Raw genomic sequence first — 144,179 nt, 5'->3', positions numbered from 1 at the left:
TTTAATCTTGACTGCCCTTCATCTGGGGCCATCTCTAGTCCTCTCCTTTTGTTTTTGTTTGTTTGTTTTTAGGATTTTTCAAGGCAAATGGAGTTAAGTGGCTTGCCCAAGGCCATACAGCTAGGTAATTATTAAGTGTCTGAGGCCACATTTGAACTCAGGTCCTCCTGATTCCAGGGCCTGGTGCTCTATCCACTGCACCAACTAGCTGCCCCTCTTCTTTTGTTTCTAAATTCTTTTTTAAGCTCTTTGATGAGCTTTTGTATTTGAGTCCAGTTTATAGACTGTTTTGATACTTCTCCTGTGAGTGATTTCTCACTGCTTTCCTCTTCAGACATGGCATTGATGACATCTTTATCTGTGAAGTAGTTTTCTATAATGAGCACTCTTCAATTTTTTTGCTTTTTGTTGTTGTAGTTCTGCTCTTGGGGTATTTGGATTATAGAACCACTCTTATTTTGCTGGGGCTGGGGTCTGATCCCCGGCTTCTTGTTGGCCAAGATGCTGCCTATGCAGTCCAGGCTTTGCCTTTGCAGAGGTTTTTTCCCCCCCTCCCCTCCTTTATGTCCAGGTTCTGACTTAACAGAGGGTTGTTCCCAACCCAGTCTTGTCTTTTACCCTGGTGTTTTCAGGGTTCAGACTTTGTTTGGGGTTGGGATCCTCCCTGCTGGCTTGCTATCCAGCTGTCGGGACCCCTGTTTTTATTAAGCTGTTGGGACCTGGATTGCACTGTGGCTAAAAGCCTCCTTCTGGCTTTCCCCACTCTCTGGCCTCTTGAACTTTCCTTCTTTTCCCCCAGAGACAGACCCTCAATGAAGATTCTGCATGATGTCTGCAGTTGAAAACTTCCTTGAATCTTCTCTTTTTCTTGGTGGAATCTGTAGTGTGAGTGTCAGAGTAGAGGCTTCATTTACCTTTGGTAAGGAAAGGCTCTGGGATCTTATTAGCTTCGCACCACCATCTTGGCTCTGCCCCAGAAGACCTCCCATTCTGATATCTTGATCCTCTTTGAGAATGAAGAGCAAACATCATCAATACAGCAAGGATATACAATAAGGATATAATGAAAATTGGTTTCTCTAGATGTGACCTGTGACATCTCTATATGGAAATTTGTCTGGTCATCAGGGTAGAATATGGTGAAGGATATGGTGACTTGGTGTGGTGTTCAGAAATATATTAAGTTGGAAGGATCCAGACTTGGGTTTTTATGCCCTTATTGTCACTAGGAAGCTGTATTGGGGAAGCCTGGAGTAATCAGGACTCAGGATTAGAACTTTGTCTTCTTTTTTTTTTAAATTTATTTAAGGCAATGGGGTTAAGTGATTTGCCCAAGGCCACGCAGCTAGTTGATTATTAAGTCTCTGAGCCTGGATTTGAAATCAGATACTCCTGACTCCAGGGTCAGTGCTCTATTCACTGCACCACCTACTCGCTCCCCACTCTGTCTTCTTTTAGGAAAAACTAATCCTTGTTGAAGACAAGAGAGAAGAAAATTCTCCTTGTTGTAGCTAGGGGTGACTGGAGAAAGAATATGACAAATAAACCCTGCTGACGAGTAGTCTGATTACATACTATATTCCGGTGGCAAGGACCTTAAATTCTTCCAGAGGACCTTCAACATTTAAATGTTTTTGCATGTTTTCCTGGACAGGTATCCTAGCTTGTGGGATATTTAGGGGAAAAGAGGAAAAAATTGCAACCTCCCTTCCCCTGTAATCATTGCAGAGAGAAAAAAAAATGTGGTAGAGAACAAATGCCTTGGATCTAGACCTTTTCCTCCTATCTTTGAAAGAGCAAGTCTTAAGTCTCAGTAACTTGTTCACATGTTGAATAATGCCAACTCTTTGCAGTTCATTGTGGGTCCCCTAAGGTAAGGTGGGGAAAGATGAACAGGCGTAGCACCAGGAAAAGCAGAGCCACTGTACAGTTGGTACAGTCACAGATTCTTTCTGATGTGAGGTACTGATGATGAGCAGGAAAAGCTCCATGAATAGCAGGGCCATAGCAGGGCTTGTTTCTAACACAGGCAACAATTCTTTATCATACATCAGGGTCATTTGTAGCAAGGTAAGAAGCAGGTCATAAGCCTCTTGAGTGCCACCTACCCCCCAAATCTAAGTTGATCCCTCCTGAGAAAGCTCTATCAAGGGGATTATATAAAATCTTTGCCCCCTGAAAAGCCTTTGTGAAGGGGCTGGCACCATCTTCCACAGGGGCTAAACAAGGACTTTCCCTCACCCCCTATCTAGTGACTCAGAATTATCATTAAATCAGCTAAGGGAGCTATTTTCTTTCAGATAAATAAACACTATAAGTATATAGTGACAGTTTTATCTCCTTCATGTAAGAATATAAGGCACCTCCAGACAATACCAAGCCATGGTCCCCCAAGCCCTTTCTGAGAAGTTGTCTGAACACTACAGAGACAAGGAAGTCTGCCAATTAAGGGGAACCTGAGCTACTTCTCCAGGTGTTAAGCTAAGGACTTTGAGATCAAGGCAACTCTGTACTAGAAAATGTCAGCTAAAAATATACCCCCCTAAAAAAAAAAGTCCATTTTTTTAGCTGTCTTTTTTTTTTTTTAGGTTTTTTCAAGGCAAATGGGGTTAAGTGGCTTGCCCAAGGCCACACAGCTAGGTAATTATTAAGTATCTGAGACCGGATTTGAACCCAGGTACTCCTGACTCCAAGGCAGGTGCTTATCCATTCGTCACCTAGCCACCTAGCCACCCCTTAGCTAAGTCTTCTTGAAAACTAGATCCCAGAAACTTTTGGATCAGAGAACCCTTATATTTTCCAAGGTGGCATTTCATAGATGTGGCTTTTGGGAGGTAGGATACCTGACCCTAGGCTGTCAGATGCCCTGAGATGAGAGAATGCCATTTTGACAGTTGGGGGACAAATGGAAGGTTACTTGGTTTAGGTGGGTACACCAACTGGCAAAAGGAGACGAGTTGGGAAGAAATAGCTATGTGGTCTTTAGTGGATCATATGACCTAAATTTAACCCAGGATGGCATCTCCATTCCAATGTTCATCCCCATTCTCTGCTGTTTTGAAATGTCTCTAGGTTGGTCATTTAGAATATGGTGTTTCAAATGACCGTTAACCTGTTCCACAAACAACTATTTACCATCAGAACCATCAACAAAATTTTCTTATTGATTCTAACCTCCAAGGAAAGATCTTTTCATTGTCTTTTTCTATTTCCCCCATGCCCCAAACAATTTGACTAGACCCATGATCACTGCCAAGGAAATAATGTATATGAAAACCTTTTCTGCCTAGTCTCTCAAGGCTCCTTCATATGCCAACATTGCAAACCCATTCCGTAAAGGGTCCCCTGTTATCACATTAATGACAGATGAAGTCCCATTGTTTAAGTATCTCTCATAGCAGATGGAATCCTTGATAAATCAAATTGACTTTCCCAAGGAGCCAGCTCCTTATAGGTAGGGGTCTAATGGGTTAGTGGAGGGGGGCTGGGCTCCAGGGTCTACAGTGGAAGTCCCTGTCTGTGACATAGTCATCACCTATTTGTGCAGGAAACTAACATTGGAGGGATGCAAGCAAATATGATTTAGAATGTATCATTTCTATTTAGCTATAGAAGCTTTCTGTGCTCCGTTCATGTTGTTGTAGGAATCATCTTGCACCTCTTATCTCATAACAACTAGACAAAGGATGATTGTATGACCCTTGAACCAGCTATCTAGCTATTTAGTAGCGGTTAAGACCCAGGAACCAGAGACCAGCTGCTTTTTAAAGGTGATTTATTAAGTGAGTTACAGAAATCTAAGTTATTTAATATGGCCACTGCTTGATGCCTGTCAAAAGGGTCCACTCAGCCTGATCTTTATGGATAGAGACCTCCTGAAATATGGGCCTTATAGGCTCATAAGGGACTAAGGAAGGAAACTTGTTTTGTATTTTACGGGGTTGTGGCCTGTTCTGGGCCCCATTTGAAAGAAGCAGACTTGTAGGTGACTTGGAAATGAGGGTTATTGAGATTCCCAGGTGAGGAAGCTGGATTTTCTAAAACCTAACCAATTGCCTTGTTTGGGGTTTGATGGCTCAGAATGAGTGTATTTACTTATTTTCCAATTACATGCAAAGATAGTTGTCAGCATTCATCCTTTTGCAAGCTTTTGAGTTCCACACTTTTCCATCATCCTCACTTTCACCCTCCTCCCCATGGCAATAAGCAATATGATATGTTACTCTTGTTAAACTGCATTTCACATATTTCTATATTAGTCAAACTGTGAAGACAGAACTAGAAGTAAGGGGGAAAATATGAAACAATGAAAAAGTATAATTTTTTAAAAGTGTACTTTGTTCTACATTCAGAGTCCATTGTTTTTTCCTCTAGAAGTGGATGGCATTTTCCATCATATACCTTTTAGGATTGTCCTTGATCACTGAATGCTGAGAGGAGTCATGTTAATCGTAGTTGATAATCTCACACTGCTGCTATTAGCATGTATAATGTTCTCCTGGTTCTGGTCACTTCACTCAGCATCCGTTCAGAATGAATATAAATAGCAATAGTTTCTATTCTGACCAGAAACTCTTGAGATTCTTTCCTACCTAGATTGATTCTTTTGTGAAGGCATCAAGGCCATCTTTTGTCTCATTTTTTTACCTAGCCTTTAATTACTCAACAGGCTTTGCCTTGGACAAACTGAGACCTGGGAAAGACCTAATGTAAAAAGGCCAAGGTCTCCCACTGCATTCCAGGTTATTGCCAAGTCATGATGACTTTGCACAGCTCTCCTTTCACTTAAATCCAATTCACTTGAAATTCAAGACATTACCCTGCTGATATCTTTGGTCCTCTTCAAGAACAAAGGATAGACAAGAAAGAGTTAAATAGGTCTCCAGGCTTCCTTCTTGGGTAGTAGAAAAACAATTGTCAATATACCTTTATTAAACAACTATTATGTGTAAGACAGTCTGGGTTAAGAAAAGGCAAAAGGCACTATCTAACAAGGGAGACAACATGTAAACAACTATGTATTTATAAACCAGATACTGGATAAATGGGAAATAATCTATGAGAAGACGGTACCAGAATAACATGCAATAAGGAAAGGTTTCCTATAGAAGGTGGGATTTTAGTTAGGACATGAAAGAAGTCAGGAAGATCAAGTCAGAACACTCTAGACATAAGGATCAGCCAGTAAAAATGTCCATAGCCGGGAGATAAAGGGTTATATAGGAGGAGCAGCAAGGAGGCCATTGTCATTGCATCATAGAATACCTGAGGAGAAGGTTATGAGGGGGGAGTGTATGAAGGACTTTGAGAGCCAATAGAGGATTTTATATTTTATTAATAAGGTGAAAGGGAGCCACTGGAGTTTATTGAGTGGAGGAGATAACATAGTGCTTTAGAAAGACAGCTTGAGGAGGATGGACTGCAATGGGGAGAGATTTGTGGCAGGAAGACCGACCAGCAGGTTTTTGCAGCAGGCTAGTCTAGAAGTAATAATGGCCTGCAACAGGATGGTGGCAGCATTAAAGAAGAGAAGGGGATTTTTATTCAAGAAATATTACCAAAGTAAAATCAATAGACCGTTGAGAGTGAATTGGATATGGCAGAGGGAGGGGTGTATAAGAGAATAAGAAGCTGAAGATGATACCTATATTGTGGACCTGAATACTTGGAAGGATACCCTCAATACATTTTTTTTTATTAAAGATTTTATTTATTTTGAGTTTTACAATTTTTCCTCTAATCTTACTTCCCTCCCCCCGGCCCCCACAGAAAGCAATTTGCCAGTCTTTACATTGTTTCCATGTTGTACATTGATCCAAATTGAGTGTGATGAGAGAGACATCATATCCTTCAGGAAGAAACATAAAGTAAAAGAGAGAGCAAGATCAGACAATAAGATATCATGTTTTTTTCCCCTAAATTAAAGGAAATAGTCCTGGGACTTTGTTCAAACTCCACAGTTCTTTCTCTGGATACAGATGGTATTCTCCATTGCAAAGAGCCTCAAATTGTCCTGATTGGTGCACTGATGGAATGAGTGAGTCCATTAAGGTTGATCAATGCCCCCATGTTGCTGTTAGGGTGTGCAGTGTTTTTCTAGTTCTGCTCATCTCGCTCAGCATCAGTTCATGCAAATCCCTTCAGGCTTCCCTGAATTCCCATCCCTCCTGGTTTCTAATAGAACAATAGTGTTCCATAACATAACATATACCACAGTTTGTTAAGCCATTCCCCAATTGAAGGACATTTACTGGATTTCCAATTCTTTGCCACCACAAACAGGGTTGCTATAAATATTTTTGTACAAGTGATGTTTTTACCCTTTTTCATCATCTCTTCAGGGTATAGACCCAGTAGAGGTATTGCTGGATCAAAGGGTATGTTCATTTTTGTTGCCCTTTGGGCATAGTTCCAGATTTCTCTCCAGAAAGGTTGGATGAGTTCACAGCTCCACCAACAGTGTAATAGTGTCCCAGATTTCCCACAACCCTTCCAACAATGATCATTATCCTTTCTGGTCATTTTGGCCAATCTGAGAGGTGTGAGGTGGTACCTCAGAGAAGCTTTAATTTGCATTTCTCTAATAAGTTATGATTTAGAGCAATTTTTCATATGACTATGGATTCCTTTGATCTCATTTGTAAATTGCCTTTGTATATCCTTTGACCATTTGTCAATTGGGGATTGACTTTTTTTTAAAATATGACTTAGTTCTCTGTATATTTTAGAAATGAGTCCTTTGTCAGAAACATTAGTTGTAAAGATTATTTCTCAGTTTACTACATTTCTTTTGATCTTGGTTGCAGTGGTTTTATCTGTGCAAGAGCTTTTTAATTTAATGTAATCAAAATCGAGTTTATTTTTAGTGACATTCTCCATCTCTTCCTTAGTCACAAACTGCTCCCCTTTCCATAGATCTGACAGGTAAACTACTCCTTGATCTTCTAGTTTGCTTATAATATTGTTTTTTATGTCTAAATCCTATATACATTTGGATCTTATCTTGGTATAGGATGTGAGGTGCTGGTCTAATCTAAATTTCTTTCATACTAACTTCCAGTTTTCCCAGCAGTTTTTATCAAAGAGAGAGTTTTTATCCCAATAGCTGGACTCTGGGTTTATCAAACAGCAGATTACTATAATCATTTCCTGCTACTGCACCTAGTCTATTCCACTGGTCCAACACTCTATTTCTTAGCCAATACCAGACAGTTTTGATGACTGATGCTTTATAATATAATTTTAGATCAGGTAGGGCTAAGCCCCCTTCTTTTGCACCTTTTTTCACTAAATCCCTGGAATTTCTTGACTTTTTATTTCTCCACATGAATTTACTTACAACTTTTTCTAACTCATTAAATAATTTTTTGGAATTTTGATCGGTGGGTACCCTCAATACCAATGGGGAAGTTGGAAAGAAGAAAGGTAAAAGGTTAAAAAAAATCAGTATTGGACATGCTGAATTTAAGATGTCCATAAGACATTTAGTTTGAGATGTCCAATAGGTCCTTGGAAATGTGATTCTCAGGTCAGCTGTGGGTTAGTTTTCGATAAGTATATCTGAGAATCTTCAGCATATTCACTGGAACTAATGAAATCACCAGGTGAAATAGAAGAGGAGAAAAGAATAGGGTCCATTATAGAACCCTATGAGACACTTAGAAGTGTTTAAACCTTATTCTGGAAATCTCTGAATTTTCCCTATTTACTGTATTCCTCCTAATGTGACTGAATGGACTGGACTCTGAATTTTCTTAGGGTTGATTTCTCATCCCTTATCCTTCAAATGGGCATATGATCTAGGGCCTCTATCACTGTGGCTTCATCTGTCTTGATCAATATTATATCATTAATGTAGTGGTATACATAATGTCTTTAAGAAGAAAGCCTCTTTTAGATCTCTTTCTAGCAAAATGTGACAATATGAGAGAGTTCAGATAACCCTGGGGAAGGATGGTGAAGGGTTATTGGACTACTTCCTAGTGAAAATACACTGTTCCTAACTAGTCTCAGCCTCAAGAATAGAGAAAAAAGCATTAGTAAGGTCATTAAACCCATACTATTAATTTTGGGCCTGATCTACCTTGTCTGAAGAGGTCAGGAGCAGCTATTGTGATGGGCATGATGACTTTGTTCAGCTCCCCTTAGTTCACTGTAAACTGGCAGGTGAGCTGATATAATAAAATAATCCAGCTTCCTTTATTTTTAACCTCTTCATTGAAAAAGATAGTTTTAAAAAACCTTCCCTTTAAAATGACTTTTTATTTTCTTTGAATGTATTTTCTATTTACTTTTATAGAAGCATTTTGTTTCTTCCCCCATGGAATGCAAACTCTTTGAGGACAGTATATTTTTAATATGTTATATTCGTATCCCCCAGTATCTAGTATAGATCAGGTGCTTGATGGACATTTGTTATTTCATTACATTTTTAAATTTTTATTTATTTAAAAAATTTTTAAAGAATAAATTTATATACTTATTTACTTTTCCTATAACATGTAAAAGTAATTTTCAACATTCCTTTTGGTAAAGTTTTCTCCATTCCAACCTTTTCTCCCTCCATCCTAGGATAGCAAGTAATCTGATATGGGTTATAAATGTACAATTGAGTTACACACATATTTCCATATTAGTCATGCTGTGTAAGAAGAATCAGAAAAAAAAAGAAAAACAACATGAAGGATTAAAAAAACAAATTTTTTAAAAAGGAAAACACTTTGATCTCTATTCAGATTTCATAGTTCTTTCTTTGGATATGGATGTCATTTTCCATCACAGGGCTTTTAGAATTGTCTTGGATCACTATATTACTGAGAATAGCTAAGTCCATCATAGTTGATCATCGCACAATGTTGCTATTTCTGTATACAATAGTCTCCTGATACCGCTCACTTCATACAGGATCAGTTCATGTAAGTATTTCCACCTGAAATCCACCTGCTCATCATTTCTTAGAGAACAATAATATTCCATTATATTCTTACAGCATAACTTGTTCAGTCATTCCCCAACTGATGGGCATCCCTTCAATTTCTAATTTCTAAATTTTTGCTAAAATGTTCTAATTTTACAAAAAGAGCTTCTATGAATATTTTTATCCATGTGAGTCTGTTCTCCTTTTCTGTGATGTCTTTGGGATGCAAACCAAGTAGTGCTATTGTGAATCAAAGAATCCTAGAATATTTAAATAAAAGAATCTGAGTCCTATTTTTCAGAGCATTACTTGAGAAAATGTTCCAGGATTACCCCAAATAAATGAAAATATAAAGAATCCACAAGATACCACATGCCCTTTAAAATGCCAAGAGGCATAATTGCTGAGTAATTAATTATTTTATTAACAATGTTAGCATTTTATCAATAAAGTGGGTCGATGACACCCTGAATAACAAGGATGAATCATGGTGGTGGATTCACAGTTTGTATGCACTTAGAAAAGTGATTCCTGAGGGTGTAACTAACTCTGAATAATTAAAAATTAATAAGAAAATGAATATTACATTGACATATTCTAGTAAGGGACTGGTGGATATAACTTTGATATTATTTACTTCTAAATTGCCTTAGACAATCTGATCAAATAATTTGTAGAGCACAATGAACTTCCCCCAAATTAGATTCAATTCCTTGTAGGTGTCTAGTAGAGTACCAGCCCTGGAGTTCAGGAGGACCTGAGTTCAAATGTGACCTCAAGCCTTGATGATCACTGTGTGACCTTTGGCAAACCACTTACCCCACCATTGCCTCCAAAAGAAAAGCAAAAAAAAAAATCCTCATAGAGTTGATAGGACTGACTAAGATTGAGAGACTGACCTTTGAAATGAGGACTTCCCTACTTAATTGCCCCTGAAATCTGGAATCATCATTATTTAAAATGCTACCTAGTGCATTGACACTGACTCCCCTTGCATGAAGGTGGTTTACTAAAATCAAAGAATTATGGTTCAAAATCCCAAAGGAAGTCAGAAAATTGTATAGGAAATGAAACAGCTTTGCCTAACTACCTGAAATCATCAGTCATTTTCCCCAGATTCCACCCTGAGATAATTTAGGAAACATCAATCTATTCCTCTGATGATATTACCAATAGATCGAGGTTCTTCACCTTTGTTGTATCATTCACCCATTGGGAGGTCTTTTGAAGTCTATGAACCCCTTCTCAGAATAATATTTATAATGCATAAAATAAAATAATATAGATTTACAAGGGAAACCAAATATGTGGAAATTCAATTGTCAAAAGTTAAAATAAATAAACAAATTCCCAGGCCCCAAGTTAAGAGCTCTTGCAAATAGAATATGTTTGCTATGGTAGTAGGGAGATCCAATCCATAGTTCTTTTGTGAGTGGGGGTGGGGTGGGGGGAAAGGGTAGAAAAGGTTTCTGATTTATTGAAGCAGAACAGAGAAGTGGAGAGGAAGAGAAAAGAAGGAACAAACACTTCTATGTCCAGCACTGTGTCAGGGACTTGAGGTGAGAGATGAGCCTTACCTCTGATTGCCAAGGGTTGAGCACATGTGCCTCACATGCCACTGTCCCCTCACCACACATCCCTGAATTTAGGCTAAGGGCTCTAAATTTATTCATTTGATCCTCACAACAACTCTGGAAGGTCAATGATATTATTACTCCCATTTTATAGTTGAGGAAAGTGAGGAAGACAGAGGTTAACAGAGGGTCACACAACCAATAAGTGTCTGGGGCTGGATTTGAACCTGGATCTTCTTTATTACATGTCCAGCAGTGTATTCTCTAAGCTAAAGGTGGGGGTGGGGAGAAGAATAGATCTATTTGTATGTGACCCTTGCAAAATTCAGTTCAATTCAACAATTGCATATTTAAACAAAAGAATCCGAGTTATATTTCTCAAGACATTCAAGAAAATGTTCCAGTTACTCAACTAAGATGACAATGGAAAGAATCTACAGGACTCTGGTGCCATCTATATTTTACTAGGTGCTAGGACTACAAAAACAAAAATTAAATGGTCCTTACCCTTAAGAAGATAAATTCTACTTGGGTGCAACAGTATGTATCTAGTTAAGTATATTAAAAATTAGCCAATAGGGGCAGCTAGGCGGCGTAGTGGATAAAGCACCGGCCCTGGAGTTAGGAGTCCTTGAGTTCAAATCTGGCCTCAGACACACTTAATAATTACCTAGCTGTGTGGCCTTGGGCAAGCCACTTAACCCCATTTGCCTTGCAAAAACCTAAAAAAAAATTAACCTAGGTAATTTTGGAAGGGGGGTGGGGTGAACTAACAATAGAGTTGTTGTTCTTCCTCAGTACTCAGAGAACTAGGGACACTCAAGTTGGGATGATATCTTGACTTGCTACTGAATTGAATTTTAGTGAGGAAGGACTGTGCAAAGCCATCAGCCTCACTCTCTCCTCCAGAAGTCATCAGAGTCCAATGGTAAGACCTAGGTCAGGATGACTGGAGACACAAACAGAAAGACAGAGAGAGAGAGACAGACACACACACACATATAGAAAAGAGACAAAGAGAGAGAGAGGAAAGGAGAGACAGATGGGGCAAGAATGAGGTAAGATCTTATAAAGATGAAAACAGAGACATCCAGAGCTGAAGTCATTGGAAGAAAATATAGTAACCCAACAAGTTGCTTAGATCCTAGTTATCTGCATTGCTAGAGACTATTGAGTGGACTCCTCAGGTGAGATGGTTCTCTCCTTGGTTGATCTAAATTGATTGGGATTAAGTTAACTGTCTGTGAAAAAAAAAAATACTTCTTCAAGCAACCAGGCAAAATGGAACCTCCCCCATATAATCTGTTCCCATAGATTCCAAGTAATACAATTCCAGTCTCATATCTCTCAAGACAGATGAGTGTCTCATATCTCTCAAGACAGAAGAGTGAGAGAGTGATCCTCAGTCATGGTAGTGGTGTAGTGAGGAAAGGAAAAACTATTCTCCCATAGAGAGCTAGGTGTGGCAATCCAAATCTACCCATTAATCTTTGTTACACATGGGTAGTCCTATTACACAATCGACATCTGTTATTGAAAACAGAGAAAAAATGCACATGGAATTGGGAGAGATTAGTGGAAGCCTTTATTGCTTTGCCTGGGTCTTGGGACATATGGTTTTGTATTCTAATGCCTGCTTCCCACAAAAATATCTACATTTGATGAGCAACTAATTAAAGAAAGCACTGGTAGATGTTGACATCTGGCATGCTTTTGCACTACAAGTAGTCTCTGCATGGAAAGAGAGAATATTTGGAAAGAGGTCAGAGGACCCAAATCTAGTTACTGAATTGTGTGAATGGAGATGAGGGTGGCTCTGTCACAGAAGTTTTATTTTCAGGTCAAACAAAATAAATAAGACCTTGAAAAATAACCTATAACACATCTATTTTTAATCTATTGTTTTTAAATTTTAATTCTTAATATTTGTTTTCCAAGCCAAATTTTCTTCCTCCTTCTACCCCTCCCCCACCCTTTGAGAAAGCAAGAAATATGAATCTCATTATACATATGAAATCATGAAAAACACGATAGTGATGTTTTTATTATTTACATATTTTTATTTAAAATTTTAATTTTCAGTTCCAAATTCTCCCCTTACCCCCAATTGAGAAGGCAAGAAAAATGGCATCCATTATTCATATGAATTCAAGCAAAACACAAATATTTATCTATGAAATACCTCTCCAGAAACTAGTATAGCACTAGTTATGCTCTGGTAGGACTTCTAGACCCTTCTATTGCCACATACTGCCTGTGCTATAGCCCTCATCCTCCCTGCCCCTCCCATTGGAACCTTGAATTCCATTCATTTCAGGAGCTAATGTTTCCTCTAAGTTCTTACTAAATAAACAATAACTATATGTCTTAACCTAGGTCAAGTTCTGGGAACACAAAGAATGGGGAAAGCATTCCTGCCCTCTAGGAGTTCACATTTTAATGGAATGGATGATATATAAATATGTCCCTACAAGGTAAGTGGAAGGTAGTCTCAGAGGGTACTGGCAAAGCAGAATTGAAGTAGCTCTAAAGAAATGAGAGATGTGCAAATTTAGAGAATCCACTTCAAATGTTCCCAGTCTATTTGGGTCTGATCTGTGGTAGAGTATTCTGAGCTTGTATTGATCTCAGCCACAGTTGGATGGATTGTACCTTTGACCCCAACATAGTGATGTTATTTTGGGAAAGAAGGACAACAACCAATCACCAAAGGTGGGGTGGGAAGAGGGGGAGAGGAGCCCAAAAAAAGATTTCTAGAAGAGGCTTCTCTCCAGGAGGGAAAAGAGGAGAGCAGTTTGTTCATGGGGGACAAGCAATGAGAAGGTACAGAGTTAGGAAATGGAGTGTCACATAAGGAATAGGAAGAAGGCCATAAGGAATCATAGTACGTCTGGAAAGAAGCAAAATGCCTGAAAAGGTAGAAAAGGAATCAGGGTGTAAAGGTCTTTAAAAGGCAAATTTAAAGCACAAAGGGAATTTATTGAGTGTGGTGTCTGTATGTGTGTGTGTGTGTGTGTGTGTGTGTATTTGTGAAATGTGGTCAGGCCTACACCTAAAAATGATTACCCCAGCAGCTGAAAGAGATGCCAGATCTTGAGAGGGAGAAAGGAAATAAGTGGTTTTAAAAATCATTATTTATTTATTTTTAATATTCATTTTTAAATTTTGAATTTCGAATTATTTCCCTCCCTCCAGCTCCTCTCCTACATATTGAGAAAGTAAGCAATATATCAATTATACATATGAAATAATGCAAAATATATTTCCATATTAGCCATGTAGCCAAAAAGCAAGAAAACAATTTTTTAAAGATTTTATTTGTTTTACAATTTTTCCCCCAAACTTACTTCCTTCCCCCACCCCCCCCCACAGAAAGCAATTTGCCAATCGTTACTTTGTTTCCATGTTGTACGTTGATCCAAATTGAGTGTGATGAGAGAGAAATCATATCCTTAAGGTGCTCTGGACCCAGCTCTGGACTTTGGCCACCTATGGGTTAGGAGACACCTGGGGGTGTGAACCCGCCCACATGGGTGCTGGGAATGCCCCAGTAACAGGAGTGGCTCCGCCCATTAGGGAGGAACAGGGGAGGAGCTCAGGGGAGGAGCAGAAGACTAGATAAGGGATGGGACTGGGGAAGAGGAGAGCTTTTTTCGCTGCTATGTAAGCAATAAAGACCTGCTTGTTAGACTGCAACCGGGTGTTCTGTCCAGTTATTGCCCTCCTTCCCCAAAGGAGAGTCCGTGCGTCCGAAGACCGGGGAAAGGTATGTATCCAGGCGAAGGCTCGGGATAGGTCCCCGAGCAGCTGGCGCCCGAACAGGGACCAAGGGAATTTCCGCCTGGCCTCCCTTAACAGGGAGAAGAGCTGGACAGCCTCAGATTAACTTGAGATTAATCTAGGACGAAGTTATGGGGCAGGGAATGGGTTTTCCCCTGATTAGACCTGAAGAAAAGGCAGTTCTAGCTTGTCAGTTATATAAATTAGGCAAGCGGCATCAATTTAAGCCACATATTAAGCAGTGCCGTGAATTTGTAGATAAGGTGTGGGGGTTCTCCCCTTGGTTAGAACATTCAGGGATTACCAAAGAGAACTGGGAGACAGTTGGGCAACAGTTGGCTTCTTTTGATGAGTCATGCCCTGGAATCCTAACTGACCAGGACTTCTCCTTTTATTCTCTCATAAATACAATGTTACAGGGGGGGTCCTCGTCCCTGTGGGCGAGAAACAATTGACACACAAGTGGGAGAATCATTAGGAGAATCTTCTGAGGAGGAGGGTTGTAATAATCCTCCTCCGATTTATCCTTGGGCAGAACTTAGAGAAACTTATAAGAAACATAATAAATATGGAGCTAGGAAGAATATGGAGGAAGTTAGAATCAGGGCTGTGGCGCAGCAGAAATTAAGACCCAGGACTGTGGCGCAGCAAACATTGAGAAAGGAGGAAGTGTTTAGGCCACACCCACAGGCAGAGACAGATGAGGAAGAAGTCTCCACCTCTCTGTCTGCTATGACTCTGAAACACCGAGCCAGTTTCACCTTTGGCTCTTCTAGGGGTCCTGCTCCAGAAAGTCTCATAGCACGCAGTCTTAAAGTGGCTGCTGAAGAAGGGCAAATTGTAGATTGGGAAGATTGGGGTATTACTCCAACTCTTTGTCCTGTTTTTGATGATGGCCAGGGTGGCAATCGCCGTCATGAGCCAGTTCCTTTTAAAGTATTGAAAGAACTCAAGGAAGCTGTTGCCAAGTACGGCCCCTCTTCGCCATATGTGAAACATTTATTAACTAATGCCACTGCTGCATGGCCCTGGACCCCTTATGATTGGCAAGAGGTTGCTGGTGCAGTGCTCACCCCAGGACAAGCAGTTACTTTTACTGCCCTTGTAAAGAGAGAGGCAGAACAGTATATAGAGGAGAGAGGTATCACCAACCCTGATGAGGCTTATGAGATGATTACAGGGACAGGAAGATGGAAAAGACCTAGAGACCAAATACATTTACAGCCTATGGTATTCGCAGCTATCCAACTCTGTCATGTCAGAGCCTTTGGGAAACTAGAAGCCCAAGGGGCAGAAAGGGAGAAACTTATTGGTCTTAAACAACGAGCCAATGAAACCCCTACAGATTTTATCAGCAGGGTACAAGAAACAGTCGTACGTGTTTTAGGACACGCAGCTGGTTCCAAACTGCTTATTCCGCAGTTGGTAAAAGAGGGTCTTTGCCCTGAATATCAACAGCTCTTGACTGGTTTGGGCGCTAATCCCTCCATAAGTGATATAATTGAGCGCCTCTTAGAGGCCCCCCCTAAAAGTAGAGAACACCAAGCCATGGTGATAGCCATAGCTCAGGGGATTAGTGAAGGCCTTAAACAACGAAAGGGCGTTTGTTTTAATTGTGGAAAAGAAGGGCATTTTAAGGCACAGTGTCGTACAGGTCAAAAGAAGGGCAATAAACAGCCCACCTGCTATTCCTGTGGAAAAGGTGGACATATGGCAAAGTTCTGTAGATCTAAGAAAACATTGGTTCCGGGAAACGGGAGGAGGGGCCCTCCCCGTGGGGGCCCCGACACCAGAGCCTATCCGATTACAGTAGCCTCAGAGATGCCCATGGGGCCAGACGCGGAACCAAAAGGGTTGCAGGAGCGATATCAGAGGGAACTACAGAACGAGAGGATCTAGGTCAAACTATTCTAACAGTTGCTGAGCAGGGAAAGGAAGAGGATTCATTAATAATCACCCCCTGGAGTACTGCCTCTATAGAAGTGGTCCCGGCCACATTTCCCCGACTAATAGTGGGTGCTACAGGATATTCTCCTGTACTTGTCCACACCCAACTACTGCCATCTGGTGACACTACTGTATACCTTACCAACCCACACTGCTACCCAGTAACCCTTTCCCCTGGCATGGCTATTGGCCGAGGAATATCTTTGCCATGGATTGAGAGTGAGAGTGTCCCACAAGTAAATTGGTGCACTGAAGTCCAATTACAATGGCCTATTATACAGATAAATATAGAAGGTAAATTAGTGTCAGGAATGATCGACACTGGAGCTGATGTCTCTGTTATCGATTCAGCACAGTGGGACCCCTCTTGGCCACTTATGTCATCTACCACCCCTATTTTGGGGGTGGGAGGCCACCAAGGGGCTAGAAAAGCAGAGCGTCATTTAAGATGGAGTTATGAAGGACAAAGTGGTTTTATTCGTCCCTTAAAGATTACGGGACTAGGCTCTGCCCTGTGGGGTAGAGATTTGTTACATCAGTTACAATTGTATCTTACCACCCCTGAACATTTGGCAAAAAACTCCTAGGGGCTACTGTTATGGTGAGCTGCCCAAAGATTACTTGGAGGAGTGATAACCCTGTGTGGGTGGAACAGTGGCCCCTTTCTACGGAGAAGCTCACCGCATTAAAAGATATAGTTAAGGAATTATTGTTACAACGCAGAATTGAGCCTACCACCAGCCCTTATAATTCTGCAGTATTTGTAATAAAAAAGAAAGCTGGCACCTGGAGAATGCTTATTGACTTATGGGCGGTGAATAAAAGAATGGTCCCTATGGGCCTGCTACAGACGGGTCTTCTTTCTCCTGCCTTTATACCTAGAGAATTTGTTATAAAGATAATAGATATTAAGGATTGTTTTTATAGCATTCCCCTTCACCCTGAGGATAGGGATAAATTTCCATTCTTGGTACCATCAAAAAATTTTCAAAGCCTGTCAATCAGGTATCAGTTTACTGTATTACCTCAGGGAATGGCCAATAGTCCAACTATGTGCCAAGCATATGTTGCAGCTATTGTTCACCCGCTTCGCAGTAAGTACCCCAAGACCATCATAATCCATTATATGGATGATATTCTCATGGCTACTAAGCAAGCCACGGAGCTAGAAGAATTAACAAAAGAAATGCTCCTTTCCTTGAGTAAATATGGGCTTCAAGTGGCTCCTCATAAGATACAAGATACTAGCCCTTATCAATACCTTGGTCACACCCTTAGTGAAGGGAGGGCATCTAGAATACCCCCAAAGGTGAATTTAGAGAAATGTAGTACCCTTAATGATTTCCAGAAACTTATTGGTTCCATACAATGGATACGTTCTACAGTTCCTATTCCTGATGATTTGATGTATCCTCTTTATGATATCCTGAAAGGAGATTCCACATTGACCTCACCCCGGTATTGGACCCCACAAGCCAAAGAGGCCATGACACAGATTTTGTCCAGGTGTCATGAGTCTATAGTTCAATTTGATCCTGAGCAACCTATATTTGCTACCATTTTAAATCAAAGGTCACATATTGGTTGTCTCTATCAAAAGCAAGGTGTCATAGGATGGCAATATTTCCAGAGAAGTAAAAGAAGCATCCCTTGTAAATTTACGATGCTGGCCAATTTATTCCTAGCTATGTCTGATCGTTGTCTTTGTATGTTTGGAAAATATCCTGTTTTAAATATTTGTGCTTCTGAAGGTGCTCTTCATTATTTTACTGACTCTATCCCTGAATGGGCTGCCCTACTCACTTCATGTGAGGTCATCAATCTTCCATTACCCCCAACGCTGCGTGGATGGGACAGTCTTCCATTACAACCCCCACCACGAATTATTTCCCCTACCCCTGTTGATGGACCAAATGTGTTCACAGACGCCACCAAAAATAAACGGGCAGCCTTTTACGTCCCACAAAAACAAATATTGCGGGTTTTTACCACTGAGTATACCTCAGCCCAGAAAAATGAACTCCTTGCTGTTACACATGCTCGTGCTTATCTTGCCGACGTGCCTGTTAATCTTATCACTGACAGTCTATATTGTGCTACAGCACTTCGAGAACTCCCTACAGCTTTTATCAATCCTCGTGTTAGTACTATTGCTTCTTTGTTAGCAGACCTTCAAAATCTTCTCCTCTCTCGTCATTGTCCTGTGTTTGTGCTGCATGTCCGTTCCCATGTCTCTACTATTGGGCCCATCTACAGTGGTAATGATACGGTAGATCGAGCATTGCTATGTCCTTTACTTTCAGAAGCCCATCAGGCACATGATAAGTACCATCTTTCAGCTCATTCTCTTCGTCATCTGTATGGCACCACTAAAGATCAAGCCAGGGATATAGTGAAACGATGCCTTGGCTGTGCTCCATTTCATCCTCCACCTATTGATTGTGCAATTAATCCCCGGGGAGACCGCCCTAATGCTTTATGGCAGATGGGTGTTACTCACTATGGGAAAACCCTTATTCATGTCTCCATAGACACTTTTTCCAATTTTGTCATGATGTCAATTAAACCTGGTGAGGCAGCCTGCCATGTTATAGCACATCTTTTGTCCTGTTTTTCCACTTGAGTAGTTCCTACAGCCATAAAAACAGATAATGGCCCTGCAAGGCGTTTGCAAACTTTTGTCAAGAATTTTCCATTTTACACAAAACTGAAATTCCATATAATCCCACTGGTCAGGCCATAGTTGAACATGCTAACCGCACCCTTAAAACCCTCCTCATTAAACAAAAAGGGGGAGTCAGCAGTCGTGGCCACCTTATACATACACAATTAGCACAGGCCGTATACACCATGAAGTTTCTTTAATTGAACGATGATGGTACCTCCCCAGCTTTGCATTTTTTCGCAGGAACTTCACGAACACTCCACACACATGCAACTAGCCATCCCTCTCCCTGCCCAATAGGCAACCGAGTACTGTGGAAAAGCCCAGATGGCCAATGGCATGGCCCAGGCTTGGTAATTATAAATGGACAAGGGTATCTTTGTATTCAACCAGATCCAAATCCGGATGGCAAAGAAAAGGAGAAACCAGTTTGGGCTCCAACCAAGTGGGTCAGAGACCTCGGAGCAAAAGCGTGAGGTGATTGATCTTGCTTTCAATATCATAAATTTTGCTTTCTCACTTTATGAGGAATTCCAAATTCAGGATCTTTACCAACGACAAGGATATTTGGCATCTGTATTGCAGAACTTCTTGACCCAGCAATCATCCATGTGGACCACCCAAAATCATATAAATTGGGCACTTCAAAAGGAAATAGATGCTTTGGCCCCTGTAGTAGTTTATATTGGGAATGAGCTTGCTTACCGTGAATTGATAACCCAAATTCCTTGTCACTATAGATATAAACCATTGTGTGTCACTCCATTACAGGTAAATCTTACCAACTCTTCTTTTGTTGGTTCATGGCTTCGGATACGGGCTGCATTACAGGGTACACTACTATCTCATAATGCTTCATCAGACATTCATCAGTTAGCCTTATTGCTTCAAGAACTGAGAAATATTTCGACTGATTTTTCAAATCATCAAACTGCTGCCTTTAATATTGCTAATTATCTCAAGCATTTACAATTTTTACAGTGGTTATTCAGCTGGATAGGTCCTGTTGCCATATTATTTCTCCTTTGTATTTTTGGCCCCTGCTTGATACGGTTTTTAATATCCCTAATGAAGACTGCCTTGATCAACATCAAGGCAGATACCATGTCTCTTATTCATCGCACTCCTCGTTCAGCACCAATATAAATATTTATTATCCACCGTTTTGCATCTCATCTTAACTGGTGAAAGCGACTGCAGGCAGCACTTTCTCTAAGGATTGAGGCCTTCTGCCAGAACTGTCCTATATTACTGCAAAATAGAAAGAAGAATGCACATCACCAGTGCTTGTACTTATAACTACATTTTTTGTGTGCTAGAATAGTTAAAATTATATTTTATAGAGTTATTTAAGAATGCATTCAAATTTTATATTAATTGGTTATTTAAAAATTCTTAATAAATTTATATAAGAGGTTCCTCAAGACATTCTAATTGATTCTAAAAGTTATTTTTTCTTGACCGGTCTTAATTGGTTCATTAAAAAACAAAAACAATAATATGTGTAGTTAAACTTCAATGAGACATTTTCACATCTCTCTACTGGCCTGGAGGGATAGGAAAATGTTCCTATATTCTGGGATTGATGCCGGCCAGGGCATCAATCACAGCTTGGTTAAAAATGATTGTTTTCTGTGAGTTCGTACATATGTCTGTGTATGTGTGCTTAATTCAGATCTGAAATAATTTTATTATTATAAGATATTAAGACTGTGATTATTTCTATCCTGCCTCTTTTGCTACATATGCTTGCTGCAAAAATACGCTATCAAAGGCTAACCCTCGTGCTCTTCTCCAGAATCCCAGAGAACGACCAAAAATGGACACTACCCCTGTCTAAACAAAAAGGGGGAATTGCTCTGGACCCAGCTCTGGACCTTGGCCACCTATGGGTTAGGAGAAGCCTGGGGGTGTGAACCCGCCCACATGGGTGCTGGGAACGCCCCAGTAACAGGAGTGGCTCCGCCCATGAGGGAGGAACAGGGGAGGAGCTCGGGGGAGGAGCAGAAGACTAGATAAGGGATGGGACTGGGGAAGAGGAGAGCTTTTTTCGCTGCTATGTAAGCAATAAAGACCTGCTTGTTAGACTGCAACCGGGTGTTCTGTCCAGTTATTGCCCTCCTTCCCTAAAGGAGGGTCTGTGCGTCCGAAGACCGACCGGTCCGTGGAAAGGTATGTATCCAGGCGAAGGCTCGGGATAGGTTCCCCGAGCAGCAAGGAAGAAACAAAAAGAGATAACATAACAAAATAAGAGATAACAAGATCAGACAATAAGATATCTGTTTTTTTTTTCTAAATTTAAGGTAATAGTCCTTGGTCTCTGTTCAAACTCCGCAGTTCTTTCTCTGGATACAGATGGTATTCTCCATTGCAGACAGCCCCAAATTGTCCCTGATTGTTGCACTGATGGAATGAGCAAATCCATCAAGATTGATCATCTCCCCCATGTTGCTGTTAGGGTGTACAGTGTTCTTCTGGTTCTGCTCATCTCACTTAGCATCAATTCATGTAAATTCCTCCAGGCTTCCCTGAATTCCCATCCCTCCTGGTTTCTAATAGAACAATAGTGTTCCATGACATACATATACCACAGTTTGTTAAGCCATTCCCCAATTGAAGGACATTTACTTGATTTCCAATTCTTTGCCACCACAAACAGGGCTACTATGAATATCTTTGTACAAGTGATGTTTTTACTCTTTTTCATCATCTCTTCAGAGTATAGACCCAGTAGAGGTATTGCTGGATCAAAGGGTATGCTCATTTTTGTTGCCCTTTGGGCATAGTTCCAGATTTCTCTCCAGAAAGGTTGGATGAGTTCACAGCTCCACCAGCAGTGTAATAGTGTCCCAGATTTCCCACAACCCTTCCAACAATGATCATTATCCTTTCTGGTCATATTGGCCAATCTGAGAGGTGTAAGGTGGTACCTCAGAGCAGCTTTAATTTGCATTTCTCTAATAAGTTATGATTTAGAGCAATTTTTCATATGATTATGGATTACTTTGATCTCATCTGTAAATTGCCTTTGCATATCCTTTGACCATTTATCAAATGGGGAATGGCTTTTTTTTAAAATATGGCTCAGTTCTCTGTATATTTTTAGAAATGAGTCCTTAAAACAAAGAATTTTTAAAAAAATTACGCTTCAGTCAGCAGTTTATCAATTATGTCTCAGAATGTGGATAGCATTTTATATCATAAGTCCTTATAGTTGTTGTTATATTTAATTATTATCCTATTATCCTATATGGTTAAGTTCAGGTTTTCAGAAAAGGTCACCTTATTTAATCATTATTGCAATATTGCTGTTACCCTGTACAGCAATCTCTTGGTCCTACTCACTTCACTCTTTGTCAATTCATATAGATCTTCTTAGGTTGTTTCTGAAACATCCCTCTTATCATTTCTTTTTTTTAAAAATTTATTTATTTATTTATTTTGAATTTTACAATTTTTCCCCTAATCTCTCTTCCCTTCCCTTCACCCCCCCCCCCCACAGAAGGCAGTCTGTTAGTCTTTACATTGTTTCCATGTTGTACATTGATCTAAGTTGAACGTGATGAGAGACCTTTTTCTTTGGCCTTTGACTTAATAGCAATATTACTGGATCAAAAAGTACCCAGAGCTTTATAACCCTCTGAGCTTGGTTCCAAATTGCCCTCAAGAATTATTGGAATAGGGGCAGCTAGGTGGCGAAGTGGATAGAGCACTGGCCCTGGAGTCAGGAGTACCTGAGTTCAAATGTGGCCTCAGACAGTAATTACCTAGCTGTGTGGCATTGGGCAAGCCTTGCCTTGCAAAAAAAAGAATTATTGGAATGGTTCACAACTCCACCAACAGTGCATTAGTGTTCCAATTTTTTCATACCTCCTCCAACATTTGTCACTCAATACCACGTGAGGTAGTATTTCAGAGTCCTTTTAATTTTAATTTCTCTAATCAAAAGACTATAGTCATATGACTATAACTTTGATTTCTTCTGAAAATTTCATATTCATATCATTTGGTCATTTATCTATAGGGGATGACTTGTATTTTTATAAATTTAACCTCATTTCCTATATATTTGAGAAATGAGGCCTTTATCATTAATACTTACTATAAAAATCTTTCTCAGTTTCCTGATTTCCTTCTAATCTTGATTGAATTAGTTTTAAATGTGCAAAATCTTTTTAATATTGTATAATTAAAATTTATCCATTGTTTCCTGAGATCCTCTCTGTCCCTTGCTTGATCATAAATTCTTCCCTTCTTCATAGATCTGATAACTAAAATTTTCCATGCTCTCCTAATTTGCTAATGACATCTCCATTTATGTCTAAGTTATATATCTGTATATATATAATATATATATATATATGTTTTATAATGTGCATTTATTAAGTATCTGGCCTGTCTCAAGATCAGGATGCAGCCTAAGGTGACCTTTTCTGAAAACCTGAACTTAACCGTATAGGATAATAGATGGATGTTCAACAATAAAGAAGAGTTTGAAGCATTTAAAAAAAAGAAAAACAGAACTGAAGACATTATTTGCATCTTGAGTACCCCCAAGCAACAAATGTGTAGGAGGAATGAAGAAATGCTGATAGCAACAGCAATAGATGACAGCAGAGAGATCAGGAGGAGACTTCTTTCTAAATGGACACGAGGAGACAAGGGTGCAAGCAGAAATCTGGGAGGGACAATATGGTCAAAATTTGGCAGCACCCTGCCTATAGGTGAATATTGCCCCCCCCCCCTTACTTCTCTCTTCTTTCCTACTAGGTTGCAGAAGAGTAGAAAGCAGCTTAGGATCCCTTTAAAGACATCTAATATAAACTCTCAAGTAGCTGAAAAGTAACAAAAGGTAAAAGAGAAACAAGCAAAAACTAAACAAAATAATAACAAAAGGCAATTATTTTTATAATTGTATATTTGTTAATTATGAAAAGAAACACAACTCCCTATATCAACTTTATTTAAAAATTTAATTCTTAATCTAAGGCCCACCAGTGATAGATTAAGGCAAGGCTTATCTGTTTTTAAAATGTATGCCTTTTGTTTTCACAATACTTTATTTCTGAATATATTCTCTCCTCTCAAACCCACAGCATTGAGTCATTTTTCTTTCTTTTTAGGCAACTGAGGTTAAGTGACTTGCCCAGGGTCACATAGCTATTGTGTCTAGACTGGATTTGAACTCAGGTCCTCCTGACTCCAGGGCTGGTACTCCAACCACTGCACCACCTAGCTGCCCCCATAGTATAAATTTAAAAAGAGGAAAAAATGGCTAAAAAAAAAAAACCCAAACAAAAAACTAACACATTTGTCTGCTATGTTTGATGCAAAATCCCATGATTGTAGTTCCTCAACTAGAAAGGAAAAGGAAGAAAGTACTTTTTCTCAATTCTTCAAGGCCAAAAATGATTGTTATTATTACAGTTTCCTATTTCATTTTTTTGTTCTATTTACATTGTTGCAGTGTATATCATTTCCCTGATTCTGCTCACTTCATTCTGAATTAATGAAAGGGAATTCTTACTATGAGGATACAAAAAAAGTCAAGACAATCTTTCCTCTCAAGGGGTTTATATGAAATGGATTTATTCTCTATTTTCTTATATCTTGGTCCACAGCAAGTTCTGAAGTTTTCTTAGTAGGCTCAAATGCTATGCAATATGATGCTCAAGTTAATCAAAAAGTTTTTCACATTTTATTTCTAAAGCCAATGACTGATTGATTGAGGCAAGTTCTCACAAGGCTAAGGATCAGTGAATGCAAATTTATCACATTGCATTTTTTTTAAAAAAGTTCAATTTTATTGAACTTTTTTCAGGTTTGAATTCTTTCCCTTTCATTTCTCTCTATAACTACCATCTTTGAGAAAAAACAAACAAATAAACCAACCTGTATTGGTCATGTCCAACACACACACAAATACACACATAGACACACACAGACATACACACATGAAACTGCACTCTTGAATGTATCATTTTTCTATCTGGAAGTAAACTGTATGCTTTGTTAACTTAAGTTTTTACTGAGCGGTCTCTAACCTGATCAGGACAAAGCAGGTAGCGATAGAGTGCCAGTATATCAGTAGCAATGTATTAATTACTTTCTTATAAGGAAGTGATCTGCAAATCTTGGGATTACTCCATTCCTTTCTTTTTTTTGGAGTGAGATATTTTATACATGATTATAAGGAGGCAGGTGGATCATAGAACAATCAGCTTTGGGACTTAAGGGATCTTCCTAGGACAAGCCCATAATACAGGACAATACACCAATCATATCACTTGTGATCATCTGAGTAGGCGCCCTGTGGATTGATTGTATAGGTTTGCTTTGCGTAGTACAGAACAGGACTGATCCACTTCACTTAGCAAACGCAAAAGAATATAGGACTTGTCATGACTAAAATAAATTGCTACTTTGTTTTCACTTTCTCAGATCCAGAATTTGTCTCTTAAAAAGGATCTTAGGAAAGTAAATTATTGTGAAATTCAGTATGTATATCATATTAGTCTAAAATAACATTTGACATTTCATCATGAGTGTTCTGGAACTGTGGTTGGAATTGTCCTGATCAGCTCCTTAGTCAGACAAAGTTGATTATGTTTACAATAGTTATTGAATAAATCCTTCTCTTGGTTCTGTTCACTTTGCTGTCATCAGTTGGTAGCCGTCTTCTTGGATTTCTCTGACAACTCTTTCATCATTTCTTACAGCACAATAGTATCTTTTCACATTTGTTGATCATGACTTGATCATACATTACCCAATTGATGGACACCCCCTCTTTAGTTTTTTACTACTGCAAAAAAAGAACTGATATGGATGGGCCCTTCCCCCCCAAGTATGATGATCCCCATTTAACAGGCGAGAAAAGTGAGGTGGAAAAATTAAATGAATTTACCAAGGTCACACAATTTTATGTCTAAGGGTGTCCTTGATTAGAAGTCCTGTATTCTATTCCCTCTACCCCCTGGCTGCCTTCCTGCAGTCTAGGGTAATAGGGATGGGGTAGCCTCAGTTTTTCAGCAGGATTGGGACCCAAAGATTTGCAGGCCCCAGGTCAGGAGGAGGAGAGGAAAATTGGTGAAGGGAGAAGAAAGGAAGAAAGAGAAAATGGTAGAGAAGAGGAAGAAAGGAGGAAGAGGTAGAAAGGTGACAGGGAAAAGAGCAGGAGGAGAAAAGGAAGAAGGAAGAGAAGGAAGGAAGGAAGGAAGAAAAAGGAAAGGGTAGAGAAGAGGAGGAAGGGGGAAGAGGTAGAAAGGAGACAGGGAAGAGAGCAAGGAGGAGAAAAGGAAGAAGGAAGGAAGAGGGGGAGAAGGAAGGAAGGAAGGAAGGAGGGGAGAATGAAGGAGGAGGGAGAAGGGGAAGAAAGAGAAGAGAGGAAGGAGAAGAAAAAGGGGAGAGGAGGAGAAGGGGAGAGATGGAGGAGGGGAAGGAGAGAGATGGAAGGAGAAAGGGAAAAGGAAGAGGAAAGGAGGAGTGAGGAAAAGGAAGAGGGGAAGAAAAGAGGCGAGGAGAAGTGGAGGTGAGAGGGGAAAGGGAAGATTAAAAAGGAGAAATGAAGGAGGGGAGGAGGGCGGGGCCAGACCCGGACAGGCAGGCGGCGCAGCCAGTGACGAGGCGGGCCGCGGGCGGGCGCCCCGCCCCGTGTCGCCTCCCGGCCGCCGCCCCCAGGTGACCAGGGACGCCGCCTGCTCCGCGCCGGCCGGATGGCGGCCCAGCCCGGCGCCTCGCGCCTCCCCGCCCCCCCGCCCCCCCGGCCCCGCGGCCGCGCCGGGGCGGCGTTACCGTGACAACAGCCGCCTGGGCTCGCAGGGCGCCGGCGCGGAGGCGGCGCGGAGGCGGCGGAGCGTGCAGGAGCCCCCGCGGCCGGCGCGGCCCGGCGCGGCCCGGCCCCCCCCCGCCCGCCGCCTCGGCTTTGACGAACAGTAAGCTACCGGGCGGCCCCGCGGCCCCGGGCCTGCGCTGCGGCCGCCGGCGGGGGCGGGGCGCCTCGGGCGGCCCCTGGCCCAGGGCGGCTGCGCGGAGGGAGGCGGCCGGGCGCCCCTGCCCCGGAAGCGGCGGGCGGGGAGGGGGCCCCGCCGTGGGCGTGCGCGTGCGTGCGTGGGCGTGCGCGCGCCTGTGTGCATGCCTGGGCGCGGGGGCCCGGGGCAGCGGCGCCGGAGAGCGGCTGGAGAGCCCCCGGAGAGCCCCCGGGCTGCGGACCCGGCCTTAGCAGGGGGGCCGGGGGGGGGGCAGCGCGCTGGCCAGGCAACTCGGGGCCCCGGCTGTGTGCGCCACCCACCGCCCCTCTAACGGAGCCCGGCCCGCTGATGGCCAGCCCCGGCTAGTGTTGAGCTCCAATGCCTCTGGCGCGGGGGGAAGGGAAGGACAAGCCACTACCCCGAATGAGGTCGTGACCGGTGGACACGGACTCCAAGGACCAGCCAGGACCTGCCCCACGCCCCGAAGGGCAGGCAGTCTGACCTCGGGGCCAGCCACCCTCAGGTGTCATCATACAGCTAGAGATTGAGAGATAAATACGCACACATATTTTTACATACATACATACATATATATATGTAGACACACACATATATATATATATATATACACACACACACACACATTTAGATATATGCACACACATACACATTGCATGTCTATATTTATATACGCTCATATACACATGTACATATGCTTATACACACATGTACAGGTATTTATATATGTACATATATTGTATATATGCAAACATATGTACTCATATTTAATATATCTATGTTAATATATGCACATATTTTTATATATGCACATTATATAAATATATGCACACATTTATGCATACACATATATTTATACATATATATTTATTTGTATACACATATTTTCTATATATTTACATTCATATACACATGTATATTCATACATATATGTGCACATATATATTTTACATACACACATTTATATATACATATATACTTATATATACATACATTTATATATACACATATTTAATATATTTATATTAACAATACACATATTTATATATACATATTATATATACATTATATAAATATTCATATATGCATATTCATGTGTATACATATGTTTATGCATATATATTTATATTTATTCGTATACACATATTTTATATATATTTATGTTTATATACATATATATGCAATACATATTTTTATATATACACATTTATATATACACATATACTTATATATACATACATTTATATATACATATATTTTAATATACATACACAATATATATTTACATATATATGTACATACACATATATTTTATATGTATATTTCTACATATGCACACACATATTTATATATATCTATATGTCCATTCTAAATCTTTAGAGAACTTGAAAGCATGGAATGCACCAGAATAAGTTTCTCATAATGAGTGAATCATTTTTTAATAACTTTCTCGAATCAAAAATGTATGTAATCTGATTACATGCTCTATTCTTGGAAGGATTTTTGTTTTCTTTTTGACTTGGCTCTGTGATTTCTTAGGGATAAGTAGCTGGGGTGAAGAATGTCCTTTTCCTCCAATGTTATCAGCATTACTGCAAAATTTAGAGGCTTGAGGAGTTTTCTAGAATAATAAGGAACTTTCTCAGGGCCTACCTGTCAGTATGTCAAGGTCTGAACTGGAACCTAGGCTAAATTTCTTATCCACAACTCAATTCTGTCATTATGCACATAGGTTAGTTTTAAGTAGCTATGAGGTCACTCAAATACAACCATGATTTCATTGAGGAGGGTATTTCCCATCCATGCCTGCCCTATTGTGTAATCTTGTCCACATCTTCTCCTAAGGGGAAGAGGAGAGGCTACCCAACATTCTCCTGGCAGCTTGAAAACAACAAAGGGAAGCCCTTGGTCTGTCCACTTACTGTCTCTCCTTGATTAACCTGTCTTCTGTATCAAGCATGCCATCCTTTCCTCTCTTTTTGTCGTTGGAGTTCTTTTCTTGTTCACCCCTACCATGTGTTCTCATTTACCTTTTCTATACTGATCCTTCTAAATTCTTGAAAATGGGCATGTTTTGCCATCATTAGCCATGTAGTAAAATTGGCAGACTTTACTGTTTTAAAGACTAATATTAGTTTTTAAAAAGATTCTGCATGAAGCTTCTCCTGACTCCCCCCTTCTCCTTTTCCTAATGCTTTCCCTCCCAAATTAACTTGTTTAACTCCCTTGTATTGACTTGTATGTTTTCCCTCTTTATATTATTCTGTGTAGATTTGCATATGTATTTGTCATCTTCCTTGTTAGAATGTGAGCTCCATGTGAGCAGGGGTTATTTAATTTATTGTACTTGCATCCCCATCACCTAACAAAATGGCAGTGCAGTACTGGCACAAAATAGGCTCTTAATAAATTCTGATAGATTGTAGTCCAGCCTGTTCTTTACCTGTTTAATTCTGTGCCCCACTTATTGCCAATTTGTACTGTCTGATTTGAGAGGGAGAAACAGGAAAAGGCAGGGCTTTGAATTTGTGTTTTGCTATGAAAAGAGGCTTGGAATTGGTTGGACAAAGCCTAATTCCCAGCTCTTTGCACATCTTAGGTTCAGTTTAAGGAAACTGCTTGTTACTCCAATAAAGCATAACACTTTTCCTGTGGCTTGTAAAGAGTGGCTATGAGCTAATAAAGCTTGTCACTGCTTTGTTGGCTTGAGGATAAAAGACTCAGCCTTGACCAGCAGTAGAGCAGTGAGATGCAGGAGAGCAGCTAGCAGAGGAGCAGCTTTTGGGTGGTGTAGATTGTCCCTCAAGAGATCGAGGATACTGAGACCTACAGTTCAAAGCTGTGAGTTGTCCTGGGGGCCTGGGTCTCCTCATTCATGTGTCTGTCTCCCTGATAGATCTCTCTCTAAGAAAGGGCCTATTTTTGACCCAGGTTGATGGGTGGACCTGTGATGTGTTTTTATTCCTTTTATTGCCTTCCATGATGTAAAAAGTGATTATTGTTTCTGCATCTGAATTCTGAGTAAATGTTATGATTGTTTCTGTTTTTACCTTAACTTTTAGTAAATGTTTTATATTTAAGAGTTAGTGGTGCCATGACCACTGAGTTCATGTAAATGGGCAGCACAGAAGCAGTCATGGCAAGTAGCAGGATTATATTCTCTGCCAGGATTCCCCTTAGGACCTTCTGTATAGTATCTCCTGTCTGATCCCTAACCCAGTTTGTGTGAGTGAACAATGAATAAGTAGTCCAGCTCACAGAGTAAGAGTTGGAGTTCATGCTTTGGCTGAGGCTATACTTTCTTGAATATGTGAATACTAGATTTAACTTTTATTATATGAAAAAGACTTTGCGATTCCCTTGGTGTAAATAAGGAATAAATAATAGGATGTTGCCATTTTCTTTACAAAAGGAAACGTTTTTTTAGCTGGAAAGAAAAGTAGACTTTATTTTTGATTTTCAGTGAGAATGCAAAGATCATTTGCAGAATGTTAGTTTAAATAGAAATGTAAGCAAACATATGTAATACATTGATTACTTTAACTAAAAATTCATGATTAAAATAATTTTGTAAATACAGATGCCAATCACGGGTTTAGTAGAGTAACTACTGGGATTTTTCATGGACCACATTTATATGTATTAAAAGTTGGCTTAAAAATTTTCATGGTGTAAAGATTTTTATAATATGTACAATACCAGGGGCAGCTAGGTGGCATAGTGAAGAGAGCACCAGCCCTGGAGTCAGGAGGACCTGAGTGCAAATTCGGCCTCAGACACTTAATAATTACCTAGCTGTGTGGCCTTGGGCAAACCACTTAACTTGCAAAGAAAAAAAGTACAATACCAACAGTCAATTTAGGTGCTGGATTCTAGCATTTTAAATGCAGTTATCTTTACGTGGCATGGATTCATTAGCAATTATATTCTTCTACCAGTCTTGTGGTACCTCTAATGAGTTCACTGTCCAAGGATTTGCAAATAAAGTATAAGTTGCAAATATAGTGAAATGTCTCAAATTTGGAATATCAATCTTTGTTGGAAGTCAATCTTGTTATCAACTATTACAAGGTAAAACCTCTTTGAAGGTCAGTCTTTATTCATAACTTGCATTTAGCATATATTGAGAAATATAGACCAGCAGGTGACAAAATGTTGCTACTTTCTTTGATTTAGGAAATAAAAAAAACTCTATCAGCTGTACTCTTGGCTTTCATAGCTGTACTCTTGTTTTTTCAGACCTGCTTTAGTAACTATGTAAGGTACTTTAAATTATGGACAATAAATTACTGTGCCTTTTTAAAATTATAACTTTCCTGACTTGATCCTCATGGCAACCTTCTGTGTCAATTAGTACAAGTATTGGTATTCACCTTTTGCAACTGAGGAAGCTGGTGAGAGGGCTGTAGATGGGGAGAGGGGGTATAAAATATTTTCCCAATAGTAAGGGAAAGCCACAGGACTCAAAAGCATTCTTTGTAACCACAAGTCTACATCTGCCCTTTTCACTACAGACACTGCCTGTTGAGATTGTCCTCACTAGATCCATGTGTTTAGTGAACTTTATTCCTTGTTATGCAGAAAAACAATAGGAAGAGTGATAATAGTGGTAGTGCAAGGATTATGATCACCAGTTCTGCATTATTGGGGTCCAAATGAAAGATATTTTACCTTGTGATAGTTGATACGTTTTCTTAGCTGGTTTCTCTTCTTTCCATCTCCCACCTCTTGTAGTATGAAGATTGATGTTTTATCAGATCAAACTGGGCTTCTTTGTGAGCATATTAAGGGTCATGTAGTAGATATGATCTTTATATGTGATCTCAATGGTAGATATATAGATGCTATATGCACATGGATGTATATGTATGCATATATATGTGCACATATTACATACACTCAGACACACATACACACACTGAAGTAATCTATGTAACATGGAAACTATTAGATAAGTGTGTTAGAGTCAGCTTGACCTAGTTAAAACCAACTTAAAATTTCAGGATGAGCATTTTCACCTTGGACATGGTAAATGCTACAGATCAGGGCTTGACTTATTGTTGTGTTGATTGTCTAGACTTTAGAAAGCGATGGAGAAAGTGTTTATAGTATTGATTAAACTTATGTATAGTGTGTATCTTTTTGTGAAGAGCTAGTAGTTAAACATTTACCAGCCCAACCCTGCTATAAGAGGAGAACATGTCCAAGGTGAGAGTGGGACTAGAACATTTAAATGTCATAAGAGAAAGGTGCAGTTTTTAGGCAGCCTAAAATCTTTAACTTAACTGATGACTCTCTAAATGTGAGATTTTTTGTTCCAGTCATCAATGAGTGGAACTACTGTTGGAGGAACTGAGATAGAGAAATCTTTACCTTCTTGTTATAAATAAAAACCAGAATAAATAGGAAATTACAGCCACATGGAAGGCTGACTTGAAGGCAAGCTCTCTTTAGAAGTTGGGGGAGTTGGTTTAAATTGCATCCCAGAGGAAAGATCTTGGCATGGGGGTTTGGCCAAGACTTGCAGTGATGGTGGCAAAAAGAACAATCTGAAAATAACTCAAGCACATGTATCAACATCTTTTGCAGAGGATGAGGAAGTGGAGAAATTCTGTTGTAAATTCAATAAAACCCAAAAGTATATGTATACTTTGATACTTGATTAAAATGCAGAAAAAGTGGTCATGGGCGAGGATGGTGACAAATGTGTTGGAACATATGATTCAGGAGTAAGAAAACAGACTTCACAGAAGTCTAATATGTCATGAAGACAGGGAGAACAGGGTTTATGGGGGTTGGGCATGGCAGGGCCCAGGTAACTGAATATGAGCTTGATGACATTTTAACAGAAAGGATGCAGCTCATTTCTGTCCACAAACAGTCACAGCAGCAGTGTAAAGCAAAATTAAAAATTAATACCAGACTTGAAGAAAGACTTAAGTATTAGAAAAATGAGTGATATGCAATTAAAAAACTCTAAACTCTCTGCAAACAAGCATTTGACACTGATAAATAGGAAAAAGATGGGTATTGACATAGATTCTTTCTGAAGAAGCTTAATTTATAGTTAAGGCAGGGGTAGCTAGGTGGTGCAGTGGTCCTGGAGTCAGGAGGAACTGAGTTCAGATATAGCTTCAGACACAATAATTGCTTCGCTTTTTGACCTTGGGCAAGTCACTCTTAATCCCATTGCCTTAAAAAAATTATAGTTAAGTCAGTTGATATAGGAGGAGACCAAAAGAGCCTAGAAACTACCTCAGCCAACAGGTATTTTAGATTTGGTAGCTGTATTGGTTTAGAATATAAACTTGTTCATAACATCTTATAGAGGGGGATGGCGGAAAACTAATAGCAATCTTGCCTCATAAAAAGAGCAAGAAGGATTGGAAAACAATTTAATTTGAGATCATTGCCAATTAGTATTCAAGGATGACATTGGAAGGATGATAGACAAAAAAGTGGAAAAAATTGTAAGATTTTTTTATAACATACTTTGTTATAAAGGACAGTAGAGTTACTGCATCTAGCCAAGTACTTCATAAGTAAGTGGAGAAGACACTTGAAGAAGATTTAGATGATCAGAATATTTAAGCTAGACCAAGAATCTGTGATTTGTTGCCCAAGAAAATATACACACCTGCTAATGAATATGCCTCGTTTTCCATATCTGCAAAATTTTTATGGGAATAATCTGCATGGAGAACATCAGTGATGTATGAGATGGGAACAGGTAAACTTTTTGTTTTTGCAAGGCAATGGGGTTAAGTGGCTTGCCCAAGGCCACCCAACTAGGCAATTATTAAGTGTCTGAGGCTGCATTTGAACTCAGGTCTTCCTGACTACAGGGCTGGTGCTTTATCTACTGCACCACCTAGCTGCCCCTGACAAACTTTTATAAAAATATTGACAGTCATAAGTTGAACAAAAGTCTTAGGGAATCATAGATAGCATTGTGCTTATTTGTTGAGCAGGAAAAGAACTATTTGATATGGAATATGAAAGTATCAATGAATAATCTTCCTCACCTATCAAGAAAATGTGAGATAACTTCAAGTCAGTCAATCAATAGCTAATGATTAAATTCTGATTTTTCATATCAAACAAGGAATAATATAGCACACAACTGGGCAATAAAAAAATATTTGTTGGGCAACTTTTTGGTCCTGGATATTGTTCAGTCTACTGAAGCTTTGAGGACAGCAATGAAACAATTCTCATTTAAAGAGCTTACATTCTATTGAAGTAGCCAACATGGAAATTTATATATGTATAACTAAATTAGTAAATAATACAAATATGTTTAAAATTTAAGGAAATTTTAGGTGGAAGGCACTAGTGGTTGAGAGGATGAGAAGTCTCCTGTAGTATGAGGTGCTTGAACTGAGTTTTCAAGAAAACTAAGGATTGGGAGAAGTAAAAGTGAGGAAGGAGGGCATTCCAAACTCAGAAGACAGGCTCTTCAAAGATATGGAGGCAGAATGCTGAATGTGAAGACAGCAAGAAGGCCAATTTAGCAGGACCATCAAGTACACAAATGATAGTGAGGTATGATAAGTTCAGGAAGGTAGGTTGGAGACAGATTATGACAAGTTTTGAAAATTTGATACTAAAGGTAATAGAGAATGAATAAAGTTTATTGTGGGGAGGAATGCTATGTTCAGACCAATGTGCTTTAGAAATATTTTTTTGGCATCTGTATAGGATGAATCAGAAAGGACAGGAGACTTAGATTAATAGACTATTTCAGTAGTCCTTATAGGGACATCTCATAAAAGGCATTGATCAGTATTATGGAAGATATTCCAGAGAAGAGTCCAAAAGAAAAAAAAATTTTAACAAAGTTCAATTTTGTTTTATTCTGAATTTAATAAACATCAAACAAAGCCAACATTCCATGTACACTATAGAACAGGAGATTGATTGTGCCTGAAACTTTGAATCTTTGTGGTGTAAAACTTGCTTGTATTTGTAGTATAGAATAAATTCAACATGTAACTTTTAAAACTGTCCAGCTTGTCTATAACTCCCCTGTTCTCTTTTTTTATGGGTTGGGGGGGAGGGGGAAGGGAGGGAGGGAAGGTTATTGTATCTCTAACCCTCTTTTTCCTCTACCTTCTCCATCAATTAGGAAAAAAAGGAAAAGAAAGCCCTTTTATCAGAATTATTTAATCAAGCAAAATAAATTCCTGCTTGACTATGTCAAAAAATTTGTCTCATTTTATACCCTGAGCCATTATCTCTCTCTCTCTCTCTCTCTCTCTCTCTAGTGGGTAACAAGCTTTGCTGTCAGAACTTTGGAATCATGAATAGTAATTTCATTGATCAGAGTTCTTAAGTTTTCAGAATTCTTAGGTTTTCAGCATTCTTATTCTTTATAATGTTTTTATTGTATAAATGGTTCTACTCCCTTCACTCTGTATCAGTTCAAGCACTTTCCCAAGGTTTCTCTGAAACCATTTTTTTTATTATTTCATATAGTACAATAATATTCATTATATTCATATGCCATACTTTGTTTAGCTATTTCAAATTCATAGTTATTTTCTTAATTTTAAGGAAATACTTTACCACTATAGATAGTTTCTGTAAATATTTTCATCTTTATATGAATCCTTTTCCTTTTCCTGTTATCTTTTGGGGGTAAAGGTCTAGTAGTTGCAACTCTGGATCAAAGAGTATGCAACATTTAGTGACTTTTTTGGACCTAGTTCCAAAATACTTTTCCAAATGTCTAGATCAGTTTTTAAGGTCCTCCAACAACTCTCATTTCCCTTTTTTGTCTTCTTTGTCAAATTGATGAAAATGAGGTAGAACCCTAGAATTGCTTTTGACTTGGAATATTTTTTCATATGGTTGTTAATATCTTGGATTTTTTTCTTTTGAAAAATAAGATTTGTGATTTCTTAAAAGAGTTTGACCAAAGTCCCGCTTGAAAAAGTCAAGTGATAATAATACTAATCATCCAGACCAGTGATATCAAACTCATAGAAATGGGATCACTAATTTATAAGGATTCCTGTGAGGTTGCTCATTTGTTTGTTTGTTACAGATTTAAATATCATCTTTGTCTTATCTTCTTATTTGATAAGGTTCCAGCTACATTGGGAAGTCTGGCCACATGTTTGACACCTCTGATCCAGATTGTGATGTGCAATTATGTGATTAGCCCATAAAACTGGTCCTTTGATCCTTATTCTGGGATCCATGCTGCAAATGGATAATGATTCAGGTCCACACTTGAAGAAGAGAAGAGTAGGCTGGCTTAGTTTCAGAAAGTTCTTCAGCTCTGTTTTCCCACAGCAAAAGCATATTTTTAACTTTTGCAAAAGCAAAAGTATACCTCTGGTAACTACATATGACTGTGAGTCATGGAATATCAGTTTGCTACTGTTCAGTAATTTCAGTCACTTCTGACTGTCTGTGACCCCATTTGGAATGTTTGGCAGAGATACTGAAGCAGTTTGCCATTTCCTTCTCCAGCTCATTTTAAAGATGAGGAAACTGAGGCAAATGGAATTAAGTGACTTGCCCAGGGTCACAAAGCTAGTAATTGTCTGAGGCCAGATTTGAACTTAGGAAGAGTTTTATTGACTCCAGGCCTGGCATTTTATCCACTGTGCCCACCTAGCTTCCCATCATAATAAATAAGGATTTTAAGTTGTGAGCTAAAGGGTTTGATGAGTTGAAAAGGCTACATATTATATACAAGAAACAATGGCAAAGGATGTGAAGAAACATTATTAGAAAAATAATGTGCTTTTTACATAGCTAAGGGAAAAGATGCACCAGTGGATGATATGCCACTCTATTTGGTACCCATGCAGTATCAAGAATGGAAGCCTCCAAAATGATAGGTAGATACCATGTGGTGGATGTTATTAGATGTGGACAAGAGGATAGTAATCTGCATCATTGGAGGGACTTTCCTTATTGATAAGATCATAGAATTGTTGAAATATCAAAGTCAGAGTTTTTGTACATAGCAAAATTGGGGCAACTGTTCCAGGATTCATTGACAGAAGTAAACTTTTTTTTCCTTCTGTGAATATACATCATTTCCTTATTGTCATTTACTTGGACAGCTTCCATGCTTCTGTGTAATCTTTTCTTAGTTTTCTTAGTTCCTAGAGAAAGGTTTTGGAACAGAAATGGCATGTGTGATTTTGTTCTATGGAGAAAATTCTTCAGAATTCTTTAGAAATTATGAGTTGTAAATTAAGAATCCTTTTTGTGAATTTTTGCAAATCTAGTATAGGGTCAGCATTCATTGCATGAATGAATTACAATTGTGTAATTTTGGAGTGCAACCAACTTTAAGTTGATTCAGAGGACTAGCTTTCATGTTTTCTGGACTCCTTTTTTCTTTTTCTTTTTCTTTATACATTTGTCTAGTTAAACAAATCTTCCATTAGCACTTCTGTAAGAGGATGGATAGGAATAGTTACTAAAGATAAAATTTTTACTTTATTTTGCTATTTCTATCATGAGATTTTAAATATTGCTTTAACTTAAACTCATAGCAATAGCTCCCCTTTTACTAGATCTTAGATAACATATTGTCATGAAATGAATGAATGAATGAATGAGTGAATGAATGAATGAAAAAGCATTTATTCAACACCTGGTTATGTGCTAAGCAACTGAGTGGTTCAGGGGATAAGAGTGCTGGGTCTGGATCAGGAAGACCTGAGTCCATATCCAGTCTTAGACACTGTGTGATCCTGGGCAAGTCACTTAATTTCTGTTTGTTTTAATCCATCAGGGAAAGAAATGGCAACCCACAGCAGGATCTTGGGCCCACTAAATAGGGTCACAGAACCAGGTGCTGTGCTGAACTTTGACTAGTAAAACAGTCCTGACTATAAGGAGCTTGTGTTCTAATGGAGAAAGGCAGTATATAAAGGGGAGCCAGAAAAAGGAGGTTGAACATATACCCACGCATATGCAGTGACACGATGACTGGAAAGTGAGGTTTATTTCTTTGCAATATATGGCAAAAACTCATTTGTCAAAGCCCGTACCCCACAAGGACAGAGTCCATATTCTGGCTGTCGGAGGATAAGGGTGGGATTAATGGAATGTGGTCAGTATGGTTTAGAAAGGTCCAGGAAGTGATGTAGAAACCTTGTTCTGGACAAAGAAAGGTGAACATTGATTTATCAGAGTCCAGGGACCCAGGAACAGCCTAGGTTGTTGTTGGAAAAGGGAAGAGGATGACTGTACAAATATCATCACATATAACAGCAGATTTTATGGATCATTTACTGTTGTTTAAATCTGTGCTTGTCTTTCCTTTTTTTTTTTTTTTTTTTTTTTGCAAGGCAAATGGGGTTAAGTGGCTTGCCCAAGGCCACACAGCTAGGTAATTATTAAGTGTCTGAGACCGGATTTGAACTCAGGTACTCCTGACTACAAGGCCCGTGCTTTATCCACTACGCCACCTAGCTGCCCTTGTCTTTCCTTTTGATTGATGTCTTGAAAAATTCAGTGACATAAAATTCAGTAATTTAAAATATTTTAACCAGATAAAACATTGGAAATTATGTGAATTGTACTTAAGGAAATAACTCTCATCATAGGAATGTTAACTAGTGACCCAAGGGTATCTCATCTCTAAAGATGGCTTCTTTTCCTAAATAAGCTTGATTGTAAAACATTTCCAGTGCTTTTATCCATATTAAATGAATAATAATAGCTTTTTCTTTTTCTTTTGGGAATTTCAAAAGCAGGTTGCTGAAAACATATTCAGCTTTGAAATTGCAGTGCATGTGTAATGTCTTAATAGAACATAGCAATCACCTTTATAAACCAAAGACTAAGTCCTATACATAGGAATCAAATGGAATGATTTAAGGAGTGATGATCCTGTGATTGTTTTTTTCATTTTAACTATTTTATTGATTTATTACTGTCTCTTAAAATTTCTACTCTTCCACCCCCATAGAGCTTTCCCTTGTAGTAAATAAGAACAGACAAGCAAAACAAATCAACGGATTGACCATGTCTGCTTCTCTCAAGAGTGTGCTTCATTCATAGGTGTGCATAGAGCGTGGTCCAGGTGTGCATAGGGTGTAGTTGAGGTGTGCATACCCGGCCCACGCTCTGTACACGTCTATGGCATCATTCTACACCTAGAGTCTGCCATCTCTCTGCTGAGAGGTAGGGAGTATGCCTCACCAGCAGCCCTCTGAAGTCAGAGTTCTAAAGTCCTTTATTAATATTTTCATTTACATTATTATTATTGTATAAATTCTGATTACCTGCACTATCACGTCATTCAGGTCTTTTTTTACAAGTTTCTCTGAGTTCTGTGATTTTGTTTTTTTTTAAAAATAAATTCTTAATAGATTGAGTCAAGTTTTCCATGAACCAGTTACTATTTCCATTATTTAAGAGGGAGGAGAGAAGCACTAGTCTTGAAGGCAGACATCCTAGGTTTAAGCCCTGGTTCCTAGATTTATTGAGCAAATCATTAACCTCATTTTTGGGGTCTCAGTTTCCTCATCTATTAAATGGGGAAAATAATTGTATTATTGACTTCATGAGATTGCTGTGAGCGAAACCCTTACGTGAGCTATAAAGGTCTATAAATATTCACTATTTAATTAAGATAATAATTAAGATTAATCATCTCATCCAGTTCCATTTCTTCAGTTATGAGGTCTATACAGGTGGATCCCAAATCTCTTTCTCACCTTCACTCCTTAACCTTTCCCCAGTGTTCCAGTTACCTGCTGGATATTTTTCACTGCATTTAATGTGGCACAACAAAATGAAGTCAGCTTCCTTTCTAAACCTGTTCCTTTTATAACTTCTTTATTTCCACTGCTATGAAGACAGGTATATCATTATCCTTGGCTCATAGCCTTGGAGTCTTTTTTTTTCAGGCTCCATATGACCTCAGTTGACAAGTCCTGTGGTTTCTTTCTCCAAGACCTCTCATGTCTAGAATCCTCTTCATTCCATTATGGTCCTTGTCAGGAGGACATCATTGAACTAGCCTCCCAATTGGTCTCCCTGCTGCCAGCCTATTCTCTCTCCAGTGTCCCATATGTCATATGAGTTATTGTCCTATTGCTGTGATGATGTAGCTTCTCTACTCTTTGCCTGCTGAATAAAATGGAAAACATCTGACCCTGGTATTCTCCATAGTTTTGGGCCTACCTCCTGTTTAACCTAGTATCATGCCATTGCCATGAAATCCAATTTACCTGCAAGTCAAGACATCACCCTTCTGACTTCATTGGTACTCAAGAATGAAGGAAGAACAGCCTCCACTTCCTATGTGAACAAACTCCCCTTCATCCTAGATCTTTTTCATCTTTTACACATCTTCCATCTACTTGCTTTCATTAAAACATGGCTAAATTTTGTCTTAGCATCAGCTCTATCACCTTACTTCTCCTTCCCCATTCCCCCCTGCTCCCACTGGTCTGGAGCGGGAGATGATGGGGAGGAGACTCCTTCCTCCCCACTGTCCCTTCTGAATTCTCCTTTAGCTTTTCATCATGGAAGGCAAGCTATTTGGTTTGGATGTGATTATGAATTTCCCTTAATCACAGTGGTCCAGTTTGACCGGATGATTGCATGATATTTGGATATTCTCTTACTAATGGTTATATAATCAGTCCAGATGTAGTGTGATTACACATTTTATTTATATGATAATACTTATTAAAGTCTAAGATTTGGTATGATGCTGGCTTTGTTCTAGGCCCCTATAAATATCCAGGCTAGGGACAACAGAGCAGGTGTACAAGTGGGTGGATGGTGGGAAAAGCGGACGGTGGAAAATGCAGCTGTGGAAGTGAAGGCAAGCTGATTTGCCTTGAGAGGAAAAAAGTGACCTAGGCACCAGGGGAACTCATAAGCAAACTTGGGCTGAGCAGATAGATTTATGTGTGTACTTGACCTTGCAGCCTCCTGCTGCCAAGGCTGTACAATTAAAAAGTATGCATCTCTCTAAGCCTCCACAGCATTCCTTTGCTCTCTCTTGATAAAGAATCTGCAGAACAGACAGGAAAAGAGGAAAAAAGCCTCCAGAGTCTCCTGCCTTTTCTGGCAGGATTTGTCTTGACACTAACCTCTCCTGGACATGCAATTGGTGACAAAGTTGGGATTTGTTTGAAATATCCTGCTTCCCTCAATTGGATCAGACTTATATTTGGTGTAGAAGTCAGCAGGATTCCTTTGAGGCCAGTATGGGAAAATGAGGAAGAGATAAGGACTTATACTTCACTAAGCTAACTTTTCTCCTTATAAGCAAATGCAATTAAAAATTTCCACCCAAACCAAATAATGATGGTTGCAGTGCTCTGATCTAGGTTATTCTCATTACTTTCTCAAGGAGTTCATCACTTGGCTCACCATCTTTCTCCCCTCCTCAACTCCTTTCCTTTTTCTTGAGGATTTGAATATTCACAAAAATAGTCTTTCAAACTCCCAATTCCTTAGCTTCTTTAGGCAGCCTAATGTACTCCTTCACTGAACCTCAGGCCACATTCTGGATTTTATCATGAGACACAAATGTCCAGCTTCCCTAATTAGAGACTCTGATATTCCTCTAAAACAGGGTCAGGGAACATCTGGTCATTGGGCCATACAAGGTCCATGAAATAATTTGATGCTGCCAAGGCACAGGAGAGACTTGAAATTCAGTAAATTTAGGAGTTTTTTAGGGGTGAATTAAACGTTTGACCAAATACAGCAGGCTAAATTTTAAGTAAAGTTTTGGAAGAAAAATGATTCACCTCCCCATCTCTTTCTATTCTTCTACCTCTCCCTATGCCTCATGCCTTCCAAACCTACTCTTCACTCTCATTGAGATCTCTTAATCCTTATATACTTCAGAACTTTCTCAGGTCCAATCTCAGCCCAAATAGTTTGCCATTTTAACCCTATAATGTCCTCTAATTTTAAATCCTTTGCCTGCCTGTTCTTTTCCCCACCATCTTCCTCTTCTGTTCCTACTCATGTGCTGCCAAACTTAGTTTTGGGGAGTTATAACTCTGATGGATTATAATACAAATTTTTGTTCTCTAATCCCAGGGGCTCCTTTTCATCTTTCCTGAATCAGACAGGTTCAATCTATTTCCACACCTTCTCTTTATTTTTCTTAATCCTTTCACACCTCTTTTCTCCCCCACCTCTCTGAAGATTTGGCCTCTTACTGAGAAAAAATTACATCTACTTTTCTTAGATTATTGTTAAATGTGTGTGGGTGGTCTTGAGCATGTAGCTAGAACTGGAAAACAAGATTAGAATTGTATGGGTGGATTAAGTAAATAAATAAACCCCATCATGAAAAAATAAAAAAATGTCTATGGTTAGACCAGAAATCTCAAGCATAAATGTGACTGGGTAGTGGTCCATATGAAAGGATTATGGGTGTTGTGGTGTACTATAAACTCAAGAAAAGCTAGCAGTGGGAGAAAGGTACACTTCCTAGATCTCAGCTGCTACATCTGAAAATGAATTTTCAGTGCCTAGACTTGGGGAAGTATCAGGCTCTCTGACTCTGGTCAGACCCCTCTGAAGGATATTCCAGGGTGCTACATATCAGAATGTCTTTGACAAAGCCTGGCTAGTCAGAGCAATGCAGATCAGACTCAAGGAGTGGTCTCGAGGAGGCTTAGGAGGGATGATAGATGTGTCTTCAACTAGAAGAACTATTAGGTGGATTAAGAAGTAGTAAATGTGTTTTGTTTGGCTACCAAGACATAATGAGAAGCAGTTAGTGGAAGTTTCAGAGAGAGGAAGGATTTTAAGCACAGGTGACAATGTAATGGTCCCTAAATCTCACTTGTTTTTCTTTTTGTTTTTAGGGAACTGATAGATAGAAAATTCTGAGTTCAGCCACAATCCTATCACTTCTGCTAAGAATGCACTCTCTTCCTAATATTGATATTTATGTCTATCTCTAATAAACCTCTAATTGTGGTTGAGGCAAAACTCAGTTTACAGGAAGCACTTGGGATTAAAATGTGAGACAGGAGCAGAAGTTGAGGAAAAGACAGACTCAGTCTAGGTTCCCCTCTCCTGGATGCCTGTGGAGCCAATGCCTCTCCTGGGTTTCTCTCTTCTCTGTCACATCAGACTCCTCTCTTGCCTTCATGCTAAGACTCTCCATCCTCTCCAATCCAGAGACTCAGAATCTTCCCTCCATTCTGAGATAGATTTTACCAGTCCACTTAACTTTCTGTTCTGATTGTCTGATTCAATAAAAAAAAAAGGTGTTCTTACCAAGTCTAGGCCCTAGAACCAGGATGGGGTGGTTTCCAATTAGAACCATCTAAAAGTGTGGTGGGCAGCTTAAGAATTTCTTTTTACCTCAGGTCTTCAGGCAAGGCTGGATGTCCACTCGATTGGATATTATAGAAGGAATTCCTCCTCAGGTATGGATTAGAATAAAGTCTGGGGTCCCTTCCAAATCTACCAGAAAGAGGGGGAGGGATGAAGGGCGAGAGAGAGAGAGAGAGAGAGAGAGAGAGAGAGAGAGAGAATGAGAATGTGTGTGTGTGTGTGTGTGTGTGTGTGTGTGTGTGTGTGTGTGTGTGTCTGTGTCTGTGTGTGTGTGTGTATGTGTGTATGAGAGAGAGGTGGGGGGGCATGCTTCCCCAGACTGGTCTGTAGGTAAAATTCCACTGGGGTAGGAGGAGACAGCCTCTAAGACAGGGCTCAAGAAGCTGGGCATAGCTCATTAGCGGGTAAGCTCATGAACATGAATGGGCTAGGTATTGTTAACCTTGTATTCTGGTTTTCAGGCGAGACAAATTACTCTTAATTTTGTTCTTGTAAAATGGAGAAATATGAGAACCTAGGCCTGGTTGGTGAGGGCAGCTATGGAGCAGTGATGAAGTGTAGGAATAAAGACAATGGAAGAATAGTGGCCATCAAGAAATTCCTGGAGAGTGAAGATGATAAACTAGTTAAAAAAATTGTCACACGAGAAATCAAGCTGTTGAAGGTCAGTGAACATGCATTTGTTAATGCAGAAATAGAAGCAAGGGATATTTGTTGTTAAAATTCTGCTTTCTAGAAAAAGGCTCTTCTTGTTGCAGCAACTTTTGTGTTTACAGTAAAATTAAGTCAATTTTAAGTTTTAATTTTTGAAAAAAACAATTTATTCAAACTCATGTATTAATATGAAATAATTTAATTAATTTTTTAAAAATTGTAAACCCAAGTAGAAGGAGAAATAAGATGGAATAGGTAGTTGCTGTATTGGTAAACCCAGTACCTTTGGGTAGACTGAAGATTTTGGGGTGTTTAGGATTTCACTAGAAGAAAGGAATAGAGAAAATTTACAAATACAAATACAAATAGTCTCAACTTTCAGTACATCAACATTGTTGGTGTCACCTTTTAGTCTATTAGAAGAGGACAAAATAGGAACTTTTTTTGAGATTTGGATGTTTCTTTATATTTTATGTTAACATAATAAAAATAAATTGTCAAAGAATTTTGAAATGTCTTTCAGGATGAATTTATGAAAGATATTTTGCTTTTATAATCTATCATGCATAATAGTTTTTAAATGTGAAATTAGAAGAAGGCATTTCAATTTTATTTTAATTAAAGAATCTAAAAAAGGAAGATTTCTAGATTTTAAAAAAATTGAACATATTCTTTCCTAAGTGAGCCAGTTCCCAAGCTTTTTCAAATTAATTCTTTTTTTTGGACATTGGATCAGCTTAGATTCCTTTTCGCTGAACTCTGTGCCTCTTCTATATGACCTTAGATTGAACTTTCCTGGGCAACGTCAGTCTAGTTTCTTTTTGGGAGAGAGGGAGGGATTCAGGAGGTCAGAAGGAAATGAAGCATTAAAATGACCTGATTACAGGAATTCAAAAGGAAAAATGATGATAAATTAATTAGAAGTTTAAGATGGTTTGTTGGGAGAATAAGTCTCTCTCCAAAAATAATAGGTAAGTTTTTTTTTTGCAAGGTTAGCTTAATGCTGTTATTATGGACCCTCTTTCCCTAAAGGTTTTTTCCTATCCATAACTCATTCCATTGTTTCATTGCCCTTCTAATGTTTAATGATGCTGTGAGGTATTGTGGTTAAATATTGACTAGATCCAAATGGAACTTGCATGATTGTGTTTCAATTTAAGATCTTTTCTCATAATATGACAGGCTTTTACTATCACATTCCATCAAAAAAAAATCACTCTTGAGAGTTACTTGTCTGTATAAAAAGACCATCTGAAAGTGTTATAAAATCTAAACTTTGATTAAAAAATTTTTTGATGCCAATTATTTCCTAATACATGCTCTCCCCCTTTAAAACAGAGAAAAATAGGCAAGCCTGACCAACAGAAATAGACCTCAAGAATAATCCCAGAGTGTGCACCATTTGCCATTTGTAATCTTTTGCTTTTCATCAGCTGCCCCAGGATCCCATAGTGATCCTTGCATTTGTTTGGAATTGTTTTCTTTTAGTATTGTATTCATTCATGCTGTATTAGAGATTGATCTCTGGGTTCTACTTTCTTTCTCTTTTTCAGTGCCTACAAATATCCTCTTTTCTGAATTCCTCATATTGGTATGGCACCATTATATTTCATTATATCTATATACCACAGTATGTGCAGACTTTCCCAATTGGTGGGCAACCGCTTTTATTTCAAGATAAACTTTTATTTTAAGAATGAGATGATTTTGGAAGAGAAATATGACCATTACTTTTAATTTTTTTTGACATTGTCCAATAAGCTATGGTACTTTCCATGTGACACTGTAGATAACCATAACACAGAAGCATCTCAGGAGTATGACCTTGGGAAAGTCACATAAATCCCTGGGCCCATTTGCTTGCTTTTAAAAAGAGTCAGTTGGACTGGTTGGTTCCTGATTTTATTAATAGTAGGCAATCAGAAAGAAGTGATTTTTAAAAAGAGGGTTTGTTTTAAATCTTCAAGTTTTGCTGAAATTACGTGATTTGTTAGTTTAATCTGCCTTTTTCAGCCACCAAAGTACAAACCAGCAAGTTCAAAAATCCTCCCAACATGGGAGTTTAATATGAAGATTAAAATTTAACATGAAATAGAAAAGACAATTCTGGATGGGACTTTAACAAAGAAATAAATACAAATTATGAGACAGACATGATGAGGATAATTTTGGATAATTTGTAAAAGGAGTATTGGATAGAGATGAGTCGTATTGTATAGAGATGAGTTGGTGTGTTGTGTGTTGCTAGAATGCTAGACTTTTGGGAAGACCAGTCATTGATTTCAACCTTTGATGTTACTGTGGAAATACTGATACCCTTGCAAGACTGCTGTGGGATTCAATCCTTAAAGTACTATATAAATATTATCTATAATTATTATTATTATCATTATCATTATTGTTATTATTATTGGAGAGTAACACAGTAACTCAAATTTATACAGTGCTCCAAGATTTTTGTGCTTTTCTCCTAATTAACTTTGTTTTTTTGATTTTTGTGGGGCAATGTGGATAAGTGACTTGCCCAAGGTCACACAGCTAGTAAGTATCAAGTGTCTGAGGTTGGATTTGAACTTGTGTCCTCCTGACTTCAGGACCAGTGCTCTATCCACTGCACCTAGTTACCCCCAACTCTCACAATTACTTTGGAAAAGTAAATTATGCAAGAATATTTTTTACAACCTAGGACCCTGAGACCCACTAAGGTTAAGTCACATGCCCATGGTACCACAACTAGTAAAAGTTTCTGAGCTTGAAAAAGGAGGTTAAGATCAATGTGATTTATTTTGTGCCAGCCTGTGTCATCAGGGCAGCATGGAATATGCTTGAAGTCTGGCCTGAGAGTCTGGAAGACCTGGCTTCAAGTCTAGTCTCTGACATATTTGTTCTGGGTAAAGTCCCTTAATCTCTCAAGTTTCTCAGGCAGCTCTTCAAATGATACTGGGAATTCCTAATATCAGTGACAAAGGGTCAAAAATGATTGATTAAATCACTTTCTAAATGTCCATCTCCTTGATATGTCTTGAGCAGATGGTTAGGCCCAACTACCTTTCACAGGGTATGGCAATGTTCTAGGATTTGGTATAATCAGTGCAACACCGTCCAGACACTGGAAGAGCTTGTCATCTTCAGGGACTTAACCTTTGTCTCTCTTCTGGATCTCCTCCACCATGGTGGTCAATACCTATGGCAAACATACATCTCCCTCTTTTAGACCTTGCTTGGTATTATGTTTGTTATTTAATGGGATTATTTCTTAAAATAATCTTAAAATTTTTGAATGTTTTTAATGTATGGATGGGGAAGTATCTTTTTTTGGAATAGAACCTCTTCAATGCAGTTTTGCTTTATAGGCAAAGCATGCTGTGTTTTGAGTTGGGAAGACCAAAATAGAAATAGAAAATAGAATAAATAAGAATAATCTCTCCTTTGATTTTTAACAATACTATTTTTTTTTTTTAGTTTTTCTAAGGCAATGGGGTTAAGTGGCGCATTGCCCAAGGCCACGCAGTTAGGTAATTATTAAGTGTCTGAGGCCAGATTTAAACTCAGGGACTCCTGACTTCAGTGCTGGTGCTCCCTATTCACTGCACCACCTAGCCGCCCCTACTATTTTTATAGTTATGGAGTATTTTGATTTATTACTTTTCTAGTTTTAGTTGTATGCCCAACCTTTTGATCCTCTCTCTCTCTCTGTCTCTGTCTCTCTCTGTCTCTGTCTCTCTCTCTCTGCCTCTCTCTTTCTCTGTCTCTCTGTCTCTGTCTCTGTCTCTCTCTGTTTCTCTGTCTCTGTCTCTCTCTGTCTCTGTCTCTCTTTCTTCATTAATGAAAATGTTTGGTAGTATAAAATTTCTCTTCTGGATTAATTTGGCTGCATTCCTCAAATTTTGATATGTTGTCATTTTATTTCTGTGTTCTGTAGGCTCTAAATTAAAATCATTTATTAAAAATGTTCTCTGATGTTGAGTTTTATCATATGGGCAGGAAAGGATGGGTTTAATATTTGTTTTTCTGTATTTGTTTATGAGGTTTTTATTGCCATAGCATGAATTCAGTTTTTATGGAAGTAACAAGCCCAGGCTAAGGAATAAGTACATTCCTTTGGATTTCCATTTAGCCAGAGATCTAAAATTATATTTATATCTTTCATTTTTTCTTGTTTATCTTTTTGTTAACTTGTACAGTTTTGAAAGAGACACATTGCAGTTGTCTACCATTATGATAGTTTTGCTGTTATTCTCCAGTTTGATTAACTTTTCATTTAAGTGCTTAGATGCCATACCCATAACATGAGAAAAAGATCTATCTCATTCAATTCAGGAAATTCAGTGAACATTTATTAAGTACCTGCTCTGTGTCAGACATTGTGCAGTGTTGGGGATACAAATAAGTAACTATGTGTCTCTCTTTAAAGGAATTAATTCTTTGTTTCAAAGTGAAATTACATTGTTGAGTCAGAGTCAATAGAATTCCTAAGCTCTGAGACCATCTATTCCTACCTGACACTGTCAAGAATCCCCTTATTTGGGAGGTGATGGGGGGAGGGAAAAAATTTGATACTCATTTTTTTTTAACGAAGGCTAAAATTTGTCTTTGCATATAATTTGAAAAAATAAAATACCATTAAAAAAAAGAATCCCCCCTTCCTGATAACCATATCTTCTTCTCCAAAGGAGCCAGTTGCTTCCAGGGGCAGCCCACTTCCCATTGGGTCAGCTCAGATTATTGCCAACTTTTTCTTTTTATCCAGTCTCTTTTCCAATTCCTTGGTCCTCATTCTGTCATCTGTCTGCCTACAAGTAGAATAGTCTCTTCCACAAGAGGCTTCTTTGTATATCTCTCCCTGATATTCTCTGAGATAAAGTTCATCAGTTCTTCATTGCAGTCCTTCTACTCTCTGCTTCTCTCAATATTCTCTAGTTTATTTGTACCTTTTCAAAAGTTGGTGCCAAGAATTCATCCCCATACTCTAGGTGAGATCTGACCATTCCAAAGTATGGAGACACTATAGTCTCTCTCATCATGTACACTATGCCTAAATGATCTGGAATGAGAGTTTTGGATATAGTACAATTGGAAAGTCACAGGTTTTCCTGTACAATAATAATCTTTTTTTGAATTTTCTTTATATGAGGACAATTTGACTTCATTTATAAATATTTTATGCTTTACTCTTTTAATTTAACAGCAATTGAGGCATGAAAATTTGGTGAATCTCCTGGAAGTATTTAAGAAAAAGAAACGATGGTACCTGGTATTTGAATTTGTGGACCACACTGTACTTGATGACTTGGATCTCTTTCCAAATGGACTGGAATATCCCAGAGTTCAAAAGTATTTGTTTCAGATTATTAAAGGAATTGAATTTTGTCATAATCACAATGTAAGTATTCAGTTTAAATGAGGTCTCATGGTGGGGAGGAAAGAGAACTAACTGACTTTAGAGAACCTAGATATGGACCCTGTCTCTGCACTTACTGTCTATATATCCCTGAGCAAATAGCTAGTCATCAAATGTTTCACTGAATGCCAATTAGGTGCTTGAAATAACATATTTAAAAAAATGAAACAATTCTTAGTATCAATGAGGTAAAATTCTAATGAGGGAGAAAAAAAGAATATATAAAGAAATAATTATATAAAATAAAATATTACATATATTCATAACATTATATTAGTATACAGCATTATATTATTGTTATTTTTTTTAACATTTTAACATTTTGTTTTCCAGTTATATACAATTGTAATATGTATCCATCATTTTTTGCAAGGCTCTGAATTCTTCAATTTTTACCCCCCTTCCCTCCCCACCCCCCACAGAAGGCTGTCTGATAGTCTCTATATTGTTTCTTTGCCATACATTGATGTAAATTGAATGTGTTACAAGAGTAAACATAAGAATAAACCTAAACCCCCTACCCCTCCCTCTAAGAAGATGAGAAACCTCAAGAACAGAGAGAGAGAAAAAAAAATTTATACATCATTCTGTGTTGAGATTTCAATGGCCCTGTTTCTGGGGTGAGTTGCTTTCTTTATCTTAAGTCCACCAGAGAAGTTGCTTCAATATTTTTCCCACAGTTGCTATTACTAGCTGTATATTTCTCCCCACTCTCATTTATTCTGTTCTCTCTCTCCTTTCATCCTGGCCCTATCCAAAAGTGTGTTGAATCTGAATACGCTCTCCCCCGATCTTCCCTCTCTTCTGTCATCTATTCCCCCCTTCCCTTACCCCATTCCCCCTTATCCTGTCCCTTTCTTCTTATTTTTCTCTAGGGTAAGATAGATTTCCTCACCCTATTAAGTGTGTATGTTATTTCCTCTCTGAGCCATTTCTGATTAGAATGAAGGCTCACTCATTCTCCCTTGCCTTCCCCTTTTCTATTCCATTGAAAAAGCTTTTTATTGACTCTTATGTGAAATTTCTTAGCTTCTTCTTTATCTCCTTTTCCTTCCTCCCAGTACTTTCCTTTATCACCCATTGACTCCATCTTTTTACTATATTATACTATTATATTCCACTCCTTCCTATATCCTGTCTATATATGCTCCTTCTAACAGCTCTTATGAATGAGAAAGTTCATGAGTTATTCATATCTTCTTCCCATGCAGGAATACAAACAGTTCAATATCATCAAGTTCCTCATAGTTAGTCCCTCTCTTCCACTCCCTCTATGGTTCACCAGAGTCCTGTACTTGGAGATCAAACTTTCTGTTCAGCTCTGGTTGTTTGAATAGGAAAGTTTGAAAGTCCCCTGTTTTATTGAAAGTCCATCTTTTCCCCTGAAAGAGGATGTTCAGTTTTGCTGGGTAGTTGATTCTCAATTGTAAACCGAGATCTCTTGCCTTCTGGAATATCATATTCCAATCCCTACAAGCCCTTACTGTAGATGCTGCCAGATCCTGTAAAATCTTGACTATGGAGCCTCGGTTGTTGAACTTTTTGTTTCTGGAAGCTTTTAGAATTTTCTCTTTGATTTGGGAGTTTTGGAATTTGACTGTAATATTCCTGGAAGTTTTTCTTTTGGGATCTCTTTCAGGAGGCGACTGGTGATTTCTCTCAATTTCTATTTTACCCTCTATTTCTAGGATCTCAGCGTAATTTTGCTGTATTATTTCTTGAAAAATGAAGTCTAGGGGCAGCTAGGTGGTGTAGTGGATAAAGCACCGGCCTTGGAGTCAGGAGTACCTGGGTTCAAATCCAGTCTCAGACACTTAATAATTACCTAGTTGTGTGGCCTTGGGCAAGCCACTTAACCCCGTTTTGCCTTGCAAAAAAAAAAAAAAAAACAAACCTAAAAAAAAGAAAAAAAAAAGAAAAATGAAGTCTAGGCTCTTCTCCTGGTCGTGGCTTTCAGTTAGCCCAATATTTTTTAAATTATTTCTTCTGGATTTGTTTTTGAGGTTGGTTTTTTTTCCAATGAGATATTTCACATTTTCTTCTAATTTTTGGCTTTTTTGGAAAAGAGTTATATTTCTTCCTGCAAAGTTATAATCTTCCTTTAGTTCTTTTCTGCATTTGAAGGAGTTATTTTTCTTCAGAGAGCTTTTTTATCTCCTTTTCCAGCTGGCCAGTTCTGCTTTTTAAGGCATTCTTCTCCTCATTTGACTTTTGTTTTGCTTTTTCCATTAGGCCTAAACTAGTTTTTAACATTATTTTCTTCAGTATTTTTTGTATATCTTTCACCAAGCTTTTGATTTGTTTTTCATGATTATTTTGCATCACTCTTATTTCTCCTCCCACTTTTTCCTCCATCTCTCTTAATTGCTTTTCAAAGTCTTTTTTGAGCTCATTCATAGTCTGAGCCTATTTTCTATTTCTCTTGGAGGTTTTGGATATGGAAGCTTCAATTTTGTCATCATCTGAGTATTTGGGTTTTTTTGTTTGTTTTTTGTTTTTAGGTTTTTGCAAGGCAAATGGAATTAAGTGGCTTACCCAAGGCCACACAGCTAGGTAATTATTAAGTGTCTGAGACTGGATTTGAACCCAGGTACTCCTGACTCCAGGGCCGGTGCTTTATCCACTGCGCCCCTGAGTATTTGTTTTGATCTTCCATGGGACTAAAGTAATTCTCTATGGTCAGATTCTTCTTTTTATGTTGTTTACTCATTTCCTCAGCCCAAGACAGCACTTCTAAGACTTTGGGGGTTTGTTTTGGAACACCCCACTGGGACCTTTATTCCTCCAAGGTCTTTATGCTCTCTTGCAAGTGCTTTGATATGTAGATGACCACAGCACTACCCTCTGCCCTGGGGCTATAGGGAAGGATCCTTCTGTCTTAGTATGGAACCCCAAACTTCAATATCTGAGTGTAGGCAAACAGCAGAAGGAGAGCAGAGAAATCTCTGCAGACTTCCCCTACTATCTCTAGGGGGTGCAGGCTACTTTCTCCAGAGTCTCAGCAGATTTTGTGGCTGGTGCTCTTTACTCCACACTCATTCTGGTGAAGCAGCGTTCTCTCACCCCCCCTTCAAGCTGTTGCCAGTGATCTTTGGGCTGGGCTGGGCTGGGCTGGGCTGCACCAGGCTTTTTTCCTAGCCCCCAGTCCTGGTGAAACACAACTTTCCCATGGAATTTCTAAGTTATCTTGGACTAGGAAAATTTATTACTCAGTCTTTCTGTGGGTTCTGCCCTCCTAATTTTGGCTAGAGCCATCCTTTGTTTTTTTGGCGTTTGGGGGGAAGGAGTTTCTGGAAGTGCTGCCTTCCGGCCACCATCTTGGGCCCCCCCCCCCATTGTTGTTTTTGTCCTTCATTCTTGAAAAAGACCATGCCATCAGGGAGGTGATGCCATGACAAGCACATGAATTGGATTTGAATGAGGGGAATTGTGTTAAGTCACCAGCCTCACTTTCTCTCCTCTAGAATCATCTGGGTCCAATGGCCCGATATGAATCAGGATGACTTGAAATGGCCCTGAATGGGAGGCAATCAGGGTTAAGTGACTTGCCCAAAATTGAATAGCTAGTAAGTGTCTTGAGAGTCTGAGGCTGGATTTGAACTTAGGTTCTTCTGAATATCACAATATGTAATATATAATACATGTAAACTTAATAAATACAAATATTTATGAAGTAGTGACTACAAGGTAGTTTAGGAGGGAAAATATTGTGTGTTGGAGAATCTGATAGAAAACGGTGCTAGAGCCGTTATCTCCAGGCTAGAATCTAGAGAGAGGAATGGAGGTACTCATGTCCCTCATCATCAGTAGCCAAATCCTGCCAAATTAACCATGTTACTTTTATACATGCCCTTCTTTTCTGTGACAGCTCCTACCCTGGTACAGCCCCACTTCTTATATTGGACTATTGTAGTAGCCTTCTAGTTAGGTCTCCCTGCCCTCAGACTCCCCCTTTCTATTCCACTCTCTATTTAGTGACCAAAGGGATTGTCCTCCAGAGCAGGTCTTTCCATGCTGCTCTCCTCCTCTGCAGACTCCAGTGGCTCCTAATCAACTCCAAGATCAAATATAATCTGACCCCCTCCTGTCTTTCCATTCTTCTCCCAAGTACTCTATGACCTGTCAGTACAGTCTTTGTACTAGCCACCCCCCTTCCCAGCCCCTCCCTTCTAAGATGACCTCTCATTTCCTTTGCAAATTGTGTATATTTTCATGTTGTCTTCCTCAGTGAATCACACTTATTAATTTGATGCCCCACAGACTTTGATTTTTCTCATGCCATGCTCCTTGAAGACAGGTACTGTTTTTTTGCCCATTTTTATGAGTGCTTAACATAATTCTTGTCTCAGAGTGAACACTTAATAAATCCTTGTTGACTTTAATTGACTTAGGAAGGACCAATTTATTATTTAGGTCATTGCTACTCCAAAAAAGAAAAAAAGGAATAAAAGTACTTAAATTTTTTTTTGTTCTCAGAACAATATTTAACCTGGATCGCCACAGAATTGGGTGTCTGTATGCATGTCTGTAGTTTGTGATTTATTTATTCCAACCTCTTTTCTCCCTTTCCCCTGGAGAGTTCACATATTCACATGGATTTAGCTGTCTTTTCCATTCAAATATCTCCCAAATCTATCTTTCCCAGTTAATCCTGCTGTTCCATGTTTCCAGATGCTTGCCAACATTTTGGTTTGACTATCATAAATCCAATATATCTATAGACTTTCCCTCCTCTAACCCTCCTCTCACCCTACCTCCCTCCCCCAGGCATTTTCTTTTCTTTCTCAATGAATTTAGTGCCTAGTCCATCATTTTTCTTCATCTTTCATCTCCTGCCCTCATACTCTGTCTACTCAGTTTCTATGACCTACACCTCCCCAACTTAGCAAATATGCAGAGATGGCCACAAGAGTGTGGCCACAAATATTCTACTTCCATGTTCATAAATTCTGAAATTTCTTTATCTGCAGAAGACTCCTAACTCCTTATATCTCATGATCCCTAAGCCTTTTGTTTATCTTCACTGTGAGCTTCATTCACTCCATCCCCCCACCCCCAGTTCTTTCTCAGACAAAGCCATATACTTCTGATTATGTTTTCTATTGTATCTAATTCTTGTTTAATAATGCTTTTATTAAGTTTTTAAGTGTTTATGTCTATTTCCTTAAACTAGATGATAAAAGAAATTATAGCCTATGTTCTTATATTTCTTAGTGCTTTTTAATTTAATTTTTTATTGTGAATTAAACAAACATGAACATTACTGCAAAATAGGTATGTGTGTATATGTGTATATGTATATATATGTGAAATTATGAACTTGTATTATGCTTTTTAAAAGAATATATTACATTTAATGCGAGGAGCAAAATTGCTCCCCTTTTGAACTTTCTTTGATCTCTTCTGTGGATGCTAAAAATGGTTCATTGACATTTTTGTCATTATCACTATCACTATTCACCAACCCTCTTATCCCCCCAAGTAGAAGCCCTCCCATATGACAAGTAAAAATAACTAATCCAAACAAAGCACCATATTGGCTCAACATCTCATGTTGAACCTCCAGTCAATCCCTTCTCTTCCAGGAGGGAGGAAGCCTGCATTTTCATCAGTTGTCTCAGGTTATGATTGGCCACTGCCTTGGTTGAAGTTCTTTCAGAGTATTTCCACTTAACTGTGTTGTTATGCAGATTGTTCTCCTAGTTTCTTTATCCATTTTTACAAATCCTCTCAGGTTTCTGGATCCATCCTATCTCATATGTATTTCCCCAGGGAGCTCAGCATGTCTATTACACTTATTAATTTGATGTCCAAACAGAACCTTGATTTTTTTCCTACTATGCTTTCTGACTTAGATTATACACAGAGATATAAAACCAGAGAACATCCTGATCTCTGAGTCTGGGGTGGTGAAGCTGTGTGACTTCGGATTTGCTCGTACGTTGGGAGCACCCGGGGAAGTATACACTGGTTATGTGGCAACCCGTTGGTACAGAGCCCCAGAGCTTTTGGTCGGAGACATAAAGTATGGCAAGTAAGATATCATGAAATACCTAGGCAGACTTTTAACTCTTCATCTGGGGAAAGTCACAAGTGGTGAATTGAATAAATTACCTTCCAAGCTCTGAAAAGAAGTTTTTACTGAAAGGCAAGCATATATCATTAAGAAATGTGGCATTTTCGCCACTTTTTATCATTAAATGATTAAAATTACTTTAGTGAATTATTCCTGAGTAATTTGTGAGGCAAATTCATAATGCTAACTTCTTTTTAACAATAGTAAAATGTTAATCAAATAACTTGTCTCTTTCTCATAACAATTTTTGACTTTTTGTTGAAAGACCACATGTGATGGTTGAAGGTGTGGGGCATCTTCTTCCCATCAAGGAACCCCAGTTCCATGTTCACGCAGAGTCCTGAATCCTATATGTTGGAAGCTCATTTGCAATTTGTGGGGCTGGTTCTAATTTGTCCTAACTGGTTAATCCCTCTTTGAGAGCTCCATATGTGGGATTTCATCTGAATTTGTCATATTTATTTTGAACTAGTTTGCTTGCTCTTTTTATTAAGTGAGGATGGACCTCCATTTTGAATGTTCTGTGATTTTACAGAGATTCATTGGAAAAAAATTGGATACCCTATATTTTGTAGGAATTCCTTGAAATTTTTTTCTGAACTTCTTTCTAAATTACTCTTTGTATTGACAAGGAAAAGGGTATGTATGCTAGAAGGACACATGGAGGAATTTTCATGCAGGACAATTTTTCTTACCTGAGGGTCAAGGGGTGATTTTCAGTTCCCTTCAGGTCTCTAATCCCTTTTGGGAAGATTTTCATGAGCTCTGGGATCATACTGTCCCTCAAGGAGGGTAAGCACTTTTCTATCCCTTCTTTCCATTTCTTTCTTTTTTTTCTTCCTTCCTCCCATCCCTCCCTGCTTTCCATCCATCCCTTCTTTCTACCTTCTTTCTTTCTCTTCTTCCTTCCATTTAGGAGCAGTTGGTGGCACAGTGGATAGAGCACCAGGCCTAGAATTAGGAAGATGAGTTCAAATCCAACCTTCATTATTTATTGTGTGATCTTGGACTGGTCACTTCAATTCTGTTTTCCTCAGTTTCCTCATCTGTAAAATGGAGATAATAGCACCATACTCACAGGGTTGTGAAGATTAAATGAAATAATAATGACAGAGTTTAGTATACTGCTTATTATAACACAAAGTAAGCTTTATACAACTATATTACTATTGTTCTGTTAGTTGTCTATTTTGGATTTTGCTTTTTGTTTTCCTGATTGGTTTTGGATTTGATAAGGGTTTTAAATACCAAACAGAAAGGCAATTTATGAAAGCTTTGTAAAATGTTATTTTTTGCTTGGATTTTATAACTTTTTATTTGGAAGTGATATTAACCTCCAGGCCCCAATATCTATGGTAGATCTTGGGCTCTTAGTAAAGACTATTAGGGACTGAAAACGATACCTAATGAACATTTGGTGGGATTCCTTATGACATTCAGGAGTCCATTAAAAATTGTCCACTTTGAGGTTCTTTAGTGCAGGATACTTAAGGAAGACATTTGAAAAGATACTTGTCTTTGCAGAGAAGATAGCATTTGAACTCTCCTTAGGTCTCCTGAGAGTTTTCTAGAATTTGAGGATATGGGCAACTTTACAAAATGTATTCCATTTGATTTTCTTGGGAGGGAAAATATTTAAATGAAGACAGAATGTAATGGTGGCAATGGAGTTTCACCTGATCTGTTGAATTGGGCAAGGGAGAGTCTTATAGAGTGCTTTCCCAAGGAGCATATGATGAGAGAAACCTTTGGTACTTCTGGATTCTGGTCTCTTGCTAAGGGTCATGTGCATCAAGAGGCTCTATGCAGATTCCTTGGTCCTTGGATGAGGTGAATATGTTTGTTTTTTCCTTGCAAGGGAGTGGGATTAAGTGACTTGCCCAGGGTCACACAACTAATTATTAAGTGTCTGAGGTGGGATTTGAACTCAGGTTCATCTGATTCCAGGGCTGCTGCTCCATTCATTGCACTAACTGCCCCTGAATGTGGTGAATATGTTGATGGTGATTGGTGACTGAGCCAGGATTCAAGATTTTCAGAGCTCTCTCTGTCTCTATCTCTGTCTGTCTCCTTTCTCTGTCTTTCTGTCTGCCTCTCTCTCTCTGTCACTGTCTCTCTGTCCCTCAAATAGACAACCAACAATAGCAATCATAATATATTTATATAATGCTTGCTTTGTATTATAGACTAAATTCTGTCATTATCATTTCATTTAATCTAACTAACTGAGAGAGAAGTGTGTGTGGGGGTGAGTCTCTCTTTTTAGTCTCCCAGGTAACTGGCAGCTCAGAACACAGTTTGCAGTCATGTTTGAGACAGCTTCCCACAATCATGAGCTTCTGGCTGCATTTGATCTCAGCAAGAAGTCAGAGCTTGTGTTTTACCAGTAGGAGTCAAGGTCTTTGCCTCCCCAGGCCTGCTTCATGGGTTAGCTCCCACAGGTACAGACCAGCCAATCAAGGGAACTCTCCTGGCCATACTCATGGAATTATTGTTGGTTAAAGGATAATGATGTTATTATGATTACAGAGCTTTCTCAAGAGAACAAGGGGGGGCGGCTAGGTGGTGTAGTGGATAGAACACTGGCCTTGGAGTCAGGAGTACCTGAGTTCAAATCTGGCCTCAGACACTTAATAATTACCTAGCCGTGTGGCCTTGGGCAAGCCACTTAACCCCATTACCTTGCAAAAAACTAAAAAAAAAAAAGAACAAGGGAAAATGTTATCCTAGGGTATTATAATAATCCCCTCAATTTTCTACCATTAACCTGAAAAGAGATTTTTTTTAAGCTATTTTTTCCAGATAATTGATGATATGCTCATTTTTATCATTTTTGATGGATTTTTTAGGTCTTTTTTTATACTTTCCATCCTCTGGGTCTTTCCTCTGTGCTATTATTCTTACTTCCCTCAACACTGAAATAGATCCTTCCCTGCTCTTAATGACCTTTTGTTAGAATGGATATTTATAACCTCTTTAGGGTCATAGATTCTGGGGCAGTCATCCTAAGTTGAAGCCTTCTCAAAATAATATTTTTAAATAATAGAAGAAAATGATAAATTTCAGGTAGATATTAGTGAAAATAAAGGTATAATTTTTTCCCATCCAAGTTCACAAACTTTATTGACCTCTCTCTACTGACCATGTGGAAGTCTGTGGATTGTACATTAAGAATTAGAGATAAATTCTGAGCAGTGTTAAAAAATGAGTTCTGAGGATAAAATAAAATCCATGATAATGTGACAGATATTAGAGACATTTTAAATTTACTTCTGATTCATTGGCAGTATTCAGTTGGTTAAACAAAAGTTTAACTTCTGAGTTAAGTGGTATTTAGATAGAAAATTATTTTCATGAGCAATTGGACATATTTGGATAGAATTCTAAGTACCAAGAGTATAAAATAATAAGCATGACATATCAAATTACAATTATTTCATTAAATTAAATATAGTTTCCCAAGCTTCTTACATCATCTGTTTCCATTTCCTTTAGGGCTGTTGATATATGGGCCATTGGTTGTCTGTTGATTGAAATGTTCGTGGGGCAACCCCTTTTCCCTGGGGAGTCTGATATTGATCAGCTGTATCATATTGTGAAATGTTTAGGTAAGATTTTTCTATTTGTGTTTTAAATTTTTTTCATAGATGGAATGTGAAAGCCAAGTTTAGTCAACAACTGAAATTTTTTCCAGGTTGATTTTGATCAACCTGACAGAGATAACATGGCATAATTGCATCCCTTTTAAATTAAACTCTCACTTCCTTCCCTTCTCTTTGTGAGGGGAAAAATAACTGTACAAAATGATGGGTCCTTTTGGAGTCTGGGAAATCCCAAAGATTGACCATTGGATTCTTCATACATGTAGTGAATCTAGAATTTGGAAAATAAAAATAAATGGATAATTTTGATGAGTGATCTTTTCTTTGGAAATTAGTAATTGGACATCTTAGGTCTAAGATAGAAATCAATAGTTTCTTATTTTTTCATGTTTTTTTTTCATATTGGTTTTCTTCTTTGCCCAGTATCATGCCATTAAATGAAAAAAAGAGAATGATGTTGAAATATGATATGAGTTGCTGAAAAAAAAATTTTTTTTGACTTGTGATGTCAGTGACCTAAGAAATTCCTGATGAGGAAAGTTCTCAACCCATGCAGATCAGCAGTAGTTCTACAATTTAGAGTCTAAGAGAGTTGCCTTGACCTCAAAGAGCTTGCGGCCTGCCCAGGGTGAACTTGCAGAGGCCACCAATAATCCTGAATCTGAGGCTAACTTCTCCCTTCCGAGACCACAGTGTCTCTGAATTCTTACTAAAGGATGAATAGGTCTGAATGTGGACAACTAGTGGCATAGTGGGTGGGGCACAGGCCCTAAAGTTATCTTGCTAAGCTCAAATCTGGCCTCAGATACTTACTAGCTGTGTAACCCTAGGCAAGTCACTTTATCCTGTTTGCTTCAGTTTCCTCATCTGTAGAATGAGCTGGAGGAGGAAATGGTGAACCAAGAAAACTCCAACTGAGCTCATGAAAAGTCAGACATGACTGAAAAACAACTTAAAAAAGGCTTACCTTTAGCACCCTGGTTATCTGACACCATTTGTACACTGACTAGTTTTCCAAGGGTTGGACTTGGGAGTCAGAGAGACCTCCATTCACTATTTGTGTGATCCTGGCGTAGTCTGTGCCTCTCTCTGTGCCTCAGTTTCATATTTGTAAAATAAAAATAATAGTAATAATAGCACTTTTCTCTGACTTGTTGTGATATTTAAGCTAGATGATTTTGTAAATCTTAAGCTGCTGCATAAATGTTACCTGTTAGGACCATGTGCAGTTATTGGGTATTGTTTTTGCTTTCAGGAAATTTAATTCCAAGACATCAGGAACTGTTCTATGAGAACCCACTCTTTGCCAGTGTGAAATTCCCTGAAATAGAAGAAGCCGAGACTCTTGAAAACCACTGTCCGACACTCCCTGCTGTGGTGATCGATATGGCAAAGGTAAGGGGCAGGCTGGCTTTGTTTGATTTGGCAAGATGGTTAAAATGGACCTGGAAAGTTTTTTTTCCTCCCCTGGGCTTTGGTTTTCAAAATAACCCTGTGAAATAAGTAGAACAATTATCGTTAACTCAAATCTCCATATGGGAAAGTGTTCTCAGAAGGTCAAAGCCCTACTCAGGCTTTGGTTGCTTAGGAAACCTCCAAGTGCCACATAATTGTGAGTTGTTTTTGTTGCTCAGGTCAGTGGTTTCCTGGCCAAATCCTCCCACTACCCTTTTAGGTGCACATCAGAAGGTCAGTTTTACTTGAAAAAATAAACAAACCAGAAAATACCATTTTATCCTGATGATGCTTTTGATCTTTACACCTTGAGAAAGAGAGAACTTGGAAATCTGGTACTTTAAAAGTTTGAGAGATAATTTAACCATTTTATTAGTAAGGCTAGCATGTTTATTAATAGAAAAGGTCAGTGGCACATTCAAATACTAGACACCCTTCATGATGGTGGGCTCACAGTTTATATGCACTTGGAAAAGTAGATTTTCTTGAGGGTGGTAGTCAGCTAAGATTGGTTAATGGAGACAATGAAAATCTTGGTCAGAGACTTACCCATTTCCATATTACTTGTCTGACAAAAGGGAGAATCCACATTTCTCCAGACCTGTATGAATAAACACAATAAACAAGAATCCACAGTTTTTGCCCAAGCTTTTCCACAGTGGTTGATTTCTGGATGAGGAAACAGAAAAGGGGAAATGCCTTAGGTCCTTAGTTATTAATACAAGAGAGAAATAATCATTTTTTTTTTCTCAGAAACTAGAGAAAAGCATTGGAAGGGATCTTCACCTTACAAAAGATAAAAGATACAAAAAACAACTTCAGTGAAGGGGCTCTACACTTGTTCATTAAATCTGGAAATAACTTGGGGGGGGGTGACTTTGGAATTTGACCAAAATGGGATGGATCAGAGGCAACTCTCTTTTACTTAGTGATCTGTTATTCATTTCTGAAACTCGGTCTTCAGTGTTAATAAGCACAAAAGATGGGTAAAAGAGAAGAAACTCTCAGGATCAAGCTCATTTTTGCACTTTCCCTATTAAGCCTTGCTTAGGAAGAGAATCTGGAGCCCAGTGGGTGGGTGGGGGGTTTGATTTGTTTGGCAATTCTTATGTTCTTGTATGAGAAATAAGTGTGAAAAGTCTCTAGATATTAGTAGTATGCACCAAACAGATGTAAAACGAAGGGAAGAATCTCCATAAACCAGGATTGAATCTGTTTCTGGAAAGTACTTTAAAAAATGACGTGAAAATCTGTGTGGTCTGTTATTTTGTGTTAGGAAGACAAAGGGATTTTCAGGACAGTTATAACATTTATTCCTAATTTTTTTCTCCTTTAAAAAGTTCTGGATTATATGAGGTGCTTATGTTTGAGAGAAAAATGTTAGGAGATAACGTCCAGAAGAGAATGCCTTCTCCCTCACTCAGACTCCTTGAGTGTCCTGGAGAGACAGCTTTGTACAGTTTATAAGTGCAGATTGGGAACTTGGCTATTGTAATATTCTTCCTACAGCAGAGGAAGCTCAATGTTGAAATTCTTCACCCAAATCAAGAAACAGACTGGGGCCTTGGGGTTGGTTAATAAGTGGCAAAGGGAGTCTCAGGCTCTTCCAGTTCAGTACACAGTGTTTTTTTTTTTTTTTTGTGTGTGTGTGTGTGTGTGGTATGTGTACCATAATTGTTTTGCATGTCTAGATTGAAGGATGGTAATATATCAAGTGCTTAAAAGAGATCACACATTTCTATAAAAACCCCTAACCTTGGGAAACTGAGATATTATTAACCAGTTATTAATATTAAACATAATTGATTATTAATCAAAATTATTTAAGCTTACTTGTGCACTGTGGGTCATCTATTTTTTCAGACATTTTTATATGTTGAAATTTGGAGAGGGGTAAAGCCTGGTATCCAGTAGCTGCTTAATTGATTGACCTGAGTAGGGAAAAGAGAAGGTTGGGATATATGCTTCAATCTAGTGTTCTTCTTTAGCCTTCTCTTTGTCATTTCTCAGGAGAAATTGTCTTTTGGCATAATATTTACAGGTTTTTAGTCCCCTGATAATTATTTCATCTTTATAGTCACCTTTTTATTTGAAATTGACTGTTTTAGTCAATGAAGTGCCACCATGAACACCAATATGGCAGATGAGGTATGTCCCCCCAGTGAATGTGACAGGGGAGCAGGGCCATGACCTGATGCTTGTTCTCAGGGGAGAATTCCTCTTTGAGCACCTGGTGTAGGACATCCCTTTTACCATAGACATTTTTCTTTGTTTTGAATTAAAACTTCTTTTGGTGTTTCAGAAATGTTTACAGATTGATCCTGACAAGAGACCCTTCTGCAATGAGCTCCTGCAGCATGACTTTTTTAACCAGGATGGATTTGCTGAGAGGTGCGACACTGTATGCTTTTTTCATCATTAAAATATGCTGTAGCACAAGCAACACCATGGTTTTGGTCATCAGGCAGATGGTTTTAAGTTATTTCTCTCAGTTATACAGCTTGGGTATTTACTACCTTTTCAGAGCTGTGGATCCTCCAGTGCCAGTGAATATAAGGACCTGTTTACCCAGTCATGGGGGGGCTGAATGGGGGGGAGGCTCAAGGAGACTCTTGTCCAGAGTCCATAGATGAGATAGGAGGGGATGGGTGAAAAGTCCATTTCCAAAAGAGAGGGGCACAGTTCTTAAAAGCAATATTTCTAAAAACCCTCAGAATAGACAGTCAGGGGCCTGAGTATCTGGGAGCACTCATCTTGCCCACCTTGCAAATGGGCCCACAGTAAGAAATTTCTTTAGCCTAAAACAGAGCCAGTAGGCCTTTCTTGTTCCTAGTATAGGAATATATATTTCTGCACATGAAGTTAGCATTTATAGAATACAATACAATTGTATACAACATACAGTTATGTACTATATAATAAATAGGAAAGGCAAGGCAGGTTTAAGTACAGGTAAAAAATTCTGTAATATTGGTGAATGAAGATAGATGGATCATGAGGTGAGAGGAGACAGTCAGAATGCTCCACTGGTCCCCTTGTAATGTGGGAAGAAAGTGAAAGGTTTCCTGCATGTTGGGTAGGCCTCTGTGGTGACTGTTCAGGAGAACATGGACAGTAGTCTCAAGGATAGGCAGGTGAGGATGGGTTGCAATCTGCACCATTGGTGGGAATTCCCAGGTTGATGAGACCCCAGAGCCATTGAATTCTTTAGACATATACATGTTTTTCTCCCGATAGAATGTAAACTTTTGAGGGCAGGGACTGTTTCATTCATGTTATTTGTATCCCTGTAGAATGCTTACACACAGTAGGTGCTTAATAAGTGTGTGTTGCTTAATTGAGGGGACAGTGTTAGCCACTGGAAACAAGCACGTGGGAGATATTTTAAAGAAGGAGAGACTTGGTAGTATCACATAAAATCTTACTTCATAGATTCTCTCTCTTCTGCCTGCATCCAAGTCTGGCCCCATATATCAGTTGCTTTGCATGTGAGGAGAATCTTTGTAGGTCAGTGACATAAGCACAAAATATTGATTTCATAGACAAATACCAGCAATAGCATCCTATCTTTCTTTATTTCCCCTTGAGATACTACTATTGTGTGCCTGGTTTCTTCCTTTTATGACTCTTTACTATCAACAGGCTATGAGGGAAGTATGAAATTATTAGATTAGTTCCTGTATGGAAGCAGAATTTCTTTGATAATTACTGGATACTAAAGTGAAATGTTTCCAAATAAGGCATTTAATAAGTATGTTAGAAAAAACGTTGAATTCAGAGTCAGGTAATATGAGCTCTGACTTGTACATGTCACTTCCTTTTGGTAGAACAATGAAATGTTTTCAGCTGTAAAATGAACTTGTACCAGGTGACTTCTATATAAATCTATTTAGAGGTGGCTAGGTGGCACAGTGGGATAGAGCACCAGCCCTGGAGTCAGGAGTCTCTTGAGTTCAAATCTGACCTCGGACATTTAATAATTACCTAGCTGAGTGGCCTTGGGCAAGCCACTTAACCTCCCTGCCTTGCAAAAACTAAAAAAAAAAATCTATATATCTAGACCCAGTATCTTTCCTGAATGCTACTTTCCAGTTACTTTCAGATATTTCTACCTGAGATGTCCTACCATTACCTCAAATTCAACATATCAAAACTGAGCTGCTCATCATCTCTCCTTCAAACTTCTCTATTTCTTTTGGACATTATCGTCCTCTTAAGCTTTTATATACTTTGGAAACCTGGAAGCTTTATTTGACTTACTTCATCAACATTGCTTTAGATAATCACTTCCTAATTGGTTTCTCTACTTCAAACCTCATTTGTCTTCAACATATATGAAGAGAATAGAAAAGAGAGGAGCATTTGCATTTTTTAAAAATTAGGAGTAAAATGCACAAAAGAAAATCTTACAAATTAGAGGGGGGCATTGAGGGAAGGAATGTGATTTTAGGACCTAGAAGAGTCTATATTCCTATAAAACATACATCGGGTTAAGAAAAATAATAAAGAGAATTACCTTCAATGATCTCCATGTTGTCAAGGATTGCACAAACATTCTGCCAGAATTCTGCAAAAAACTGTGAATGTAGGCAAGCCAGGGATTACAAAAGGTGGAATACAAAGTAGACTCACATTAGTGGAAGTAAGGCCTTGGGTAATGAACAGTGAAGGTTGACCTGGAACACTGTGACACAAGAAAGGGGATGAAAGACCACAGGAAGTGATCAGTCTGACAATGGCCTCAGAGTGTGATGGTGGCAGGATAAAAATAGATTGGAGCTCTGACCACAGCAAGTAGCATTTAGACAGCTCCATTCCAACTTAGCATTCAGGGCTAAATAATTCCTGTGGAAGGTGGGGCCTAACCATAGCTACCCAGTCAGGATGATGCAGGACCTACCTACACACTCTCTAGAAATCCAGGAACAGAGTTTGGTCCAATCTCAAAAGCCCACCCCAGATACTGAGGCTAATGATATGAGCAAACAATAGAAGAAAACAATTACTGTAAAGAAATACCATGAATTAATTGAGAGATGCCCAAGAGTAAACCCCAAGGGAGAGGTGTTTACTTGGACAACAAGTTCAAGTAGAACCTCAAGGGAAAAAAATTCTAGCCACAAGGGTTATATGAATACATCAAAAACTTGATATATGAGATATAAAATTGAATATCTAGGGAGAAAAGAAAGGCAATAGGAAAGGTCATAGGAAAAATGTTTGCCTATAAACAGAATGTCCCTAATATTACAGTGGACTAAAGAGAAAAACTACTCAAAGAGATGAGAAACAGAAAAACAAAGTAAACTATAAGGAATATAATATTTTAAACAATTGACCTGAAAAGCAAGTAAGTCAAAGAGAGATAATCCAAGAATCCATTTGAAATCTGTCTGTCTGAAAATTATAATCAAAAAAAGCTTATATATGATTATACTTTGAGAAGTCATAAATCAAAATGTAACAGATCTTTTAGAACCAGATGAAGTGAAAATAGAAAGAATCCATTTACCATACCATAACAGAGATCCCAAATGAAAACTTCCAGGAATGTTATACGAATTCAGGGATTCTAGGTTAAAGAAAAACTTACTCCAAGAAGCCCAAATGAAAGTATTCGGGTTCTAAGGAGCCATAGTCAGGATCACACAAATCTTGGTACTTATAAAGAAGAGGTGGAGAACTTGTAATAACCATATATACATATTTGAAAGGCTTACAACCAAGAATAATATGTTGACCAAAACTTAGCATATAAGGTTAAAATGAATTTCTAAAGAAATAGAGTATTTCTAAGCATTCTTAATAAAAAGGCCTTAAATGGAATTTTTGAAATGGAAATGTAGGAGTCAAGATAAATCTAGAAAGCTATGCACATTTGATCAGTTAAAAGGGATTTTGAGGGGATGAATCATTTTCATGCTAATGAGGGATAATAAATATATTCTCATAATCCTAATATCTTTAGAGGGTATAGTCAAGAGTAATCCAGACATGGAGGAATTGAAGGCTTTGCTATGTATGATGGTCTTAGGAGAAGACATAAATAAGCAATTAGGGCATTATGTTAGAGAGGAAAAGAAGAAAAAGGGGAAGAAAATAAATATTACATAATAAAAGTATATCAGATGAAGAATATTTAGTCCTGGAAGAAAGGATTGGAGAGTAGACATCCCATGAACCTTACTTTCATTGGAACAAGTTAAAGGAAGGTTGAATACTCTTATAACATCATTCCTTCCATACATATAAAGGTTATAATATAGAAATACATTGAATTCAAAAGGGAATAGAAGAGCAAAGAAAGATGGGAAGAGGAGAAATGGAGGTTTAAGAAGGAAGGTATGATAGAGAAGTAATCATAAGCTAACCCATTTTCAGGAGGATGAACATGAAGGGAGATTAAAAGGAAAGAAACAAAGGGTCAAAATCTGGAATCAAAGGTATAAAAAATGGGGGCAATGTAAAAGAAATAAATCACCAACCAGGCAATGGCATAAGCAAACTCCCTTTCTTTTACCACCTTCTTCTTGTGTGCAAAGGGAAAAGATAGGGGGAAAAAAGGAAAAAACACGTAGGATGACAGTATGTAGAGATATGTACATTTAGCAGTTGTAATCATGAATGTAAATGTAATGAACTCACCCATAAAATGTAAGAGGACAGCAGAATGGACTAGAAAGTAGAATTCCAGCAGAATGTTGTTTATAAGGAACACACTTGAAACATAAAGATTCACATTAGAAAAAATGCTTCAGGTAAACTTAGAAAAACAGATGGCATTTGATAATGTTATATTAAAATTAGATAAAATAGAGGAGCAGGGAAATTTCATTATAGAGAAACTATATTAAGGAAAAATAGATAATGGAATATCAACTGTCTGTATTGAACAGAATAGCATCTAAATGTTTAAAGGAAAATCTGTATTTATAGGTAAAAGTATTAAAACATAATATTGGAGCATTTTAAAGTCCCCCATTTCAGATTTAGATAAGTGTAACAAAAATTACATGAGAAAGAGTTTGAGGGCCTGAATAGAATTTTATTTTTTTTAGATTTTATTTATTTTGAATTTTACAATTTTCCCCCCATTCTTGCTTCCCTCCCTGCCCCCCCCCCCCCCCCACAGAAGGCATTCTGTTAGTCTTTACATTGTGTCCATGGTATATACTGATCTCAGTTGAATGTGATGAAGGAAGAAAAATAAAGTATGAGATAGCAAAATTACACAATAAAATAACAGATTTTTTTCTAATTTGAAGGTCTTTGATCTTTGTTTGAAGTCCACAATTCTTTCTCTGGATACAGATGGTGGTCTCCATTGTAGATAGCCCAAAATTGTCCCTGGTTGTTGCACTGATGGAATGAGCAAGTCCATCGAGGTTGATCATCACTCCTATGTTGCTGTGAGGGTATACAATCTTTCTCTGGTTCTGCTCATCTCACTCAGCATCATTTCATGCAAATCCCTCCAGGCTTCCCTGAATTCCCATCCCTTCTGGTTTTTAATAGAACAATAGTGTTCCATGACATTCATATACCACAGTTTGTTAAGCCATTCCCCAATTGAAGGGCATTCACTTGATTTCCAATTCTTTGCCACCACAAATAGGGCTGCTATAAACATTTTTGTACAAGTGATGTTTTTAACCTTTTTCGTTATCTCTTCAGGGTATAAACCCAGTAGTGGTATTGCTGGATCAAAGGGTATGCACATTTTTGTTGCCCTTTGGGCATAATTCCAAATTGCTCTCCAGAAAGGTTGGATGAATTCACAGTTCCACCAACAATGTATTAGTGTCCCAGATTTCTCATATTCCTTCCAACATTGATCATTGTCCTTTCTGGTCATATTGGCCAGTCTGAGAGGTGTGAGGTGGTATCTAAGAGATGCTTTAATTTGCATTTCTCTAATAAGTAATGATTTAGATCAGTTTTTCATATGACTATGGATTGCTTTGATTTCCTCAGCTGTAAATTGCCTTTGACCATTTGTTAATTGGGGAATGGCTTGTTTTTTTTGAAAATTTCACTCAGTTCTCTGTATTATTTAGGAATGAGTCCTTTTTCCTAGTTGCAGAAATTGTTTCCCAATTTACTACATTTCTTTTGATCGTGGTTAAAGTGGTTTTGTCTTTTTAATTTAATGTAATGTAAATTATCTAGTTTGTTTTTAATGATGTTCTTCATCTCTTCCTTAGTCATAAACTGCTTTCCTTTGCATAGATCTGACAGGTAAACTACTCCTTGATCTTCTAGTTTGCTTATAATATTGCTTTTTGTGTCTAAATCCTGTATCCATTTTGATCTTAACTTGGTATAGGGTGTGAGGTGTTGGTCTAATCTAAGTTTCTTCCATACTTCCAATTTTCCCAACAGTTTTTATCAAAGAGAGAGTTTTTATCCTCATAGCTGGACTCTTTGGATTTATCAAATAGCAGATTACTATAATCATTTCCTGCTGTTGCACCTAGTCTATTCCACTGGTCCACCACTCTGTTTCTTAGCCAATACCAGATAGTTTTGATGACTGATGCTTTATAATAAAATTTTAGATCTGGTAAGGCTAAGCCACCTTCTTTTGCACTTTTTTTTCATTGAATCCCTGGAAATTCTTGACTTTTTATTTCTCATATAAATTTACTTGCAACTTTTTCTAGCCCATTAAAGTAATTTTTTGAAATTTTGACTGGTAGGGCTGAAAAGAACTTTAGAAAAAATTAGAGGTAATAGATATCTGATGATTACTAAATAGGAACAGAAAAGAGTTTATATCAATTTCTTATGGACTAACAATCCCCAAAATTTGTTGAATCAAAGAATAGCTTGCTTAAACAAAGGAGAATTGCATCTAAGAAAATAACAACAATTAGACACATACCAGACCTTAAAGGATGTCGCTAAAAGTAATCTTTAGGGGCAATTTTATATATCTAAATACTTTCATCAGTAAGAGAGAGAACAAAAGAAATGAATTGGATATATAGCTGAAGAAACTAGATAATCACAAATCAATCTCCCCCAAATAAACATCAAAATAGTTTTTAAAAATGCAAGAACAGAGTAATGATATTAGGAGCAAAAACTCCTCCAACTTTATTGAATTGACAAATAAATTATTTTAAAAAACAATAGAATAAGTATCTTTAAAAAGAGATAGAAACCAAATAATTCTTATAAAAAATTGAAAAATCAAAATCATAACAAATGAAGCAACAAAGGAAATTATCAGAAATGATTTTCTAAGAAAAATCTAACTTAGAGGTAAAGATTGAATATAAAAATATATTATCAAAAGAAAAAATGATAGATTATTTAAATATCCCATTATCCAGGGGAAAAAAATCATATAAGCCATAAATAAATTCCCAAAGGTTGAAAAAAAAACCTTTAGGACTTGATGAATTTGTAAGTGAATTAGATCAAATATTCAGAAAACACTTCATTTCAATATAAGCTGTGGTAGTTTTCTTCCAGTCTTTCAGTGCTTAAACCAGCAAGGGATAAAGCAAATCAAGAAAACTGTAGGCATATATTAATATATTCTACTGAAGCAAAAACTTTAAATAAAAGATTAGCATATAGGCTATAATAGCATATTAGATTATACACTATGACCTTAATGAATTTATATCAGGAATATAGAGTTGATACAACATGAGAAATTATAGTCATGATAAAACACATTGAGAGCATAAATAATAAAAACCACATCATTATGTCAAGAGATACTTTAAAAAATTTGGAAAAATTCATAATTTTACTGTTAAAAACAGTAGTTAGTAAGCATTAGAATATATGATTTTTTTCCTCTGTATAGTAAATATTACTTATCTAAAACCAAGAGTAAACATATATGAAGTGGTGCAAAATTAGAATTCTTTCTAATGCTATAAGGGAAAAACAAGGATGCCCATTATCAGCATTACTATTTAGCATAGTGCTGGAAATGTTATCCATAGTAGCAAGTCAAGAAAGAGAAATGGAGTGGATAAGCTTAGGCTAATGAAATAAAATTATTGATTTTTTGCAGATATAATTTTCTTAGAAATTTCTAATTAAAATTACTTGAAATCATAAATTAATTAAACTAGAATATAAGGTAAATCATCATAAATTATCAATAGCTTGCTTCTCCATGACCAATGAAAATTGGCAGGAAGTAGAAAAAAAGAAATTCTGTTCATAATAGCCATAGAATATGTAAATATTTATAACTCTGTTTATTAGGAAAGCTAAGGATTATATGAATTCAACTACAAAACAATCTTTTGCAGAAATACAGACACAAATATTGGAGAAATAACTAATTGCTCATGGATGTGCTCTTATTCATTGTTGCACCAATCACTCTATCAAAAGATTATTTTATAGAGCTATGAAAATAATAATGGAATTTATATAGAGGAACAAAAGATCAAGACTCAAGAAAAGTAATGAAAAAAAGTGGAAAAGATGTGTTCTTAGCTATATCAGATTTCAGATTATACATTCAGACATCATTGAAATGATTTAGTTCAGAAGTGGCAGAGATGTTGCATAAATATTTCACATCCAAGACATATAGGGATGTGATTTCATATTTATAAAACTGGAAACTAGATAAATGGTCAGCAAATAGAAACAGGTAGTTTTCTTCCTTTTTTTAGTTTTCAAAGGAATAAATCTAAACTATAAAAATGCTCCAAATAACTAATAGAGAATGTCAAATTAAAGAAGCACTGAGGTTCTACCTTAAGATTAGTAAAGATGATAAATATTGGAGGGACTGCAGGAAAACAGGCATACTTATGCATTACTGGTAGAATTGTGAACTGGTCAAGGCATTCTAGAAAGCAATTTAGAACTATTTCCCTAAAGTCACTAAATTGTTTATATCCTTTGATCCAGCACTACCCTATTAGGCATATGCCCCATCTAGAACAAAGAGAAAAAAGGAGTTATATGTACTGAAATATTTATATTAGCTCTTTTATAGTAGCAAAACAAACTGAAAAAAAAAAACCCTGAAAGCAAAGGGAAAAATTAGGAAATTACTCAAATATATTGTAGTATATGAATGTAATGGAATATTATTATTGCTCCTTAAGAAATGATGAAATGCATAGTTCCAGAGGAAATTGGAAGATGCCTATGAACTAATGCAAAGTAAACTGAGAACTAGAAGAACCATTTATATAGTAACAACATTATTTAAAAATATTATGTAAAGCATGTTAAACACCTCCTGCCAAAGAGATAATGGACTTAAAAAGCACTATTGAGCATAAAGTTTTGAATATGGATGATGTGGGAATGTTTTCTCAGTCAACTGTTTCCATTTGTTATTGAGCTTATCTTTTTCTTTTTTTTCTTATTTAATTGATTGGCAATGGAAAGTGAGAAGAAGAGAAAATAAACATCAATTGGAAAAAATTAAAAATACTAAAAGTTTTCACAAAATAAAAATATTGAGGAAGAATAGATTAATTGTAAAGTAGAAACTATGAAATTGGTAAATAAAACAATAAAACTGACTCAGAAAAAATTAACAAAAACTTCCAGAAGTTGGTAATATGTCAAAGATTATAGCAGAATCTAAATCTTCTTTGTACACTTTTTTTTTAGGATTTTTGTAAGGCAAATGGGGTCAAATGGCTTGCCTAAGGCCACACAGCTAGGTAATTATTAAATGTCTGAGACCAGATTTGAACTCAGGTACTCCTGAATAGATTAATTGTAAAGTAGAAACTATGAAATTGGTAAATAAAACAATAAAACTGACTCTGAAAAAATTAACAAAAACTTCCAGAAGTTGGTAATATGTCAAAGATTATAGCAGAATCTAGATCTTCTTGGTACACTTTTTTTTAGGATTTTTGTAAGGCAAATGGGGTCAAATGGCTTGCCCAAGGCCACACAGCTAGGTAATTATTAAATGTCTGAGGCCAGATTTGAACTCAGGTACTCCTGACTCCAGGGCCAGTGCTCTGTCCACTACGCCACCTAGCTGCCCCTTCTTCATACACTCTTAAGAAATACCTTAAAACAATACCAACTTAAATAATGATCAAAAAATTGAAAGATTTGGATTCCAAAGGAACACAGAGTTTCTCCATCACATGCAGGATTACATTTGCCACCCCTTTTCTTCTCCACATAGCTCGAAGCATATGGATGCTAGAAGAAGGGGTTCACTAGGGAAGCCAACATGAGCTCATGTAAACAGTCCAAAGACCTGCAGAACCAATCAAGGGAAATGGAAGACAATAGCAGGGAACCCACAAGTCTGAGACTGAACCAACTAGGGTCTTATCACCTTGTCCATCTTTACAGGAAAGATTGGAGAATGACCCTGGTCCAAAGTTCAGAAATGACAAAGAGAAGCTGAAGACATAAGTAAATAGATGAAAACCTTGATGTGAACATACTGAAATAATGTGGGTGAAGAAATCCCAAGCCCAGAAGGAGAGAGTAACTCCCAAACCAGTATAAGCAAAGGCTCAGGGAACAAAATGGCTTAGGCACAGGAATCCAAAAATGATTGCAAGAAATTAAACAAGGGGAAAAGAAGTTTTAAAGAGAAGAGCTCCTGAGGAAAGAGTTGGGAAAATAAATAGTTTTGGATGGAAGGCAGAATATATTACCAGAGTAGTAGATTCCCTGAAAGTAGGATAGGGCAAACAAAACTTAATGATCTCAAGAGGCAACCAGAAATATTAAAGTGAAGTAAAAAATTGAAAAATATGAAGAAAAGGTAAAATGTCTGCTATTAAAACCAACCAACTTGAAAGACAGAATAAGGAAAGATAATTTTGGAATCAATGACCTTTCTGAAAACCATATCCAAATAAAATGCCTAGATACTACATTTTGAGAAGTCATAAAAGAAAACTGCCCTTTTTGTCAGAACCAGGGGTACAGTGAAAAATAGACTCCTCAATAACTTCTGACAGGAACTCCAAATTGAAGCATCCAAGAATGTTGTAACCAAAATTCAGAGATTAAAGATCAAAGATACTAAACAGTCAGAGTTCAAGTTCTAAGACATAATCAGGATCACACAATACTCCACTTAAAGGAAAGAAAAACTTGCATTGAAAGCACTTCTACCACTAATGCCACCATTTGTAAGATGCTGCAGTATATATACCATGTGTTTCTATGCTACCCTTTTGGTAGTCAACATTTTAATTCCTCCGAGACTATTATAGTCTACTGCAGAAATGAATTGATTTTTTTTGCTAAATTTATTGAATTAAATTTATATACATTTATGTATATGCATGTATAACATATATATCCATCATCTATCTATACATGTGTCTGTATATATACACATATTTTCTCTTTGAGGGCAGATGCATGAAGTAGATGCTTGGTGAATGTAAGATGATTAAAAATACGATTCATTGCACTAGCACTATATTTTTCTGTGCCAAATCACAAGTTATATTATTGTTTTAACATTTGTAAATCTAGAAATAGGTGACAAAATTATTATATGACTGGAAAAAATTTATAAAAGTCTGATTTGTTCTATATCACATTGTGCCATTTTTCTGGGGGGGGGGAACCATAGAATATTCAATTAGATTCTACCTAATTCAAGAGAGAGATTACTGTATTCATCATGTTATATAATTAATTAAAATTATTTTTGAATGCTATTATTAATGTTATATATTGTGTATCAGCAGCATGTTTTACCAGCCATTAAATTATGAACTTAGTTCAATTGCCTCTCAATATAATGGTGTTCATCTAGGCCATCATTAGTTATTTTAAATTGATTAAATTAAATTAAAAATTAAATTTCTTGAAAGTCTAGTCTTATATTTATTTATGCCTCTATAATGGAGTTATCTTTTATTAGTGATTATGTTTTATCATGCAGATTTTCTAAGGAGTTAAAAAACATACAGAAAGATGCCAGAGAACTTTCTTCATTAAAAATATCTAAAGTCAGTACAAAGGAAAAAGATGATTCTTCAGATGAAGAAAGAGAAACACTTGTTATACAGGTAAATGTGAATCATATTTTCAATTTGCTTTTAATGTACTAGATTCTACATTTTTTAAATTAAATGCTTAAGAGAAATTTATAGTTTTCAAAGACTAAGTTGTCTTAGCTTGTTTTTGACTTTTTATACTTTCTCTTAGATGTATTATGTATGTTTCATTTCTTGGCATCCTCTCCACTCCTTCACTTCCTTTTAGGAAATTTGAGTCCTTAATTTGTTTTGAAATTTATCTTGTGGGTAAACAGAGATCCATTTTATTGTATTTTTTCTCTCAGCTTCATTTTCTTATGCAGAGAGCAGGAAAGAATAGGAAAATTTCCTCAATAATCTGTCTCCTGTTTCTAAACATTCTGTAGTATCTGTCTTGTCTTTTGTTACAGTTGTTTCTTAAATAAAACTACTCTTGGTGTTGAATCTCTGTGCAAAGTTGTGTACATTGTTATCTTTGATAATGTTGGCCAATTTTTTTCTAATAAACTTGTTTATGTGTTATAAAAGAGTAGAATTGCATTTAAGTGAGTATGATTTCATCAGTTATAGAATTAATGAAACTTTGCTTTGTAAAAAGCCTTATCCTTTATCCATATTGAGGATAATGTTTGCTGTCCTTTTTTTTTAGGGACAGTCCAAACTTAAAGAAAGTTACTAGAATAACAGATGAGAAAAGGATGAAAAGTATTTAGATTTTTTGACATTAGCATTTTTAAAATGTAGAGATTATTCACAGAGTATGTATACTAATGACCATTCAAGGACTAATAAAATATTGATTATATAAGAAAAAAATTATTGATAATTTTGGAAGTAGTTTTAGTTGAAATGTGAATTTGCGGGGTGGCTAGGTGATGCAGTGGATAGAGCACCGGTCCTAGAGACAGGAGTACCTGAGTTCAAATCCAGCCTCAGACACTTTATTACCTAGCTGTGTGGCCTTGGGCAAGCCACTTAACCCCATTTGCTTTGCAAAAACCTAAAAAAAAAAAGAAATGTGAATTTGGTTAAAGACCACTGTAATTCTAAAAAACTGGTGGGTCAAAGAGCAAATTATGTAACCATAGAAAATTTCTTCATTGAAAATAATAAAGAGGGGCAGCTAGGGTGCAGTGGATAGAGCACTGGCCCTGGAGTCAGGAGGACCTGAGTTCAAATTCAGCCTCAGATATGTACTAATTGCCTAGCTGTGTGACCTTGGGCAAATCACTTAACCTCATTGCCTTAAATAAATAAAATTTAAAAAAAGAAAATAGTAATAATGAGACAACATACCAAAATTTTTTTTTGGGGGGTGGTTTGCAGGGCAATGGAGTTAAGTGACTTGCCCAAGGGCACACAGCTAGGTAATAATTAAGTGTCTGAGGTGGTATTTGAACTCAGGTCCTCCTGACTCCTATCCACTACACCACCTAGCTACCTCAACATAACAAAATTTATGGGATGCAGGTTCTTAGGAGAAATTTTATATTACTAACAGGTTGGGAAGAACAAGTTAAGAAGTTGAGCATTTGATGAAATAGTCAACTGAACAACAACAAATCAAAAGTCTCCAACTAAGTCATGGAATAGAGATTTTGAAAATTAAAGAAGGGAGCTTAGAAGTATAAGAAAGGTAAAGAGAGACATCTTTTTTTCCCCAAGCAGTTTAGCTGAGAAAGGGAGGAGAGTTATTGGAGTTTATTTGATAGTCATTGTAGGATTTAGTGAGTGTTTTTTAAGGAGATCAACAGCTTTGGGTGTGTTTATTGGCAACAGGGAAAGGGGCAGTAGATAGGAAGATTAGAGGATTGTATAATCTTCTGGAGGAGGGGGGAGGGAATGGTATTAAAGGTGCATGTACAAGAGCTGACCTTAGCAAGCAGAAGAGCCGTCTTAACATCAGAGAGTTGGGAATCTTGAGGAAAGAAGAAAAGTTTTGAAGCAGGTGCTGTTGTGAGATAGAGGAGTGTTTCCTTTAGAAATACTAATTAGAAATACTAGATGGCTCAATGGATAGAACAGAGAGCTGGGCCAGGAGTCAGAAAGAGTCTAATCCAACCTCAGACATAAGCTATGTGATCCTGTTTGCCCTCATCCACTGGGGAAGGAAAAGGGAAACCACTCTAGTATCTTTGCCAAGAAAACCCCACACAAACCCATGAAGTCAGATACGACTAAACGATTGGATTGCCTTGCTGAATGTAGTGAGGACCCATTTGAGATTAGACAAAATAAATTTTAGTGGACCAGGCACCACAGTTCTGAAGAGGCAAGATAGTAAGATTGTAGTTTGGCATGGGATGATAGGATAAGGGAAAAGGGGATTCAAAAGAGGAAGATAAGGTAGATTTGGTCTGGTTCACCAAAGAGTCAGAGCATAATTGATGGCCTAGGAAAATACCCAGGTTGTGGAGGTCATAGTAGAGTTGAAGAATAAGTTTATGAGGAATAGGGAAGATAGAAGATTATGATTAGAAATTTCATAAAAAAGGAAATCAGAATTCTTGAACCTTAAAATGAATGCCTTGTGTGGTGATAGTTAGCATGAATTATTTCTTTTGGTATTTTTGCAAATGAATCTCACTAGAATTCATTAATTTTAATTACATCCTTACTAGAAGACTATTAAAAAGGAAATAAAAAAAGTATAAAAATTTTTCTATGGCTGATGTTTCTATAACAAGAGAGGTTATTATTTTTTTTTGGTTATCCTTTTCTTATCATTAATTCCATTAACATTTCTTTTTTGTGAATAGGATGTCAATGCTGATCCTAAAACTAATGATTCTAAAGTGATCAAAATGAAATCACCAAAAGCCAATAGCGAAAAGATTGAAAAACACAGCCGAACCTCCCATCTCAGCTGTTTCCCTGACAGTGGCATGAATCAGATCAGAACAGTTTATCCTACTGTTTTGGGGGTCTCCAGCAATAGCAGTGTGGATTGCACCAAGAATCCCAGTATGGTGATTCCTTCAACTACACACAATATTTCCAGCATTGCTTGCAATGTAAATTCAGGAATCGGGCCTATTGTAGGAGGCCATACTTACAGGTAGGAGTGAGATAACCCTGGTCAGATATTCTATTAAAAACATGTTTTCAAATGTCTTATCAGTGTCTGTATTCTGCCACATTGAAGATTTTGGCCCAATCCAAGCCTCATTGTGACATTTCGAAGGATTGTTGCTTCAGGTCCTCATGTTATATGACAGTAGCACAAATAAACAAAATTCATCTGAGGCCTGAGCAAAGAGTCCTACAGTCTAAACACATGGAACAGTCTCAAAGAGTTTGGGAGGAGAGCCCAGAGCTCCTTAGCCTGAATTGAAAGGCCATTGTCATGAGAAAGGGGAAGCTGGCTTGGATTATGTGCATTTCTTTAGTGGGATGTTGACATGGTATAATAAGTAATAAATAAATAAATAATGAAGCAGCATGGCTGAATTGTATACATCTGAAAAATGACCCTAGTAGCAGATTCAGTCTGAGAACTGAATAGTAAATAAGATGTTGTAATATTTGGACATTTTTATGTTTTGAACATGAGATAATGCTGACTCAATTTTGCTTTGATTTTCCCCATTAAAGGGTAGATGACAAGCTTAAAAGGAACCAGATTCCATTTGTCAAGCTGGGTGGCCATTACAATGCTAACCTGACCACACCGGTAAGTGGCCTTCTCCTAATGACAAAAGTGAAAATGCGGCCAGTTGTGGTCTTGTTTTGGTGTTAACCACAACAGTGAAGTGGCTCAGAGTTATGTCTGAAAATTCTGGGTCCCAAAAGATGCAGCTGCTCATATCAGAGTGAGTTATTCATGTGAAATAGTAGGCTTTAATCCTGAAACACTGTTCTTTCTAGAGTTAAATATTCTTGTCCAATCACTTTTTAAAAAAATTTGATATAGAATGAATTTATTTCCTCACACAAGTTTTAACAGTCCAAAACTAAGTAAAGGTTTTTTTAGATTGAGGGAAGACCTCTTCTTACTACAGAGACTTTTTTCTCTCCCTCTCAATTATTGTATGATGGAATGTTAAAATAACAATTTCGGGATAAGTCATAGAGCATTCTGTTGTTCATACTGAGGCCCATTCCTTATGCAATAGGTGAAGAGATTAAGGCTCAGAGATGCTGTGACTTGTCCAAGGTCACATGGCCAACTCAAGGCTGATTAGGCCTCAAGTCTTACTCTTTCTCCAATTTTACAGGGCTGTAACAGTCTGATCTAGGACTGGATTGAAAAACATTTTAAAATCCAGTAGTAGAGAGAAGCTCTTCCTTCTTCAAAAAAGCATCTCAGAATTGTGGATTGAGAGGCTCCGTGGTCCTCTCAGCTATAGCAACCCTGCCCTATTTACTTCTGCATGCAGTTTTGGGGCTTAATCTATCTCTGCCAAGAACCAAATTCCTAATAACTCCCCTCAAAGGTGTATATGGAATGATGCTAAAATTCGACTACAATATTTGCAAACAAAGAGTTCATTAGTACTTTGATAGCAGCTCAAGAAATGTCAAATTTTATATATTACATTGCTTTTCCTCTTGTTTTCCATTTTTAATTGATAATTAATTAGGATCAATACTTAATTTAATATGATGATTTGGGAGCTTTTATCTTCCTTCTGACCATCTTTTCATCATTTCATGCTCTTAAGAACCTTACCTTAATCCTGTACCAAAGGCAGAGTAAGGAGGTATTCAAAGCAATCAGTGTAGTTAATTTTAGTCATATCCTTCTCTTTGTGATCCCATTTGGTCTTGTCTTGGCAAAGATAGTAGAGTAGTTTTTCATTTCCTTCTTCAAGTCATTTTTCAGATGAGGAAACTGAGGCAAACAGTGCTGAAAGTGACTTGCCTGTAGTCTCTCAGTAAGTGTCTGAGGTTGAATTTGAACTCAGAAGATGACTCTTCCTGATTCCCAGCCTAGTGTTTTATCCACTATATCACCTAGCTGCCCTGCCTTTTGATATTATTACTGATTTTCCAATGGTCATATTATACTTGGCTCCTATTGCCATGGATTAGTGAATTAGCCAATCCTACTCTGATGCCTTCTCCATAGTGTTGAGATCACTTTGGAATCTTGAAAGCTATTTCAGAAGAGGCTGCAGAGGCTTTTGGTTTAGGCCTTTAGTATAGTATTGGTTTTTAGTATAGTAGCAAACTACAGGTTAATTATCTGTACACCAGTGGAGCAACATTTGGAGAAGATCATCACAAGGTTTATTAAAGGGGGATGAACATTCGGGTCACAACAACCCTTGAAAACATGAAAGAGTTGTGACCTCTGATTACAAAAGGGAGAACCCAAACTGGCTAAAGCATAGGCTTGTTGTTATGTAAAGATTACTTTAGAGTCACTTGATTTATGTCCATTACATTCTCATGGTCTTAGGTCTCTAATGAAAAAAAATATTTTTCAGGTGAATGAGAAAAGATGGGAATTCTCCAAGACAGAGATTCATTTGCCTGAACTAAATTATAATCACCTTCCTGAAGTCAGAGGAATTGAAGGCATAGGTATGTGTTTTAATTCTTTTTCTCTTTCTGCTTATATGTTTTGGTATTTTAAAGTTTTTTTTGTACTAACAATGTACTAACAAGTAAACAATGGAGGAAAAAACCAGCATTTAAAAATTCACAGCAGCCTGCCACTATACAGCAACTTTATTCAAGAGATATGGGGATTAGAAATGTAGACAGGTTTAAAAAAGTCCCCCAAAGCTTCCATTCTTTACTGTCCCCCCCCCCCCCGGTCTGTTTGTGTGTGTGTGTTTGTGTGTGTGTGTGTGTGTGTGTGTGTATGTTAATCCTTTAGTTCAAAATTCTGATACAGAAAGAAAACAAAACTTTTTCCGAATCTCACATCCTGTCTCTGACTGCTTTTACAGTACAGCTCTAGTATGATCTTGCATCAAGAGCTGACTGGCCTTTGTGTTCCTTATGATATTTCGGGTTTTTCTCTTCTTCATTGAGCTGTCCTAGGCAGGTTTTGAGGCCAATGGGCCAGTTTGGGAAAGTAAGTCAAGTTCTGTGGGTTGCACACATTTTTAATTCATAGAGTTTTCCAAACAGTTATTGTGTTAATTAATGGGAATCTCAGTGCCAGAGGGTTGGTTGCCAGGCAACAGATTTTTGGGCCCTTGTTACTAGGGAAGCCTCCTAACTTGTAAAGATATATGCTGTAGGAGTGGAGCAAGTACTGACACTGAAAGAAATCAATCACTCTGGAACCATTTATTAAACTCCTACTATATACCAAACACAGTGCTATCTCTGTACTGTCTTCTGTGGATTGTTGTAAATAGTAAAGTTAATTAGTTCACTTGATAATATCTTCAGATCTTTGAAATAATTTCTGGACATAATTCATGAGTTTGAATATGTTTTACAAAATGAATTGGAGAAGAAAATGGCAAAACACTCCAGTATCTTTACCAAGAAGACCCCATATGGGCTCATAAAGAATTGGACTCAACTAATATGACTGAACAACAAAAATCTCAGAGGAGAGGAACAACAAGAAACTAGCGGGGGGTAGGGTGGGAACAGGAAAGCCTTCTGCAAAGTAAGACAGCAAGAATTTAAGCATTTACTACAAGTACACAAGTACAAACACAAGTAAAGATAATTCCTGCTCTCAAGGACTTAAGTCCAGTGAGGGAACATAGCACACAAAGGGGAGGAAGATGTCTGTTCAAGTGCCAGTGAAGGAAAGCTTGAAGCAGAGTAGATGGGGAGGGGGGCAGCAGCAGAAAGTGGAATCTGAGCTGAGTTTTGTAGGAAGTCTGGGATGAGCCAGGCAATGAAAGGGAGGAGGTACAGGAAGGAGATCATTCTTCTTTTTTAAAAAATAAATATTCATTTATTTTTCCAACTACATGAAAAGAAAGTTTTTAACATTCATTTTTCTTGGTAAGATTTTGAGTTCTACATTTTTCTCCCTTTCCATCCCACTTCACTTGACAATGAGCAATCTAATATAGGTTCTATGTGTATAACTATGTTAAAAATATTTCCATATTAATTATGTTGTGAAAGAAGAATCAGAATAAAAGGGAAAAACCATTAGAGGGAAAAACAAAATGAAAATAGCATGCTTTGGTCTATTTTCACACTCCATAGTTCCTTCTCTGGATGTGAATGGTATTTTCCATCACAAGTCCTTTAGAATTGTCTTTGATCATTGTACTACTAAGAAGATCAAATTGACTATCGTACAATGTTGCTGTTGATGTGGACAATGTTTTTCTGGTTCTGCTTACTTTGCTCAGAATAAGTTCATGCAAGTCATTCCAGGATTTTTTGAAGTTCGATTGCTCATGATTTCTTACAGAATAATAGTACTTCCCTCATTCATATACCACAATTTGTTCAGCCATTGAGGGAAAACATTCTTGATAAGACATAGTCAATAGCCAGAATATTGGTCTCAAAGGAGAACAATTAGCCAGCACACATCTAAGAGTGTAAAGTGTAAGACTGAAAATCTGGAGGTGGAAATGATGAAGCTTAGCCAAGTATGAGGTTAAGTAAGGCATGGAGGATGACCCTGAGGTTAATGAGCTAGGGTGACTTTTAGGACAGGGGCCAGGAAGGATTTAACAGCAGTAGAGAAGTTGGAAGTGGGAAAGTTGGAGGGGGGACATATTGAGTTTAAGATGCCTCTGGGACATCTGGTTCATGTGGGCTTGGAATTCAGGAGAGAGACAAGTTGGATAAATACATCTGAAAATCATCTGCAAAGATAGTATAATAGAATGGGAGCAGATGGAATCACCAAATAAAATGGCAGAGAAAGAGAAGAGATGAGGGCCCAGGAAGGGAGCTCTGTGGGATACCCACAGTTAGTGGGCATGTCCTAGAAGATAGTGGTCATACTTGGAAGAAAATTAGGAGAGCAATGGCATGAAAACCTAAAGAGAAGAGAGTAGTAGTATCCAGGATCCATACCTGATGATCAGTAGTATCAAAGTCTGCAGAGAGGTCAAGAAGGATGAAGAATGAGAAGAAAGCAATTATAGCTGAGAGATCATTAGTCATTTTGGAGATGATAGGTTGGAAGCTGACTGCAGGGAGTTTAGAAAGCATCTGTTGCATATAGCTTTCTCAAGCTGTAAAAGAGGGGAGAGATATAGAGTAAGAACTAGCAGAATAGCTGGATCAAGTGACAGTTTGTTCTTTTCAAAGATGGAGGAGACATGGGCAAGGTAAAGAGGAAGAGATTGAAGATTGGTGAGGGGGGAGTAGGCGATAATCTACTGAAGAAGGTGTACCTACAGGAGTTTCCTTTGGCAAAGAGAAGGGCCGTCTCTATGTGAAACAGGTGAAGGAGGAGAGAGTGAAGGGAGATGTTTAAGTGATGTGAGATGAGGAGGAAGGTGATGGAGCTCTTGGTGAATGACCTCCGTTTTCTTTTCATATAAGGCAATATCTTCAGCTGAAATGGTGGAGAAGATATACCCTTGGCTGGGGGGGGGGCTGGAACCCAAGGAGCAATGAAAAAATTTGGAAGAGTTCTGTGCTAAGTAGGGATAGTGAATTGATTCAGAAGGTGAGAGTTCCAACCTGAGATTATATAGGATATAATTGTAGTGAATTCAATCAGCACAATTTCATGATTTTCTGTAGTACACACAAGCAAGAATAAAGACATAATCCAGCCACACTCATCGGCTTGTTGTCCCTCACACCTGGTATTCTCTTTCCCATCTATGTCCCTTTGCCCAAACTGTCCTTACGCACCCCTTCTTATCCTTGATTCTGAGATCCCCTCACTTCTTTCAAAGATTAATGCGAGTGATGCTTCCTCTATGAAGTCTTGCTTGGTTCTCCACGCTGCTAGTGCCTTCAGTTTTGAAGTTAACTTTAATTACTTTCTACTATTTTATATTTATATTATAGGTTTGTCACACTTAGACACACAAACATGCTTCCCCCAGGAGAATGGCAACTTCTGGCCAGTGCCTGGCTTGTGGAAGGAGCTAAGTAAATGACTTCATGGGATTTGGTCTGGAATTATAAGAAGCATTGTCATTATTAAGAAAGAAAATTTGGCAGTGGTCTCATATCCTTAGTGCCCTTCCCCCCCAAAACCCCCATCAAAAACTGATCCTGACTAAGAAGGTTTGTCACAACAAAAGGACTGCTATAATATTTTTGTATATTTTGGTTCTTTTCCTTTTTTAAAAAAAATATCTTTGGAATACAGACCTAGTAGTGCTATTGCCAAATCAAAGGGTATGCAGTTTGGTTGCCCTTTGAGTGTGGTTCCAGATTTTTTCTCCCCTCTTTGGAACCCCCATGAACTTCTTGATTGTGGTGTTGCTTTGTACTGGGCTTCCTCTGGAGTCCCAGTATATCCTTGACCCTCCTGCCAGCCACTGTAGCTGTGGAGATGATGGGTCCAAATCCTCTCACCTTCAGAAGTTTCCAGGGTCATGCTCTCTGGTCAAGGAGAGGGAAGGAGACAGTGGCCTCTCCTCTAGGCTGTCTTGGAGATGCTGGATATCTTAAAAGATGTCCTAGGGGCAGCTAGGTGGCACAGTGTGGATAGAGCACTGGCCCTGGAGTCAGGAGGACCTGAGTTCAAATTCAGCTTTAGATACTTAATAATTGCCTAGCTGTGTGACTTTGGGCAAGCCACCCAACTCCCCATTGCCTTAAATAAATAAAGTTTTAAAAAGAGATTTATATTTATAGAGAGCCATATCTGTGACAGCAAATATATTAGTTTAATGCCTATAATTGATAAATGAATTTAGCAGAGTTATTTTCACCAGTCAGAGGAATCAAACAGAGTATTTTGTTGGCTGCTTTAAGTAGAGTGGGGTGACAGATTGAGTAAATCCACCAACCCTCCTCCATCCCAAACAAATACAGAAACCATCCCTGCCCTGCTGAAGATCTTCCAGGTCTGAAACTCTTGCCTTCTGACCTACATAGATTTCAGTGAATAATTTGGGGGGATTTCTTAATGTGGCTTTTGTCAGGATTGTATCTCTGATGTGCAAATGCCTTAAAATCTGTTTATTCTTCCAAAACATATTTTTTTGGGAGGTGTGTAAAGTCATAAGTCAAATCATTTATCTCCCCCTTCCTTCCTCTCTCTCCCTTTCTCCTTTTTAGGAATGAAATTTAAGCTTACAAATATTGAAGATAGTTGAATAACCATACAATCACTTCCAGTACCCCAGCTTTGGGAGAGGAAAAAAGTGAGCCTTTTAATTTATTGTGCATTTGTAATTCTTGGTTACTAATTTGCAGGTCCTGCCAGATGCTTCAGAGGCCAGTTTCCCTCAAGTAGGACACCCAAACTGAGGAAAGCTGAGGATCTGCATCATGGTACCTGTCATCTGTTGTAAATTTCTGCATTTTTTAAGTGAAATGTTTCAGAGGAAATGAAATTTTCTGAAGTTATAATAATTTTTATATTGACAAGATTTTATCATAAAATTTTGATGCATTTAATACTTCAGTAACATTCCAATAAGCACCTTTCCAATATAACTTCTCATTTAAACATTAGGTAAAATTGTTCTTTTAAAACTAACAGCACTAAAAACTTTTGCCTCTTGTAGTTTAGCTTTTATTAAGAGAGAGGAAAGATATACTTTTTTTTTTTAGATTTTTCAAGGCAATGGGGTTAAGTGGCTTGACCAAGGCCACACGGCTAGGTAATTATTAAGTGTCTGAGGTCAAATTTGAACCCAGGTACTCCTGACTCCAAGGCTGGTGCTCTATCCACTGCGCCACCTAGCACCCCTGGAAAGATATACTTTTAATTTAGTAATTTGAAACCAAAATGTCCATTATCCTTCACATGAATTCTGTTATCTTTTAAGTGCTGTCTTCATTGCTGTCATAGTTGTTGCATATCTTCTTAGTGTTTGATTTCTTTTCTCTGCATGGGCTCATACAAGTCTCCTCATGTTTCTTCAGATTCATAATATTTATCGTGCTCCACATGAAAGTAAACTCTTGTTAAGCATGGGTAGTTTCATTTTTGTATTTGAATTTTTGGTGTCTCACACAATCAATGCTTATAAATTGAATTGCATTGATATACTGAGATTTATTAAGCCATTCCCAACCATTAAGCTGATAATTGGTTTCCATTTTTTTCCCCCACTTTAAGCCATGATGCTGTGAATATTTTGGCTCATTCAATGCCTTTTTGTGGTTGGCTAAATTGTAGTGTGAGCCTTGGTAGTTGAATCACTGAATCAAAGAATGTAAGCAGTTTAGTAACTTTTCTAATTTAATTTCAAATTGAACAGTTGGACCAGTTCATAATTCCCATTTTCAGAGAAGTAACCCCCTATCTATCTAGCATTCACTTTTTTTCATCTTTGCAAATTTGATGAATATGAGGTAATAATACCTCAGAGTTGTTTTAATTTGCATTTGTCTTTTTTGAAATTTTATTTCTGCTTTTTTTTTAACCACAGTCATAGTTTCTGAGCATTCCCCACTCCAATCAAACATTTAAACAAACCAGTGGTCCCACAGATTCTGATATGTATATAGTATTCCACATCCATAGTTCTCATTCTACTAGGAGGAACTATATTTCTTTATCAATTCTCTCAAACTCAGTTTGTTTATTTTAAGTCTTCATAGTTGAAGTACTTTTTATTTTTGTTATCCCTGACCTTATTTAAGTCATTCTATCTATCCACCACTTTGCTCAGTATTCTTCCCATAGTTTTCCAAATTCCTCATATTTACCATTTTTTCCCTTTAAAATATGTAATAAAGTTATCATGTAAATTTCTTTTTTTCTTCCCTTCCCTTCCTCCCAGCTAAGAGCTGGCTAGCATTAGGCACAAATTGTTGCATATATGTAAAATTATTCTATACATACTTATATTTATTAGTTCTTTCTCTTAATGCAGATAGCTTCATCATATATCCTTTATTTTTAATGTATATTTTTAGTATAGTCAAAATGACTTAGTCACTCAAAATCATTCTTAAAGCAATATTGCTGTTACTGTATACAATCTTTTCTTGGTTCTGCTCATTTCACTCTTCATTATTTTGTACGTCTTTCCATGCCTTTCTAAGATTATTATTGAGTTCATCAATTCTTATTGAATAGTTATATTCCATCACAACCAAATACCACAGCTTATTCAGTCATTTATATTTACCTTTTCTTACAGTGCAATAAAATTACATTTAATCCATATGTTTAAACATCTCCTAATTACAGAATCACAGGATTTTAGAATGGTCCTCAGTGGCTGCCTTGTTCATTTCAATTTAGCCAAACTGAACTTCAAGTGGTCAATCCACAATCCAGGGCTTCTTTGTTAGTGAGAATCATGTCTATAATAGAATGTCCCATTGTGTTTCCTTCCCTTTTTGAAGGATAGAATTCTTATTAAAGCAAATCAAGAATTTATTATCTGTTCTGATTTTGGAAGAGATAATCTCAACACACACACCAAGGTAACTGAGATCTCTTCTTCCTGTATCTTGTCTTTGTGCTGGGCTTGGGATAAGCCTCATCTATTTGCTCTTTGATTCCAGGGAATCTGTTCTAAACTTTAGGGACAAAAATAGCTTTTGTTTCTTCCTCTATTGATTCTATCTATCCACCAGCCCTCTCCTGGTTCCTGGATCTTACCATGAGAATACCCCAACTCACACTCCATTTTCTTATTCTGTTTCTTATTTACCTACCCTGTTCCTGTATATTTGTATAGCTATACCATCCAGAGCTAACTTCTAGTCAGTAATTTCATTCACCAAGGCACAGGGATGCCCTATGGTTCAAGTTTGCCTCATGAGTTAGGCCTTCTAGTTCATTTAGGGTTGTTGTCTAATCTCTGGGCATTTAAATTTACATATTTTGAGGCCATAAATTTTACTTCTTTCCTGGATTTTGTCTCCTAAGAGCTCTTAGGTGTTTCAGCCGAATGTTTCAATCTAGGAATGAGACCAGCTTCTATATAGAACATTTGACCAGGGCAAAGATCAGTCACCTAGTCATGTGGGATGCTTCTTGCTTTCCATATTAATTGGGCTTTTTAACCTTATTTTTAAATTTTGTTTTAGTATTTCTCATTGTCTCATGGAGTTATTTGTTTGCCCCATTCTGATTTTGGGGAAGTTTGATTCTTGGGTATGGTTTACCATTGCTTAAATTCTCCTTTCCATTATCCTCTCCCTAGCTATAATCTTAATATTTCATTTGATATATCTTACTTAATTTCTTTCCTTCCTGGGTCACTGCCTTGTTGGGATTGAAGGGACTCATTGAAACTATCAGTTATGCCATAGGTCATAATGGAGATTTTGACAAAAGATGATTCACTGGAGAAGGAAGTGACAAAACACTCCTGTATCTTTACCAAGAGAATCCCATGGATAGTGCTAGAATGATAAAAGAGACAATATTTCAAGATGAGTCCCTCAGATTGGAAATTGTCCAATATACTGCTCCAGAAAGAATGAAGTGACTGAGCCAAAGCCGAAAGGAGGCTCAGCTACAAGTATGTCTGGTCAATATTGTATAAGAACTTGGAATCTAGGATCTATGCACCAAGGTAAACTGGCTGTGGTCAAGCAGGAGATGGAAAGATTAAAAAATCCAAATCTTGGGTACCAGTGAACTGAAATTAATGGGAATTGTTTAATATAATTCAGATGATTTTGTCTTGTACTATAGGCAAGAATCCTTTGGAAGAAATGGAGTGACCCTCACAAAAGAGTGAGTAAAGCTGTTCTGGACAGAATGATATCTGTTCAGATCCAAGGCAGACCATCCAACAGTAGTACAGTAATAGAGATCTATACTCCAACCATTGATGCTGAAGAGGAAAAATTGCTCAGTAGGAAATCAGAAGATAATTGGAATAATAGGCAAGTTTGGAGCTGGAACACAAAATGAAGTAGGACAGAGACTAATAGAGTTTTGTCAAGATAACTTGCTGGCCATAGAAAAATATTTTTCCTTTTTTAATTAATTTTTAATTTTTATTTATTTTTAAAATTGTTATTATTTTTTGTTTTTTCCTAGGCAGTGGGGTTTAGTGACTTGCCCAGTGTCACACAACTAGATGATTCTTAAGTGTCTGAGGTTGGATTTGAGTCCAGGTCCTCCTGACTCCAGGATCAGTACTCTATGCCAGATAGCTGCCCCTAAAGTTATTTTTTTTTAGGTTTTTGCAAGGTAATGGGGTTAAGTGACTTGCCCAAGGCCACACAGCTAGGTAATTATGAAGTGTCTGAGACCAGATTTGAACCCAGGTACTCCTGACTCCAGGGCTGGTGCTTTATCCACTATGCCACCTAGCTGCCCCCTCCTAAAGTTATTTTTAAAGATATTTTCCAACATTCATTTTTGCAGTTTTCTCCCTCCCATCTTTCCCTCCCCCACCCTAAAATAGCAAGTAATCTTATATGAGTTATATATGTACAATCAAAAACATTGTTTTTCAATAATTCAGAAGGTGACTTTATACATGGATATCACCAGAGAGTCAAAAGTGAAATCAGACTGATTATATGCAGTTAAAGGTACAGAAGCTCTAAATAGTTTGTTAAAACAAGAGTTGGAACTGACTGTGACTTAGGTCATAAACTTCTTATTGCAAAATTCAACCTTAAATTGAAGAAAGTAGGGAAAACCATTAGACCAAAAGGGTATGACCTAAATAATATCTCTTACGAATATGAAGTAGAAGTGAATAGGATACAGTACCTAAAGAACTGGGTACAGAGGTTTACAATATTCTACAGGAAGTGACAACAAAAACTGTCTTGAAGAGCAAGAAAACAAAATGAATCTCTGATGAAGCTTTAGAAGCAGCTAAGGAAAAAAGGAAAGCAAAATGAAAAGGAGAACCGGAAAAATAAACCCAACTGAATTCAGAATTCCAGAGAATACCACTGAGTGCTAAGTAGATTTTCTTAAATGAGCAATGCAAAGATATCTTGCCAACAAAAGTTCATAAAGTCAAAGCTATGGTTTTTTTCAGTATCAACAAATGGCTATGAGAGTTGAACTATGAAGAAAGCTGAGCATTGGGACAGCTAGTGGCACAGTGGATAGAGCACCAGCCCTGGAGTCAGGAGTATCTGAGTTCAAATCTGGCCTCAGACACTTAATAATTACCTAGCTGTGTGGCCTTGGCAAGCCACTTAACCCCATTTGCCTTGCAAAAACATAAAAACAAAAAGAAGGAAAGCTGAGTATTGAAGAATCAATGTTTTCAAATTGTGATTCTGGATAAGACTTTTGAGAGTCCCTTGGACATCAAGGAGATCAAATCAATCAATACTTAAAATAATTCAGGCTATTCACTGGAAGGTCATATACTGAAGTTAAAGTTTAAATACTTTGACCAAAGAATAAGAAAATGTGGCTTATTGGAAAAGACTCGAATGTTGGGAAAGATTGAAGGTAAAAGGAAAAGAAGATAGCAGAAGATAGATAAGATGAATGGATAGTATCATGGAAGCAATGAAAATGAGCTTTTCAGACTTTGGGAGAGAGTGGAGGATAAAAGGACCTGGCATGCTGTGGTTGATGGGGGTCAAGAAGATGTGGACATGAGTGAATGAATCAACCACACCAACAAGTTATTTTCTTCTGATACTCTTGTAGTTATATCTTGGATATTCTTTTCTCTGACGTTCTGTACTCTAAAATTATCCCTTATTATTGCATTGATGGAATGAGCAAGTTCATTAAGGTTGATCATCACATCATTAGGGTGTATAATGTTCTTCTGGCTCTGCTCATCTCACTCAGCATCAGTTCATGCAAATCCCTCCAGGCTTCCCTGAATTCCCATCCTCCTGGTTTCTAATACAACAATAGTGTTTCATAACATACATATACCACAATTTGTTCAGCCATTCCCCAATTGAAGGACATCCCCTCTATTTCTGGTAGGGCTAAGCATCTTCTTTTGTACTTTTTTTCATTAAATCCCTGAATAGTCTTGACTTTTGTTTCTCCATATGAATTTAGTTATAATTTTTCTTTAATTTTCATTAAAGTATTTTTTTGGAAGTTTGATTGGTAAGGCACTAAATAAGTAGTATAATTTAGATAGAATCATCATTTTTATTATATTAGCTTGGTCTATCCATGAGCACTTGATATTTGCCCAGTTAATTAAATATGATTTTATTTGTGTGGAAAAGTTTTATAGTTGTTTTCATAGAGTTTCTGAGTTTGTCCTGGCAGGTATTTTATATTGTCTGAAGTTCCTTTAAATGGTATTTCTTGTTCTAGCTCTAGCTGCTGTATCTTGCTAGTTTTACATATCACTGAGGATTCGTGTAGTTTTATTTTATGTCCTGTGACTTTGCTAAAGTTGCTAATTGTTTCTAGTAGTTTTTTAGATGATTTTTTAAGGATTCTTTAGGTATACTATTATCATGTCATCTGCAAAGAGTGAGAGTTTTGGAACTAACATCTTATCTTCTGAGTTTACCTCTTGAGTTTCTCTAATATTACTTCATTGTCATTTTCTTCTTTTTACTCATATCTCCAGCCTCAGTTTCTGGACTGGGATTTTTTGCTTTGGCCAGATTCAATTCCTTCCCTCCCTTATGCTTAGATGGTGTGGGCAACATCAGCTTGGTCCTGGATGTGGTGGCTAAGCTTTGGACTCACATTCTGCAGAAACTCCTTAGTCTCTTAGGTGGGACTGGTCTGGTCCCTGTTTTTGTCAGGTGTCCACAGCGTCTTTGACCCTTGTTGGCCTCTATTCAGAGCTTCCTCAGGATTCAGGAAGTCTTCTCTGTAGTTCTAGATACTAGATAAGAGGAGGTTATAATTGTTTACTTTGACTTTCTTTATCATTACTCCTTTTGTATGTTTCCATGTTAGTAAAGATCCATTCCCAGCCTCTGCCATTCATTAAGGTGCTAGCCTGTCTGTGAGTTCAGCAGAGGGATTTTGCCATCTGTAATAAGGACTGCTGTGCCTCCCAAATAACTGTGTATAAGGGAGGGCATTTGATTGTCCAGATTCTGTTGGCTTCTGTGAATTGACCAGACCTAGTGTTACCACCTGGGAGTAAGTACATAGGCAGATCTCTGCCCCATCCCAAAAGACTAGCTCATATACTAGTCATGTGGACCATAACTCATCATCCTGAGAGGACCTGTCAAGGTATATCCCAATACTGGGTTAATGACCATGAAACTCCACCATGTATTAGTGTACCTATCTTTCTATAATCCTCTAGCACTGACAGTTTGCATCTTTTTCCATTTTTGCCATTATCCTGGGTGTGAAGAGAAATATCACAAGGGTTTTGATTTGTATTAATTGTGATTTTAAAATCTTTAATAATTAATAATTATTAGCTTGCTCTTCTTCAAGGACTGTTCATATCTGTTAAGCACTTATTTTCTGGTGAGTGACCTTAGTCTTATAAATCTATATTAATTCCTTATATATGCTAGATAGCAGTCCCTTTTGAGAGATTAGAGACAAAGATTTTTCCCTATCAGCAATTTCCTTCTGTAAGTTGACTCTATGGATTTTGTTCATGCCAAAACTTTTTAATTTTATATAATCAAAATTGTCTTTTATCTTTTATAATCCCTTTCTTATAGTTGTGAAAAATACCCTCAAACTATTGTCCTCCAACTTTTCAATATTAAACTCTTATTTTTAAATTTGAATATACATTTTAAACCTATTATGCTACCCAGAACATTGCTTCTCTTTACTTAGTTTTTGACTATCTGCTTTCTAGTTTTTCTAGCAGGACTTATTTATAGCAGGAAGTCTTTATATAAATTGTTTATGTCCTTGTTATTGAATTTGATTGTTTCTCATTCTTGTTTGTTTAGCCTTTTGTACTCACCTACTTTTTTTTGGGCTGATTCCAAAAAAATTTTGATAATTACTGCTTTATAATGAGTTCTAAATGTGCACATCCTCCTTTTTTCTTCCCTTTCCCTGTTGTTTCCCTTAAAGTTCTTTACATTTTATTCCCCCAGCTGAATTTTGATATTACTGTGTTTGATCCACGATAGTTTGCCTGACCAATAGTTAGATGACCCATTTATTAGCCACTTACTGATGCCTGATACTCTGTTACATAAAGTATCTCTTTATTAAGGGAGCGAGTGTCCAGGGACTGGACGGGGCTGTGAAAACTGATAGCATGAAGAAGAAAGCAAAGGTTCTGCTGGTGCTTCATTCATCTGATGTCATCATGTGCAACTCCTTCATTTTCTTAGGACCCTAGGATTCAGATGAAGAAATGGAAAGACTCCATTTAAAGAACATCAAAGGCAGAGCCAAGTTGGCAGCATGAAGGCAGCATTTCCCAGAAACTCATTCCCCAATAAACTCCAAAAGCCTTCAAATGATGACTCTAGCCAAAATTTAGAGGGACAGAACTCACAGAAAGACAGAGTGATACATTTTCCAAGTCCAAGATAACTTAGAAGTTCCATGGGAAAGGTGTGTTTCACAAGGACTGGGGATTGGAAAAAAGCTCCGGCCACAGCTCAGCCCAGTCAGCCCAGCCCCAGCCTGGGGATCGCCAGGAACAGTGGTGAGAGGAGTGGTGAGAGAACTCTGCTGCACCAGAATGAATGTGAAGTGAGGAGCACCAGCCTCAGAGCAGTCCTGTGGCAAGAACCTGCAGTGGGAATCTGGAGAAACCAGCCTGCACCTCCAGAGCACAGCTCACAGATGGTAAGGGGGGTCAGGGGAGACTGCAGAAATCTCTCTGCTCTCCCTGGGGCAGGACTCTGCTGTTTGCCCACATTCAGATCCAGGTTGCAGTTTGGCCCTTCATACTAAAATAGTAGGTCCCCTCCTCACAGCTCCAGGGCAGAGGGGAGCACCTGTGGTCATCTACATATCAAAGCACAGGAAAGAGAACATAAGACCTTGGAGGAATAAAGGTCCCAGTGGGGTGTCCCAAAAGGGATGTCCCAATAATACTCAAAAAACTCAGGAAGCACCCCCAAACCAGGGACAGGTTGGAGACATGAGTAAACAGAGAAAAAAGAGGAGCACCATTGAGAAATACATTGTCAATGATCCCAAGAAGGATCAAAATACTCAATCTGAAGATGAGGAAGTACAAGTTCCTGCATCTAAAGACTCCAAGAAAAACAGAAGTTGGGCTCAGACTATGACAAAGCTCAAAGAAGATTTTGAAAATCAAGTAAGGAAGATAGAAGAACAATTGGGAAAAGAAATGAGAGAGATGCAGGAAAAACATGAAAAAGAAATCAACAGCTTAGTCAAAGAGATCCAAAAATGCTGAAGAAAAAAACATATTAAAAACCATTATAGATCAAATGGATAAAACAGTTCAAAAAGTAATTGAGGAGAACAATGCTTTAAAAAGAAGAATTAGCCAGATGGAAAGAAAGATAAGAAAGCTCTCTGAGTAAAACAAATCCTTCAGGTGTAGAATGGAGCTAAAGGAAGCTGATGACTTTACAAGAAGTCAAGACACAATACTTCAAACACCAAAAGAATGAAAAATTAGAAGAAAATTTGAAATATTTCATTGAAAAAACAACTGATCTGGAAAACAGATTCAGGAAAGATAATCTAAAAATATTGGGATACCTGAAAGTCATGATCAGGAAAAGAGCCTTGACCTCATTTTTAAAGAAATCCTATAGGAAAGTTGCCCTGATATCCTAGAAGCAGAGTACAAAATAGAAATTGAGAGAATCTACCAATATCTCCCGGAAAGAGATCCAAAACAAAAAATCAACCCCCAGGAATACTATAGCCAAGTTCCAGAACTCCCAAGTCAAAGAGAAAGCCAGAAGGACACAATTCAAATATCGTGGAGCTGCAGTCAGGATCACACAGGACTTAGCAGCAACTACATTAAGGGCTCATAGGGCTTGGAATATAATATTTCAGAAGACCAAAGAGCTTGGAATGCAACCGAGAATCAACTACCCAGCAAAACTGAACATCCTCTTCCAGGGGAAAAGATGGACTTTCATTGAACCAGGGGAGTTTCAGATGTTCCTGTTAAAATGACCAGAGCTGAACAGAAAGTTTGACCTTTAAATTCAGGACTCAAGTGAAGCATAGAGAGTGAAGGAGAAGGGTAAAATATGAGGGACTTAATGATGATGAACTGCATGTATTCCTGCAATGATACTGATAATACTCGTATGAAACTTTTATAGAGCAGGTAGAAGGAGATTTTGTAGATGAAGCACAGGAGAGAGCTGAATTTGAAGCTGTAATATATTGTAAAAATGAGTCAGTGACTAAAAGGGAAATGCACTGGGAGTAAGAGAGGAGAGGTGGAATAGGTTAAGATAATTTCATATAAATACATATATTTAATGAGCTTTTGCAATGATATGGAAGGGTGGAAGGCGAGGGAGAATAAGAGAACCTTCACTCTCATCAAAAATGGCTCAGAGAGGAAACAGCATACACACTCAATAGGGTATAGACATCTGGAGTAAAAAGGAGAGGGGGAGTGCAGCTAGGTGGTGCAGTGGATAGAGCACTGGCTCTGGAGTCAGGAGTACCTGAGTTCAAATCAGGCCTCAGACACTTCATAATTACCTAGCGGTATGGCCTTGGGCAAGCCACTTAACCCCATTGCCTTGCAAAACCTTAAAAAAAAGAGAGAGAGAGAGAAGGGGGGGAAAGGGGGGATGTGGGTTATAGAGGAGAGGGTTGATAATAGGAGAGAATAGTCAGATATAATACATTTTCTTTTTTACTTCTTGCAAGGGGGCTGGGATTGGGTGGCCTGTCTGGGACCACAGGGCTGGGTGGTTGCTGGGTCTCAGGGGTGGTATGTGGGCTCAGGGCCTCTTGGCCCCAGGGCCAGTGATCAGTCTACTGTACCACTCAGCTACCCTACAACATATTTTAAAAGAGGGACAGAGTGAAAGGAGAGGGAAAATATAATGTATGGTAGTAGGGAGGAATGGATGGAGGGAATTAAAATTAGCAACAGCAACAGTGGAAAAATATGGAAGTGACTTTTATGATGGACTTATCATAACGAATGTGATCCACCCAAGACAGAGCTGACGGTATCAGAACACAGACTGAAACACATTATTTTTCTCTTTCCTCTACTTTATTTCTCAAGAGAGTCTATATTTTTTTGGGGGGGAGAGGTATTATGCTTGTTCTTAAACAAGAGTATTTTAGTGATGTATTAAAAAAATCACTTGCACAAAAATATTCATAGCAGCTTTGTTCATGGTGGCAAAGAATTGGAAATTAAGTAAATGTCCTTCAACTGGGGAACGGCTTAACAAAATGTGGCATATGTGTGTTGGAACACTACTGTTCCATTAGAAGCCAGGAGGGATGGGAATTCAGGGAAGCCTAGAAAGATTTGCATGGACTGATACTGAGCAAGATGAGCAGAACCAGAGCAACATTGTGCACCCTAGCAGCAACATGGGGGTGATGATGGTCTTGCTCATTCCATTAGTACAACAATCAGGCACAAAACTTTATTTTTCTTCCTTAAGGATATGATTTCTTTCTCATCACATTCAATTTAGATCAATGTATACCATGAAAACAATGTAAAGACTAGCAGACTGCCTTCTGTGTGTGTGTGTGTGTGTGGGGGAAGCAAGATTAGGGGAAAAAGTGTAAAAAATTCAAAATACAAAAAATACAAAAAGATAAAAAAGGATAAAAAAATAAAAAAATAAAGTATCCCTTTGATAGTTTTAGTAGTAGTAGAGTACCAACTGTGTAAACTAAAGTAGCATGATCATTTTTGATTCATTGGCATAGCCTAATCATGATCAATGAATTTCCATTCAATTATTTGTCTTAATTTCTTTAAGAGGGTTTCGTGATTATATAATTGTTTCTTGGAATATCATTTCAATATTTTATACATTTTGTAGTTATTTTAATTGTATTTCTCTTTGTTGTTCTGTAAAAATACTAACGTTTTAATTTCTTTTTTGCTTTGTGTCTTAGATTGTACTCCAAAATGCAGGATGACAAGCTCCAGGAATCAGACTATTAATATCCTCGGAGGAGAAAGACATGGGCTGGAATATATCCCATTGAATTACCTTCTGTTTCCTGGGAGCAACACTGTGGAAATGAAAGGGGAACACAAGGACAATGGTTTTTCATTGTATTTAAGACATATTCAGTATTTCCCCACCATTACAGCGTTACCCCTTCCACCTTGGTAATTGTATTTCACAATACCTCTGGATGGGGAAGGGGCTCCTAGTTAAAGAAAGGATCATTTGCTGGTAGGATGAAAAACTAAAATAAATATATATGGCCAGAATGAGGTTGGGGAGGGTGAGGAAAAATGTGTGGGGATGGGGAGCGAAAAGAAATAATATGTGTTTTTAGAAAGTTGATGTTACTAATGTGTTGTATTATGTATTTTTAGAAAGTTGATGATACTAATGTGTTATATTATGTAGTTTTAGAAAGTTGATGTTACTAATGTGTTAAGGTCTCTGTATCCACTATATGAATGTATATATTTTCTTGAGGGTAGGATTGGTGGAGCAAGGACAAAGAATGGGAAGTCATGTTGAAAATTGCCTTTCTACCCTTGGTTTTTCCCACAAAACTATAGAATATATTTATAAAAACTACAAAATATGTAGTAAATAAGTGTATTAAAAACTTACTGTTCTTGGCACTACTGTTATATTAATTCCTCCTTCTCAAATACATACCCATCACTGTGCTTTCTGTGATTTGTACAGACATGTGAGCAATGTTTCTGAAAATCTGGCCTCCTCTGGCCCTTCCAATTATCCTCCATCTCAGGGGACCACATGAGTACAATTCTGTCAAAGGGAAAAACCTTCTTTGGCTGCCAGTGTGTTAGTGTAGTCCTGACAATACATGGCCCTCTTTGTTTTGAGTCCTAAATCCTTAATAAGAGACTGTGGTTAGAGGGGGAAATATGTTAATTCATTTTAGAAGTCAATAAAATCCAAATAGTTTTTGATATTTCTTTCTATAACAACTCTTAGAATAAATATTTTAGGAAAATTCCTCCCTGACAGTTAGAGGGACATTTTGATGTACCCCTCCAGGTCCACCTTCAAACTCTGGGTGTTCTTTGGATCCAGAATTGTCTGCCTAGTGCCACACTGTCCTAAGAGTGGGAAGTGGAAGTGGTCCCTCATTAGTCCTTTTGTGTTTATCTCCTTGCTGACCCTGTTCCTTGAGGCAACATGGATTTGTACAGCTCTGACTCAGGCCACAGTAAAAGCATCCAACTGACCTAATCCATCAGAGTTCATCCACATGGCCCAGGGCAATGGAACCAGCAATTTTCCCCCTGCTCTTGTGACATTAAGGTGATTTTGGGGAAGAGACTGACTGGATCTGGGAGTGCCGCCATTTTATGTGAGCTTTTCCTCATACTTGCTGAGCATATCCATTGTGAAAGAACCATTTCTAAACTTTCATCATTCATCTTTATGAGTAAAAGATTGTTTTCCTATATAGTTTCCATAGCTCTGTTTTATTTTTGTTGTTTGAAATTTGTTTTCAAAGAGGACCAGTGACACCATGGGGCGATATCTTGACTTATCCATAATTGGATGGAAGTGAGGCAGAATTAAACAAAATGATCGGCCTCACTCTCTCTTCCAGAGTCATCAGAGTCCAGTGGCAGGACAAAATTCAAGATGACTGGCGATTACCCAGGATGCAGTGGATGACCTTGACTAAGTTTTATACGAAGTAACTTAAAATGAAATTCCTTGATATGATCTTGCTGCCTCTTATATACCTGGTCCTTTGCCTCACCAGAAGAAGCAGGTGATTGTGGTGATCCCAATATGGAAGTGATTACTCAAGACATTACGGTTTTCTTTCTTTAAAAATATCAATACAGTAAAGCCATTAGCGGTTATATTACTATGTGATTTGTTAGAAGCATTTTTTATTGTTTAAATTTGTTTATCCCTTTGTAAAGGAGAATAAGGACAATGTCATTGTGTATATGTTTAGAGACAGCGAGTTGATTTCCCATCTGTGTGTATAATCCTGGACAAGTGTCTTAATCTATCTACTTCAGTTTCCTCATTTGTAAAATGGGGATTATAATAGTTACTACCTTCTATGGTTGTTATGAGGATAAAATAAGATAATATTTGTAAACTCTTTACAAGCTTTAAGGCATAATGTAAATATTGTTAGTTATTATTATTATGGGACTGTTGATTGCTTCCATGATTTTTAGATCCATTTTGCAGCTCAAATATAATTTCCATTTTGTTAAGCTTATTTAAACTTTTGAAAATAGAGGATTTTCATCAGTAGAAAAGCAAAAAGAAAATGTGGGGGCTATATTCACCATTGTGTGTCTTTAGGAGTCATTGAAAAATCAGCATCTAAGGAATATGCATTAATAGATCTGTTAGTGTTAAAGAGAGCCTCTCATTAGCCTTGTTTTCTAATTTTTATCAAGGACATAGTAACAAAGTGAGATGGGATAACTAATTAACTAATAAGTTTAGGTGTTAAGTATAAGAGTCAAGATACCAAGTTTTTTTGAATACAGTTGGAATAATATGGTGACATATCATAGAGCTAAGTATAAATGATTTTCTTACAGTTTTGAAAAGTCAGTCTCACACTTAGAAGGTAAGGATGACCTATCTTTTCAATAGGTGTGACAAGAGACTCAGTTGGCCACAAGTTTTATGTAAGTCTCTCATGAGACTTACTAATGTGATCCTGGGCTTCTTAATAAGAAAAGTATGATTACCAGAATGATAGAAATAGTTTATTCCATTGTATCCTTTACTAATAAAACCACTTTTGGAAAATGGCATTAGGTTTGGGGCCTTGTAAGAGGAACATTAGCCTCTATGAGTTTTTGTAAACTAAGGGAACCCAGTTTTTTGGATTTCTTCACCAACATTAGTAGTGATCAGCTTTAAGGAGAGAGGAAAAATGCCTGGGTTTATAGTCAAGAGAGACTAGAGCACAAGTGCCTTTGACACTTCCTTCAGGCATGAGCTTCAATATCTTTATCATTAAAATAGGGATGGTAACATTTACTTTGTTTCCCTTACAGAGTTATTGAAAAAATTAGCTTAAAGCACTCATATAAATATGTGTGACATGAAAAATCAGAGATTCAGTTATGCTTACTAAAATCCTCTGATTGGGTTGTAACAAAACAGTTTTCCTAGTTAATTGCCGGCTAATTGGAAAATTCAGCTGACCATAGCCCTTCATTTCCTAAATAGTTTTTGTCTAATCATGGTTTAACTCAATCTTTGCATACCAATGGGGAATGTCTATGCCACAACTAAGGACATTCAGATACAATGGAAAAGAACAAATCCAGAAAGAATTTAGTAAGAAAAATGTAAGGAGAAGTTCCCAATCCACACCAAGAGTGGCAGAGCTGGTGCTCAGAGCCATGACTGGCTACTCTCTGAGGGTTTGGGGGTCAACTCCAAGAAGCTGAAGTGTTTTCATAAGTTTATCTTTCATAGCTCCCATCTAGCATGTTTCCTCCTATATCATTCACCAGTTATTACCTCTCCAATTTAACCAGTTAATATCAATTAGCTTTTACAAAGGGACTTTTCCTGCTGCCATGAGGGAAGGAGGGCATTAAGTATTTGATAAGTTCCTATTATCTATTCTAGACAGTGGACTAATTCCTTTTGTTTTTTTAAACAAAACAGCAAAGGAGGTTCTGTTATGATCCTCATTTTACAGCTGAGGAAACTGAGGCAACAACTAATTCCTTTGGGAAGTACATAGTCTTCTACCACTATTGGAATCTACAGGGCATGGTGGTTGGAGCACTAGACCTGAAATTAGGAAGACTTGAGTTCAAATCCATCCTCAGTCTCTTATCTAGTTGTGCAGTTGGTCAAGTCACTGAAATCTCTGCCTCAATTGTTTTTTTTTTCCAACTGTATAATAATAGTACCTACCTTCCAGGATTGTTGTGATGATAATTGTAAAACTATTAGAACAATCTCTGGCAAACAGTAGGCAGTATATAAATGTCTATTCCCTTCTCTCTTCCCTTTCTTTTCCCCTTCAATCCTTGGGGAGAATGATAACTATTTCTCACTTCACACTTTTCATTTGGTTTTGGCACAAGAGCTCCCCTAGTCCAAATAACCTGAGCTAGAAAACCAGCCATACCTCTTGTGAATCGTCCCCTGTCCTTGGAACTGTACCACAAGATTTTAAGGAGATAATTCTAACAATATAATTTTTTTTAAAATATTGAAAAAGCTAAGGTGGTGTAGTGGACTGGGTTTGGAATGAGAAAAACTCATCTTCCTGAGTTCAAATTTGGTCTTAGACACTTATTAACTGTGTGACCCTGAGCAAGTCATCTAACCCTGTTTGCTTTAGTTTCCTCATCTGTAAAGTGAGCTGAAGAAGAAATTGGAAACCACTCCTGTATCTGCCAAGGAAACACCAAATGGGGTTAAGAAGAATTGGTCATGACTGAAAAATGACTATCTGGAATGGATATTTTTGGAATTAATTTGGAATTAATTTAGTGCAGACACTCCAGTTAAAACTGATACGGGATTCTGATGGTTTTCCTTAAGGTGACCATAAATGTTACTTACATTCAAAGTCATTTTAACTTTGATCTTTAAAATTTCTGTCAAAGAATACTTTGCATCCTTCCCTGAAATGGCTATTGATCACTGCTCCTTCTCCCCCCCCAATTAATGTTGACTCCTGTGTGCAAAGTTTTACAATTTTGTATTATCCACTCCGTAAAACTTTGCTGTGGTTTAGAGCAGTGGTACCCACCTCAAATAACATCAGGGGCCATACATAAGGATACCTGCGGCTGCAGATTGACTTAGTATAAAAATGCAATATTATCTTTGTTTTATTGTCCTATTATCTTATTGTATTTTATTTTGTATATTTATTTTGTGAAATATTTCCAATTACATTTTAATCAGATTCTAGACCCACTTGAGATCATATCTTCCTATCCTAGGCTGCATGTTTGATCTTTAACATGCAACCTAAGTATTTACTTATTTTAAAATTGTATCTGTATTATATTGCACACATACTTTTTTGTGTGCATGATAAAATTTACAGGAAAAAAGAGATGAAGATAAAACTGATATTTTATTTTAGAGCTGAAGGGGAGCCACTGGAATTTCTTGAGCAATGGAGTGGTGGAATGATGTGGTTGGATCTTTGTTTTAAGAACATCACTGGCAGTTATATGGAGGATACATTTGGGTAGGGGGAGGTTTGAGGCATGGATACTAGTTAGGAGGTTATTTATCATAATTCAGTCTTGAGATAATGAGGATCTGGGCTAGGGTGGTGATGCTGTTTGAGTAGGAAGAGTGAGTCAGATGAGTAGAATTCTGTAGAGGTAAAAGTAGCAGTGTTTGGCACTGATTAGATACTTTGGGGTATGAGAGAGTGCCATAGAAGATAAAGCCAAGATTGTGAACCTGCATGATCAGAAAGATAGCTTTGGTATATTATTTTGACATTAAGAGAAATTCAGAAAGGGTGGTAGGGAACATTTCAGGAGATGATATAATGAGGTCTACAGTGAAGATCAAAACCCACCTGAACCTGCTCATCTTGTACTATGTACTCTGACTCTCCAAAAGTGAAGAAGGATGGATATGTGGTCTCTCACTCATTGGCCATTGCCTCGGAGCACAGATCCCAGTCAGAGGGCAGAGAACTAAACAATGGGTGCCTGCTTCAGCCATGAAGTGACACAGGGGGTATGGTATTGGTACCTTGGGGTGAGAGGAGGGAAGGTGAGAGAATATTCATAAAGGAACTTTGGACCAGCTGGTGCTGGAGCCTAGACCAGACTGAAGAGGAAAGGGTAGGAGGAGCTTGCACAGCCAGGAGATGAAAAAGACTGAGGGAATGCTAGGAAATAATGATTAAGAGAGTGGCATGCTTGTGTTGGAGATAGACCCTGAGAGTGGAAGGGGAGGGCTGAATTATCTTCCCAGCCTTTCAGTGTTTGTTTCCTCATTGAGTATTTCTGGGGGAGGGGAGGTCAGGGGTCCACTAGTTTCGAAGAGGTGGAAAAATTCTCTGGATATTTAATATACTTCCATTTAATTTTGAGATTTTCTTCCTAAGGGAGATCAATACCCTGAGAAATAAATGACTTGTCAAATGTTGTCACTGTCATTGTTCTTTCACTGACTAAAAGAATGAAGGCTAAGTTTCCACTTTGCTCATTAAATTTAGAATCCAAACTGTATCTTTTATTTGTTTTTTGTTTTTGTTTTTGCAAGGCAATGAGGTTAAGTGACTTGCCCAAGATCACACAGCTAGGTAATATTGTCTGAGGCCACATTTGAACTCGGGTCCTCCTGACTCCAAGGGCTGGTGCTCTATCCACTGCACCACCACCTAGCTGCCCCTCAAACTATATCTTTTAAAGAGAAAAACCGAGGCGTTCTTCCTCCACTGATCAGGCTCCTTTCATATCTGCTTTAGAAGGGTAGGGACTTCTCTCTTTCTTCTGTATTCCTCTGATGAGCTCTCTGAGGATTTTCCTCTGGGTATGTACTTGTGATGGTGGGCACCTCTCCGTGGTGGTGAGAATGGGTGATGACGGCAAGGTTTGTGAGGCAGTAAGTGAGCATGGTGACCAAAGTCTGGATGGTGGAAAGGATGCTTAGGGAACCGAAAGCCAATTCGGGGTTTTCTAAAATGAGGAAAATGGCACCATCTGGTTGCTATGGTGACAGGCTTGGAGGTAATTACTGGAGGCCGGGTAGCAGCGGGAGGAGTGAGAGTAAAGATTTGACAGTCTGTTGGATTAATGATAGGCTCTGATACTCCCAAGGGGTGATATCTGTTTCTTTGACCTGAAAACAAACAAACACACAGATTTATATTTTCCAGATTTCAGGTTTATGGAAGAACACGATTTCCTTGCCAATATCAACAAAAGATCAAGATAGAGAATGAAGAGAAGACCTTTTTCTTGGGAAGTTTCTTTAAAAAGAAATTTGGGAAGGATAGATATAGTGGGGTAAGGGAAGAGAAAAGGGAGAATCTATAAAACACCATAAAAGATACTGTTAAAAATGCCTAGTTGGGTCCTTGAGTCACTTTCCTGGCTAGATGTGGGTAATATGAGAAAGAGAAGGCAGGTGACTGTGGTATTGTATACACACCTAAGACAAAATTTGGGGTATGACTTAGCTTTAGGAAGGAAGAATACCCCTTTAGCCACCATCTATACTTAAATTTAAGAAAATTAGTAGAAAGCTCTTGCCAAAGATTTTCTAGTAATAAGCTTGTAAAGATAGCCAGGCTTGAATATAGGGGCAAGAAAGGGCAATTCTGCAGAAGATTGAAATCAAGAAAAATAAAACAAGTTTAAAAAGAAGCCTTTTCATGATGCCAATGGAATTTGTGTTTCTTTATCCCTATTTCCCTATTATGGAGCCAAATAGATTTCTTTAAAGGCAATGATTCCAATCAGATCAAGCTCCATGGGAACTGTTAAATGAGCACACCATTTCATGACAAGTCCTCTTCTCCTGCCCACTCAAATCAATTCTGAAATGCTACACCCTGGCATCTTTCTATCACATCCAGTTTCTTTTGTGTATCTGATTTTTTTTTAGCTTGCCTGTATGGATCCTAGAGAGCTGCTCAGCCCAGCATCTTCCTTAGGAAATGGTTTCTTTTGCTGTGACTACTCACTTTTAACCCCTTTATAGCACTGGGGTGCTTACTTTTAACCCCTTTATAGCTTATCCCAGTGCATGAAGAAACCACAAGCTAATTTCAAAATTAGCCATTTTTATCAGAAGAGCAGCTTTCTGTGCCTCTGTCTTCATCATTGTCTTCTTGAGATTTTCTCTGTCTTTAAGAACTTCCCAGAGACCACACTCATGCAACTGTATAACTATCTGAGGCCGGATCTCACTTCACAGTCATCGAGCAACTTCTTTTATTTAAAAAAAATTTTTTTGTTGTTTTTGCAAGTCAATGGATTAAGTGACTTGCCCAAAGTCACACAGCTAAGTATTGAGTGTCTGAGACCAAATTTGAACTCAGGTCCTTCTGACTCCAGCACTGGTACTCTTATCTGCTGTGCTCCAAGAGCAACTCCTTTTTAAAAAAAATAACAAAGCCTTTGTGATCAAAAGAGTTACATATGACAAGAAGAATTTTTTAAAAATTGAAGTTCACCTGTGGCATTTTCTGAAACAATTGTCCTTGAAATTCACCTTACTTTAAAAATCAGATAATTTAAAAATATATTCTATTAATCCCAATTCTTTCAATTCCATTAGTTAGTTTTATTATTTAAAGATACAGGGCAAACACATTATCTGACCCTTAAGTGATTGAAACACAAATGTATGTAAAGTTTATATTAGCAAGAGTTTTTTGTTTTTAGCCTCAGTTTATTAAACTTGCATTTGTAATTTAGGTTAAGAAAAAAAATGATAAAGGCAGTTACCAAGTCTTTAGTTTCCTGTTCAGATGGAAAGGCTGAGAATCTTACTTCTCAATGTACATAGACAGCTAAGTATAACATCTCCTCTGTACAATGAGCCTGATGAGTGGTGGACACTGTCCCCAAATTATTCAGAGTCCTTTGCTGGGACTTCTCCTTTCCACTTCTCTCTTCCTTGTACTGGGGTTTTTCCTGTTGCTGTCCTTACCACCGTCAAATTTACCCCTTTTTGATATTAATCCCCAGAGAGAAGGATCTGCATTTAAATTAAGTTGTTAAATAGACAACAATATTTGCATCGACAACAATAATTCCTCAACAGCAGAATGCTGTTTTAAGAAAAATCTATCAAAAGTTTCATTTATTTTATAATTTTAAAGTGGATTTATGGCATTCTTTTGTCTAGACATTAAGTTCATTGCATGACAGCACGTCATGCTTGTAAGCAAAAAGGTGAAGTTAAAGAAACCTTTCTTATAATTATTGTGTGGTTGTTTGGGATGAAAATAATTACTTTAGGGTGAAGATTTAAGGGAATATTGGCACTGAATTTCAGCCTCTCCACATGTACGTGTAATACATACATATATATATATATGCATCTATGTAGAAATATGCTTTTTACTTGTTTGAAAAAGTCTCATAAGTTTCTAAGGTAAGAGAAGGAACTATAAATCCTATTAATTATTTAGTTATATTAGTACTCATTTGATACTATTGTCTTAGAAAGGAAATAAGGAAATTGTGGGAGCCCAAGAAAAGAGGATTAAAATATTTTCAAATCTGAGATTATAGACTTAAATAGCCAAGGGTTTGGAACCTGATCTGTAATTACATTGATATATGGAATTCCTGGATGAGGAAACTCCTTTCACCAATGCAAGTTGCTACTATCTTGTCTTAGAATGTTGCCTAGACCACTTGTCCAGGGTTAGGACTTGTTCTGACTTCCAGGACAACTCCTTCCACTTTACCAAGATGTCAAGTGTCCCCTACCCACAAATTGCTATAAATTTTATAATGAACAAACAATCATCAATAATAGGCTCTAACTGCTTTACAAGGACTAGGAATAAGCATTTATAAAGTACCTACAATTAACTAATCACTTTATAAATATATTTTTAAAATGTAAAATGCCATATACATATAAAGGTTAGACCCCCCCCCCCCAAAACATAACCCTTACCTTCTGCCACAGTTACTAATAAGCAGAAAATCAGCCACCTATAGGAGAAGCAGACTTGTGATGGTGAGTGAGCCATGGTTTCTGGCCTCTCGGTACCTACTTCATCAAAGCCAATGTGGATTTAAAGGGGAGTCTGTGATTCATCCACTGTCTGATTCAGGTAATTTGTATTTGCATAGAGCCCCGCAAGGGAGAAGGCCAGCAAATGGGTGGGTAAGGGATCATCAAGACAAATACCAGACAGGATTTATCAACCCCCAACCTTTTGGGATGGCAGCCAAATGTATTAATCTCTCCTTGGAGTCAGATCTTGGAGTACCCCTTAAAACTTTCCCCTAATTTATGCATTGTATGTGTACATATAAATGTATAACAATAATTATATATACTTATAATATATATATATATATATTTATATAAAATACTTTTCATTCCTATGTCTTCTCTTTATGGGTGGAGGAAATGGTATTTACACAGATAAGATAACAATAACAATAATAATAGGTCACCTTACATAAAGATAAAACAGAAAAGTTTTAAATATATTACCTCTTTTAGTATTAAATCTATACAGTGTAAATAGAAACCCATGGGGGAAGGGATCACTAACATTTAGGGATTCAAGAAAGGCTTGGCAAGTGATAGTTGAGGTGAGACACTTAAAGGAAAGACTCCAAAAGATTGAGGTAGAGAGAGGGCACGTCATCACCCTGAGTCCCAACCCATGCACATGAACCTCTGTTGCTTAATAAGTAGAATAAATGGAATCTCTCTTCCATGGAACCCCTTCAAGAAGACTACCATCATATCCAGAACTGACTTCTTTCCCTCCACTCCCAATTCTCTAAATCCTTTACCCAAACCTTGTGTGACCTACTCTCAGGGTCCCCTTTCTGGTTCTCTCTCCATGCTTTCCAATTTAACAATCTCTTTTCTAAATTATAGTATACAAAGCTGAAGACAATGTTCCAGATGTCTGACTGAGGTAGAGTCTACATGGGACACTTCCTTTCTTATTCCTGGTTACTGGATCTCTCAGTGAAACCTGATGTATTAGTTTTCTTCTTTTTAAAAGACTCAAAGTTTATTAATTTTTCCTAAGTCTAAGACTACTGGAAAGTGCATAGATGATTGAAATAGGAAAAATATAAGGTTTGTTGTCTTCATTCGCTACTTCTCTACTTAAGCAGGACTGCTTACTCTAAGGGACCAAGTAGGAAAGGGAAGAGGAGAGGAAAAGCGTAGATCCTGATGCTTCATACACCCCAGATTGGGGAGCATCAGAGAGGCTGCTGCAGGTCACCTAGAAGGCCCAGCCCCAATCTTTTGGCAAATTTGTTGGGCTCTTTGTTATGCAACTTATGTATGGTTTCTTGAGCAAAGTCTCATAGGCATTCACAGCATGAGAAACCTGGAAAGTTCCTGAGGGTTTTGGGTGTTTCAATAAAATTATCATGAGGGGATGATGACTTGTCAGGAAGCTTGCCAACTAATGTTCTTCAGTTAGGTCCAATCATCATGACACCATTTGGGTTTTCTTAGAGTGGTTTGCCATTTTCTCCTTTGGGGGTTAAGGCAAACAGAAGTAAATGACTTGTCAGGCTCACAGAACTAGTGAGTATCTGAGGCTGCATTTGATTTTAGACCCAATATTCTATCCATTGAGTGATATGTTCCAGTTTTTAATAAAAATTTAAATGAATAAAATGTTTCACATCATTTGTAAGGTAATCTGAGCCTTGATTTTTATTTTACAATGTATGTTTTTGGTTATGGTTCAGTCATGTCCAACTCTTCATGGCATACCAAGCCCTTGTATCTTCTACTATTTCCTAAAGTCTGTTCATGTTCATTATTTTCATGAAACTATCCATCTCATCCTCTGCCTTCCTCTCAGCGTGTGTGTGTGTGTGTGTGTATGGGTACAAGTATGCCTGTATGTTTGCATATAAACATACATAACATTAACTTCATCCCTGGAATGCACACCTCATTACTATACCCTAGTTCACCCCAAGAACTCACTTTGTTCATATTCTTTGCCCTTGGGGCTCTTCCCTCCTTCTGATTGGAGGGTTGGTTATTGTTCTTCATTATCAAAGAACAAAATGACAACACTATTGTAGAGACAAGTTACAGTGTGTTTAACTGTGGCTGGGCAGCTCAATACGGGCTTGGAATGTTCTACCACAGGTTGAGCATAAATAGTCCCCCACCTGGGGTGGGGACTCTAAACTTAACACCTCATTTCCTTTAAACTACTTCAATTCTACTTTCCTCATAGAGAACAGCACCTTCTCTGATGATGCACATCATACTTCTCCCAGATAGCTCACACATTCTCATGGCGTCAACTATCACCACTAGAATGATGACTAACATCTCTGTCGCTAAGTGCTAGATCTCAAGGTTCCGGGTAGACTTTTCCAACTGGATGTCTCCTCATTACTTCAAATCCCACATGTCTCCAGAACAAACCCATCTTTCACTCCCAGTTTTCCCATCTCTCCTAAGTCATGTAATCATCTTTGACTCATCCGTCGCCCACCTTATATTCCATGATTCATCAAATTCTACTGATTTTGTTCCTTTCCAGATGATTTTCATAATTGTCTCTTTTTTTCTATTCTTAACAATATTCTTCCCAGTTCAAGCAATTAATTCATCCCTAAAAAGCACCCAGATTTATTGAATTTCAAGTCCTGCTTGCTGTAGCAACACCAGACCAATATGGCTTATGGGCCAGAGATTCCCTTCCCCTGTGGTATATAAATTCTTTAGTTATTAAAGTTTTAAAAATGTATATGCATACACATGTATGATATGTAATGTTTGTATATATGTGTACATTTTTGGTTGTTCAGTTGGATCTGACCCTTTATAACCCCACTGGACCATAGCACACCAAACCCTTGTATCTCTATCTTCCAAAGTCTACAAAGGCTACTAACAGTTAAGTTGATATAAAAAATGATAATCCAAAAACTTTATGATTCATAGTATTGTGAATTTAAAGGACCAAAAGACAGTCTGCATTTTTCCTTATTCTTGAGTTTCTATGATGGAAGAATTCCATCAATTAGATCTAAGTCCTAAAATCGCAGGACTATTTGTTAGAACCTACCAAAGCTTCTCGAATCTAAATTTACCTCTATAAGTCAGGATTCAGCTGACGGAGCAAGTACTAGCTTCCTGAAGCCCCTAATCGGAGTAAGGGGAAGAATGACCTCCTGAGCACCACATTCCATTGATCTGAGTCACCACACTGAGTTGAACCAGGACACCATCACCCAGGAGTGACACAATGCCACTGTGAGCTAGCCAGAGCCCCAAGAAAGCCATTTGGCCCCTGGGAGTCAGGGTAACTACCCTCAACTCCATTGGCCAATGAGGTAAATGAGATTGGGGAGCTCATGCAACCAAGAAGGTGGCAGGGAAGGAGCCATCTGGGTCACCTCTGTGCATGCCACTCTTTCTTTGATGGGCTTATTATGCCCTCCTGCCTCAGAAGAGGAAAGGAGGGAACCAGGTCTGTTAGAAAAGCTAGGGAGGGGCGGCTAGGTGGCGTAGTGGATAAAGCACTGGCCTTGGAGTCAGGAGTACCTGGGTTCAAAACCGGTCTCAGACACTTAATTACCTAGCTGTGTGGCCTTGGGCAAGCCACTTAACCCCATTTGCCTTGCAAAAACCTAAAAAAAAAAGAAAAGAAAAGCTAAGGAGTTCTGATGATGTTTGAATCTAGGCATACCCCTAAGCTTTGGACCAAAGATGACCGAAAAGTGAGCCCCTGACCACCAGGAAAGACTTAGAGAACAAGTCTTCGGATCCAGGGCAGGAGCCAGTGGAGAAATGCTTATCCTTAATGTGCTTATACTTAGCCAGTGGGGTGAACCTGGAAGACCTTGGAACATTGGCACACATTTGACCCCTTGCCAAAAACATGGACCTCAGTTCCAGTGTGACTTCTGCCACTTACTAGGCTAGGTGATCCTTTCTCAAGTTAAGCTGCCAAGCATTACTACTGAGATCCTAACTCCGATGGGTTGGCCAACTGGTTTGAATGCCAAATGTATGTTTGCCAAAGACCATTTTATGGAGAGCTTACATAGGACAAGCATTCATAGGGGCAGGGGTGGGTGGGTCTGAAGAACTGATACAGGGACACCTTACCAACATTGGAATTGTTAGTGCAGCAAAGGAGACACTGGCACAGGACTGCACAGCTTGGCATGCCCTCTTCAGAGGGAGTGCTATGATCTATGAGCAAAGTAGAATTGAAGTGGCTCAGAGATGCACAAGAGAACCCCAGGTGTTTATATGGCCTGTGTGCCCCACCTGTGGAAGAGCATTCCAATTTGTTATTGATCTGATCAGCTGTCATTGGACACACACTGTAATTTATCTCTAACAATGCTATCATTTTGGTCTTCTTCAGTAAGGAAGGACAAGAACCAATCAACCAGCTGATGGCATGTGCAAGTCACTTAACCTCTGTTTACCTCAGTTTCTTCATGTGAAAAATGGGGAGAAATGGTAGTTGTGAGGATCATCTGAAGCTATATTTTTAAATACAGTGCTTGGAATCCTTTAGTAAGTACTATGTAAATATAGTTGTTATATTATCAGAAGCTGAAATAAATCAGCAAGGTTTTTTTAATGCATTTTAATTATATTTGATATTAATTTGGTTTTAGGGTTTTATGGACATTTACTCATTGCTCATGGATAAAGTGGTAGTTCATGTTTTGCCAATATATGGACTCCTTTTTTAAAAAATTTTATTTTTGCAAGCTTTTGAATTCCTGCATTTTTCTACCATCTTTTCTTCCTTCCTTCCTCCCCATGGCAGTGAGTAATCTGATATAGGTTGCAGATGTACAATTGTATTTAACATATTTACATATTAGTCATGTTATTTTTTGTTTTGTTTTGTTTTTTTGCAAGGCAAATGGGGTTAAGTTGCTTGCCCAAGGCCACACAGCTAGGTCATTATTGTCTGAGGTTGGATTTGAACTCAAGTATTCCTGACTCCAGGGCGGGCCGGTGCTCTATCCACTGCACCACCTAGACATTAATCATGTTTTAAGGAGGAATTAGAATTAAAGGGGGGGAGGGGGAAAGATCATGAGAAAGAAATAAAATAAAATAAAAGAAGTTTTAACAAGTGAACATAGAGTGTTTTGCTTTGTATTTAGATTCCATAGTTCTTTCTCTGGAAATGAGTGGCATTTTCCATAACAGGTCTCTCACTGTAGTCTTTAATTATTGAAGTATAGAGAGGAGCTGCTTCCATTATATTTGATCATCTCACAATGTTGCTGTTAATGGGTTCAGTGTTCTCCTGATTTTACACACTTCACCTTGCATAAGTTCATGCTTTCTGAAGGCAGGCCAGTCATGATTTCAAACAAAACAATAGAATTACATAACATTCAATTTGTTCAGCTATTCCCTAATTGATGGGTATTCCCTCAATTTCCAATTCTTTGCCACTATAAAGAGCTGCTATAAATATTTTTGTACATGAGGGTTCTTTCCTCCCCTTTTTATGATTTTTTTTTTTAGGTTTTTGCAAGGCAAATGGAGTTAAGTAGCTTGCCCAAGGCCACACAGCTAGGTAATTATTAAGTGTCTGAGATCGGATTTGAACCCAGATACTCCTGACTCCAGGGCCAGTGCTTTATCCACTATGCCACCTAGCCGCCCCTTATGATTTCTTAGTGATACAGACTTAATAGTGGTATTGTTGGATGAAAGGGTATGCACAGTTTTATTTCCCTTTGAGCATAGTTTCAAATTGCTCTCCAGAATGTTTGGATCAGTTCACAACTCCACCATTGGTATCCCTGTTTTCTCACATATCCAATACTGATCATTTTCCTTTTATGTCATATAGGCCAATCTATAGGAGTGAGGTAGTACCTCAGAGTTATTTTAATATGCATTTTTCAATGAATCATTTGGAGCATTTTTTTATATGACTATAGATAGCTTTAATTTCTGCATCTGATAACTGCCAGTTCACATCCTTTGACTATCAATTGGAGAATGACTTGTATTCTTATAAATTTGACTCATTTTCTCTATATATTTTAGAAATAAGTGCTTTATTGGAAACAATACAGTGTTTTCCAGTTTTCTATATCTCTTCTTATCTTGGTTGCATTGGTTTTATTTGTACAAAACCTTTCTAATTTAATATAGTTGAAATTACCCATTTTGCAATTTATTTTGTTCTCTTGTCTTGTTTGGTCATAAACTCCTCCCATTTCCATGGATCTGGTCTCCTAATTGGCTTATGGTATCATCCTTTATGTCTCAAACCTGTACCCATTTCAACCTGATCTTTATATTAGGGTGTGAGATGTTGGTCTATGCCTAGTTTTTGCCATACTATTTTCCAGTTTTCCCAGCAGTTTTTGGCGAATAGTGAGGTCTTGTACTAGAAGCTGGAGTTTATCAAATAGTAGATTATTATGGTCTCTTTTATACCTAATCTATTCCACTGATCCACTTCTCTTATTTCTTAGCCAGTACCAGATCATTTTGATGACTGCTACTATATAATATAGTTTTAGATCTGGTATGACTGGGTCACCTTCTTTGCATTTGTTTTTTCATTAATCCCCTTGATAGTCTTGACTTTTTGTTCCTTCAGATGAATTTTTTTACTATTTTTCCTAGATCTGTAAAATAATTTTTGGTAGTTTGATTGGTAGGACACTGATAAGTAATTTAATTTAGGTAGATGCCGTTTTTATTGTATTAACTTGTTCTACCCATTAGCAATTGACATTTCCCCAATTGTTTAGATCTGATTTTATTGTATGAGAAGTGTTTTGTAATTATGTTTATATAGTTTCTGAGTTTATCTTGGTAGGTAGACTCCCAAATACTTTATGTTGTCCATAGTTACTTTATTTTATTTTATTTTTTTGCAAGGCAAATGAGGTTAAGTGGCTTGCCCAAGGCCACACAGCTAGGTAATTATTAAGTGTCTGAGACCGGATTTGAACCCAGGCACTCCTGACTCCAGGGCCTGTGCTTTATCCACTGGGCCACCTAGCCGCCCCCATAGTTACTTTAAATGAAATTTTTCTTTCCAACTCTTGCTGTTGGACTTTGTTGGTCACATATAGAAATGTTGATAATTTATGTTGGTTTATATGCTCTTCTGCTACTTTATTAAAGTTGTTAATTGTTTCAAATAGTTTTTTAGTTTTTTTTTTTTTAGGATTCTCTAAGTATACCATCATATCATCTGCAAAGAGTGAGAATTGTTTCCTCATTGCCTTTTCTAATTCCTTCAATTACTTTGTCTTCACCTATTATTAAAGTTAACATTTCTAATACAATATTGAATTATAGTGGCAATAATAGGCATCTTTGTTTCGCCCATGATCTTATTGGTGTATCTGTATAATAATATATAATTTTTGCTGATGGTTTTAGATAGGTACTAATTATTATCTTTAAGGAAAATTTCACTTATTCCTATGCTCTCTAGGGTTTTTAATAGGAATGGTGCTGTATTTTATCAGAGTTTTTCAGCATCTATTGAAATAATGATATGATTTCTGTTAGTTTTGTTTTGGATCTGGTCAATTATGCTGATTATCTTCTAATATTGAGCCATCCCTGCAAATCTAGTATAAATCCTAACTGATGATAGTGTATTCTTCTTCTTCTTATAACTTGATGTAATCTCTTCACCTAATAATTTTAAATTTTTGCATCAATACTCATTAGGGAGATTGGTCTATAATTTTCTTTGTCTATTTTGGCTAAGTTTAGGTATTAGCACCATGCTGGCATCATAAAAGGAATTTGGCAGGACTCCATCTATTTTTTTTCAAATAATTTTTATAGAATTTGAATTAATTTGGTAGAATTTACCTGTAAATTCATTTGACCCTGGAGATTTTTTTCCTTAGTGAGCTCATTAATGGCATGTTTAATTTCTTTTTCTGAAGTGGGTTTTTTAATATATTTAATTTCCTCTTCTGTTAATCTGGGCAGTTTCTATTTTTGTAAATATTCATCCATTTAACTTAGATTGTCAGATTTATTGGCATAAAGTTGGACAAAATAGTTCAGAATTATTACTTTAATTTCCTCCTCATCAGTAATGAGTTTGCCCTTCTTAATTTTGATACCAGTAATTTGGTTTTCTTATTTCTATTTTTTAAAAACCAAATTAACCAAAGGCTTATCTATTTTATTTTTTCCATAAAATCAGCTCTGTTTTATTAGTTCAATAGTTTTCTTACTTTCAATTTTATTAATTTCTCTTTTCTAATTTGAATTTTAACTGGGGATTTATAATTTGTTTTTTCCTAGCTTTTTTTGTTGCATGCCCAATTCATTGATTTCCTCTTTCTTTATTTTATTCATGTAAACATTTAGAGATATAAAATTTCCCCCAATAATTGTCTTGGTTGCATCCTACAAGTTTTGATATGATGCCTCATCATTGTCATTGTCTTGAATGAAATTGTTGATTATTTTTATGATTTGATGTTTAATCCACTCATTATTTAGCATTAGGTTATTTAGTTCCTAATTAATTTTTAGTCTATCTTTTCATGGCCCTTTATTACATATGATTTTTATTGCATCATGAGCTGAAAAGGATGCATTTAATATTTCTGCTTTTCTGCATTTGATTGTGAGATTTTTATGCCCTAATACATGATCAATTTTTGTGCAGGTGCCATATACTTGTACAGAGAAGAAGGTATATTCCTTTCTCTCCCCATTCAGTTCTTTTCAGCTATTATATCAAACTTTTCTAAAACTCTGTATATTTTTTTTAAGGCTTTTTTTGCAAGGCAAACGGGGTTAAGTGGCTTGCCCAAGGCCACACAGCTAGGTAATTATTAAGTGTCTGAGACCGGATTTGAACCCAGGTACTCCTGACTCCAAGGCCGGTGCTTTATCCACTATGCCACCTAGTCACCCCTTTGTATACTTTCTTAACTTCCTTCTTATTTATTTTGTGGTTGGATTTATCTAATCCTGAGAGATGGAGTTGAGGTCCCTTCCTAATATGGTTTGCTTCCTATATCTTCCTATAGCTCATTTAGATTCTTCTCTAAGAATTTGGATGCTAATACCACTTAGTACTATATGTTTAAAATTGATATTGCTTCATTGCCTATTGTACTTTTTAGGAAGATGTAATTTCCTTCTATATCCCTTTTAATTAGATCTATTTTTACTTTTGTTTTGACTGAGATCAGAATTACTACCCTTACTTTATTTACTTGAGCTGAAGCATAATATATTTTGCTTCAGTCTTTAACCTTTACACTATGTATATCTCTCTGCTTCAAATGTATTTCTTCTAAATAAAATATTCTGAGATTCTGGATTTTTAGTCTATTTTGCTATCTGCTTCCATATTATGAGAAAGTTCATCCCATTCACATTCACATAATAATTACTAACTCTGTATTTCCCTCTGTCTAGTCTATCTTCCATCTGTACTTTTCTCTCTCCTTTCACTATATCCCTCTTCACTAGTGGTGGGTTTTGCTTCTGACTGTTGCCTCCCTCAATCTTCCCTTCTTTCTATCAGCCCCCTTCCCTTTTCTTCTTCCTTTCCCCTTTTACTTTTCTCCTCCCTTATAATCGGCTTCCTTTTCCTCTTTCCTTCTCCTTTCTTCTCCTATTTCCCTGTAGGTAAGAATGAATTATTATTTTTTTTAGTTTTTGCAAGGCAATGGGGTTAAGTGATTTGCCCAAGGCCACACAGCTAGGTAATTATTAAGTGTCTGAGGCCGGATTTGAACTCAGGTACTCTTGACTCCAGGGCCGGTGCTCTATCCTCTGTGCCACCTAGCTACCCTGGTAAGGATGAATTTCTAAACTCAACTGGAAATGTATGTTATTCCCTTTCTGAGTTAAAACTATTGAGAGTTAAGATTTACCAGTGAGAGAGTTTACACTTCCTCTGGCTTCTTTTTCTGTACTGTAATAGGTGTTTTATGCCTCCTGTGTGGTGTTATTTATCCTCTTATGCTACAACAGTCTTCCCCCACTATAATCTTTTATTTCATGTCTTGTAACCATATCTTCTATGTGTACTCCTTTCAACTGTCCCAATAAATATATAATTCTCAAGGATTACAAGCATCATCACATCATAATCAATTTATATTTGCACCCCCTGTCCAAGTACGCTCTCTTAAACTGTTCCAATAGAAATAAAATCCTCAAGAGTTATAAGTTACTCAATTTATACTCACACCCTCTAAGTATGTCCTAAGAGAGATACAATCTAAGAATTACAAGTATTGTCTTCCATCATATCTTCATGGTCCAGCAACTCCAAAGCAAAAGAATATGGCTTTTGCCATTGCCTTATTCTTCCCCTTTGGTAAGAATTTTGTCCTTTTCCACCTTTACTGCGACTTTCTTCCCCTCATGCCATGCCTCTTTCAAGTGGAAATTTGTGTTTTTTCCTCTTTTGTCCTATTGTTATAAATTTGCAAATTCCACATGCATGTTCATTTCTTTTAATCTTGACTAATATTTTTTTCTTTCTGTTTAGATTTTTATGCATCTTTTGACTCTTATATTTGAAGATCAAATTTTCTGTTCAGCTCTGGTTCTTTTTCTCTGATAAATTAGAAAGTCCTCTATTTTGTTGAAAATCCATCTTTTTGGAGCAGTGTGGTAGTACAGTGGATAGAGTACCAGTCCTGGAGTCAGAAAGACCTGAGTTCAAATCAATTCAGACAGTTAATACTTACTTAGCTGTGTGACTTGGGCATTGCCTTGCAAAAACTAAAAAAAAAAAAAAAATCTTTTACTCTGATAGAATATGCTGAATTTTTTAGGGTTGCTAATTCTTGGTTGCAATCCAAGCTCCTTTACCTTCCAGCAGATCATATCCTAGGCCCTCCAATTCTTTAATGTTGACACTGACATATCCTGCGTAATCCTGATTGTGGCTCCCTAATATTTAAAATACTACTTCTTGGCTGCTTGCAATATTTTTTTCCTTTAGCTGATAATTCTGAATTTGGTTACAACATACCTAGGAGTTCTTATTTTGGGATCTCTTTGGGTGATTGATGAATTCTCTCAAGGACCTTTTTTTAATCACTTTGTCCTAGAATATTAGGGCATTTTTTCCTGATAATTTCCTGAAATATTATCTAGGCTTTTTTTTAAATCATGGCTTTCAAGTAGACCAATAATTAATAAATTATCTCTCCAGGATATATTTTCTGGGCTGGTCATTTTTTCCAAGAGGTACTTATATTTTCTTCTATTTTTCTCATCTTTGGTTTTGTTTGATGGAATTTTGGTGTCATTTGTTTTCATTTGCCCAATTCTAATTTTTAGGGTTTTATTTCCTTTTGTTTGCTTTTGTGTTTCCTTTTCCAACTAATCAATTCTACTTCTAAAGGAGTTCTTTTGCTTTTGTTGGACAGTTTTATTTTTAAAGGAGTTGTTTCTATTTTCCACTTGGCCAATTTTACTTTTAAATATATTGTCATTTCTTCTCTCCATGTTTCTTCTTCATCTCTTCTTTTTTTTTTTTAATACTTTTTTAATTCTTCTAAGAGGTCTTTTTAGATTTGACACCAATTCATAATCCCCTTTGAGGCGTCACACGTAGGTATTTTGTCTCTGCTTTCTTCTTTTAATATAATGTTTTTATCTGCCTTATCAGAATCATAGCTTTCTATGGTTAATGCTCTTTTTGTTTTTGTTTTTTTATTTTTTACTCCTTTTGAAAATTGAGCTCTACGGGGCGGCTAGGTGGCGTAGTGGATAAAGCACCAGCCCTGGAGTCAGGAGTACCTGTGTTCAAATCCGGTCTCAGACACTTAATAATTACCTAGCTGTGTGGCCTTGGGCAAGCCACTTAACCCCATTTGCCTTGCAAAAACCTAAAAAAAAAATTGAGCTCTGTTCCTGGGACTCAGATGCTATGATCCCAAGCTTTTCATGCCAGGGGTCAGGAATCTGGTCCCTGACTTACTCTAGTGCATCAGGTCCCTGGGTTAGGGTGGGCCATCCCAGTCCCACCTGCTGTACCAGCCTTCCTAGGCTCAAACTTTGCCTTCTGAGTTGGGTTTGGGGCCCTCTCTGCTGGCTTGCTAAGTTTGGGACCTGAGCTGTGCAGTGGCTAAGAGCCTCCAGCTCTCCTGCTTATCTGGGCCATACTCCCCTTTTACCCATGTGAGACAGTCCTTTCCTGAAGTTCCTCCAAGATATCTTGAGCTGAAAAGTTGCTTTACTTTGTTTTTTTCTTAGGTGGGTTCTGTCTGTCACTTTAGGGTTAGGGTTTAGAGGCTTCATTTAATGTTGTTTTGGGAAAAGCTCTGAGAGCTTCTTAGCTTCCTACCACCATCTTGACTCTACCTCACTCCCACTCTGGCCTGTTCTTTGCCCAAAGTTTCTCTTTCTTTTTACAACCTATTTACAGTTGTCTTCTCTTTGTTCAGTGAGTCTTAGGTCCATACTGGAATGATTGACCTCCTTGACTATTGCAGATTTATTGCACTAGACATTTTTCCCTTAGTCTTAGAAATTGTAAGAGATATAATCAGATGCATTTGTTCTTATTATGTAGATAATAGAAATTATTTTTTGTAGTTAAAATTTTTTTGAAATTAAGAAATATTAAAGGATCCCTTGAACTTGTCTTTTGAACTGCCTTATTTTCCAGAAACCACTGGGCCGCAAAAATATGTAAGAGGCCCTGAATGTGCTTATGACAAAGTCCCTCCTAAGTCATCATAATTTGATGTTTGCATCCAAAACTGGTAGTCACTTGTGTTTTCTTAGGAATTAAGACAGATATCAGTCAGTCTGCCTTGTCTGGGAAATTGCTTTTGTAGCTGGGACCCTTGTAGATGAGCAAACCACCATATCTTCATGGTCTAGCAACTCCCAAGCAAAAGAATGTGGCTTTTACTATGGCCTTACTCTTTCCCTTTGGTAGGAATTTTGTCCTTTCCCCACCTTTACTGCATCTTTCTTCTTCTCAAGACATTACTCTTTTGAGTGGAGATTTGTTTTTCCTCTTTCTTTTGTCCTACTGTTATATATTTGCAAATTCCACAAGACTGTTCATTTCTCTTGAAAAAAAAAAACCCTAGTTTTGTGAAGTTGTAATTGCATATTAACACTATTTGCTCCATTAAAATTCTACTCCAGGGGCGGCTAGGTGGTGTACTGGATAAAGCACCGGCCTTGGAGTCAGGAGTACCTGGGTTCAAATCTGGTCTCAGACACTTAATAATTACCTAGCTGTGTGGCCTTGGGCAAGCCACTTAACCCCATTGCCTTGCAAAAAAAAACCCCAAAAAACAAAACCTAAAATTCTACTCCAATGGTTCATTATTAGTATATTGGTAGCTTTGGGTTTTCAAATGCTATGCCAGCAAATTGAAGTCTAGGAGTCTAAACGGCACTACCAAGATGGAAAGATTTTGACTTTGATCCCTAAAATTAACTTTGTGTATATTGTACAAAGCCTAGAATAGTTAAGGGAGTCAGGGAGGCTCATTACCAGAAAATTGTTCTTTCTTTCCTTCCTCTTTTCACCATAGCAATTTACAAAAACTATTTTATAAGGCTTGATGGAGGATGCTAGCTTCACTTGTTGAAGTGAACACAGATGAAACTACTGATCCTTGAAGCAGTGAAGTTAGGCATTCTTTTATTATGAAAAGTGAAGTTGTTTTTCAGGTCAATGAAATCATGTCTCCAGAGGAGTCTGAGATGTGGGGGAGGGGGAGAGAGGTACAGAGGGAAGAAGGAGAAAGGGAAGATGTCAGATAAAAAAGAAATGTTCTGAGTGCTTCTGTTTTCAAAGTCTCTTTTCTGTGAGAGAAGTAAGGGGGAAAAGTGGGTGTTGAAAAGTCTGAATTGACTAATGTGTGTGACTGCTAATGTTATGAATGTTTGGGTTTGTTTGTCACTTTGAGTTCTTATTCCTATAAACCATGGTAATTTCCCAGGCCATGGTTCTTCCTGACTATATCCCTTCCTTTTCCAATCTTAACCCCTTCTTGAACCTTGACTTCCTTGCTGTCCTTGTCCTATTTCTACATACTACTGGCCAAACTCCATTCCTAGATGTCATCTATCATCTGCTTTCTCCTATCCTATTCACAATGATAGTAAATAAAGATTTAGGTAACCACACATCAGTGTTATCAATGTTATACAAATTTATGTAATCTAACCCTAACAAGGCTCTCATGACAGCAAACCAATCCTTGTACTCCTGCATAATTGAATATCTAGCCTACTCAGTACCCCAGCTGTTCCAAAGCTTCTCTCCTCTTTGTTCAATGTAATGATCAATCATAATTTCACCTCTAACCCATCAACTCACTCCTTGTCAGAGAAATTTTGGTTTGATGATGAGGACTGAGACATCAGCTTTTGAGTTGTCAAATGCAGGAATTTATTTAGCTTGATGCTGCATATTTATTATAGCTTTTGTTTTTATTTCTTTTTCAAAGTGGGGTGAAGGTGGAAGGAAGAGGAGGATTTTTTTTCTTTTTTTAGGAAGCAAGCTTCCTAGCAATCACCACATGAAGAGACACCATCTGAGTCAGTCTACACATGTGACAGATCCACTTTTATTGCCAGGGCTGGATAAGACATAATGAGACACACATTTTTCAGATACAGGCAAGATGTGAATTTGTTTATTTTGACTATATTCATTTGTTACAAGATAGGGCTCTTAATTTTTAGAGGGGGGAGAAGGGAGATAGGAAAAATAATGGTGATATTAGAAAATAATGAAAAACACGTTAATGGATAATTAAAAAATAAGCAACAGAGAACAGGAAGAGGTCCATAGAGGGACACAGAAGCTGAGTAGTTTGGGAAATTACCCAGTTATGTATACAGGGTAAAAACCAAACTATACTTGAAAGAAGTCTACAAGATTCCCCTTTTTGTTTTTGTGTGTTGAAAAGTTCATGTTTGTTGATGCTTATAATATTCATTATAAAAAAGAAAGTTTTAAAAAATATGACTGAAATAAGGGGAAAAAATTTCAAATATATAGTGCATCTTTTACTCTTATTATGATTCAGCTATGCTTTGACCAAAATGTAAGAAGGAAATATTTAGCTTTTCAAAACCAGATTTCCTTAATCAATGTAGATTCTGACATTACAAAGTCACTGCTCTGATAAGCAGAACTACTTTTGGCTTTCATTTTGTTCATATAACAAATAAATATGCTGCCCACTGGCAAGGCTGTTTTTAAATCAACAATAATGGTACTTACCTCCATGGGATTGAGATCATAACTGTTCATGATTAGTTTCTTGCTCAGTCTTGCATAGTTGGGGCATTTATTTATTTGGTATAAAGCATACCTTTGGTGATTCAAATGTGGTTTTGCATTTTAATTGCATTGAGTCAGAACAGATTTCTGTTGGGTACTCTTCTGATGTCATTTGTTCATAAGCCACAAGTCTAAGATTATTTAAGAAGGGATAGTCCAAAAAAAAAAAAAAACCAGAAGGGATAGTCCATTGGATAAGTATCAGAGGTTGGATGATTAGATTTGTACAAAAACCAGATTAGTCAGGGACTAAGACACTGTGAGGGGAGGAGGAAAGGAGTATATGCAAACTCGCTTGTTAATGATGAACATTGAGTGGGATTTTCCTTTTCCCAATCATGACATTGTTTAAACTTCATTGTTTCTACCTCAGTTTATCTTTTCTGTATGAAGCTTGATTATTATAATGAATTAATCAACAACATTTATTATGGGGTGGAGGACTAGCATCTCTCATGGAGTCCTTTGTAGGTCTTCTCAGCCAGTTTTGGTGCTCACTTGCAGCTCCAAGAAGCTGTGGCATAGGTAATGGCCACACCCCATAAACTTGTCTTCTCAGATGGGCTAAACTGGAGTAAGGGTAAGTGAGAGGCTCCAAACTCATTGGTGAGTTTGGGGATGTCTACCCCAAGCATGTGAAGACTTCCTTTAGTGGAATGGGCAGATGAGAACAATGGGTTCTCATAAGCATGTTTTGTGGATCTGAAATGGAAGATGCCAGGGTCATCCAAAACTGCATCCAGTGTATCACCAATTGTCCTAACTTTTGTCCTGCCACTGGACATTGATGATCTGGAATGAGGCAACTCTGCCTCCCTTTAATCCAATTCAGGTAGGAGTCCAGACACCACCCTGTGATGTCATCAGTTCTCTGAAAAGGAAAGATGTGTGCTAAATGCTGAGGATAGAAAGTATAAAACTTCGATAATCAGATCAGCTTAATCTGTTAAAGGAAGACCTCAGGCCTAAAATGGACCCTAAATAAAACAAGAGTGTGGTCAGATTACCATGTTTATTATCTGAGAAGGGCTTGCAAAAGAATATTTGCAAGGGAAGATCAAGATTGAGAGAGAGAAAGGGAAAGAGAAAAGGAGAGAGGGGGAGAAAGAGAGAAAGAACTCTCAACTGCTCAAAGGGGGTATGGAAAAAGGTGAAACAATAATTACTAGAGGCTTTCAAGGAGGGGAGGAGATTAGGGGAGGGGGTAGCTCTGTAGACAGAATAAGCCAGGACGTTTAGAAAGTCCCGAGCAAGGTCTTGACTCTGCAGCTTCAGCTCAAGGTTGCTTTGAGCTGGTCAAGGCTGGTTCTGTGGTTTCTGGCAGCTATAGGCATCTCCAAATTTGGCAAGAATCACTGATATGTCAAGCAAATTTGGGTTTCAGTAGTCCTTGTGATTGGTTAGTTGTTGTGTAACTCTGACAGGTCAGTGTAGTCATAGCAAAGCCCCTGTTAACAAACCATAGGGGGGCGATAGGAGATTTAGGGATTTTATTTTAAATGAAGAGTTTTGAGATCAGCCACAACTATTTTGAGCTCCCAGTGAGGAAAATTCCCAATACTTAAAAGGAGACTGGGTTCTCTGCCTACCCTTACATTAATATACACCTCTATTTAATGCCTGAAAAAATGAGTTTACAGGCAACATGTGGGTAACAAAACAGATTGTAGATTAATTGTGGTGTCTTTTGATGGACAGGCATAGTGGGGGAAGGGGAGTGGAGTTGGAGTTGGGAAGAACTTACCTTTGGGGGAATTGTTCTCTGCCCTTGTGTCCTCCAATCTCAAGCTTCTCATTCAGTGACTCTCCTTGTTATATGCTGTCTCTGCCACAGCTCATTCTTCCCTTTACTCTGTTGTGCAGTGGATTGAACACCAGGTCTGGAGTCAGAGAGACTCATCTTCCTGAGTTCAAATCCTACTGATGAGGTATGGGAATGTTTGTGGATTTTGACTCAAAGCCAAGCAAAGGGCACTCGTTGGGGGTGGGGGTCATGCTCCCCAGCAGGCAAGATGCCAACTGCCTGGTCAACTGTCAAGGTGTATTGGGTCTGTGGTATCAACTAGGATCCCTTCACAATCTCAGACACCAGCTGTGTGACCCTGGGTGAGTCACTTACCTGTTGTCTCAGTTTCCCTCATCTGTAAAATGAGTTGGAGAAGGAAATGGCAAACCACTGCACTATCTTTGCCAAGAAAAGCTTCAAATGGGGTTGAGAAAGGTCAGGCGTGACTGAACTAGAATTTATATGCCCTGAATCTGAGATAGCTCTCTTTTATAACTTAGGTCCTTAGGACAGTGAAGGAGGCCCCACCACTGGCTGTGATTTATTGAAGGTGGTTCACAGCCCCAGCAGACATTCAGTTTTGTTTGATTGATTTAACCTCAAAGCATTTGCACCTCAAAGAGAGCACAAGGGCCAACTGGGAGTGGTTTCAACTCCAAAGTGTCCAAGGTGTGTTGAAGTTGACTCCTACAGGTACCTGGGCACATTTTTAAATTTTCAGAGTGAGCATTTACACTTTGTGGATTGACCTGTTACCAATCAGAACTTGATTTATTGTTTCTGCTAGATTTTTTTTTTTTAGGTTTTTGCAAAGCAAAGGTGTTAAGTGGCTTGCCCCTAAGGCCACACAGCCAGGTAATTATTAAGTGTCTGAGACCGGATTTGAACCCAGGTCCTCCTGACTCCAGAGCGGGTGCTTTATCCACTACGCCACCTAGCCGCCCCTGTTTCTTCTAGATTTAAGAAACAAGGAGAAAATTGGAAGAGGAAAAGCTAGCAGCTGGGAGGATTGGAGAAAAGAGAAAGGATTCTGTAAAGTACAACTGAGCTAAGAGTTTCTTTTGGCTATATACAGATATTTGAGTGTTGTGTGTTAGGACAGAGAGAAGGCCCCAATTGGGTGGATGTCTGAGCATAATGAAGTTGGAAAGACATGTTGGGGCTTCAAAATAAGCCGAGGAAAGGCTATTCAGTCATAGAGTTGACTGAAGGTTTGAAGAGGATCGTGGTGCCAACCATGAACAATGCCAACAATCCAATGGCATTGTTTCCAGGACCCATCTGGCAGCTTCTGGGAAACGCAAGTCTTTGGGTTGCAAAGCTGTGTGGACTAGAGCATGATGAGACAGGTTAGGTGCCTTTACCTTCCTAGTGCCACCCATTGGCGGTAGCTGCTGGGATGAGGAGCCAAGGGGAGCGGCTCCCAGTTGGGGGGCTGGGTGTGGCTAAGCCAAAGCCCCCACAGCCTGACCCGTGCACCCGTGGGCCTCGTGGTCCGGGAAAGCCCTAGAGTCCCCCAGCACCAGCACCAGCACTCGTTCAGATGGCGCTGGAGGAGATGGCGACAAGGTGTCTGCACAGCACCCCCTCCCTTTAATCCAGTTTACCTACGTGTTATGACATCATCCACTTGACGTCATGGCCTTCTCGGAGAAGGACAACAACAACAAAGCGCAAGCGCTCCCTTCCGTATTCCTCCCGGCGTGGAGTTCTGGGTTGGCTTGTCAATAGCCGAACACAGGGAGGCTCCCTACTGTTCCAGCCAATCGTTTCTCAGAAGCCGGAGGAGGGGGCGGGACTTAAAAGACTTCCCGCGAACGGGAGGGGTGGGCGGAGACAAGCCGGCTGTTGGTCGCCATGGCTACCGAATCACACCTCCAGGGGCGGCGCCAGAATCTCTACGGCGAACTCTATTGGCGGAGTCGCGGCTCTCCGGGCGATGGTTCCTGCCTCTTCCGGCCGGTCTCCCAGGGAAACGGAAGGAGGGCTGTCCGGAGCGGGGTCACGTGTCCTGCGGCGCCTGAGCCTGATGCGGCTGCGCGGCTGGGCCTTAGAAGCGGCGGCGGCCTAGAGCGGGCCGGGCTGTTCTCCGGCTCCGGCTCCGGCTGCTGCGCCGGGACCGAGCGGGAGGGGCCCGTGGGAGATGGCGACCGCAGAGGTAGCGATGGAGGATGAAGATGGCGGCGGCTGTCGGGGCCGATCTCGCCGGGGCTGCGAGCACTACGAACGCGAATGCTTCCTCAAGGTGACAGGGGCTGGGGGAGGGGAGGGCGTGTCTGCTCGCTGCACAGGCGGGCTCCCTTTCCTCCCCTCCCCCCCCCCCCCCCCGGGGCTGCGCCGCGGGGGGCCCCGCGAGGGGGGGCGGGGCGTGGAAGGCCGGCGGCGCCCCCGGGGGCCGAGAACGCGAGAGGCCCCGAGCCCGGCCCAGGCCTGGAGCGGCCAGAGGGCGCGGACCCGGGGAAACTGAGGCAGGCGGCGGCCCGCTGAGCCGGGGGTCAGCGTGGGTGCGGAGCAGGTGCCGCCGACTGGCCCGTGGCGCGCCCTCCACCTTGGGAACAGGTGCTGTCCTGGTCCCCGGGGCAGAGATGAGGGACAGGGACTCTCCCGGGGCCGTGCAGCCGCCTAGTGAGCGCCCCAGGCTGGCCCTTCCCGACAGACCTCCTCCCTCCCACTGTATCTATCTGTATCTATCTTTCTACCACTGCATCTATCTATATCTACCACTGTATCTACCTGTCTATCTACCTCTGTACTGTATCTATCTGTCTACTATCTATCTATCTACCACTGTATCTATCTATCTATCTACCTCTGTACTGTATCTATCTGTCTACCACTGTATCTTTCTACCACTGTATCTATCTACCACTGTATCTATTTACCACTGTATCTATCTTTCTACCACTGTATCTATCCATCTACCACTGTATCTACCTGTCTATCTACCTCTGTACTGTATCTATCTGTCTATCTACCTCTGTACTGTATCTATCTGTCTACCACTGTATCTATCTACCACTGTATCTATCTTTCTACCACTGTATCTATCTACTACTGTATCTGTCTACCACTGTATCTATCTTTCTACCACTGTATCTATCTATCACTGTATCTGTCTACCACTGTATCTATCTATCTACCACTGTATCTACCTATGTACCTCTGTACTGTATCTATCTGTCTACCACTGTATCTATCTATCTACCACTGTATCTATCTTTCTACCACTGTATCTATCTACCACTGTATCTATCTACTACTGTATCTGTCTACCACTGTATCTATCTATCTATCTACCACTGTATCTATTTGTCTGCCGCTGTATCTACCTGTCTATCTACCTCTGTACTGTATCTATCTATCTACCACTGTATCTATCTATCTAACTCTGTATCTATCTACCACTGTATCTATCTATCTACCTCTGTATCTGTCTGTCTATCTACCTCTGTATCTATCTGTCTACCACTGTATCTATCTTTCTACCACTGTATCTATCTGTCTACCACTGTATCTACCTGTCTATCTACTTCTGTATCTATCTACCAACTGTATCTATCTAACTCTGTATCTATCTATCTAAGGTCAGAGATTAGCCTCCAATTATGGGATCATTTTTTCAGACAGTAAGTTTTTTTCTTTTTGGATGATGTGTCTGGAACAGCAAAACATCTCTTTAGATCTTGGAGGCCTCTTAAGGATCATCTAGTAGCCATCTACCTGATTTTATAAATGAGAAGTAAAGACTGGCCTAGAGAAGCTAAGAGAGTCTGGGTCATTTGACTCCAATTTCCTTGTGTGTTTATTCCCCAATACTTCCTTGAGAGCAAGAGATCTTTGTGTCTACATAGTTCTACCAGGAACCATCCCCATCTATTCCCCCCCCCCCCCCCATGCAAGTTAGGTTAGTTTTTCTTAAAAATGTATTAAAATCAGGGCAGCTAGGTGACTCAGTGGATAGAGCACTGACCCTGCAGTCAGGAGTTTCCTGAGTTCAAATCTGGCCTCAGACACTTAATAATTACCTAGTTGTGTGGCCTTGGGCAAGCCACTTAACCTCATTGCCTTGGAAAAACCTAAAAAAATGTATTAAAATCATTTTTGAAACTAAAGACTTGAGTTCCTGTCTTTACTCTCTTCAGGGCAGACAGAAGAGACAGGATGAGCTCCTGGCCCACCCTAATCATTGACTGGTGTTCAGGACAGATCTGGGGATCTTTGTTGAGCTGAATCAATGTACAGTTTCCTTTCCTCTACTCTGCCTAAGTGGGTCTCCATTTGTTCATATTTGAAAGACCTCTTAAGAGTGTCTCATTTTGTTTAAGGATGGGACTTACCAGAGAATGGTGATTTAACCATTTAATGAAGATCTTTCTCTTTTTTTGATTTAATATTTTATCTTTTCACATTTATTTTTTTAAATTTTGATTTCAAAATTCTCTCCTTTTTCTTAATCCACTTCTCTGAGAGCAAGCAGTTTGATAGAGGTTATAGATATGCAGTCATGCAAAACACATTTCCATATTAATCATCTTGTATAAGAAAACACACAAAAAGCAAAAATAAAGTTTAAAAAAGGATGCTTTCATCTGTATTCAGACACCCATCAATTCTTTCTCTGGAGGTGGTTGGGACTTTTTCATCATAAGTCCTTCAGAATTTTAAAATAATTTCTTTGAGATCTAGACCTGGCATTGGTACTGCTGGATCAAAGGGTTATATGATTTCATAGCTCTTTCAATATAGTTCCAAATTGCTCTCTAGAATGGTTGAATCACCTCACATTTCCAGCATCCAGTACATTACTGTCTCAGTTTTCCCACATCCCCTCCAACACTTGCTATTTTCCTTTTCTGTCATATTAGTCAATCTGTTGGAGTTCTGGAACTCTGTAGTGTTTTTAATTGTATTTCTTAATTAATAACATTTTTTGATTGATAACATTCTTTTCCATGACTAGAGATAGTTTTTACTTCTTTCATCTGAAAACTGTTTCTTCATATCACTTAACCATATTTCATTTGGGGAATGACTTGTAATCTTACTCATTTGATGCAGTTCTCTACATATTTGTGAAATAAGTACTTTTATTAGAGAAACTTGATGTAATTAATTTTTTTCCACACTTAAGATTTACTATTTCCCTCTATCCTATTTGCCAGGTTTTTTTTTTTTTTTTGACTAGGTAAGAGTGACTATTCTTTATCTTATCTCTTTCTTACCTAGCTGTAATTAGTGAAAGTGCATTGTCTCAGCCAAATGGAAACCTGTTAAAAGACCTTAACTTAAAAAGGCAGGCATCTGGGACCATCTCCAGTTGTTTTGATCCATATCTGGCCATCAAACCCAGATGACTGTGGGGAGCAGGTGGGGCTGGTGACTTTGCACAGCTTTCCCTCACTGAAATCCAGTTTACTTGCATGTCATGGCATCACCTCCTTAATATTATGATCTTCAGGAATGAAGAACAATCAACAACAATAAATTTATCCCACTCTCTCCTTCATCCTGTTCCATCCTTGAAAATGTTTTACTTCTGAGTACTGCCTCCCCCAATTGCCATCCTTTCTGTCAGTCATTCCCCTCTTACATTCTGGTAGGGTAAGATACTTTTCTTTTTATCTAACTGAGTGTATTTGTTATTACCTCTTTGAACCAATTCTGATGAGAGTAAAGTAAGGTTCAAGGACTCTCCCCTACCTCCCCCAGTATAAAAGCTTTTTTGAGCCTCTTTTATGAGAGATAATTTACTGTATTCTATCTTACCCTTCTCCTAGTACATCCTTTTTTCCTCCCATCCTTTAATTTTATTTTTTTAAATCAATCCCCTAAGTCTATTCATGACCATGCCCTTTCATCTGTCTGTGTATATTGCTTATACCTTATAAAGTTCGTAGGAGTCACAAGCATCATCTTCCCATGTAGGAGTTGAAACTGTTTAACTTTTTGAATCTCTTATGATTTCTCTTTCATGTTTACCTTTTATGCTTTTTTTTAGTCTTTTATTTGAAAGTCAGATTTTCTGTTTAGCTCTGATCTTTTCAGTAGGAATGTTTGAAAGTCTTCTATTTCATTAAATATCCATTCTTTTCCCCCGAAAAATTACATTCAGTTTTGTTGGCTTGTTGTTGTAATCCTACTAGCTCCTTTGTCCTTTGGAATATTCTATTAAATAGGCTCTATTTCAAGCCCTTCGATTCTTTAAATGTAGAAACTGCTAAATTTTGTGTTATCCTGACTGGCTCCACAGTATTTGAATTACTTCTTTTTGACTGCTTGTAGTATTTTCTCCTTGTTCTGGGAACTCTGGAATTTGGGAGTTGTCATTTTGGGATTTCTTTGAGATATGTTCAGTGGATTCTTTCTATATATATATATATATTTCTATATATATATTTTATCCCTCTGATTCTAGGATATCAGGGAAATTTTCCTTGGCAATTTCTTGAAAGATGTCTAAGATCTTTTTTTGATCATCAGGTGACCTGGCAATTCTTGAATTCTCTCTCCTTGATTTATTTCCAGATCAGTTATTTTTCCAAGAAGATATTCACAGTTTCTTATTTTTTTTATCTTTTTGCTTATTGCTTTTTGTTTCTTGATGCCTTGTGGAGTCCTTAACTTTTTTCCATTTCATCAATCCTACTTTTTAAGGCATTCTCTTCATTGTATTTTTGTGCCTTTTTTACCATTTGGTCTATTCTGTTTATAAGCTGTTATTTTCTTCTGTACAATTTTGTTTTTGTTTATGTTTTGCAAGGTTATAGGGTTATGGGACTTGCCCAAGGCTACATAGCTAATTTGTATCAAATGCCTGAGGTAGGATTTGAACTCAGGCCTTCCTGACTCCAGGATGGGTGCTCTATCCATTGTACCACCTAGCTACTTCCACCTTAAGCAAACCAAACTGTTGACATTTTTCATGATTTTCTTGCTTCATTCTCATTTCTTTTCCCAATTTTTCCTGTCTCTTTCATTCGAGTTTGAAAATCTTTTTTGAATACTTCCAGGAATTCTTTATGGGTTGATGAGCAGTTTACATTTTTCTTTGAGGCTTTGGATGTAGCAGTTGACTTTGTCTTCTGAGTTTGTGTTTTAATCTTCCCTGCCACTATAGTAATGTGTCAGATTCTTTTTTGGTCTTTGCTCATTTTTCCAGCCTATTTCTTGACTTTTGAACTGATGTTGAAGTTCTTCTGGAGTAGAAGGAACACTATCTCAAGCTTGAATTTTTTGTTCATTTGGTTTTTTTTTAGGTTTTTGCAAGGCAAATGGGGTTAAGTGGCTTGCCCAAGGCCACACGGCTAGGTAATTAAGTGTCTGAGTTCGGATTTGAACCCAGGTACTCCTGACTCCAGGGCTGATGCTTTAGCCACTGCTCCACCTAGCTGCCCCTGTTCATTTGTTTTTAGAGCTAGTTCTAGGAGTCTGCAAGTTTTAGTTCTTCCAGTTTGGTATGATCTAGGGAGAGTTGTTTGCTGCTGGTCTGTCCTTGACCAGTGAGTTTGCTTTTCCACCTTGGAGCTATGACCAGAGTCCTTGCTTCTCTGTAGTTGGGAGTGCTAGTGTTTTAATGTTCCCGATTGTGGGCAATGCCAAAAAGAGTCCTGCACCCTGAGCCAGCAAAGGGACCCCTGTAGTCCCCCTCTGACCAGTTGTCTGACTTCTTTATGATCTGGAAGCTGTCTCTACTGTTGATTAGTAGGGACTGCTGATGGCTTCCCTGGCTTTTGCTTGTATTAGACAGGGCTCTATTCCACTCTGTGTGATAGATTTTTCCTGCTGACTTATGTTATTTTGGACTGGAAAACTGTTTTGGTCCTTTTGTGGGTTCTGCCACTCCAGAATTCATTTTGAGGCATTATTTTAAAGTTTTCTTTGGAGGAAAATGTGGGAGAATTTGAGCAAATTCCTGCCTTTTTTCTTCTCTGTCTTCTTGACTCTCTCACCCCCCCCCCCATTTGAGTGCATATCAATTAGTTTCTCAAAATGCATTTATAGTTTGTAGTGTACTGCATTTATTTCTAAGTTAAATCTGAATTAAACTCATTCCAGAACAGTTGACATAGTTGTCCAGATTTGGAATGGATTTCTCATTGAAAAGAGGGATTCAGAGTGCAGAGGAAGTTGTTCTTAGCTTAGCCTTTTTGAATTTGACCAAATTTGACAAGTTTGCCATTCTTTTCTCTAGGGTAATTGTGGTTCTTAATGACACATTGACTTTACTAGATTTGGAAAACTCCCAGGAAAATGACATTGATTTCCCAGGGATGGAGGACACCCTCATCTCTAGTTTTGAGTAGCTTGCCAAGGTCACAATTAGTAAGTGGTAGAGGTGGAATTCAATCAAATACAGGCTGGCTGTCTTATCTCTTGTGAAGAAAAAAAGAAAAATCTTTTTTTAACACATTTAAATCTTTTCTTTGATTAGGCTCCTTGCTGTGATAAATTTTACATCTGCCGCTTATGCCATGATAACATTGAAGATCATTCCCTGGACCGTTTTGAAGTGAAACAAGTGCAGTGTATAAATTGTGGCAAAGTTCAGAAGGTAAGGCTTAATGAAGCATTGTTATTTTGTAAGCATTTTTATCTGATTTAGCATTATTTGAAAGTTCTTAAATTTCTATAATCATGTTTTTGTATAAAGCTGTAATTTTAAACTTAGGAGTGAAGTAGTTTCTACTAGTTAAAATTAGTTAAAAATATTGATGTGCTTTGACAAGAACTAGTAATTCTGGATATTATAATTGTACTTCAGCAAGTTATGGTAGATTTATTTTAATTATATCATATTTTCTCATAGTCTCAGCAGATTTGTGAAGAATGTAGCACTGTGTTTGGAGAATATTATTGCGATATATGCCACCTATTTGATAAAGACAAGAAGCAGTACCATTGTGTTGAGTGTGGAATTTGTAGGTACTGTATGTAAACTCTCCTCTCCTTTATTACTTTTAAAATCATCATTTTACAAATCATTATTATTGTTTTAATTTTTTAAACTTCTGCTATATAAACAGATATTTTCAGGCCAAGTGTTTCACTGTGGTAACACATTTTCTGTAGTTTTTAATTTTAAAATAAGTAATTTCTATCTATCTACTTGTCTGTCTATCTTCTATTTGACTATAACTTCTAAGAGGCTTAGGGAAAAGGCTGTTTTAAAGTGATTTCATCTAAGCATTAAGATAAATATTTAATTTCTGTGGTACTTTTCATAATAAATTTTTTAAAAGGCACTGTGCCTCTTGTGAAATAATTAAACCTTAATGTACAATTTAGAGATTATGATTTAGCATAAGAAGTCCTATAATTTTATACCTTGCTAGTAAATAATTTGAATGCCCCTTAAGAATAATGGTTACTTCATTAAACATATAAACAAGGTACTTTTGTTTGTTGGTATAAACTCAACATTTCAGACCTTTCAAAATGAAAACCTACTGCTCTGTTATTGAGCTAATGATGATGACTTTTCTTTGTAGAAAGTTACAAAGAGTTGGTTTTTTTAAGAAGTTTTCAAAAAATTTTATGAGAGTTAGAAAATTAAATAAACAAAACTTATAAGTAATCAAAATTAACAGAATGCAATTCACAAACAGAAGAAATCCTTCCTGAGACTTTCTCATCCTTTGGAACCATTGTGAATTGAATCAAGTCAAACTTTTTTCCCATATGTTTTCTTTACTTTTAAAGTATTTTGACATGGAGAAAGTGGAGCTTAAATCCTCTTTTACATTGATAACCAAGAAATCGTAAAACTAGGAAATTTTGTTTTGTCTGGTCCACTTTATTTGTATAATGTGACTTTATTATATTCAGCTACTATACAGTTTTTTATGTATATACATACTTTTTTATTTTTTGCAAGGCAGTGGGGTTAAGTGACTTGCCTATGGTCACACAGCTAGCTTAATTAAGTATCTGAAGCTGAAGATTGAACTCAGGTCCTCCTGACTGCAGGACCTGTGCTCTATCTACTGCATTGCCTAGGTGTCCCACAGTTACACACACACACACACACACACACACACACTTTTTTTTTGCTTTTGCTAGACAGTGGGGTTAAGTGACTTGTCCAAGGTCACACAGCTAGGTAAATATTAAGTGTCTGAGGCCGGATTTGAACTCAGGTTCTTCTGACTCCAGGGCTGGTGCTTTATCTATTGCGCCACCTAGGAAAAAAAATATATATACATATATTCTAAGGAAACTATCATTAGTATACCTTTTTGACTCTAAAGAGGCTGTACCCTATTGTCTAGAATATTCCAGTGATGCAAATCTTCGTTCATTGAGACTGGTTTTAAATTTTGGGGAAAAGCCTCATGTAATTTATAACTAGGGTTTTGTGATGCAGTGGGTAGAGTACAGACGCTGGAGGAGGGAAGACCTGAGTTCAAATCTGGAATTAAACATTTGTTAACTTGGTGACCCTGGACCAATCACTTAACCCTTTTTGCTTCAGTTTCTTCATCTGTAAAAATGAACTGGAGAATGATATGGCAAATCTCCAGTATCCTTGCCAAGAAAACACCAAGTGGGATCACAAGAGCTGGATAGGACTAATGGTCCTAAAGAAAACAGGTTTATAGCTGAGTCATGAATAAGGTAATATATAATCAGGATGGGTTGATTATAACTGATAGAAAATAAGGGCAACAAGTTATAAAATTGAATTCTCTTGTGTTGCTGAACATAATCCCTTCTTCAAAAACCCAGTTTTCAAAATACCCTATGTGTGATTTTGTTGCTCTGGCTTCCCAAGGAGACTACTACAGCTACTGCTTGTAAATTTGCTAGTTGTATACAACTTTTTTTAGTCATTTAATTCAACCTGCCTATGTTGCTTGTTGTTCTTGAAAGAAAAGCTGCCTCTAGAATATTAAAAGGTTTTCTGGCCCAAGGAATTCTCACTGTATCAACTTTGTGTAGATCATGAGGAGCAACTGGAGGAGCTGGAGAAAAGTGTGAGATTGAGGCCAAGTTAAGTCAGTGTGCCTTCTGGGCTTCAGGAGGATCTCGGAGAAGGGTCAACTCGCAGAGCTCGGTGGTAGATTCTCCTTATGGCCAGGTAGTTAATAAAAATTCCACTGAGTTTTTGCTAGTGGGATTTCAGCTGCTCTTCCTATCACCCCTTTCCTCCTTAAAAAGTATTCTTTTGGCAGACCAGCAGTGGTTTATGGTCTCTTAATGATCTGAGTCTCTTTCCATCCAGGTTCTGTGTCCAAGTCTTCCAGACTTCCAAGTCTGGCATTTTGACCATGTCACCCTGCTGCCACTATTTCAAGGCTATTGTGTAGGATCACCTTGTCTAATGGGGAACTCAAGTTTGTTTGGTTTGACGTGTTCTTGGTGGAGCCATGCCAGCCCCTTGAAATCATGGCTTTCCAGTCTTTGTTGAACCATTCGGGAGTTTTCCTAGGAATTGGAGCCCAAGTTGACTTTCTTTTAATTTGCAGACTCCATTCATTCATCCCTTTTTGTTGTCCTCATCCTCCCTCTCTAGCCTTGGTGTCTTCTGGATTGTAACACTGCTAAGGGTTTTTTTTTTCATTTTTCTTTCAATTTAATATTTTATTTTTCCTGTAATTTCTAGTTAAGACAATTTTAACTTTTTTTTCCAAATTTTGTGTTCCAAAATATCTCACCCTTTTCCTCTCCCCTTTAGAAGGCAAGCATTTGGACATAGGTTATATGCATAGTCATGCAAAACACATTTCCATGTAAGTCATGGTGTGAAAGGAAACACACTATTAAAAAAAAAATAAAACCCAGAATTACATAAAGGAAAAACTATGTTCATTCTGTTTTCAGGCTCTTCCAGTTCTTTCTCTGGAGAAGGACACCTTTCATTATAAATCCTTCAGAACTATCCTCACTGTTTTTATGGGATCATTTGATCCTGTAACACCATATTATGCCCTCTTAGTTTCATACTCTGGTAACTAGCCTTACTATCTTTTATTAATTTCTTTTTGAAGTAAAAAGTGGTTGGCACATACTCATTGAGTTTTTCTAGGCAAAACCCATTTTCTCACTTAATTGAATTTTTTTCTCTTTGTGTCTTCAGAATTTTATTCTCAAACATCTAGTCCTCTTGGGCTGACCTGCCTGTAGGATCCTTCCTATCTTCCCTGTGAATCAGTCTTTCTGTTTTCTTGAAATCTAGGGTCCATGTCAGTGTATGCTCAGGTTTCCTTTCTGTTATTCTGTCCTGGTTAGTAGTAATCTCTAGGATAGAATTCTGAATTCTCATCAATTCTCAAATTCTGGGATTGTGGAAAATCTAGGTAATCCAGAATTGTCTCAGGACCATCCCAAATTATAAAGGAGAGAGTGGAGAATGAATATATCTGTAAGGGCTGGATAGATGGCGCAAAATGAACTGGAAAGGCAGTTGGGTGATTCACTGAAGAGAGAGAGAGAGAGTTGGGCCTGGAGTTAGAAAGACCTGAATTCAAATCTAGCCTCAAATACTTGTGTTTACTCTAATCCACTGGAGAAGGAAATAGCAAACCACTCCAGATCTCTCCCAAGAAAACCTCATGGATGGGATTGGTAGGTCATGAAGCTGGACACATTGGAACCACAACTGAACTGTAAATTTGAAACTATAAGATAAGGTTTGTGGGAATTCAGAAACAACTGAGGCATCAATAGTGTTAATTTGGAATGTCAGTTTTGAGCCAGTTCTTGAAAGGATTGATCAGTGCATTGCATCAATGTGAAGAGGAAAAGGCCAGCAATCAAGATAGATTATTTTCCTTGTTCCTTATATATAGACGTGAGGACTATGGACATTTCAGAGTGCTCACTACACATTGTTGTTCAATATTAGCTGATTACCATTTTATACATTAACCAGGTTAAAGGACGTAAATGATTGTGTAAGAAAGTTTCATCATTATATCAAGCATTGTGTATGAATGGGAATTAACAGTTAAAATTCCAGGTAACTTAAAGAGTTCTTTCATGTCATCCCATGTGACCTCCTCTTCATAAAATTGTAGAGGTATAAGAAGTCTTGGAGATGATTTACTACAATCCCTTTCTTTTACAATTAGGAAAACAGGAATAGAGCTGCAAATGATTTTCCTGGACTTACACTTGGAAATGGTTCCCTTATTATTTTCTTTAAAATTTAGTTCATACTTCTTCTAAGTCACCATATGGGAAATGTCCTTTAATCTGGCTCTTGCTCCTGGGGACGGAGTTTGAAGCTGTCTTTTCAAGACCTGTTAACAAGGGAGTTTTGTCTGCTCAGTTGTACAGGGAAGACTCAGCACATGAATGTTTGCTACCCAGATTTCCACATTCTAGCATGGATGGCTACTTGGACAGCTTTTCCACCAATACAACTCTGGCACAGACCAGAAAGGTGATTAAGTCCAGAATTGAAAAGGAGGAGAAAAGGGCTGAATTGTTTTGGGGAAATTTCCTGACCCTGAACTTTCCAGGAAAACCAGAGCTCATTTTTAGGCTTTCATTTTACCAGTGTTGAGTTGAAGGAATGAAAAAACAATTATTAAGTCCCTTTGATGAGCAAAAGTAAGGACCCCACTATACCATTCATGTAATTAAATGGATGCATCACTGTGTATGTGTGTAAAAGTGAAAGATGGTTTGATATTTGAATCTCAATAGGAGTATTCTCTAGTGGAAAAACTAGTCTGAAATATAGCAAAATGAAAACAGAAATTTACAAAGGAGATTGAATTTTGAGTGATGAATAAAAGCAATTGGTAGGAAATTATCTTGATCGCTAGGTTTGTTAATGTAGACATTAATTTGGGTTGTTAATCTTAAAGCTACTGTATTTTTGTTTTTAGGAAAAGATTCTTGGTGTTTGTTTTCTTTATGGTTAGAATTTTTTTCTCTGTAGTTTAGTTTTGTTCATTTCTTAGGCATATGACTTTGAAAAACTTATTTTCCAAAATGAGATAGAATTTAAGTGCTTTTTTTTAATTTAAAAAGAAATTTTTAAAGTTGTGATATTACTGACCCTAATTTTTCTTTTTCCTTGACTCATCTCCTTTTTCTCTTATCAGGATTGGTCCAAAGGAAGAATTTTTTCACTGTATGAAATGTAACCTATGCCTATCCTTGAGTCTCCAAGGGCACCACAAGGTACAGAATTTAGATTATAGAAATTAGCATTGCATATCCATCAAGACTTTATTTGAGACTAAATTATAAGAAATAAGGTAAAGTCAGAGTAGAAACAAGGATAAATAAGAAAAAGTACCTAACTTTTGAAAAACTTAAAGGTTAGTAAAGTAGCTAAGATGTCTACATAAATGACAGCAAAATAGGATAGACCATGAGTAGAATATAAAAAGAATTTGGTAAATCACTGCCTTGATACTTAGGAGAGAGATTCTCTCTAGGGGAGGTGGTAAAATTGGGGCAAACATTTTTGAAAGGTATGTTTGTACTTGGTATCAGAGAATAGGAATACTTGAGTTCTGGGGTGCATGGGGGAGGAGGGAAGAAGATGTGATTTGGGTGTTTTTTTTTTTTTTTTTGCAAGGCAATAGGGTTAAGTGACTTGCCCAAGGCCACACAGCTAGGTAATTATTAAGTGTCTGAGACCAGATGTGAACTCAGGTACTCCTGACTCCAGGGCCGGTGCTCTATCTACTGTGCCCCACTGTGCTGCCTAGCTGCCCCAAGGTGGTGTGATTTGAAAAGGATTGAAAGGCATTGTAGGTTTTGGGAGCTAAGGGGATGTGTGGAAATAAGAAATAAGGGGATAAGAAGTTTTTTGGCTTGAGTGTGTATAAAGCGGGCAAGTAGTAGAAAAAAATGGGTTGGCTATAGAAGGCCCCAGATGCCAGACTGAGCAAACTGGGTTTTTATTAGGTTGGCAGAGAACTCTGAGATTTTTGAGGAGTGAAGTGGTATTATTATTTCTGTCCATGAGGATGATCAATCTGACTGGAGAATCCAGTAGGACCAAACCTGGAGAAAGGGACAGGAGTTGGGGGACCATGGCAGGAGTTCAGATGAGAGATGCTTCAATGTCATGGAGCTCTGTTCCTTTTCTTCTAAATGTTTTGAGATTATCCCTTTCACATCGCAGAGGGCTAGGGACATGGCATCCCACTATCTAAAAATTCCCTAAACTTGGGGCAGCTAGGTTGCACAGTGGATGGAGCCTTGGCCCTGGAGTCAGGAGTACCTGAGTTCAAATCTGACCTCAGACACTTAAGAGTTGTCTAGCTGTGTGACCTTGGGCAAGTCACTTAACCCCAGTGCCTTGCCACCAAAACTCCAAACAATTAAAAAATCAACCAAGAATCCCTATACAATTCTTTGACTCTCTCATTGAACCAGTGAAGCCTGAATTCTTTTCTTTTTTTCTTTTATCAGGGGGTTTTTATAGTCTTTTGGTTGAGTATTTGGTTCCAGGCTCTGCCATATCTGTTAGCCTTCACATATTGTCTTTGGCTTCTGCAAAACTCCCTCCAAAATTCCCTTTGATTTTCTTATGCTGACCTGTGATGTATCAAAACTGTGATGGGGGAATTTGTGGTGTGTAGGGAATAGCTACAGAACAGAATTTCACCTGTTAGTGCAGTGTTTTCAAGTTTTAACTGATGGAAGTTTTTTGGAAATCATTGGCATTCTTTTTTTAAACATCCCTCCCCTAAACTTCTACTCTATTTCTAATAATCCAGTTACTCTTCAAGTTCCTCACCCTGGACTCTTTCACTATATCAAATTGCAAGTTACTAAGATTCTTTTGACACTCTCCCCTCCTCCCCCTACACAATATTTTCCCCATTCATCCCCTTCTATTTTTTAAGTCATGATCACTGTAGTTCAGATCCTTCTTAGAGATTTTCCCTTACCTCCTTTTCTCTTTCTTCCTCCTTCCCATGTTTCTATGCAAAGATCTCTTTACACACATCAATTGACCTTTGTTGCTTTAGTGGCTCTGAAGTGTTAATTGATCCAGTTGTGAATTTTAAAAAATATATTCTTTGTCTTTGATTTTAAACAGTGCATTGAGAATGTCTCCAGACAGAATTGTCCTATATGTTTGGAGGTGAGTTTTGTTTTGTTTTGTCTTTTGCCATCCTGGATCTTTGCATTGAACTGGAGTTAACACTAGTACTTGCTTTATTTGCAGGACATTCATACGTCCCGTGTAGTTGCTCACGTCTTGCCATGTGGGCATCTTCTACACAGGTAGGTAAAAAAGGATCATTCTTGTTTTCCAGTAAAATATTAGAGAATAAGAAACTTTTAAAAAAAGTTGAATTAATTTTAATTAAATAAAACAAATTTATTTTTTTTTCAGAACATGTTATGAAGCAATGCTAAAAGAGTAAGTATTTTACATTACAGCAGTATTGCGTTTTAGTAGTTTCCTAACATTTTGGATCTTCCTGGTCCCTACAAGTGATGTTCTACATCCTGAGAGAAAGGTAGAGCCGGAGGTTAACTAGACCAGTCTCTTCCTCTGTTTGGAGAGAGGAAGTGCTTCTGGGCCCTTGTCTCCAAGGCCTCCTCCTGTCTGAGAGATGAGACATCCTTGTTTTTATAGACTTGGCATACAACTATTACTAGAGAAGATGGCTACCAAGAGCACTCCTGTATCAAGAACACAAGATTTCCTAAAATAGGGACAGCATAGCCTTAGGGCTAAAAAGGGAAAACAGAAGCACTGAGAAGCTTGTGTCTTCTTTGGCTCTGCCTGGTTATTACTCCGTCCTTGCTGGGTAGAAAGGGTTTTATTGAGAAATGACAGGTTATCATCCATCTGGTCAGAATAAATCATGTATGGATAGAATATGGGTAGCAATCTACATTTGGTGCAAGATGTGAAGTTGCCTTGCCTTTTCAGTTTGGAGAAGGGGAGCAGTATGCTTTGAAAGATTCAATAATGTTTTGTCCTTTTGAAAACATCTTAATAATTAAAGGTCTAGTTTTATTATAAAGCAAAAAGAAGACCGATGAATAATGCTGCTGTCTCAGGGATTTGAGGGCAAGGTCCAGAGTCAAGTAGACTTGAGTACATATCCTCACTGGGTGACCCTGGGTGAGTCATTGCACCATGGTTTTGCTTCAGTTTCCTCAACCATAAAATGAGAATCATGATAGCATCTCCCTCCCAGGGTTGTTTTGAGGCTCAAACGAGGTAACAGTGATAAAATATTTAGCACAGTGCTATCTCAATGTTAGCTTTTATCATTATATAATTATTTTTTAGAGAAAACAAAATAATTGTTCTCTTCAGAAGACTGAAGAATGGGATTGTTATAATAGGAAATCCAGCACTTTAAGGATATCCATTAATTCTATGAGTGATTAAATGCTAGGGAAATTGTAGGACACCATGTAGACTCTCCTGTCCCTGCTTCTGGTGATTTGTGCATTAACTGCCTAAAGCAGATCAAGATTGTCCTAGATCCACCAGATACTGATTTGGTAAAAAATCATTTCTTTCCTTGTTGGTAGAGGCTATAGATGTCCTTTATGTATGCACTCTGCTCTCGACATGACTCGTTATTGGCGGCAGTTGGATAATGAAGTGGCACAAACTCCAATGCCAACAGAATATCAGAATATGACTGTGGAAGTGAGTATTAAAATCATTCTCAAACTATTAACAGCTCCTGGTGAATTCCTCTGGACTTTCCCCTCTTTTCTGTAATAGTTGTTTGTGATTACTTGTAAAGATTATTTCATGGCTCAAGATGATTTGCTTTCTAGCTTTTTTAAAAAAATTCTTTTAAAGACTATAAAGAAGGAACAAATAGCAGGATTTTGTTCCTGTATTCTATAACTTATCATATATCTAAGGAATGATTGAAAGATCACAGAAATCAAGATTTCATTATGTTTGTTGTCTACACTCAAAACTTTTTTGATAGAAGAAAATAGTTTTGAAGACTCTCCCCACAACAGACTCCTTGCATAAAATGACGTGGTAGACCTGAAGGGGCCCTAATGTAAGAATGATACTAGTGCCCCTTTTGCCTCTATCCTCTGCTGTCCTGAGGATTATGGATAAATGGATGTAGGAGAGAATTCTGTGCTTGTGTAGAGTATGACTTTAAAAATTTGAGTATAATAATTTCTGGGTAATAACTCATTTTATAGATATTGCTAGGATTTTTTTTTTGCAGGGCAGTGGGATTAAGTGACTTGCCCAAGGTCACACAACTAGGTATTTATTAAGTGTCTGAGGCCCAGTTTCAACTGAGGTCTTCTTAACTCCAGGTTAGGAACTTCTCCAGGGTTGGTGCTCTATCTACTATGCCATTTAGCTGCACCAATTGCTAGAATTTTAAAATAAAGATCAGTGGCATTCTTGAACTCTAAAGACCATCAGTGCTGGGCTCTTGGCTTTTTTGTTCTTGGAAGTTGTTGGTCTAGAGGGTGGTAATCAATTTTTGTTAGGTTTACAAGTAATGAGAGAATGAATATTACAGTGGAGGGCTGAACCTATTCTAATGAACTTTGTCATTTACTTCTAAATTACTTCCTGCCTTGAGCAATCTAATCAAAGAATTTATCCCCACCCAAAGCTTCCATAGAACAAAATGGGATTAAATTCTTGTAAGGTTAGGTAGGGATGTAATTGAGGAGAAAGTTTAGAGTCCTAGTTTTAAAATGAGAGTAATAATGGCAGAGAGAGACAGAGAGAGACAGAAGTTGACAGAGAGGCAATCAGATAACCAAACAGACAGGGAACTCACTAAGGTCAGGAAACTGGGCTCAGACTCTGGCTCTACTGAAGATCAGCACAACTATAGGCATTCACACATGCTGCCATATTTATATGTTGTTCTTTAAAAGCTTATATTCCCTCTTGAGTTTGGTTTCTTTTTCTTTTATTTTTTTAATTTTTTTGTTTCTTTTTCTTCTGATTACTTAAAAAAATTTCCCCAAAGTCTTTCTCCACTGTAATAGATCTCAGTGATCCACTCCCACTTTTTTTCAATCTCTTCTGGTTTGGAAAATCTGCTGTTTAATGGAAGCCTTTCTGCTTGATTGAAAAGGAAACAGGGAAATTTAGAGTGAGATTTTATTTGTCAATTTTCCTGTGTAGAGGAAAGACTTGATAGTCTGATGGGATTTAGAGGTAATATGGTATACTATTCCATTTGCCCTTCCTGGGGTTTAGGCTTATTTTTAAATGGTACTTTTAAAATATTACTGAGTTATAGGGTTAGCTTTTCTGAATTTATCATTCTTTGAAGTGATGCCAATAACATCTTTGGGACTTTTACTTCAGAAAAATAAAGTATCTTCTAATATACAAATTATATTTGTGTATTTCTTGGGCCTCTTTTGGAAAGAATATTGGTTTTTTTTTTTTGTTGTTGTTTCAGATTCTCTGCAATGATTGCAGTGCCCGCTCTCGAGTCCAGTTTCACATATTAGGCATGAAGTGTAAGAGCTGTGAGTCGTACAATACTGCCCAAGATGGAGGATGTGGAATGCCTCTAGAACAGCAGTGACCAACCTCTAGACTGCCCTGGGCTGCCTCTGAAGACTTCCCATTGTGTCTGAAATAAGAGACATTCCTTAGTATCCCATTGCTATGCTGTTACAAACTTGTGATGTTTGTTGTGGTTTGTGGTTGTGTCACAACATAACTTCCCACTCCAGGGACTTGGTGATCAGGATCTTAATAGAATTGTCATCATTTTTATTGTTGTGAAAAATGGGAGCTCTCCCATTGAGTGGAAATTCCTTTAATGTTATTAGGACCCAGATGACATTTGGCTTTGAAATTAATATTCATTAGAATATATAATTTCATTGCATTTCCTCTTAAGCAAAGCTGTGCATCCAGAATCTATCAATAGTTCTAAATAGAACTGTGCTTAATGTTAAAACTTTATCTTAAGGGCTGTATTATAAGACTAGGGTTTATCTTATTGTCTAAATAAACTTTAGAATTTTATAAAGCAGTCCCTTTTGAATGCTATTAAGTGTATTTTAATGTGACATCGAATAAAAAATTCTTGGCATAGTCTGTTTTGAAAGTTTTTCCAAGGTTGTTGTCTAGTTAACATATTTGTTAACAAATTCACTTGGATTCATTAATTCTTTAGATTCTTTTTTTTTTTTTTTTTAAGGTTTTTTGCAAGGCACTGGGGGTTAAGTGGCCACACAGTTAGGTAATTGTGAAGTGCCTGAGGTCAGATTTGAACTCAGGTACTCCTGACTCTAGGGCTGGTGCTCTATCCACTGCGCCACCTATCCGCCCTAAGGTTCCTTTTTTCAGTAACAGCTGGGGGATATATTGCAAGATGTTAAATTTATTAACCTAAGCTAGGACTTACCTATTGCACTAGCTCCTTTTTAATCTGTCTTCTATCATCCTTTCTCTCTCATTTCCTATAATATCTATTCTAAAACTTTTCTTCTTTCCGCTGAAATCCCATTGCTAACCATGACCTAAGCTATTATTTTACTGAGATTGAGGCTAGCGGACTTTCATTACCTGCTATTCTTCCTTTGGGACATAAAAATATCCTCATTATTACTCATACCAAATCACTATAGACCTGGGCCTTTGACCCCATTCTCATTTCTTTTGGGATCCTCTTGTATGCTTTTATCCATATTCCTATTGATTCCTATTTGTAAACAGGTTCCGCTCTCCCAAATTCTAATGAAAGATACCTTGTCTTTCTAATTTTCACCCCAAATTTCTTAGAAAACTGTCTTTGTGGGATACCAGTCTCCTTAGCTATTTATAATCTGACTTCTGCCCTTATTCTTCTAAGTCACCAGTGGCCCAAGCATCAAATCCAATGGACTTCTATCCCTCATACATTGTTGTCATGGCTGACTAATTTATGATTGTCCCTCCATAATCTGTGAGACACAATGCCCTTGCTTCTCTAACAACCTATCTTTGCTCCTCCTGAAGCTCCAGGAGTGTTCCCCACACATATGTCTGTTTTCTTTCAGCAATCTCATACACTCCCTTAGCTCTTTTCTAGAAGAGGAATAGTTGTCTCTTATGTGTCCATAGGTCAGACCTGACATCTGTGCCAAGTCCACCTCCATGTCAAGCTGTCTTCATATATCTAGGTATCCTGCCTTATTTCA

The 144,179-nt window shown here is 37.9% G+C and overlaps 2 protein-coding genes and 1 long non-coding RNA gene across 8 annotated transcripts; all 3 read left to right on the top strand.

Moving 5' to 3' along the window:
- The first annotated feature begins 14,159 nt into the window (after nt 1-14,159).
- LOC141516044 (uncharacterized) lies at nt 14,160-20,043 on the top strand. The gene is made up of 2 exons (XR_012476592.1): nt 14,160-14,257; nt 19,655-20,043. It is a non-coding gene; the product is annotated as an uncharacterized LOC141516044 (long non-coding RNA).
- A 6,694-nt stretch (nt 20,044-26,737) lies between these two features.
- Nucleotides 26,738-103,442, top strand: CDKL2 (cyclin dependent kinase like 2). 5 transcript variants are annotated; one of them, XM_074228460.1, is made up of 14 exons: nt 26,799-26,817; nt 43,206-43,265; nt 43,635-43,837; nt 49,016-49,210; nt 55,084-55,262; nt 58,800-58,912; nt 60,162-60,301; nt 62,664-62,752; nt 74,241-74,367; nt 77,097-77,395; nt 77,932-78,010; nt 79,770-79,866; nt 84,613-84,690; nt 96,290-96,980. In XM_074228460.1, exons 3-14 carry the CDS (start codon nt 43,670-43,672, stop codon nt 96,511-96,513), a joined length of 1,788 nt encoding a protein of 595 aa, XP_074084561.1. In that variant the 5' UTR covers nt 26,799-26,817; nt 43,206-43,265; nt 43,635-43,669; the 3' UTR covers nt 96,514-96,980. The 5 variants fall into 5 exon arrangements, with proteins under 5 accessions (XP_074084564.1, XP_074084561.1, XP_074084563.1 ...); XM_074228461.1 differs by lacking the exon at nt 26,799-26,817 and adding an exon at nt 97,949-103,442 and having other exon boundaries at nt 34,959-43,265; nt 96,290-96,509; XM_074228464.1 differs by lacking the exon at nt 26,799-26,817 and adding an exon at nt 88,025-88,066 and having other exon boundaries at nt 34,959-43,265; nt 96,290-96,364.
- A 21,678-nt stretch (nt 103,443-125,120) lies between these two features.
- Nucleotides 125,121-143,091, top strand: RCHY1 (ring finger and CHY zinc finger domain containing 1). 2 transcript variants are annotated; one of them, XM_074228457.1, is made up of 9 exons: nt 125,121-125,337; nt 131,524-131,643; nt 131,899-132,014; nt 137,147-137,225; nt 139,105-139,149; nt 139,234-139,292; nt 139,405-139,431; nt 140,565-140,685; nt 142,445-143,091. In XM_074228457.1, exons 1-9 carry the CDS (start codon nt 125,236-125,238, stop codon nt 142,571-142,573), a joined length of 798 nt encoding a protein of 265 aa, XP_074084558.1. In that variant the 5' UTR covers nt 125,121-125,235; the 3' UTR covers nt 142,574-143,091. The 2 variants fall into 2 exon arrangements, with proteins under 2 accessions (XP_074084558.1, XP_074084560.1); XM_074228459.1 differs by lacking the exons at nt 125,121-125,337; nt 131,524-131,643; nt 131,899-132,014 and adding an exon at nt 132,039-136,476.
- The last annotated feature ends 1,088 nt before the right edge of the window (nt 143,092-144,179 follow it).

The sequence above is a fragment of the Macrotis lagotis genome, chromosome 3 (genome assembly GCF_037893015.1).
Source record: "Macrotis lagotis isolate mMagLag1 chromosome 3, bilby.v1.9.chrom.fasta, whole genome shotgun sequence".
NCBI lineage: Eukaryota > Metazoa > Chordata > Mammalia > Peramelemorphia > Peramelidae > Macrotis > Macrotis lagotis.
The sequence above is the reverse complement of the archived record's forward strand: the minus strand, read 5'-3'. Positions and strand labels throughout refer to the sequence as shown.

Bases quoted from the DNA above. Each gene is read 5' to 3' on its own strand.
- CDKL2 (XM_074228460.1), top strand. From the start codon at position 43,670: ATGGAGAAATATGAGAACCTAGGCCTGGTTGGTGAGGGCAGCTATGGA. The intron at 49,211-55,083 runs GTAAGTATTCAG...TTTCTGACTTAG, and splicing joins AATTTTGTCATAATCACAAT to ATTATACACAGAGATATAAA. The intron at 74,368-77,096 runs GTAAATGTGAAT...TTTTGTGAATAG, and splicing joins GAGAAACACTTGTTATACAG to GATGTCAATGCTGATCCTAA.
- RCHY1 (XM_074228457.1), top strand. From the start codon at position 125,236: ATGGCGACCGCAGAGGTAGCGATGGAGGATGAAGATGGCGGCGGCTGT. The intron at 132,015-137,146 runs GTACTGTATGTA...TTCTCTTATCAG, and splicing joins GTTGAGTGTGGAATTTGTAG to GATTGGTCCAAAGGAAGAAT. The intron at 140,686-142,444 runs GTGAGTATTAAA...TTGTTGTTTCAG, and splicing joins ATCAGAATATGACTGTGGAA to ATTCTCTGCAATGATTGCAG.